The sequence below is a fragment of the Mya arenaria genome, chromosome 5, assembly GCF_026914265.1.
Source record: "Mya arenaria isolate MELC-2E11 chromosome 5, ASM2691426v1".
Classification (NCBI taxonomy): Eukaryota; Metazoa; Mollusca; class Bivalvia; order Myida; family Myidae; genus Mya; species Mya arenaria.
Genome location: NC_069126.1, coordinates 54830650 through 54974828, shown reverse-complemented (window position 1 = coordinate 54974828; position 144179 = coordinate 54830650). Strand labels below are relative to the sequence as shown.

General features: G+C 34.1%; 1 protein-coding gene and 2 long non-coding RNA genes across 9 annotated transcripts; all 3 read left to right on the top strand.

Moving 5' to 3' along the window:
• The first annotated feature begins 6843 nt into the window (after nt 1-6843).
• LOC128235210 (hemicentin-1-like) lies at nt 6844-49183 on the top strand. Its single transcript, XM_052949978.1, has 17 exons — nt 6844-6959; nt 13657-13989; nt 23790-24125; nt 25404-25694; nt 26532-26843; nt 29281-29577; nt 29692-29988; nt 32123-32404; nt 32871-33179; nt 33397-33705; nt 35687-35992; nt 36178-36294; nt 38254-38293; nt 41447-41487; nt 41720-41866; nt 45871-45968; nt 47522-49183. Exons 1-17 carry the CDS (start codon nt 6911-6913, stop codon nt 47714-47716), a joined length of 3759 nt encoding a protein of 1252 aa, XP_052805938.1. The 5' UTR covers nt 6844-6910; the 3' UTR covers nt 47717-49183.
• Nucleotides 49184-53649: 4466 nt separating this feature from the next.
• On the top strand, nt 53650-58404 carry LOC128233405 (uncharacterized). Its single transcript, XR_008260674.1, has 5 exons — nt 53650-53703; nt 55304-55364; nt 56167-56286; nt 56866-56977; nt 57874-58404. It is a non-coding gene; the product is annotated as an uncharacterized LOC128233405 (long non-coding RNA).
• Nucleotides 58405-83004: 24600 nt separating this feature from the next.
• LOC128236069 (uncharacterized) lies at nt 83005-133191 on the top strand. Of its 7 annotated transcripts, XR_008261249.1 has the most exons (8): nt 83008-83117; nt 98328-98644; nt 100377-100687; nt 100871-104918; nt 105280-105426; nt 127201-128214; nt 128663-128905; nt 133136-133191. It is a non-coding gene; the product is annotated as an uncharacterized LOC128236069 (long non-coding RNA). The 7 variants fall into 7 exon arrangements; XR_008261247.1 differs by lacking the exons at nt 127201-128214; nt 128663-128905; nt 133136-133191 and adding exons at nt 113024-113139; nt 114783-116133; XR_008261251.1 differs by lacking the exons at nt 127201-128214; nt 128663-128905; nt 133136-133191 and adding an exon at nt 113024-114605 and having other exon boundaries at nt 100871-100987; nt 104878-104918.
• Nucleotides 133192-144179: the final 10988 nt, after the last annotated feature.

Sequence of the window (144179 nt, the reverse complement as noted above, 5' to 3'; positions counted from 1 at the left end):
GTGAATGCCAACATCCCTACGTTTTCCAGCTCAAAACGAACATCAAAAAGGTTCAACCACACCAAACCCTTCTGGAATGAGGAATTGCAAGGCCTTTGGAATCAGTTAAGGGCAAGTGAAAACAAGTTTCTAAGTGCAGGGACCGTGAATAGGGCATTAAAATTACGCTTGCACTCCGAATATGTAAGAGCAAGAAATCATTTTGACAAGACTCTCAGGAGAACAGAAAAATGTAATAGAAGGGACATGGCCATAGAGATTGAGACATTTGAAGATCATAATCCGAAGGAGTTCAGGTACAAAATCAAAGCGCTTGGGTCACGGAAAGACTCACGAGCCAGACGGCTCCGTTAAGAATGACGAAACACGAGTGTTTGACCGGTGGAAAGAGGACTTAAAGACATTGTACAACTGCTAGGAATTCGATAACTTTGACAACGAACACTACAATCGTGACAAAATCCACAAATTTTACTTGAAAATAATGTAAGTGAACCTTAACACTGTCTCCGACACTTTTTGCCATCTTTGCAAGCGATCTCGTCAATGAAATTAATGATTTGGGCAGTGACATAGCTATTGGAAACAATCAGGTGGCTATTCTTATGTACGCTAATGACATGGTTTTTATGGCCGAGAGCGAAGAAAAGTAACAATCAATGCTTGATGTTCTCAATAGTTGGTGAAGACGTTGGCGTCTAATGATCAATACCTACAAGTCACAATGTATGCACTACCGGAAAGGACGTACACAAACAACACAATTTAATTTCCGCATTGTTGAAAAATGGTAGATAAATGCAAATACCTCGGTATTATTTTTCACGACAAATGTGATTTCTCGTCTACATGCGAATGTCTGTCTGAGGAGGGCGGCAGATCACTTGCGAGTGTCATTAATAAAGTGCATACATTAAAGAACCTTGGATTTAATCCCTATGATTGTTAAATACCTGCGTCCTGCCAGTAATGGACTTTTGTAGTTCTGTGTGGGGATACAAGCAATATCAATATTCAAATAACGTTCAAAATCGCGCCGTAAGGTACGCTCTTAGGGTTCATCGATACCTGCTGTAATAGGAGGCACTGGATGGATTCCTGCCCGCTATCGCCGATTGGCCAGCATGTTACGCCTCTCGAATAGACTTATGATCATGGACCGTAACCGACTATGTGTTTGAAATGGACTATAACCGGTGCACTAATATTTGGTCAAGCGAAATGAAGATCATTATGACAAAAATTGGATTAATTGACACTTCCAACAATACGTTTACTGTTGATCTATCTAACTTAGTCAGCATATGTAGGTTCCATGCCAAACCTAAGAATTAATTGTCAGTTTAAACAAGAACATAATTGTGAAAGGTATTTGAACTTTGAACTGAAGAAAAACGAACGCTCTTTACTCACTCAATTCAGAACATGAATACTTTCATTGCGAATTGAAACTGGGCGTTATTTAGGGGAACCAATTCTAGACTCTAGCATATGTAGGCTGTGCGACTCCCAGGCAGTTGAGATAGAATGTCATTTTGTTCTCAAATATCAAGTGTACGATGTTATTAGTACCATCTGTTTTGGACAACCTTTTGTCCAATGATGACTTTTTAAATCTGACTGATTTAAGAAAAAACAACATTCAATGCAAAACCATGTCAGACAATTAGCGAAATATATTGTAAAAGCATACACGCTAAGACGAATTGTCCTATTCTCTTAACTTCTGATATTGTGTTGATAAATGCGATTCGCTCTATTATCACTTTTGATATCACATGTACATTGTACACATAAACATCTTTATTTATTTATAATATTTCTAACACAATCATTGTGTACAATTTATGTATCGTTTTAATGTATCATTTTGCAATAATTGCACTTAACTTGATTGATTTTTTTTTTGTTTTAAATCCAGTCATTAATATCAAAAGTGCTTCATTGTTTGTATATCTGCACGGTCACATACAATTTATGTTTTATATGAAACTATGCTCCATATACCGCCGATATAAAGATGACGTATAGGACCGATGGGCCGGATGAAAATGTAAAACTATTCATTATGAATTGCTATTATGATATGTACACATGTCACTATCATAAACAATTGACTTACTTATATGTAACATGGAGAATAACATGCACTTAAAACAAACCACAATATGCATGATATGCATAATTAGTTGTTCGTCTGTGGTTTGTAAAGACAATGTGGTCAACAGTTGTGCAGCGGTTAGGTCGATCAATAATCCATTCCAACGATCAACCACGCCTGTGCAAGTTAAGTTGTTTTAATGAAGTGATGTTGAAATGAGCATAAAGTGGGACTCAGTCAAAGGCAATGCAAATAATAATGACTTCTGATAATAATGATGAATAATAATGAAAATGTATTTTGTATTTGTTTGGCACTTAGTTTGCACTATGTGTTATTCCTGGAAATTGGTAGAATATTTTTATACCAATGCGTAGACATTTGACACTGGAACATTGATAACAATTGCATTTTTGTTTTATATTTAAGAGTAAGGAGTTATTCAAGCCATTTGTGAAAACAATTGAATACAAAAGGATTTAACTGTGCATTAAAATCTGTACTATAACCTTACTATTTACTTGATGGTTGTGAAAGGATCACTTGAACTCTTTTTATCATCCATTTAGTATGACGGATAACGGTTATAACCACAGTGTTTGTGACCCCAACCATCGATATCCAAGCGCCGACAGCGGAAGGGGTTATAATTCATATATAATACTCTATGATTGCATGAACGCGTGACATGATTAACAATGGATGTAGAAAATTATGATCAATCCCATGTCAAATCATTTTAACGGCAATCCAGGTGAAGACAACCAACTGTCCTCGAATGTTGACTTTGTAAGTAGTTGTGTCCCCTCGACCGTTATGTTACACATTGACGACAATTTACGTAACAATAACCATCTACATCCAAACGGAGGTAAATGGGGACGCCAAGCCAGTCGCGCACCAAACAAAGTCACTCAACATCACGGATGACTGTTTAGCACCACCAGTCTAGCACCACCACGTGTAAACGATTTAAATCATACGTGCTTATCGGTATTAGTAGCCACAGTGACCAAGAAGGGCTTGAGGACTTTCTTGAATATGACATGGAATACAGAGTAAACACGCTAGATTTCTGGTGACTCTAAAGTTGCACAGCTCGTGGTTGACGACGAGCAGACCGAGGAGTAAACCGAGGCTGTATGGCCGCCCGGCATCACGTGCCGCACTTGGCTGAAAAGGATAAACTACTTACAGCGATACGAGCCTCACGACAACGACAACACTGTAGACTTGTTACAACCGTTCTCTTTTTATCTGTACACAATGAGCTGAGAACGGATGTCCTACAATGCAACGGTGTTACAACGGCAATATCTTACATAGTATCCTAACTTCGTGAAAAGAACATTCCAGTCTTTGATGTATCAGAACATTGGTCACTTGACCTTAATTAAGACACTTTAAATTACATATACAGTCGTGATTGTATTATGTCCAACTCCAGGTTATTTCAATGGCCATTGCATCGAGAAATGCGGCGTGGCCTTTCTATGGCACGGTGATGCAGATGACAAAGTAGAGATAATTTCGACCGGAAGTGATAGATTGGCCACTATCAGGCTCTGCCTTTATGGAAGTTCAATAAAAATACATGTGTACTTTGTGTAAGCGAACCACCCTCTAGAAACGTTTAAAATGGACGCGGACGCTACATGTATATCAGACATCTGCACAACATTTTATGGCAGCAACCAAATTGTACTATTAGGATACTTTAATACTAGGTTCCCCAAATGTGATGCACACTCAGACACACGACCAAGAGACGCCGACGTGATTAACATGACATTGGTATACATTGAAGGCTGTTGCTTGCTGATTATTTCTATGTCATACTGATGACCAAATATTTATTTTAGTTTAAGTTATTGCAGTTTGTATTTTTCTGATACTGGACATGAACTAACTATTTGCAATCTTTCAATCTTTCATGGCACTCAAACCTTCTACACATCAACCTTTTCAAATGATATCAACATGATTTGGGGTCACCAGGCATCGTTTATTCACATACAGTGTATTTGATGCTTTTAAGAAATGCTTTTTTCAATAACATTACACTTTATAGATACCAGTATAATTCATTTTGTAAAACGAACCAATTTCATTGTTGTAGTCTATATCCGGGCGGTTTTTCACACACTCGACGAAAGTTCATACATTTTGTTTGTTCTGTATTCATAAGGACAAACCACGGGTTGCTCAACCGGTAGAGAGTGTCTAGCATTGTTTGCTTTGCTTTGTTTATCAACACTACATGTAACTAGAGCAATGCCATCTGTTTTAGGTAGCATTGATAAAGACGCATTTCCGAACTAAACAAACTACTTAATCCACAAACAATGGTCGTGGCGACATTTCGTTGAATCTAATGAAGCTACACAATATCAATATGACATCATCGTTTATTGTTCATTGTTCACCTGACCAACGTGCTGCCATTAAGTGTAAACTAAGTGAACGATGTCTTTACCAGAATACATATATAAACATCTGTATATATAAACGGTAACATGATTTAATATTTTTGTACAGTGCCCAATTTCTGAAGAAAATATCCTTTTTACAACGAATGTTGTGTATGCCTTTTAATTTCTGCGAGAGGAACTATTTCGAAGATACAATGTATTATGGGTGACAGGGTCAAATTATTTAATCTCTGACATTTCAACCCCTAAATTGCCTGTTTTTATGTCACCTCTTTCTGAACTAGATTTTTGTTTTTGACACGATACATGTCTCCTCTTTTGTTATCACTTTGTTTCAAAGAACTAGTGTATAAACATAATGCTCTGTGGATTTAGTCTACATATTCCCGCTCTTAATACAACTGCATATCCCATATGCATGAATAATCATAGTGATTTCATCTGAATAAATGATTTCATCAATATATGCAAGACACAATTTCACACCTTTTATTATAATTTAAAACTGTGTCAAAACACATAATACTCTGCTATCACAGGACTTTCCCACAAACTGTGACCACATGACATTCTGCTTAACACAATTGTCTGTGTTCTAACATAATGTAATCATGTCAAGAGTCACAACTCTGCACTTACTAAGCGTAGTCCCACGCAAAATCCCAGGTGCACATTTTCGTATACTGCTTAATGAACGCAATAAAGACTTAAGTTTTGATTGTATATCAATCAAATATACAGTTACCTATAAAGTAGTTAGATATCAATGAGAGCTCGGTTCCTTTCGATAACCAGCCAGTTGCACCCATGCAATTAGCCATTGAAATTGTAAAACTTTGTATAATACAGCTTGATATAATTAAGGCTGTAAATACAATAAAGTCTCTATTAATTATCCGATCTTTAACTTACACAGTAGTTAGATATTAACCTTATCGTGTTTCCTTTTGAAAACTAGCCAGACACGCCCGACTGGGTTATGACCCCTTGAATTTGTCATTATTGCAAAATCTGAGCCGCACAGAGCTACATATAACTTTTTTTTACTTAAAGTGTACTTTCTTGCAATCAAGAAAAGTGAAAAGCCATTCATTAAAGTGTAATAGCGATTTACTGGTACACTAAATTACAAAATTGAATGACTTATTTTATTTAATAAACTTCTATAGTACATAATTATATAAGAACTTACACAAAATTGAAATGTTGCTCATTACAAGTCCTGAATAATTTAAACATCTTTACTACTTTCATGGCTTATAGCCTTGTATAAGTTTTACAGGATATTGATTCGATTTTAACAAACCGGTTTAACTTTTAGTCAAAACGGCTAGCTAGAACGGTAAAAAATACTCTGAAAAACGTTACGCCCTATTTATTATTTTTAATCGTACCGGTACGAGCAGCTTTTTGATTTTATGTCGTAATGGGCTATTTGTGAAGTGTATTTACGCCCATTACGACCCCTATCTGTAGCTTTGGGCTGTACAAAACACGCGATGTCAGTAGCGCAGAGGCCCTCGTGGTTTAGCTAAGGCAAGGGTCATAACTCTGCAGTTAGTTTGGTACTTATTGATCGAAGCTACAAATCAAACCCCAGGTTCACATCTTCACATGCTGTTTACAAATTGCTAGATTATTTTTTTTTGCAGATTCGTGCGACACAGGATTGTATGTTCTACAGGCTATTTTTTACTTATTCATTATCCATTTCTCTGCATTTACTGGGTGCAACGACACGGACATACGGCCGAACGCAGGGCAGGGCAGGGCAGGGCAGGACAGGGCAGGGCAGGGCAGGGCAGGGCAGAACAGGGCAGGTCAGAGCAGGCAAATCAATCAGAATCTAATCAGGATACCATGAGAAACATGCCAATGCAAGATGTCTCCATTCAGTCGGAGTCATGATGACCCATACACAAGCTTCTAAGCTGTTTTCAAGATGCTATCGGAATATTATATATAATAAAGCGCCACTCTTTTAATTCCCATACCAAGGTGAAAATACGCATTAAAGTAATACTATGAATGCAACAGTATGATGATTTAAGTAGAGTGTAATCGAAAATACATGTTTATTATATTTAAAAATTACATTGTATATGAAAATGAATATTACAAATGTTTTTATTTTATTTTATTATAATTTAACATCTAATACGTATTTGTGTTTAACTTAATTTAGAAAAATTAAGAAACACATAATATTGATGATAATAAAAGAAAGTATATTGATGCCATATTGACATACAAGACTCGATACTTGTTAGGGGAGATCACAGCGTAGGGAATTGTATTGAGTTCATTTAAAGTGTTGACTGCTGCCCACTAGTGTATATCGTTTTCAGAATTACAGTTGAAGATAAACATAACAAAAATGTGTAATGTCATATCATGGTTCATATTCTGGATGTTTTTATTTACGTGTAAGTTACCATTTTATTATTTGAACGGATATCCGTCAAATGCTTAATTGTACCAATGTTTTAAATTATATATAATAACAACTGATTTAGCGTAGATATACGTATAAAAAGCAATAAATACTTCAGGTTATTCCAACCAAAGTTGTTTTGTTCAGGACTAGTTGTTTAAACTTTTCGATATTCATGAAAACAGTATAAATATAAGATTTGGAGGAATTATAAAGCAGTGGTTAGGTTAATTCTTAATATTGTTTTTAACACACAAAACAGTGAAAGATCCGATTTACTTATAGCATTTATAAATATGAAGCAAAAGTTTCATTGTAAAAATACCTTTACATATAAATCATGATTGAAATGAGAGCTCTCAAATGTAATGTAATTTAATTTTGCTGTCAAATTATGGTCTACTGGGCAGTTGCCTAATTCCGGATTTGCCTACAAATCGGAAATCGTTAAAAAGCGTTTCAGCGACCGTGATTAATATAGAATGATCCCAGTCAATGCAAGAGACCTCTATAGCTAAAGAAACAACACAACAGTGCAGCTTTGTGAGAATAATCACAAAATAAATACCTCTAAAATGTCGCTTTTCCAAATATCAATATTAAGACACGTGGGGGATGAAGTCATACAGCGCGAGCTTTTATATTTAGGTTCCGCAGGAGTATCTTTAAATACTAGACCTATTTTACGAAGTTTGTGAGCTATCGTCAATCACCAAACACAATGCGAAAATGCAAAGTAAATAAACTGCTGATCCCATTGTGTTTGTGTTGTGCAGCATTTGATATGAAAACGAAGCAAAAAAGGAGCAGATTTGTACTTTCAAAATTTTGCAAATTCGGACAAATTAGTAGTTCGGATACATCGAAAATACACATATGAATACTTCGGAGAAGTATATAATTTATATACTGGTGAAACATTTGATACATGATTTTCATTTGAATAGCATTTAAATATTTGTATATATTGACTTGATGATCTCTACTTTGTTCTTTGAAAAAAATCCGAATATTTAGGCATTGAAAGCATGCTTTTGGACGTCGTTTATGTCCTCATTTCGTACTGAATATTATATTATAATTAATTGTTTTTTCTTTTATTCTTTTTCTATTTTGGTCGATACAGGACCCAACATTTTTCTATTAAAATTTCATGCACTTATGTTAAGTTATTGGGATAATATTTTAAGAAAACTTCAAAATTGATCCGAAATTAGGCAATTGCCCAGTGAACGGAAAATGCTGTCAAAACCATTTTTTTCTAGGATTTTTTTTTTTACTGCGCTATGTTTCGATAATTTAATCATGTAAAATAATTCATATCAGTTGTGATGCCCGATTTGGGATATTGAAGGTCTTTTCAACGTTGGAACATACGTTTGGATCTGACAGACCTGTCTCCACTGATTACACTGCCTCACACCAGCACAATACACATATCGGAGTATGCTTTAAAACAACAGTTACGCATATGATATATATTGTATTGTATACTAGCTGTTGTTTTATCATCGTTGATATATTTTTCTAGATACCTTCAAAAAACCTGCTTGTATATGAATATTTCCACGAAAAGAATTATAACTCACTTTCCAGTGTCTCGTTGTTTGATCAACTATTGTTACAGCTAGTAAAACTATATATGGGTTTCAAATAATGTCCGTACACATTTGTTATGTTTTTTTCTTGAAAGGGCTTATAACCGAGCAAAACTTGGCCGATCTCTATTCAGGCTACATGTATGCGTGTATAAAATAGGTCTAGTTTCTTTAAAACGTGTTTCTTCAATAAGCCTAAATAAAAGACGTAAATGTGACGGAACCAGAAATTTTCGTTTCAAAAATCATATCGAGCGTATAATAAGCCGGACACCAACATTTCGCTAGAGCGTAACCAAATTGCTTTCGGCAATTTTCGTCATTGCCAAATCCGTCATTTCGTAAAAGAGCATTTACATAAAACATTTACATAAAGTTCCTTCTTCGAACAATCGAATGATGACTGGTGACTGGACTGGCAATCATTGGAACAAATGAAATGTAACGAGAAGGAATAAATAACACAGATACAAATGTAAACAAAACACAATGTATATGGCATGAAACTATTTCAAGAATAGTTTATGTCCGTCTACAATGCAGCGCTTTGGTAATTCCGTACCAACAGGCAACCACAACAGTGCAATGCCACTGCCTATACATGTACAGAGTACAAACATTTGTATATCATTGTTTTGTTTACGAAGAGGTGACAGGAAGTTTGTAATTATGATTTCATTTTTACTGCATTAAATTAGTAATTTGTCGCTTGAATAAATACGAGTCAAGTATACAAAATACAAACGATGGAATATTATGTATTTAGAGTTATCCGACATATGAAATGGAATTCAGGGGAAAAGGATCAAGAGTTGTCAAATTCGTAAAAGATTGTTTTGCTATAAAAACGTATTGGTATTTATAAATATATATATGTTGTTATAATATATAACCGGTTGTCCGGTTAGCGCAGTGGTTAGCGCACCCGCTTCTCACCAAGGCGACCCCGGTTCGATTTCCGGCCTGCGTGCATGTAAGTTTGGTAAGTGGTCACCAAGCCGGACAAGTGGGTTTTCTCCGGGTACTCCGGTTTCCCCTACAACACAAGACCACACTATCGTGCAACATCGTGCCAACGAGAGTGACTTAGAATAAGTTAGCATAGCTTTCTTCACAATCGTTGTAATATATATATGGTTTAAACTAAATATATATCTAACATGGAGAATAACATGCACTTAAAACAAACTACTTAATGCATGATATGCATAATTAGTTGTTCGTCTGTGGTTTGTAAAGACAATGTGGTCAACAGTTGTGCAGCGATTTGCTCGATCCATACTCCATTCCAAAAATCAACCACACCTGTGCAAGGCCATTGCCTAAACACACACAGAGTACAAATAGAGATATGAATATGATTTAAATGTTGTTACATGAATAAATGAAGTTTGATTTAAATAATTCACACACAATTAAGAATGTACTGAATGTGTTATTGTGTTTATTCGTTCAACGAAAAGTAAAAGCAAAATGCTCCCACTGACTTGAAAGTGCCTTACAAATGCATAATACATTTTCAAATCACAATTACTTGCCTTACCTTTGACTGAGTGCCAGTTTATTCTCATTACAACATCACTTCATTTAAATATCTTGACTTAGAAAAATGACAAGTGTTGACGTCAATCAACAGCGAGAGCGGTTATTATTTAAATTTCATGCTATATGATTGCATGAATGCGTGACATGATTAACAATGGATATAGTCGATTATGAACAAACCTGTGTCAAATCATATAAACGGCAAAATAAAGGAATACAACCTTCTCGAATGTTGACTTCATAAGTAGTTGTGTTCCGTCGACCGATGATGATAATTCAATCGACAGAGATTGAAATATTCGTTGAGCACAAACATATTACACAGCAACACCCATTGCAAACAAACTAGAGTCATTTTGCCTCAATGAGGTCGTTATGACACACCTTGACGATAATTTACGTGGCCGTTTAATCGACCTGTACACTGAAAACGTCTTTGACCACACGTCATGCTCGGAAGAGTCACTAGCCAACTACATGCATCATCTCCCACGTACAGTCAATGATCAGGAATCCCTGCACCAAGAAGAAGCAACTGGAAGCTTTTCACTCAACATTGGGAATAGTCAGATCCGGCAGGCAGGCGGGAAAGGAAACCGTAACGATAACCATCGACATCACAACGGAGGTAATTGAAGACGCCAAGCCCGTCGCGCACCAACACAGTCACTCAACATCACGGAGCCGGCATATTGTTTCCAGCAGTAACGTTGACGCAGAGGACGGTTCATCACCCCACGCTTAAAGAGTTTAAATCATACATGCTTGTTGGTATAAGTAACGATTGTGATAAAGAAGGGCGTGCGCACTTTCTGGAATATGACATGGAACACAATGCAAACACGCTTAATTTCAGGCAACATCTCGTAGTGACTCTAAAGTTGCACAGCTCTTGGTTTACGACGCGCAGGCCGAGAACATCGACAACGAGGCTATATTGCCGCCCGGTATCTCGTGCCGCCCATGGCTGTAAAGGAGAAACTATTTACGGCGATACAGGCGTCACGACGACGACAACATTGTAGACTTGCTACAACCGTTCTATTTTATCTGTACAAAATGCAACGGGTGTAACAACGGCAATATGTTACATCGTATCCGAACTCCGTGAAATGAACATATAAGTCTTTGTTACTTGACCACAATTCAGACGCTTTACAATACATCAACATTCATGATTGTGCTTACATAATACCATGTTAAACTTCTGGTTATTTCAATGGGGGTTACATAGGGAAAAGCGGCTAGTCCATTCTATGTCATGGTGATCTCGATGACAAAGTAGAGACAATTTCGACCGGAAGTTCTGCCTCTATAATAGTTCAATTGTAATAATACAAGTCTACTGACCATCAGCGAACCACTCTCTTGAAACGTTTAAAACGGAAGTTGGCGCCCTATCATGCCTCTGCTCAACATATTGTGGCAGTAAACACATTTAAGTGCTAGGATACTTTAATGCTATGTTCACCAAATGTGACGCCAACTCAGACATACGCCCAAGAGACGCCTACGTGATCAACATAACCCGTGTGTTTAACCTCGTACCGGTAACGGAAACTGCTATCTGTTTCGGCGCACATTTTATCTTCCATCCATAATCCGGGTGGACGGCCATCACAGATCGACCAAGTGTTGCTAGACGCAAGTTTGTTGCATCACAAGATTTCATGCAGTGTACTTATAGATGCCCCTCTCAGTGTTTCTCGACATCTGCCACTATTTCTTCACATTCATGTTAATATAAGCATGGTAGAAATGTTTGAAATAGGTACTAAAATAAAATTTCTTATTAACACACACATTCACGCACAAACGCACACACACTCACACACGCGCGCGCACACGCGCGCACACACACGCACACACGCACACACACATGAGCTTTATTTGTACTGTAAATACATAGAGGATATTTATTTATTTCAGTGTAAGATCGTATTTTATTTCACGAGTGTCATAGAAAATAAAGTTTTTCTATGATCACGATTGAAATAAATTACGATCTTACACTGAAATAAAAAAATCTGTTTTTTTATGCTTACTTTCCGTGGTTTATAGAATTTTAATTTATTTTCTTGATAAACCCCTTTTTTGAAAAGGATGTTATTTACGCAGCTACCCTTGGAACGCCCCTCACGCAAATTTATAGCAGTCAACTTATTTATTTCCGGTTTGCCGAGAAAAAGTTCTCTGATATTCAGTCTTATAGTTTATTATTCGCTCGTTCTTTGGTGCAAAGCTTTTATGAACAGTTATCAATGAAGTTTTATAAGTGCATCTGTGGTTCTTAACATAATAAAAACTCTTTTATTCTAAACTACATGGCTACATAACCAAATTACTACGCCGCCATTTATTGAATGAAAATTTGGAAGGTCGAATGAGTTAGCAAAACAATTGCGGATGATCATTGGATATTTAACATTTTTCTTAGTTTTAGACTTTGTTTCATGATACATGAATATTCAGTCACCCTACTGTCAGAGATTAGTCTGAGTATTGTTTTCAAACAAATACCCCCCCCCCCCCCACCCCCAAAAAAACAAAAAAAACAACAACAACAAAAAAACAAAAACAAACAAACAACAACAACAAAAACAACAACAACAACAACAACAACAACAAAACAACAACAACTAATTGTAAGTTAAAACGATGTTTGATTTGTTTCAGTTTTATAGACAGTATCACTTTTTCATCAAACACCCTATTTGAAGCTGGACTGGAAAAACGAACCGATAAGTAAAATACATTCAACTGACAATTTGACAATTTGACAATATGAATTGTGTATACATAAGTACATATGTTTTTAAACCAAAAAAGACATTGAACAGCAGTCTGGGGTCAGTCGCTTTTGTATTCAATGTTTAGGAATCTGAAACACGTCGTTGATTTATTTGATATATGTTATTTGTTCATAATACATAAACATTTATTGACTTAAAGCTGCACTCTCACAGAATAATCGTTTGGACATTTTCATTTTTTTTTGTCTTTGAATGAGTCATGTATTGTGTAAATGTATGGAAACCAGTGATATAAAACTGCTGACAAAAGATCAGGAGGGCAAACCATTAAAAGCAATTACATAGTAACTCGTTCCAAAAAATCGCGCACTTCAATGAGGCGCAAATCACTAGTATAATAAGTACATTTAAAAATGCATTTTTGCCATAGTTGTACACTATCGAACATGGAATTCAAAAAATCTGCCTTTTGCTCTTTTGTGTTCGTTAACACACCTGAATTTAGTAACGATATTGTATGAATTCAGACTGGTTTATGAGAGATATATTTGTTAAATATAGTCACATTTCAAGTTTACCAAGTTTCAAAATGTTAACCAATGTGGCCCGGCCATCAGTGTATTTCTGTATTAAATGTGAATACTTGTTTTTATAAATTTCTTGCGTATATAATGTTGAAACAAAGAATTCAATTTTACAGTAACAATTTGGTGGGAATCAACGCTTGTTATATTCATGGGACGGCCCGAATGCTCAATAACATTTGACTAAAATATATTATGTTTATATGCAGGTGCTGATGGTTCCGTTACCATAAGTTCATCAGCAGCGACTGTTCCGGAGGGGTCATCACTGACATTAACATGCACGTACACTGGAATTAATCAGCTGTCTGTAATAAGATGGATAAACAATGGCAATAATTCGACACGAAAATACGAAATAACAATCCAACCAAAAGAACCATGTTCAATATTTGTGACTGGTCTCGACGAAACTCTCTTCACCTACACCTGTAACACGCTGACTATTTTAAATGTAACACGGAATTATCATAACGACAACTTTACATGTCAAGCAAATGCGAATATAAACAGTGGCAATAGTTTTGTCGTCAGTGTTGCAGGTAAGTTTTAAGTTTTTTTCGATAACGTTATATTCTTGTAAATATCAAGTGAAAAAATGTTTATCTAATCAGATAAATGGGGTAATTCAAATAGTAAGGGCGGCAGTTACAAGAACGTTAACCATGAATTTATAGTTCTTACATATTTGTGGGCCTATGACAATCGAGGATTCATCACATTTATTGATACTCCATATCATGTATAGCAGATTTGACGGTGAAAACATACATATATTTTCGTAGATCATATTTTGTCGATCTATGTGACTTAGTACAGTCGTCTATTTTTTAATATATCACTCTGCCTTCTGCACATAAGCGGAGTTACTATGATTGAAAGTAAGGACTGCGGTTTTCTTAATGCGGTTATAGCTTTCGTAAAGAAGCAGAGTTTAAATGTGTAAATAGCTATTAAATCGTATTGGCAACAATTCAGTTCACACTGATATATTAAAATATTAATGTGACAATATTCAAAATCAAATTAGGCATATACGTTTCCTTTGATATTCTTATTAATATAATATACTACCAATCAAGCAAACTCAGTACCAAAATGTATTTTTTGAACATTATGAATTATGCATATTTACCTCCAGAGCAGTCCACTTATTATGAAGGTAAAATAAGCAAGGGAATTGATATGTTAGAACAAACCCTGTTTGATTATAATATTGACTTTATTAATTTAATTCTTGCTGGAGATTTTAATGCAAGAACATCAACAATCAAGTACCAATCAAGCAAACTCAGTATCAAAATGTATTTTTTTGAACATTATGAATTAAAAAATAAACGAGGTCATCTCAGTAAAGTTTTGGACTATGTAAAAACACTTAGTTAATTATAATAATCAAAATATTAGAAAAATGTCGATTTTTAAACGAAACAACGATAAACGTTTATGTTTCGGTGCCTTTTCGTTTTTTATGTGCAAACATTAATCCATTTTATTTGCTTTTTTAACAAATTCACAAAGCCGCGACAATTTAAAGGGGCTATACACCGTATGATGAAATAGCGAAAACAAAAAGAAAATCGTCGCAAACTGACAAAAACTTGGTATCGATGTGTACAATGCATTAAAACTAACTAACTGAAGTACCTCATAGTTCATAATTAATTTTTTTCTCAGTTTTTTCGTATTTTTCCATTAAAAAAGATTACTAGGTATGTATACCTAGTAGAATTCATTCTTATGCGTGATTGGCTAGTCGATGTTATCACGTCATATTACCAAGTTAGGTATATACCAAGTTAGGTATATAGCTTAAATATTCCATAGCTTTAGGATAAACTTTTGTAGCACACTGGATACAACACTGGACTCCAATTTTGGCGACACCGGTTCGAATCCAGTCTCCGACTCGATTTTCTTTTTACATTTTGGTATTTTTTTTACTATTATGATATCAAAGAGTAAAACATTTATTAAATAATTGTCCTGAGATTCGTTACAGAAAAACAAGTTTTTTTGGTGCAAATCTGGTGTATAGTCCCTTTAACATCGCCTGACACGCATTAAATGATACTAACGCTTGATCTGTTTCACTTTCACGCCCAAATACCACAGGACTAAACATGGGCGGAGCTAGTGGGTCAAATAAGGTCGAAAATAAGATTCGGCTACAGAAAATCGTGCAAGCTTTCGCACGGTGATGATGCAAAGCTGATTCCTTCCGTCCACATTCTTTATTTACGGTTCTATCCGGCACCGATACGGAGTCTTTTTTTATCCGTCGTGTTTACATTATTATTGAATGTCGAAGTATAAATCGGAGAGACAAACTGCGTCATTATGTTTGTGATGTGAAGAATAATTTCATTTACTATCGACAAAGACACACAAAAATGAAAGCCCAACATTTTTTATTCTTCTAAACGAATGAAAATAAAACAGCGATCATGATTCTGACAGACAATACCATGCAATAGAAACCTTAATGTATACTTAAATCATCTATTTACATCCTCATAATTACGTTTATCTTTTCAAAGAAGGTATCGAAGTAGGTATTCTTTAATTTCCTGCTTTTGTATATACTCTTTGGGATAACAATGGGAAATAAAGTCAACTCAATTGTCGGTTTAGCGAAGCTCCGGATTCCATCTTTTATGAGCAGTTGTATAGAAATTTGGGTACCGGATATATTTTGTAACTCGCACCAGATTCTATCCAAGATTAGATATCCTGTTTTTTTTTTTGCTTGTTTGTTTTCAGTCGGAAAAGAAGACGAAATCAACACATATAACACTTTCATTAAGAGCTAATTACGCAAATCGTGAAGATATAAATTATATATTATATGATTATAACCTGTATGTTCGTCTTTGAATACTGAAAGAAAACTAATAAAACTGAGAGCATTAAGTCAATTTTTTGAATACTTTATTTCTGAATATGAATCACATAATTTCTTTTAACTGCTAAACTGACCTAATGCATAATGCTGAAACAATTTTAGGGTCGGTGCAAACTTTTGAGAATAGATCTGAACTGAATCGAAAAAAAACATTTTTGATCATGTCTTATGCAAAATAATAAATGTTTGTATATTAATACTTGCTGTTGTCTGCCACGACTATTATCATTTCCAATACAAATGTTTTTTGTTTGGTTTCGATAGGCGCTGGTGCAACCAGACCGTTATTTTTGGAGCATAGATGCTAAATAACTTAAGTCCTGAAAATAAACAAATTGTTAATTAGTTTTGATTAAAATTCGTTTAGTCATAAATTGGTTTAATTACGTGTATTATTTAGAAGCTCGCGCATACGCATGTGCACTGGCAGATATAAAGGAATTCACGAGGCATGGACTTTTTTATTTTGCAATACTCCCTGGGCCGTAGTCAGTAAACTTAAATGCTTCACCCCTGAGTACAATAAAGCACTTTTACTGGTTACTTCCATTTTGCATCATTTTAAGCTTCCCTTTTTATGACTGTATCCTATATCAGGAAAACGCATATAATATAATTATAGTTACCATGCATATTGATATACAACTCATGCCATATTTGAGACAAAAATGAGCAGTGAATTTAAACTAATACCTTAAACACACTTCTAAGTATCAGACTAACCAAATAATTGTTTCTGTGTTTAAAGCACCCTGATATACCTAGCATCCCCACTCCGAAACAAGTGCCTTTTAGTATATGATACATAAATGTTCTGCAAACCTAATAATTTTAGAGAAATTCTGTGCAAAAAAAATAAATACAACGTTTGTCACGAACCTTCTTTTATTTTTGAGACCGTTACCATAAACACAGGTTTTTTGGCCTACTTTAGGCTCAACCCTTTTTTTAGTCGAACATACCAGAGTATACCCTAACTTTATACACACAAAATCCTCTAGCATTTACTAGGTATAGACTCCAAAACAATAGCATGTTACGTGTCAATACCAGTAGAATGGTTAGATTCCGTTGCCGTGTTTAAACGAAAGTAAGTTCTTAAAACAAGATTAAACAATGAATTTCGATCAACTTAAAGCATAATTTTTAGGTTAAAACTGCTATGCGTTTACTTAATATGTAAAGAAAAGTGATATCTCAAAAAAAAGAAATAAAAAACACCGTTTCTGCTCGTCGCCTACGTTTTTCATGTGAAATTTCTTATTTTGTTTGATTAATTTGACACGATTGGAAAACGCCATCCCTTAAATACCAATAAATTTACAATCACTAATAAAATGGACATTCTTTAAAATAAAGATATTTTCCTATACCCAAAAAGATTATAAGTATCTTCCATGGCCGAGAGTGTAAGATAGGTTCATTCCGACCCGAGCGTAGGGTGTTTTGCGGAAACGAGGTTTACCGAGTTTCCGCAAAACACCCTGCGCGAGGGTCGGGATGAACCTATCTTACACGAGCGGCTATGGTAAATGCTTTTTCTCCCACCTCAGTTAAAAAAAAATAAGTAAAATTGTATTTTTTTGCTGGAACTCTTTTTTGATTAGTGAAAATAATTGCGTATGTATATGCGATAGCACGTGGTTGTCATGGATATACGCGCAGTGATCCAGTTAATGTTAATAGTCAAATCGGTCTTTTTAAATAGTTCTAAGGAGAATGAAGCATTATTTCTTGAATGGTGCGTGAAAACTGTTTTATGGTGACATTTGAAGCGAGAAATAATTAATTAGCGTTCTAAATATTACCATAAGACAAGATTTCCTTGATGCTACTTACGACAGTCTTCAACAAGGGAGGTAATTACAATGTGGTAAAAGGAGTTCCATTCGGGCATTTTATCTTCGCCCGTGGGCAAGATAAGAATATCTAGCATGGTTAAATTAGTGGATCTACTTATCTGAGGTGGGAGAAAACAGTAAACATCCGAAAAATTGCTGAGATGTACTCAACTTTATTGCGATTTGTATGGATAGAATCCTGGTCGGTGCCGGATAGAACCAGTAAATGAAAAATGTTTACGTTATTCGTCACCACCGTGTATCGGGGCCTATGACCTCACTGCGCTCGCTCGATTTCCAGTAGATTGCCGAAATAAACTCTTACACATATTTGTTGCTGTAGATAGGTTAGCTTCAATTAAAATGAACACATAGGATTTTATTCGTTTCCTGTTGTAAATAATGCTAAAGATTATTTTTCATATCCATCGATTTCATCATTTTTATTTGTAACATTTTTATACCAGAATATATTTATTCAGGTGAGTACACGCTAAATTATTCTGCGAAGGTTTAAGTAAAGACGTAACCATCGATGGCCGCGAAAATTTATAAAAAACACCAACAATGTTATACAAATGTTACTTCTGTTAGAACATAGGTTAGCTTCAATTAAAATGAACACATAGGATTTTATTCGTTTCCTGTTGTAAATAATGCTAAAGATTATTTTTCATATCCATCGATTTCATCATTTTTATTTGTAACATTTTTATACCAGAATATATTTATTCAGGTGAGTACACGCTAAATTATTCTGCGAAGGTTTAAGTAAAGACGTAACCATCGATGGCCGCGAAAATGTATAAAAAACACCAACAATGTTATACAAATGTTACTTCTGTTAGAACATAGGTTAGCTTCAATTAAAATGAACACATAGGATTTTATTCGTTTCCTGTTGTAAATAATGCTAAAGATTATTTTTCATATCCATCGATTTCATCATTTTTATTTGTAACATTTTTATACCAGAATATATTTATTCAGGTGAGTACACGCTAAATTATTCTGCGAAGGTTTAAGTAAAGACGTAACCATCGATGGCCGCGAAAATGTATAAAAAACACCAACAATGTTATACAAATGTTACTTCTGTTAGAACATAGGTTAGCTTAAATTAAAATGAACACATAAGATTTTATTCGTTTCCTGTTGTAAATAATGCTAAAGATTATTTTTCATATCCATCGATTTCATCGTTTTTATTTGTAACATTTTTATACCAGAATATATTTATTCAGGTGAGTACACGCTAAATTATTCTGCGAAGGTTTAAGTGAAGACGTAACCATCGATGGCCGCGAAAATGTATAAAAACAATGTTATACAAATGTTACTTCTGTTAGAACATAAGCTAATCGGATATACTTGAGCGCATTTAAGCTCGTCTGTTTTTTTAAAAAAGGAAAATGATTCGAGTTCATGTGATAACCTTAGCGTCTTCGTCTGCGTCGTTGCCGGCGTGCAAACGCCCTTAAGCCATGCCATAACTAACCTTTATAATATTCAAATGGGTTTTGGTTTTGAATGTTGAGTCACGTCCCTAAGTAAATGGTAAGAAACGAAGTGAAAACTTTATTGACCTTGTTTCACGTGTGCATATTGTGTCTAGCGACAAGTCTTATTGCTACTGAGCATGTTTCTGTAGCTTTTTGCATAAATATTGACCATCTCTCAATATATGTTCGAAATAATTACATAAACTGTTGATTACATACTACAAGAGCCATTGTGCATATGTGGAACAAGGCACATATCTCCTATTTATATAATGCTTGAGTAATGCCCTTATTCGACTAAAGTATACAGACGAGCGTTGGTATTTGGCCCGCGGCGCTCTTACATTCTTGCAATATAAGTGCTGAATATATCAGCCACGTTAAAAAGTTTAATTATAAGTGCACGCGCACCGATGAACACTAACTGCACAAGCATTGAAGCGATTTACAAATGGCATTCAAACGAAAAATACTTTTTATTTTTATTGGAATTTTTAATGGAATTGGTTAAATGAAATGCTATTTTAATGTTTTTAATATGTATGTATAAGTTGTTGAAATTGTAAGATGGACTGATTTTAGAGACATATCTAAAGATAGGATATTAAAATATAGTTCACCGGGATAACTAGAGTAAAAGCGTTTTCATTTTCTTAGCAGAAATACCTGACACATTTTGATCACAGCACAAGCTATGACCTTAGCAAGTAGGATATTCTCACGGAGATGAACTAACTGATTGCATGGTAATTGCTAGCAATTAACGTGTTTTTTTGCTCTTACCGTATGCCTCCTGAAAGGGTTTATATTTGAATGGTTGACTTCTTGGTTTATCCATGTAGTTTTTTTAGTATTACTGTATCTTTAAATTAGAATTACCTTTGAAGATTGGATTTTGAACAATGTTCAAAATATCATAAGCAATAACGCCAATTTGTAGAGTTTTATTTGATTTAATTGAATTATGTAAATAACCACCTATTTTCGCCACCATAAGGATTTTTTTTTATCAATACATGACCTTTCACTTTGTTTGGCAATACAAGATGCTGGTTTCAACAGTTTGCCTAGTAGCCTTTTTTGGACCGAAACACCAATTTGAATTGGCTGGCATTTCTGTCATTAAACCTCTTGTCTTTCATTTCTATTAATAATTATTTTGGATGCGACATTAACGTTCAACTTGAATTCATGACTAGCATAGCCTTGGTATTATCAGGAAGATGTTGCTAAAGTACGCCAAATCTACCAAATATGTCTTTCATTCTATCAGTAACATTTTGTCGTTTTGCATTCGGTAACTGTTTTACATCAAAGTGAATAATAGTCTTTGGAAATAAAACAAATCTGTTCCAGCTTTGAACGAAGGGTGTTCAGGGACCTCAGGTGGTTCTTATACTGGTCTTTATTAGAGTAGTTTTCCTCTATGCACGTTTAGCATACTGAAATAATTTTGTTTATCAAAGCAGTTAACCTAGGTAAACATTTCTTTACAATTTGATTGTCGCTTTGCCTACTTTTTGTCTTTGATTTTGATGCATAAGCCATCGGAATTCCGTTTTGTAACAAAGTGGCACCCTAACCTACTTTGCTGCTGTCACATTGCAAATTGGCAGACTTGGTCAAGTACAGAAGATCTTGTGATTATTTCCTTGACCATTTGAAAAGCTGTATCATGTTTCAAAATCGGCCTTGTTTGGAAGGCTCATTTCAACTATAACGTATGTATCTGATTTGTCTGCTTTAAGACCATCACTTGTTAATGCAAAATGTCTATGATATTAAACGTCACTACATGAGGCTTATGTTGGTTTTACTTGACTCCATGTTTCTTGACCTAATAATGACCATCAATTGTTTCATGTGTCCATACAGAACTATATATAATCAACGATGACTTGCTTTTTAAACATTCGTCAACACTTTGTTTTTAAAATTTATATTAAGACTGACCGAGCGATACTTTCTTTATAGATATGTCTTTCAATAATGGATTTGAAAGTAGTTAAAAATATGATTTATTGAACAGTTTTAGATTCCAATATGCTTATATCAATTAACATGAAAAGTTTACCTCCACTTTACATGGCACCATCATTAAGTGTTCTCATTGGGTAATGAGGTTGAAGTATTACCCTGTTTAAATATCTAAGCTCTAAGGATATTCGAACATTGTCTGAATTTGGCTTTTCTACGACAACCGTTGAATGAACACAATATCATGATGTTGCGACCTTGTTGATCATTTCTGCATCTATCAAAGTGAGTTGTTGATGTTTGCTGTTAACAGAAATGCGTCTAGGAAGAAGAACTATAGGGCGGCAATTTGGTCAATAAGTAGATCAGCCTCACCAGAAATTAAAAATATGCCATCAGATTCTGCAGAGTACTCTTCAAGTATGTTTGACTGAGTTAGACATTTCTTACTTGCATCTACTGTTTACAGCTTGACTTAACCTTCATCTTGGCATGCCAATACATCCAGTATGACTGAATACCTTGTTTTTACACTGAACAATGATAAGCCCTACTCGAATTTTCAATTCTGCCATGAAAGCAAAAATACACTTCCAACATTAATTTGACCACCATCATAGTCAAACAAGCCATTTGTTTTAAGTGGACGATACAGCCTCACCTTATAATACAAATGCTTTGGAATTAATTCTACTTTGCCACCATTATCTAACTTAAGTACAATTGGGAATGGCTGTGGAGCAAACCTTGGTTTTCGTTAATTACATTTGCCCTTATATGGTAAAACAGTTTCACATCATTGGCAGTGATCATGTTCTTATTTTTATTGTTGTACTTTTAAAGGCATTTCCAACTCGATAACGTACAATGCAGAACACATTTTACAACAAAGTTTGGTTTCGTGTATGAGGAACAACAGCTGTTATGTGTTTATACTGAGTGTACATATATATCATTACATTTGCAGTTATAGACACATACCAGAGTATACCGCTTATTTTTATGCCTTTTTTCTCAATAAATTAATCAACCGTATAATTACAACGGTACAAATTTTGCATCAACAGTTTTGAATTAAACTTTTTTTTTTGCAAAGACATAAGGTAATATGTGGAATATAATAAGTATACAAGAACCCATTTGCCTTTACCATTCAGTCATTCATTTAAACAATGACAATGTAGACGAAACATGTAAACTTTAGAATAATTAAAACCCTTAACACATTGGATCATTTCATTACTTTAATACCAGTTTTCTTATCTCGATAGACAACCGTGATTGGTAAAACAGTTAATTTTAACGCGTGCATGCGTGCGTGCAGGTGTGTGTATGTATTTTAATTATCCAGAAAAGTCGAAATCCCTTTTCATTTGCAAAAATGGCAATAAGAGTCGCGCAATGTCTCAACAGGAACAGTTGAAGCAATTGTTTGTGTTTCAGACATACATGAGGACCACTGTTACTTATAACTGGCAAATATAAATCTCATAATCATAAGGACGCTCGGTCACAATTTCCGTATTAATGAGTGTTTCATTCCGTATCCCTAGTAAAAAATCTTCATCCGCAGAACTAGATTATTATCTATTATCTCTATTATAGTAGGAAACTTTAGCTCCTTAGACAAGAAACCAAAATTAATTTTGTTATCATCTCACGACATCTGTCAACATTTTGATTATATGCTTTTCTGATATGGTACTCTTGCACAAAGATTCGTCTGAAATTCGCCTGAAATGTTATATAAACAGTTAAAAATTTTGAGTGATAGAAATGGATGACGTCGAAATATGAACGGAACAACCATGCGTTTTTTTAACATAAGCAAAATGCTGTGCTTGACATGCAACCATGATTAAAAGGTTAACAATAAATTGAATTATAAGTGTATTTCTTTTTTGAAATTGGTTCAAAGCATGAATGGAAATTTGTACCCATTGATAATAACATTTGTTATTCATTGGTACCAATGCTTCCTACGTTTAGAACGTTTAGAATAATTTATTCATGGCATTGCCGAAAATTTACTATATATATATTTATGCGTACACACATTCACGTTTAACGAAACATCGCGCTTCACAGATAAATAAAGTTATTATCTTTAATTTTAGTGCCAATATCAACAGTAGTCTTGACATCACCGACAGATTCAAATGCCACTGTCAACGCGGGCTCATCGATAAATTTCACGTGTCGTACATCTGGGGGTCTTCCACAACCAATAGTGGAGTGGTATAAGACGTCTAATAGCAGCTGCACCAGGAATGGCTTCAAGATAATGAATTCCATACCCAGTTCACCGTCTGAAATCAATGGTCTTATACAGGTGGAAAGTTCACTGTTATTCACAGCATCCAGTTTGGACAATAATCTCTGGATTTGCTGCGCGGCAAGTAATATCAACTCTCAGTGGAAACTGTCAGGAACGAAGCTTCTAGACGTAAGATGTAAGCTTTTTATTGAATAATCAACTATAGAAAAAATATGAATATAATTTTTTTAAGTCATGTCCTGGTCGTTATTTATTTTTCGACGAATTACGCATATTATGGTATGGTACCAATTTGCACAACCGACCGGTCAAATGTAACCTCACATCGATATTTGACATGTTGTCATCTTCATAAACTTAGTTAAGGCGGAATCTAAGTTCCGTATTGATGTTGCTTTTACTTTGAGCGGATGACGATGACAAGTTGTACACAGTCTGAGTGACTGACAGAAACATACTTTAAACACATATTACATAATACATATGCGTTGATGATCGTTTTCCCTTGATATTCAGCGGTTAATGTATGGAACATGAACAAAGATGTATATAAAACTATTTAAAAATAATTCAAAGAAACTATTTGGGATATGTGAGCATCATCTTATTCAAAAATGCCATATTTGCCTTGTCACCCCTCTTGACGTTTAACTTTCAAACAACTTCAAATTGCTCTCTCCGTTCAAAGATACTTTCATTTGGGAGCCAAATCTCATTCTGTTTTATTTTGATATGTTCACTCATTTCGTTTATAAACGCAACTATTTACAAAACGATATAAGAATAAGAGATGAAAAAGAAATGATCTGTAAAGACTGTGGTCGTTTTTTTGTTATTTTTATACAATTATTCGATCATTTGCAGTGCACTTATAGCATTAAAATATATCTTCAAAATTTCAACATATATGACAAGATAACCAAAATCGAAAATTTAGCTTTCATCAAGATCTTGTTTGTATTCCCATTTAAATCTAATTAAAGTGTAATTTACATTTTATCGATAGTTCGCCCATTTTTATAAGGTAACTGTATGTATCGTCTGATTAGACTTTTTTTCTAAACGAGATACTTGCAAGTTATTTCAGTTCTTTTTAAGTTTTCGTAATCTAAATAGGGAAACAACGGGTATAAACATTTTTCCTCGGGGTGCTGTGATGCAGAGGTATTTCTAGATCGCCCTAAGTAGCTCACATAAATTATTCAAATTCAGGTAAACTCAAGTATAATCATGCTATCTAGGTATACCTATGTTGTGTTTCGGTTCTGATAACACTTTTTCTTTTTCTAACACAATTCTAAAACAAATAAACACTATAATGAGGAAAAACATTTCGTTTTTAAATGCACTGAACATAACCTACGACTGAAAATTGTTCAAAGCAAAAGTCAGTCTATTTTCAAAAGTGTTCTATTCAATATGAGATAACTTACAACTTGCTATTATATTGAAGATCCTCCACCTTATCCGCCAGTGATTGACGACTTCAACACAATAACAGATTACCAGATGATAGAGAATAGCACCGAACGCCTTACATGTAGAAGTACTGGCGGTAATCCTCTTGCCAGCCTTGCGTGGAGTTGTTACAATGGCATCGAGTCAAACCCTAACGTTAGCGGCGGTTCAATCAGTCGTTCTGTACAGTTCACAGCGCGGCGTAACCAAGACAACACGTGCACGTGTACTGCCACGCATGAGGCGGGACCGTTGCAACAGGCTACAATGGACGTCAATATTATGTGTAAGTATACCTGAATGGCGTGACTGTAGAGTTACTGATGTCTTAAATTTACTTTTGCGCTGGACAAGCTACCTTAATGCGAATGTCGTTGTTTTCTGAACAATTATTAGTCCGTGTCAAAATGTCAGTTAACCAAAAATGAAACACGTCAATGGCATACCATGATATTATTGTGGCGCTAACAAAGTCAAAAGCCCTGACGTTTTCAACTGTTTACAGCCTAGTAATGGTTATCCTTACTGACGTAACAGAAAATATATATGCATAGCACATAAAGGTACAACTCAACTTGCGTCCACTATACTCGATAGTAGCATTGCTTTGTCTCTGATTATACTGGTTTATACATTTGTATATTTAAACTATTCTCTCCTTCCTATGCAATCGTATATCAAACACATATTTTATTGGCCTTCCTTGGTTTGTTTATGACGCTTAGGTATGTTTTTGAAAATATCTATCAATCGAAATATTACTCAGAAAAAGAGCGTGGTAAATCAGAAAACAGCTTTACACATTATTTATCAATAAACATATCTTGCCCTTTCTCTAAGATTTAAAAGTGCAGATATTATTTGTACAATGTTGCTTAAATTATCTTAGTACATTTTAATAGTGTTGTATGTACTCAATGCGGTATATGGATATTTGAATATGGATTATAAATCCTTAAATAAAATGCCTTTCAGACCAAAACAAACAAACGGGTTTCAATGTCAGCTGGACCTTCTAAGAGAATAATAAGTTATCCTATCCACAAAATCATTATATTTACAACCTATTCAATTTTAAATTGGTGTTACAGTATGAAGTAGTCAAAACTATATTTCTTCACAGATCCCCCTTCAAAACCGGAATTCAAAGTGGACGGTACACCAGTTGGCGTCGCGATTAGCATAATTAAAGACAGTGATCAGACGGTGACGTGTCACAGTTTTGGAAAACCTAATCCATCTACAAACGATTTCACATGGACAAAAGGAAGTGTCATTGTTAGTTCCAACTCGGTTTTAAGCTGGACCGGCGGAATCCGAATTCAGGATGGAGGCAGTTACAAATGTACCGTTACAACAACGATGACACCATCGAATACCAGCAAAACTCCAGTTACAACAGAGGTATCTTCTGACGTCACCATGAATGTACTATGTAAGTTTCTGTACAGAAATATATGGGATTTTCAGTAATTGGTGTCACTTTTTGTGGTGGCATTGACGTCAGCTATTTATATGAGGCTTGTCAGATACAATACACAAATTTAAAGCAAGGCTGATATCTCTGGCCTTAATAGGGCGAGTAATGTCTCTTAAAAACAACGACCGCAGCGCTCGTGTTATAGTTGTATGAATGGTTTTGCAGAGAACATTCAAGTTTTTTAACAGCTTTATTGTAATTGGGAAGTTAATATGAAATTACATAGATATTAGAGGATTTTAGCTAGAAATAAAATATTTCTTCAAATATTATCAGAACACGCCCTGCTTATGCAGATTGTAGCCACATTAAATAGATATCAGAAGCACTTGAATATTATGTTGGAAATTCACTCTTACTTCTTTTAAAAACCAATAATTATAATAAATAAATGAGCGCGTGCAAATGTGTTTAATGTCACCGGTTTGAAAATTTACCATAAGACGGAAACGTCAAATATTTGAAGAACATAGTAATTTACCGTTCTATTTGTACAAAATATACAATTTCTGAAAACAGGCTTCTTTGGATTTCGTAATTTTGTGCGATCAAAGATTGAACAATCCAGAAGCAGGACGGGAAAAAAATAATAATCTGAAACCTTTACATGAAGGTTTAAGATATAGTTTAATGATGAAATATAATTTTATGTAGGGTGATGTCGTAGGGTATCACCCAGAAAAACGTGTGAATTATTCATAAACACGATACACATCAAACACAATGTTAACTTTAAATTGACATTAAGTTTGTTTTGCGGGGAACTGTTTATCTTCAGAATGGTTTGAATTTTTCGTGGTATATTGCACATTTTTTGTTTGAGCGGTCAATAGGGTAAATGTTAAGGTCATGGTGAAAAGTCTAAGAAAACATCGTTCATATAATAATTTGACAACAGCACGACCAAGGACTATGAAAAACCAGTGCTAGGTTTCCCTTGACTAGTGTTTGATTCTTATTTTTTTCAGTTGATCAAATGTCAAGGGCACAGTCAACATTTTTTTTTGAAACTGCTGTTCTAAGTTAGCAATATTTCTCTTCGCTTTCATCAACGCTTTGTGCAACCATTAATACTCGAGGCATTTTTTCTTAAAACACATTAATTCATCTTTCTAATGCTAATTGGGGAATTATGGTTGACACATATTTCTTGTCTTCATTTATTTGTTCATACTAAATTGGCTTATTTTTAAGGCATTAATGGCAACTATTGATGTAAACATGGTAATGAATAAGATTTTTCTTACCAGGTTTTAAGATAAAACCTTAAAATTATTTAACTTAAAGTATGATTAAATTTGGCATAAAATGTGTTTTGTTTCCTTACAATCTTCGCATGTATGACGCAAATAGTACCGTTCTTTGTTTAATTAAATGCATACTGATCAAATGAGATTATTTAGCAGCCAATCAGCATTCAATGGCAATTTTTTTGCTTGAAATTTTCAAACCATCAGAATAAAGCGGTTATTTTATAAACGTGAAACATGTGTATAAAGTTTTGTTTTTGTTTTGTACTAGTATTTAATAAAAAAAGAGTATGTTTTACTTTATTCTTTTTTGTTCTCAAGTAAACCGAGCTTTCGGTAAGGAATATTGGTTAGACGTTGTCCGTTTGTACGTCATTTCGTCCGTCCGACCTTCCGTTCATTTGTTTTTCATTTTTATCGTGTTACTGATGTGTAAGATGATGTTCAGACTTGGTCAGAATGTCCCCGTCCTAAATTCTCAACTGCATGTAAATGTTGTTCACATGGGGTCAAATATTATTTCACAAGTTCAAATCTTTGGAACACTGGATCCTTAAAGGCCTAGTTTAAGGAATGTTTGGCATTAAAATCCCTCGCTTTTTGCACTGATGTCTCAGTAGGGGCCAATTTCCTGTTTATTTGTTTATTGACTCAGGGCCATTAAGTTTGAAACTGTATCACATGAGGTCAAGAAAGAGATCGCTATGTCAAATCTTAAATACACCTTCTAGAAACACTATAGAAGCTATATTTCTGCAATATTTTTGGGCCAATCGGCCTTGATGAAATATTTTAGTTGTTTGAAGCTGGGTAAATGTGAGTTTAAAATCATGTTGACTAGTTCAAATCTAAAAGCTACACAATAAATGACATTCTTGCTATATTCTTGCAATATGTCTGGTTCAGTCTGCCCTTGATGAAATGTTTTATTGGTTCGGAACTTGTCAAGATCTAGGTTACTATGGGAAATTTAAATGCTACATTATATACGATATTCTTTCATTTCAAACAGTTGCAAACCAATTAATATATCATATCAAACGTTTATAAGAGTCCATCACTAAGCCGTATTGCAGCCGTAATGTTTCATTTCTCCACTTATACTATCGCATGTTCATTTATGTATACTGCATGCCTTGTAGACGCCCCGTCCACACCAGAAATACGAATGAACACTTTGAGTGGGGACGTGATAACGGACCAGATCACGGTTGTGATTAACAGGCAGTTTGAGTTGGCGTGCAAGGCGGCAGCACATCCAGCCGCAAATTACAGTTGGACAGGCGGCTCCAGAACAGATCACTCACATATTCTACAGGATACCATTACAACAAAGACAAACACGTCAAGGACATGTACAGCCCATAATGTGCTGAAACCGTCCGTCGGAATTGAGCAGACCCCATCCTCGTCAGCTTCTATAGCCGTGTATATAAATTGTAAGTTCAATTGATCTGAAATCATTTTATTGAAAATTACTGCTCTGCAAGTAGTATGTACATGTGCTTATGCAAACACAGTGTATTTTCATGAAATAAATTGTATAAATTCAGATCCACCCGAGTCTCTCACTGTGCGGCACACAACAGAAAATGGTAACATGGTTTTATCCAAATATAACATCATGGAAAGCGCAAACTTGAAGCTATTTTGCAATAGTGAAAGCAACCCATCATCATCATTTTCCTGGACAGGATCAAACATATTGCAGACTGGAAGTGTTCTTCACCGCAGTAATATAAGCAGATCGGAGAAGGGTCATTTGTCGTGTACGGCTAGAAATACAATGACGCATATGGACCAGCTTGTAGAAGGATTGTCGTCTGCAAATATAACTCTCAACATTCTCTGTATGTATAATCAGTATTTCTGTTTGCCTGTGAGTCGACAGTTCTTCTAGTTCTCAGAGTAAACAGCATGTCTTTTCTTTAGTAGGGCATGGTACATTCGATTTTCAATTAATATTAAATCGCAAATAAATAATCATACACAATGAGATTATTCAGTGCAATAACGTGATGACGATAAATGTAATGTTATATATCATTTAGATTATCGAACACGAGAGCTTATTTGCTTTTCATCGTTCATCTGAGTGCACTAGCATATATAAGAACAATCTACATTTTCATTCCTACACAATGAATACATTGAGAACAACACATTGTATAAATATAATTAATACAAAGTAAGCGATGACTTTTTTCATTTATGAGTGAAATTTATCTATCTCGAAATATAATCTGGATATTATTAAACAAAGGAATCAAACTTTATTTCAGATTATAAATATGTTTGGTACACTGTAATTTGTTGTAATACCGATGACGCGTTTTCTCCAAACTCCCAATGTGAAGTGTTTATTTCCCGAGATGTTCCACTTTAATCTAAAATGGTTATTTTCAGTAAATCGTCACTCTCGTGATTCGCCCAAACAAAAGCGATGACGAATATTAAACAACCCAATATTTGTTTCAACAGGTTCACCTTGTGGTGTTTGTTTTCTACATTAAAAATTTGGGACAATATGTACTGTTATTTTTCAAGTAAATGATAGGATTAAACTCTTTTCTTTTTAAACTACAGATCTATACAAAAACTGAGAATATCGGGTCATGATAAGGTGTCATTATATTGGTGTTTTTTTTACAATAACACAATAGAAACAACAGGGTCAACCTAAGTATCCTACACTTGTACATGTATTAGCAGACGAACGGTACTACTTGGTTTTATACACTTTTATAAAATCTTATAAAAAAACAATTTATAAATAAACAAACAAACATTACATATTTTAAATAAATTGCAATAAATGAATAAAAAAACCCAAGCCATTTCAACTATTTAATCATCAATCAATCAATTAATTAATCAATAAAGGAATCAATTAATCAATCAATCAAACAATCAATCAATCAATCAATCAATCAATCAATCAGTTAAGGAACCAATCAGTCATTCGTTTTACAGATTAATTTTGTATGAGCCGGAGGGCTTCTACAATAAAATATGAACTTGAACTTTGAATTAAATTATTCTATTTAAGCATTGAACATTGAATAATAATAACTTTGAATGTTCATACATATTGAATATTATATGTTTGTACTACAGGACATTTGTTTTTGACACAAGTTTGCATTGACGTAAATGTAACGCCATTCTAAACAAGTGATATATGTTGCATTAGGTTATCAGTACACATGATATTTGTATTAAAGCAGGTCATTGCCGTCAAATTAACACACCTTTCGCGATCCTGCGATGAATGTTTACCATTGAAATTACTATAATTTTCCAATTAAACTGTATCTTTGGACTGTCATTGAGGCTACACAAACCGAGCTTATGATGGTTTTTGATTGCGGTAAAATTAATATCACGTTGATGAAACAAGTACCGATAATGATGCTGACATCTCTGCTGTTCAAACAGCTTTTTTATATTAAGTTTAAAGTGACACTTTTATTCTAAATCAATACATACACTTACTTAACAAACCTAATTTTTGAGTGATAAACCTTTAACTACTAACTAAATAATGCATTTATGGAAACATATTATTTTCTGCTAACAAGATTGTAACCATGTTATTTCATAGCTGAAAACGCAAAAATATTAAATGATTGGTGGATGCTAAAATATTTACAGTGATTTTTATCGTTGCATACGTTAGAATACTGTGTTTTCTGCACCTTTCTTTCAAATTAAACGCGGTATCCTTCATAAGAACCTTTGTTATTGACGTTTATTTATCATTTTTGATATAGTTAAACAATTGTATTAATTGTGCTAAATCTAATTTGGGAGTAAGAGTGCATCTTTAACTTTAAAATGTTTTTGTCAGCCTCGCAGTTGCATTATACCAAAAAGGTTTTGCAAATATTAAGTGAATATAAACAGTCACTATTTATATAAACCGATGAACCTTATTCCTTAAACATATAATCGTTAAGTAATAATGTCAGGTTTATACACTAGATTCGCCACGGTTGCATCAACTGTCCCGGCTTAACGCCCTGGAAGGTGAAAACATAACTCTGAAATGTGAATACGAGCCAGGTAACCCTACAGAAACAACAGTCTTAATTGCTCGGTTACACGACCGAATTACCTGGACCGATGGAACACATTTCATTCCATCGCTGAAGAGAACCGATGCCGGTATGTACAATTGCACAGTTCGTAACATCATGCAGCCAACGGGACAACTGAATGAAATCGTTGGAGAGGATACAGGAATTTTTCAGGTTAACGTATGGTGTAAGTGTTTATATTATGAGCTAACACTAGAACGTGATTGAGGTACGATGCTGTGGAATGAAACAAAGTATCATTCGTCGTAGTCCGTCTGATATCACATACCTTAAAACAAATAACGGCTCAAAACAGCCAAACATCTTTATCTTAAAAGTGTTAAGTTATATTAAATATATTAATTGCACTTGTGACACGCAACCTTGCTCCGAGTGATAATACATTTTGGAAATGCAAATTAAGGAATGTATAATTACAAATGTCACGAATACAAACATTTTTTTTTAAGTTTCTGTATAGTACATGTATTATTGTAAATAGTCTACCTTACTATAATTTGAGAAACAGAATGATACAACCAGTAATATCTTGCTTTTAAATTACATACCGAATGACAAGCAAGAATAACGAAGACATATTGTTTGTGCCATTTTGAAAAACGTTCACATGCATATGTGTTTGTGTTCTGCAGACAAAACTTCTGTGTCCAAGTTTGGTTTAACCAGTCATCCCGACGCGAATAATGTTACTGTTGATGAAAACGCAACTCTTAACTTCTTCTGTGAAGTTGACAGTAACCCAAACTCCACCATTGTATTTGGAAGATCGGACAGGCTACTGAACAACACTACTCTAAAAAAGAACGACGGGTTTCTTCATTTGGCATTTGATGTTCAACAAGCTGGCTGTCTTGATACAGCAAGCTACTATTGTTTTGGGTATAACAACTACACAGAGATTGAGACGGCACCAAGGAAACAAATGGACGTGTATGTTCGATGTAAGAAACCAATACTTTACATGAAATGTCTATTATGATTATCATTGAAACAATAATAAGACACATAAAATAGACCACACGTTAAAAGTATGTCTTTGTAGGATTTAAGTATGTCTGAACTTATAAAGTATTTATCCAAAAAGTTTGATTTTTGTCTACGAACATGGCCGAAGGTGTTTTTTTATTTAAGGCACATCAATAATGTTTGTTTTCCAAGGTTCACCAAGAGCATCAGGAGGTCAATGGGAAAGCAACATTACAGGGGCTGCTGGTGGCAATGCAACGTTTTCCTTTGATGTAGTGGCATATCCTGTTCCAAATAAAGACGGATATGTATGGCACAAATGGAATGGGACAACGTATTCTCAACTTTACAACAGTGACAAATATACCGTCAACAATGCCGGTGTTTCTACAACATTCACCATCAATGCTATTGAGCAAGAAGATTTTTCAACCTATCTGCTAACGGTGTCCAATGGAATAATTCCAGACTTCAACAAATTATTCAACTTAAGATCTCAAGGTAGTTCAACTATGTTTAAATGAATGATAACTTAAAATAAAAATCATCCTCAAGCCAGTTCTTACCACATTCTTAGAAAGAGTTAAAGCTTTAGCTGAAAGAAAATCGTATTACTTCCTTCCTGTTATCTACATCTTTTCGTCGACTAGGCGTTACTTATACAAATATCTGAAATAGATGCAATATTTAACGTGCAACATTTTATACATCCTATGAAATATTGAGAGCCTTATAAAGCTTAATGATATATTGTGTAAAAAACAAAATTATTTTATTTTTTTCTAAAACAATGGTAAAAACTGCCATGTAGATACGCTTACTGTACATAAGCCCGATGTTTATTATATGATTCACAGACGTTATGAGTGCAAACACTGTTTAAACCGTGTTGTCAGGGACAACGTTCAATAACTAGCATGGGTATCAGTGTGATCCCCTTGCTAGAAAACGCATGGTAAGCTTTAGTCTTTAAATCTTTTGTCGAATAATCGGAGGAACTTCGCACTGAAAAATCTTACGGATAATCAGGTTATTAGCACAGAAAGGAAAATATAACTGTATACAATGTACATCTCTAAAAAACTAAATAACACATCATTTATCATATTCCACTTCTAAGATCTATACTTAAACAGAAGATTTTATCTGATTCTAAGTTATTATCTTATTCCACAATTTGTTACTTATTTATTTATGGGGGTATAAAGCCGGACAATAGAGCTTAGTTTCCCAGTACTCTGGATCGAAACCCACTTGGCATTGCGCCAACTAGAGTGATTTAGCATACACGTATGGCGGTAAATATAAAAAATAAAAAGTATATCTGAATAACGATCACTATTTTAAGCAATATCATAAAGTCTAACAATATCATTTGGGAGGTCTAAAAAGTGGGTGGTGTACTTTATATTGACGATGATTCCGGAATTTGGTATCACAGTAGTTGCAATGCACTAATTCTTGATCAATATTGTTTGAATCTCCGGTTAATTTCATTAAGATACAAAATGAAGTTGCCAAATGTTTATGTTTTTTGCCGTTTTGCTTCGGATTTTCCACATCGTGCAGTTTCTGGCTGCCATTTTGTTATTGATTGGTTGAGCAAATGTTGATTTAAATTAAAGGAAGCAACTATAGTACAATTAATCAACGAATATATTAATTGGTAGAATAAGGCATAAGGTGTGCTAATTGTAATAATACCACCCGGTTTAGATAAAAAAGTTTTGACTCGAACACTTGTCAAAAGGTTATTATCTTCATGGGAAAGTACCAGTATAAAAAATACAGGTATTCACAACGGACCGAACACGGTTATTTCGCGCCTTTTTTATCATAGGAGGCAATAATGCTCCTCACTTTTTTTGAATTCATGAAATTGTTGAAAAAAAAATCGGATCATGAGCACGATACCCATACGTCGATACTGTCTACTACATTGCATATCTAACCATTACTATCTTAAATATCCTAATTATAGTAATTCATGGCAATTTCAACCTTAAATGTATAAAGAACATGACATTTTGAAAACAATGATAAAAGATATATTAAATGAGGTACGTGTGCAAGTACATACATTTATTAATCGAAATTCAAATAAAGCAACATTGACCTTGAATAATCTAGAACAAAATCACATATCCTTTTGTTGAGATGTTTGGTGCACATAAAGCATAACTCAGACATGAACATATTTTGAGTTAATTTCATTTGGTTTTTTTACACCTCGCAGGCAAATGGGATTGATAAAATCAAAATGTCCACTTTACCCCTTAAAAATGTGCTCTTTTATGAGTTAAGCAATCGGCTTCCGCGAGTAGTTATATAATTGTCTGAATCTTAGTAAAACACAAGTGTTTGTAGTTTATTCTAACTGTATTCGATATATGTCGAGAAACCACAATTGCATACCTGACGGAACTAGAATTTACTCATTCAAGTCATACAGCCCCGTAGAAATAATGAGTTTATTTTACAGATGTCCCTCAGTGTCCAACCGATGTAACAATTAGTGCAACGACATCGTCTTCAGCTATAGTGGAGTGGAACAGTCAATTCAATGGTGGACTTCAGCAAACATTTGTTATTTTGTACAAAGCGATTGAAAGTTCAGATTACTTGGTTCTTACAGAAGATGAGATCGAGAGACAGAAGACACATTACGAAGTAACAATAACGGGATTAAAAGACGGATCGACTTATGATGTCATTATGTTCTCAAGAAACGAAAAAGGAAATTGTAAACAAAATAATTCACTCCAATTCGACACAGAACTTCTTGTTGGTACGTATATAACTAATCAATACCAATCATCTCAATGAACATGTTGAATAATAAATTGCAGCGACCAAAGGTGAAGGTAGAAGTTAAGTACATTATATTTTATCATTTACCTCAACTTGTTATAACCAATGAGGTCAATGGTTCGATTGAGTTACAAATTAGTCAAATGAAACATCTGTTTGCAGATGACCCGCCGCTATCAAATACAGCATTGATCGGAGGTTTGGCTGGTGGTATTTCTGCAGTTTGCGTTGCATTCTTCGTCGTCGTTGTTGTTCTCTTCTTACGGAAAAGAATGTCTTGTACGTACAACCATGTATTAAAATTATATTTAAATTATTTGAAGTCACAAATCACAGCAAAAATGTTCATCTCAACCTTTTCAACCATTGCATCGGCTACTTCGGACAGACGAAGTCGCGTCTGTCAAACGTTAATACTGCAATAAAATAGAAAGAAACAATCATAACAGTCAAAAACTAGCGATAACCTGACATTGATAATAAACACCACCACACAACACACAACAAATATCTATATAAGATATATGCTTGTCCTCGATACCGGAGTGACCGTTAATTTAATAAGAAATTTAATCTGTTAAACGTCCCTTCTTACATCTAAAAATATTCAAAGCAACTACAAAATCAAGAATCACAAACAAGGCAGCGTTACCACAATAAAAACAACTTTAGTTATTATCATTTTAATACTATTTAAATTACTTTTACAACTCTGCTTTATTTTTTGATTTACGACTTAATCTCATATGTCATACGTCTTAAGTTGCCATTTATTACAAAATATGAAACGCGTTTAGGAAAAATTATTAAACGAGACATTGATGAACTTCATTCACCTTTCGTAACAATTATTTTTCTTATTTAATGCCCAACAATCTAAGATTATTTTTTCACACGGCACTTCGTCCCCAAAAATGATGTTTTTTTCATTCTTGGTAAGGAGTTTGATATTAAAATGATAGTATACAATTATGTTAAGGCTAAGTTGAATTACACTAGTGGAATATACGTAAATATGGTATGGTTGTATTACACGAAATATATATATATGTGATAAATTTATGTACAAAAAAGCTTGTCATTTTATCAACCGTTGGTGATTCTTATAAATTTTGATGCATGGTAACCAATTTAACTTTCAAATTCGACAATTATCATTGATTATTATTATATTTTTTTCTAATTAAAATGATCGTATTTGTTCTAGTTCACTTTCTTATCATGTGATCTTTGTTTAGAATTTATGTATATGTGTTTATATTATATACCAGCCACGATACACAGTAGAGTTATTTGCACCTATACTAATTTGATGAGTATGATACTTGGCCATCATAATAACTAGTATGTCACCCGATGTCCCTGTAAATGGTAACAATATCTACTCATTTTCTAACAACTAGAAGGCGTTTTGTCAATTGCCAGTCGAAATAAAACAACGAAAGAAAGGCGAATCACAAAAGACATCATCTTGAAATGCGTCTGACAAAAGCTGAGTGAATAGAATTCATAAAAAACAGCAGAATAAATACACATTCAGTATATTTTTTTTAAAGAAATTAAAGTTTGCTGTGTTATTTAATTAAAAAAATACAGTTGAATTCTATCTCTTGCTTCAAATGTATTATTCAAGAAAGAAACAGAAAAAAATATACAGTCAGGCAGTTCTTTAAATCTGTTTTAATATCAGTCTTTAAGCGAAAATCACGTCTAAAATGCCTTTTGAAAAAAAGAATTTGGGTTGGGTCATTTTGATAAAATAATTAATTTTGTGCGTATAAACACATATTGTTTATAAATGCCAGCTCTAATTTTCATTTTTCTTTACTTTTTGAATTGCCTCTTACGTTTAAGATCCCCTTCCACTAGCTACGAATTGCTTAAAACAATTGATTGTTTCATGAGAGCAGAATTAATGACACGAAAGCAATACTAATCATAGTTTTTCGTTACCATTTATTCCTTCAAACAAATGCCTTATGAGATGTTTCATTGTATTGAATTGTTGCTAAATGCAGTATTTCAACAATTAACCAAAATATGAAAGGACTGAACCAATGTACAGCTTTCATAAATGAGTTGCTTTGGAAATTATGTTGTTTTGATTTCATACAACAAGAAAAACGTATTAGTGCACATAGATATGCTGAACCTTGGATTTTGTCAACATCCTTTATCACACGTCCCGAAATACTGATTAATACGCGGCTATTCCTTAAAAGTACATATTTATTTCAGATAAAAAAGGTGAATCTCGCCAGGCACTTACCAAGGGCCAGTAAGTATATAAGTTTCGGTAAAAACATACAAGGTAATAATTAGATAAATTCTCTGTTACGAGACAAAGCGATGCACCTAGTGGCTAATAAAGGACAAATACATAAGTTACAATGTATCATGGACAGCACTTGCGTCAAACTATCTTTATTGATACATGTTTGGATTACCTCCTTAGAACGCTCAGCGAAACAGGAGTTTATTTTGGGTCGGAAACACCAACAAATCTTTGTCATGATTGAAAGGAATTTTAATTTCCTAAGCCTCAAAGAAAAGACACACTGGTAATTTCAATCAGTTATTGTTATACTTGACCAACTATTTGTTTTGCATTTATTATCACTGATATGGATTACGGCGTTGCCTCCACGAGCTAGTAACGTTTATTAATTAAACATTGACGTACTCATAACAATGCACTGTCTGGTATGTTTGTTTCAAAATTGGTTTTAAAAACATATCTGAGACAACCGAAGTCTACTAGTGGATGATTTAATGGAACACAATAGCTAAGTACTTTCTCCCAGGGAAATCGATGACAACAAATCTCAAACTGTTGTGGAAAAAAGCCATCAATGCGTACTGTAAGAGAAGTAAATGTCATTAATGGTAGACCGTAAGGGAACGTTTCTTGCCAATCACTGAGAGAGAAAGGACGTGCCATTTTAATGTAAGTAAATGTTTGTAAAGCACCAATTTAAGGTTGAGCAAATGTTAATAATGTGTAACAATAACAAAAGCGAATACCACTAACGTACAACTCGAAATGAAACGACGGCCACTAACCTACCACTATAAGGAAAACAAATGAATTAACATGCCACTATAAGGGAAGCAAATCACTTACCTACCACTATAGGGAAGGCAAAGACAACATACCACTCGAAGTGAAGCGAAGGCACCCAACCTACCACTATAAGGAACACGAAGATCACTAACAACCACTTTAAGGAACGCAAGTACAACTAATGTGCCACTTTAAGGAAAGCGAAGAATAATGACGTATCAATCTAAGGGAAGAAAATGCCACTAACCGAACCTCTTTAAGGGAAGCGAAGGTCACCATTATGACACGCTTAAGGAAGTGTGAGGAAGGAAAAGGCTACTTACACGCCACTTCAAAGGAATATAAAGCCATAGCACATCACAGAAAAGTAAAGGCCACTAATGTATTGCAGTAAGTAGAGAAGGGACCACTAACGTAACATTGTTAAGGAAGCAAAGACCACTTACAGGTGGGAAACAGAGACTACGCACAACCGAAGGGAAGCAAAGGCGAGAGTGTGGTATTCTGTTGTATGGAGAATCCGGAGAAAACCCCGCTTTGTGAAAGCCTACTATACTCGCATGTGCCTAGGCGTGGAATCGAACCCGTGTTGCATTTTTGAGAAGCGAATGAGCTAAGGCTAAAAAATAATGATTTGGTTATGGTAACATCCTTTTTAAAAACAGGTTGGGTATGTTGCCATTTTATAAAGCTTTATGTAAGAACGCTTTTGTCATTGGAGAATTGTATTGAAGTAATCTTCTGTAATAAGCTTTAAAGGTTTTATTCTACATATTTAGACGTACACGTTAAATATATAAGAAATATTATGAAACATTACAAACCAATGAGGGTCAAATGACCTTATATGGCATTTCTTAAGACCGGCCAGTCAGCCACCGAAAGTGTACATGGGCCGAGGCGTTAGCGGAGGTACATTTACCTTCGGGGGCTAACTGGCGGATCTTATAATGCCATATGGCACGAATTGCTGTGTTAATATTTTTTATATTATACAGAACATTTTATATTACAATCCAATATTTTTACAGCACTTAAGATGTATTTTATTGAACAAAGCTAATAATGTTTACTTGCGACAAATTTAAGCAGTTGTGAAAATAGCAAGCCACCCTTACAATATGACGTCAGCGTTCCATAATACATTTTTGGCAAGGTCCGGACCTGCCAAGATATGATATGGACCGCTTTTATCAAAATACAGTAGTTTGCGGTCCGATCGACTTTTTATATACAAAGAAGGGCCAGACACACACACACACACACACACACACACACACGCGCGCAAGCACACACACACACACACACACACACACACACACATATATATATATATAGCTTTGGCCTCAACAAACACATTTGTTATATCAGGTTTTGTCCGAAAAGTGGTCACCAAAATAAAAATAAATATATATGATACAAACTATAAGTATATATTATGGGCATTGATCAGAAATGCACGTATTGCTGACTGACTTGTGCAATGCAAATTTATTAAATACAGGTCAAATGATGAAGTTTAACGTGTCATCCTAATACTTGTATTAAGTCAATAAATAGTTGCATAATTTGTATATGCTTTTTCTATCACACAGTGTATTCACGTTTCTAAATCCGTTTGACAGTGACCAGTGCAAGGCTAATGTTTATCAAAGAAAAGTTAAACACTTTTTTAACAGTGACCGTGGTTTATACTTGGGCATTCACCACGTCATGGTCCCGCGTCGTCATGATGCTAATTTTTCACATTCATTTTGCTTTTATAACAATGTATATACAATACCAGATGCAGTGTATTGTGATTCTCGAAAATGTTTGTTCAAATAGACAAACATACTCTTTTTTGGACATGTCTTTCATATGTTTTGTTTCGAACGCTGTAAAAATGGCGACAAAGTATGTTTATGTTGTTGAGATTTAGGTTATGAATATTTGTTATAGTTTATACTATACTAAGTATCAACATTTCACTTAAAACTTTAACCACTTCAGAAGAGGTTCGTGTTTAATTAACTGTTTTTCCCTCTAAAGGACGTGTAATTATCATAATTTGTTCATACCATTTTCTCGGTAAGTGACAATGTCGTATTATCGAGTATTTCCATATCGACATTCATAGGGTAGTTGACATTCAGAATATGCCAGTAATTTCGGACTTGCACGCGCCTGATCAGATCTTGTTCCGACAAACTGAACAAAATGTGTTGGTGTCTGTCATTTTGGCATTTGAAAGTAGTAGTCCCCATTTATACTTTTCACATGTGTACCGTAGGACTTTTTTAAGTTTATAAACAATATAAAGTTTGCAAAAACACAAGCAAATTTTACAAATATATACGATCATACTCATATGAATTCATTCTTCAGAAAACTGCGGACTTTAAATGCTGTCGAAGAAGATGCAGATGGTTTGTATTCTTTTGAAAAGAACATTCATTCTTTAAATCATGATTCTATCAGGTTCTTTTTAACTTGACTTATGAACATGACGGTATTGGAGTATGCATATGAGTACTACAATATCAATTTAACATTATGATTATTTCATAATTCCTTTTATTATATAATTGTTTTTTATGAATAACATATTTTTATATCTTCTTCTTCTTATTATTATTTTTATTTTCAATGTTTATTCAGATCTCCCTGATGAGGTTGAAAATCCAATGTATGAAAGCTCACAACCTGCAGCAATGAAGCAGGACTCTCCTGATGTCCTTTATGCGTTGCCCAAGAAGAACGATGGCGATATATACGCTGTAGTAGACAAAGCAAACAAACGACCAAGTACGTATTTACTGGCTTAAATATGTTTATTGAATTTAAAAGCAACGTTTATCAATATTTATACATCTGTTTGGAAGCAGGATCAAAGACTGTCTCGTTGTAAACAAAAACTGTTAAAGCACTATGTCCAGTTTCCGCTGATGTACAACCATTTTGATATTTGACTCACATGTACATGTTTGTAAGTCAATGCAAAGATAGGGAACTAGGGCACTTGGTTGATACTTAAACAAGTACACGCTTAAAAGTACACCTTTCACCAAAACAACCGATGTTTTCGTTTCTTTCGATTGGAATATGAATCAAATTTATTTTTATTATGTTATGAACATATAACTTCTAGTATTTTTGTTTAAACCGATTGAAACTCAAGTTCAGTTCGAAATCAATTCAATGCAGAATGAAATTTCCCTTGACTATATTTATTGAAAAGTTTGAGATGAATTCAACAGACAGTTGTGCTAATCTGGAAGACAATGAAACTTAACCAATATGTCATCTGTACAATAACCAATAACAGCGGGATGATAAACTTAAAACCGATTTTCTTCCTGCAGGGATCACACTCCTTAACATGAAAATGAAATAGGCATTAAAAAGTTAAAACTTATCAACATATAACGCTACGTATACATTTTTTCCATTTGCTTTCTGTTGTTTTATCAGTGAAATAACAGTTCACTTTTTTAAAAGTTACGCCCGTTCTCGCTTTAAAATCAAACGCCAAGGCGCACACGACTGGGACACAGTAGCAACGACTACACTTTCGAGATGACTTTTGGATCTCATACAATTTGACACGTTATTCTAATCAACTGGAACAAGCTGACATATTATATGCTTTTTAGCCATATATTAAAGAGAACAATAGTTTATTCCAGTGTTAGATCGCAATTATGTTTACCTCCTGATCATAAAAAGTAAATAGTTGTTTGAACTCGCTACATGAATTATATTGCAATCTTACACTGAAACAAACAAATTTCATCTGCTTTCCGCCTGTTTAAAGGTATTTATCAGTGAATTAAATGATAGTCAACTGTTAAGATAGTCCACTCGCAAGTTTCCTGGGACAAAATATCGAGAGTGTCATTTCCGTAATGACAAAACGATTAAAAACAATTGGCTTGCTTTTCTGATCAACCACAATACACAGTCGTTGTAAATCCTTCTTACTTATGTTATAAAGAAGAAGTATTAAAAAAATGGTAACCTGGCCGTGTTAATCCAGCGGTATGACTAGTGTCCGAATGGTTTGAAAGTTTGACATGTAATGGAGATTGTTTTTGTGTTATTCCTGAGACAAGGCAGCTTTTTGAAAGGTATACCATAACTATTCTTAGTATTACAGAGTATTGCGATGATTGACAAACACTTGTTAAGTTTCAGAACAGAAATGTTTTCATCGAACAAGATGAAGCGAAACGCTATGTACTGTGTTTATAGGTTCATTGTAGGGCGTCAATATATATATATATATATATATATATATATATATATATATATATATATATACGAGGAACTGGATTTTGAGATTAAAAGTGTTCAAACTGTACAGTAAGGAAGTAAGCCAGTTTGCTTGTGACTTTAAACTAAACTCTCTTATAAAGGACACAAGGAAACATAACATAATTTTTTCATTCTTAAGCATGACCCGATATGACGTTTTTGTTAAGTAGGTCTCAATGCAAGGAAGGAAATCAAAGCAGGACCATATATTTCCCCATAAACATTCAAGTCCCAAAACAAAGGGTGTACTAATGTAAGCAATTCAATCGTTGTGTTTACCTTTAAAGGATGACATGTCTTTCTTTTTCTGGAACAATTGTTAGCCGGGAAGTACAATTATATTATTTATATAATCAGAGATCTCAAGAGCTCGTTTCCGATACTCCTTTATTCTATTTGACTAACTTTACAATGATCAATGGTGTTTCTAGTTTAAGTTTATAATGACCAAATAAATCTTAATTTTATTGATTGAAGTTAGGGTGAATTCAGCCGGCATTACGACCAAACAAACTTTATGTTTTTACATTGCACACAACTATATTATTGAGTCCTCAAATACAACAAATTTGTTTTCCCTCGTAGCCATTGAAGAGGTTATCAAATCGCGTTAGTTTTTACCTTAAAAAACTAACAGCCTAACGCATGGTCACTCACAATCTAGAAGATGCCCATGTGCACCTTAGGTGAGGAGCAGTAAGTACAACGTCTTCGGTGTAGTCGTCTAGAAATAATAGTGCGTTCCTCTTATCAGAAGTTCCGGTGATTGACCCTGGTCCCCTGGTCGCTCTTTCGGTTTCTGGCTTTTGTTGTTTTTATAACGGAAAGCTTAATTTTATCTACAATAGAATGCTATTTCAAATGAAGAAAAGAGCACTGCCTTAAAAATGTGTAGTGAATGTTATTCGCTCCGGCAAAGTTCGAGAAATTCAAAAACAAGTTGAGATATCGAAGGCATCATTGTGCAAGCACTTTTACCTTGGCCATAACACTAAACAATATTTTGAGATATTCATAGCGATTAATTATAATAATAATCATTCATAAATCTCCCCCATTTATACTTGTTATGCATCTGTGTGAAGTTTGATATAGGCATTGTTTAAATTTTAAGACCATTGGTAAATTTAAAATGATTACCCCAACAACCGAAAGTCACATATAGTTTGATACAATTTGAATAAAACAATTGCAATAAAACACTCCTGTTGCAAATAAAACAATTGAAAGTACGGTGCGGATGTAAGATGAACATCTGGTCAAATACATGACAAATGTTTGAAATTGTTTGAATTGGTGGTTATATTTCTAGCCTATTGAAATATCTTAACTGTACTTGCGTTTCAAAAAGTGCAATACCATAGAGAATGCATGAAACGGAAAGGTATATAAGAATGATTAGCTAGTTATAACAATACTGGTCTAAAGATTATTTATGAAAAGTTCGATTGAGCTTATATTCACTAATATTATCATTTAATCCTGATATAATTGTTTTAAATTGCACAGTATATAATTCAACAATACAAACACTATTTTTGGTAAAATTTCTTGGTTTGGTCTGGCAAAATTATGTTTTTCAGATAGAGTGATATGAGTCTCATGTCAGAGCACACAGGTTTTAGTAAAGTCCGGAATTATATAAATATTTACGGTGATTGAAATTTTTAAGATAATTTTAGACTTGTCTCCCTTGATGATGTGAAATGTGCAAACCGGGATATGCTTTTCAGGGATCAGTTATTTAATTGTAATTATAAACTAATGTATTGCGTTTTAAGAGTACTGTTATCAACGTTAATATTTTTTCAAAGATGTTTTAGAATACGTTAGGAAAAAGTGAAACTGCTTATATAGCGTAATGCTATGTAATGTTAAATAAATAAGGAAGAAAAAAGTATCCAGTTTTTATGTAGCCCTAGCATTTTAAATTATACTTGTATCCCGAGTTTCGGCGTTCAACCAAGTACACAAATAATATATACAAAACATATGATAAATTAACCATCTACGTTGGCGGCGAAACCTTTGACATACTCTCAGCCTTTTTACCCCAAGACTGTTAAGATATAATTTGATATTTGATATTGCTAAAATCTTGTCATCAGTTTGGATATTCAAAGACAACAACTTATATTTGATATTTATGATGGAGTCTGTCAACGGCCCACATAGCTTCAGGTCATACATGTGCCGTCAAAGACAAAGTCTTAAGAGGTCATCATGATCAACCTTCCTGTCAAGTTTTTAGACCACCTTAGGCTCAATCTTTCTCTAGTAATCTGATAACTTTTAGTTTTCAATAGTTGAGTCTTGGTAAATCCACCAAAATGGTTTAATAAATCAACATTGTAAGATGAAATAGATACACGAGTTTGGTTCCGTAATAATTGTCATATTATGATTGAAAAGTGTAGAATACTGCCAAATAATATGTTAATTACTATATGATTTACATTCAAAATGTGTCTTTTTATGTTTTTTAATTATTCCAGCTAAATCCCAAGGCACCAAGAAGCAAAAAAATGATGCACACGACAATGCCGGGTTCGATATTTACGAAAATAATCAATCTCCTCAACATCCAGCCAAGGTATTTTTAATATTCACTGTACGTATCTCCCTTTAAAGGAATACAGTGTTATTCAAATAACTCCTACTACTCTGACCAACACTTAACAAAATACAAACTAGTTAGGCGATAACGATTCCATCCCGAAGCGTTCATTCTGTCTATGTAATATGTTCGGATTGAATTTTTTTTACAGCTTTAACAGTATGTTCGTGTACAAAAATAAATAATTAATTTTGCATTATACATTATATTAATAAGTAACCGTTTAAACACATTCTATATATGATTAATGGACTTTATAATATTACTTAAGTTTTCCGTTACCCAATGCAGTAAATGATTTGTCAAATTTCTTTTAAGAGATCCGATAAAAGCGTCCAGTTTTACTGGACTGTTAAATAAATATATGTGTTTATAGCAACAATCATTAACAGAATGACATTTACAAAGTTCGAAGACAAAGTAGAATCAATTATTGAGATAAAATGCCTAATTGACAGTTTACCAGTGCACCGATCTTCAGTAAACAACTTTTCCATTTGGTCACCTTACACTATTCCGAAATAAGAATAAACGGAAATTCATGTTTTTTTATGTAATCAACACTGCATGTATGTGTACTGACTACGTCACATATTGTTGCAGTTTCATGGTGGTATTGTTAACGTAATGATCAAATTTCTAATATGGAGGGGAAAAATGAAAAGCTTATTTAATTCAAGACAAAGTTTTGCAATTGTTTTAGGTTTTGTTTTTAAAGTCTATGTAATTAAAGTATCATATCTTTTGAGAAGTTAGCAGATTCGAGTTTTAAACACTGCAGGCATTCTATAAGAAGTTCAAATGTATCATAAATTCGTATTTTAGAATCATGTTTAGCTTCAATATTGATGTTCGTTTATTTATCATCTATTTGAATCAAAGGCGCGGTAATTTATAAGATAAGTTATTTGACTGAAATTTGAAACCGCGTTCGTTCAACAAGCTCCAGTGTTTCGGTATGACGAAATGTGTTTCATATAAAAAGAGATACCTCAAGTTAATGAATATAGAATCTTTATAGAATTAAGAGCAACTATTTCTATGTCTCACAGTCATCTTTTTGCATAGTACATGTCATTTATGGTCACATTCAAATAAGCATTCAAATTGGATTAACATAGATTGTGTTTATCGAATTATATTAAAAATATATGATTATTTTGCTTATGTTGAATAATTATTTATGATATGTATGTAACTATTGATTTTTTTAAAGTTTATATGCATTATAAACCAAACTAGACAACGCACACAGACGGTATTTTACTATAATTCGACTTCCCTTCGAATTGATTGTTTTGAATGTGTATCTGTTAACACTGCTGAATTAAAATATCAAAAGCAATCGCAACTTATTATTTCAACAATGTTAATGATACTAAACAAGGATATACACAGTCATTTCCAGCGCTATATGCATTGCAGTACCCGATTGATGTTGTTATATAACACATGTTCTATACAGACACGTTGGTGATGGTTATCTTAATTCGAAAATAAGCTTTACCTTTATTTACTTTCTTTTTCAGAAAAACGTCAATCATGACGGTCTTGTCTATGCTGATATCGTATTCGCTAATCCTCCGAAAGGTCAAAAGAGATTGGTTATCCATGGAATTGACGACATGACTGTGTATGCTGATGTTGATCTGACTAAGAAGGTTGATCCTTTTCCTGATAGCGACGAAGAAGATGGTGGTAAAAAAAAACCCAATACAAAATAAAAGCACTGTACTACTACGACGCTTATATACGATATACTTTATAATAATATTTTACTTTTCTTTTGTATATTATATTATTAATGAAGTGCTTGAATGTTTGTTTTGAAATACGTATATGACACTAAAACAATGCCATATACTGCTAACAGCTCTATAGTGTCTTTTCGTGGTGTACTATCCAGTAATGGAGTGGCAATTAGCTTTGCGGTAGCCTTTTAAAGGCCACAACAATGACAAAATAAGAATATTCATCCGTTATTTATGTGCCAGATCCTAATGGTACAGATTTGGCCAAACACTTTGGTATACAGTCGAAACTTGTTGGCTCTATATCGTTTGGCTAGATTTACTCGTTGGCTCGAAGTGGATGTAAAGAACCGAATTTTATTTACTACATGTAATTATTCTCGCTTGGCCCATTTTTTGCAAGGCTCGAAGTATCTTGGCCGGTCCCTGGGATGTCGAGCCAACGGGTCTCGACTGTATAACATTTTTGTTTGACAAATCAACTTTGATGCCAGAAAGTCTCCTGAATAATACCGTACTGAAAAGTGTGCATATTACTGATTATGTTTTTACTACATATGTTAATGGTACTTTATGGAAATTATTCACACAAGTCTGTACAACGACAAACAAGAACATTTACAATTGTACATACATTATATATATATCCTCTGTTAAATATTCAAATAAGTTTGTTCTTTAACGGACATGTACATGTTTGCTATTAATGTGTTGATGTCGAGATTATTATAATACATAGACTACTAAACATGGTGTTGAACCCACTTGCCGCTTTTTTCACATGTCTATTATATACTAACCAAAAGATGGTATGGATTGAACATCTCAGTTTTCTTAACACTATACCTATACAGCTTATATTGTTTGGAGACAAATCTTACACCTTTAGTATCATCAAGCATTTCTTCCATCAAGTACAAACATTTATCGCCAACATCAAACATACTCACCGTCTCTAACTCGGCTTATTTACTTCTCCTTTCCTTCAATCTCTATTTCCGTTTTAGTCCTTCACTCCTGTTATGTCTTCCGCACTACACAATGTCAAACTTTGTATTTTATGCAAACAGAAATACATGTTTATTAAAATATTTTAGCGTCTCGGCTACGCCATCCGCTGTAACAATATCAATGTTTGTTCATTCTATCCTAGTGTACTATTGTGAATAATGAATCAAATATGACAATATGTCAACTCTGGTATTTCACACCACATGTCAACTATTCTAATGATATATTGAAGAGAGACTTAGATAAAGCATTTATGCTTAATTCTCAATCCTGTAAATGTGTAACTAAATTTCTAGAAGAACTAATTCTTGATATTTCCTACTTACACATATAGATATTAAGTATCATGACTTCTTTGTGATTATCTGTCTTCTTGCTATTATGTGTGTTTTTCAACGTATTATATAACCAGAATAAAGCTTAACCAGACCCTTGTTGTTAATAGTTATTAAAACATAAAATGCTTTTTGTCGATTTTTAATTACTTCTTTAACGATTTGCGAGCGAAAGCAGTTCAATATTTGGAGGTAAATACATAGCGGAGATGTTGGTCGCATGTTAACGGACGGTTTCATTTTGATAGGCTAAAATATGCTTATCAAATAAAAGGTTGAACTTGTGCAACCCTTCCAAAGTGATGGTTACACAGGTTGAAAACAAATTTTCATAGAACAAAAATGAAAGTAAACTACATTTCTCTCAGAACGTCAGGGTTCCAAAGCTGAAAAATGTGAAAAAAGGAAACTTTCTGCACCCTCTGCTTAACAAATATTTTTATATCATATTGTAGGATAAAGTTTTTGGACTATGGCAAGTGACTTTGTTCGAATATTATTATTTGCATTAAATACCTAAGAGTGAATATTTCCATGGATATTACTTCTCTATGAATGTACAAATTGATTTGCAACATTAAGTGCTTCAATGTGAACATGAAGGTCAGTTGATATCAAAATATGAAAAAAAAAATACTCAAAGCTTGACTTTTCCTTTTAACATTTCTTCTTTTATAATTTGTTCATGTTCATTAAGGTGATTGCAAAATTTATATTGCTGAAAAAGTCTTATAACGAACTGTGCGAGTGTTACACTATAAATATAATTAAAACGAAAGGCATTTTTTCTATTTCCTCTCCCATATGTATATGAAAAACTACAGAAACAAGTTCAGTAGTCGAAAGTTTAAACAAAACAACCCGTTTAATTGCACAGGGTCAAGGCCGGAGACATAGAACACAAAAACAAAAAATCACAAGAATCAAGTTCTTTTCAGCAATATCAAGGTCATGGTCATTTCAAGTTTAATATATGAAAAATATCCTAAAAATGTTTTTTCCTATACATTTTATCAATTTCAATCTAATTTACGTCATGTACGAGTCTAAAGGAGTTGACAGAATTATGAATTGGATATTCACTCATTTAACACAATAGTTTAGGGTATAGCTTTATTATTTGAAAGATGAATACTCAAGCAAAGGTCGCGTAAAAGAGATGTATATTTTGTTAAGCGTTTTTCTACCAAGTTTATATTTTAACAACCTCATTGACCAAAGCACTTTAGAGACTGATTTAATAATTGACTTCTATCCTCGTGCCATGTTCTATTTGTTATAAACCAAAGCCCTTAGTGTCATGCTGTCGAACACAATATTAAGTAGCATTTGATTGCATAGCATAAAGTATTACTTCAGTCTTGAGGGATTTGAACATTACAAGCCATTGTTAAGTCTAATTTGAAATCGTTTTAAGATCGCTATTTAGTGTAGATTCAATATGGATTGTATTTGACGAAGAAACGGCTAGCGAGCTATCATCTGCAAAGAGTCGCGTTGTACTTACAAGGTAGTCAGCAATGTCGGTAAATAAATAAGAGAATGCAGTGGACCAAGTACAGACCCTTGAGGTACACCAGCATTGACATTGCGAACTTCAGATAGATAACGTTTTATCAACAATGACTCTTTGTGACCTACATGTATATGACACAAATAAGAAATCGAATTTTTCACAGTGTGTTCAATGCCATATTCTTGTATTTTAAAAATAATACCTGTATGCCAGACTCTGTCAAAAGCTTTTGAAATGTAACAGAAGACCATGCATGTTAATGTTTAACATCAAATGCCTTTCATATTTGATTGAATTTGTCAATCAACTGAAAACCCGTGAAGTAATGGGACAAACACCAATATATATATAAATATGATTATTAGCATGTTGATGATTGAAAACATGTTTGAAGACAATACGTTCCATTACCTTGCTTACACGGCTTATCAACGAAATTGGTCGATAATTGGACGAGATTGGTCACCCTTTTTAAAAATAGGATTCCCTTTGGCTGATTTCTAAAACGTAGGATAAACCCATTCACGAAACGATTTATTCAACAGTAATTGTAACGGATATAACACGGTGAAACCGTAACCTTCAACATTTTGTGACTTATCAGATCCGGTCCAGATACTTTATTTATTACCAGCTTATAAAAATTATTGTATTAATGTTTTCCGTCTTTGTCAACATTTTAACTATTTTCCAATACTGTCGCGGGCTCGTTTGACTTGCATCACATCAATTATCTCCAATCTTATTATATAATATAGCTTTAGCGTTTGTTTTCATATTATTTGCAAAATTCCGTATTTATTTGTATTTGTTCCAGTCGGTGTCTTTGCGAGAAAATATCGCAATACGTTTCTGTCTGTCGCGCTTACGAAACATTCAACGAATATCTGTTATTAACCAAGGTCTTATCATGACAGTTTTCGATGGATTAAACACCCTTGCCAATTCTATGAAATTAGAAGTAAAAGTTTCGCATGCATAATCAACTGATGAATTTTAAAAAAGGACCAATCAGTTGCCAAAATAAGGTGATTGAAAAGTTGATAGTCTCCTCTTTTATAATTCCAAACAGTTCGAGTGAAAGTGTATACTTTTTACGAAAAGGTACGCTCGCAAATGATCGCTTATTTCGCTAGGGTTGTTTAAAATACCGACGTCTAATGGTTGTATTTTTTTCAGAAATGGTAATTGGGTCTAAGAGCGTAGATGATGTAGCCGTCATCCTAGTTGGTGTTGAAATTATATTTCGCATATTTCTAATTGCAAGAAGGGCGCTAAAATTGTGATTCCTTGAATTAAGTTGATTTTCAATTATATCACCAAGGAGACTAATTGTATCGAACTTATCGCTCATGTGGTCTACAGCTACACTCAATATGTCCCAAAATAATACAGATAAGTGTGAAGTTCTATGTACAACGCATATAAAGAATAATTTCAATTTGTCGCGAACTGTCAAGCATAGCGACTCTGGTAGTAATTTTTCATAATCGCCAATTAATTAGAGACATATCAGTGCACTTGAATATACGACAATACCACTTGAATGTGCTGAATCGTCTTTTCGCAATATATTTCCATAGCCTTCAATAGACAAGTCATCATCGCCGAAATTTTATGAAATGTGAAATAGCGCCCCACTAGTTTTTAAAATAATTCAAAACATGCTTATAAACAATTACTATGAATACTTTTGGTAAACTCACAAAGACAAGTAAAACATATTATTATAGATTGTCTGAGATATATACTTTTTCACTTGTTTATTAAAGATATTCATACGCATTGTTTACCATTCTATACTAAGGTCACACTTGACAGTTAGTAGTTGTCATTTTAGGCTTTACAAAATCGATACTATTTAGATGTTTGACAGTTGTTGATCGGATAGAAATTGCGAAGAAGTAATTCCTGTTGGATTACCGATTTAATTACGACCATGGATTATACCGGTACACATAGCAGAGCTTGTCACGTCAGCCAGGTACAGTATGATTATTTTTCAGTAAATCATTCAATGAAGATATCAATTTCATAAACTTATGACATGCGGTTGACCAGTTCAGAAATCGCTATGGATGAGCGAGAAATTGTCACTTAAAAGATGGTGGGGTGTACCGTCTGTGAGCCTCAACAATGGATGTGTTAGATGTTTTGACTGAGATCAAAGGATGGGAACACCTTTCAATTACCAACACGCTGGTTGAGAGATTGAAACTAAAAAGATATACAGGAATTGTGTGACAGGTGAACTCTTGTGCCATGCAACACCACTGTTGTGTAAATTAAGAAGTTGGGCGGTGTGACGTAACAGCCACAGAACTCTGTAAGTGTTCACTTAAACTGTTGGAAGTCTTTAAGTTATTAAACAACAACCGTTCGAATGTTAGTTCTTTATTGTTCAACGTTCTTTCTAAGAATAATAATCAGTATATAATACAGCATGACATTTAAAGTAATCCCGCATCCTAACTGCCGTCCATCAAGGACCCAAGGCCGCTTTCCTTGCCTTGCCTAACCGCTCTGTTTCACATCCAAAATCATCTCTCTTATACTAATTTGTTGTCTACATATGACAGCTTTACAACCACAGGAATACACGTTTTTGTAATTAACATGACCATTTTGTACATTTGTACCAGGTCGGCTGTCAACCATCTCCATATTCAAATGACGATCAAATATGCCCTACATTACTAAACATACAGTATGTAGACACATATACATTTAATTAAATCTTAATTATATCTTAAATATAACTTTGATTAAAGTATTACGGTATTATGTCACAGCGGGGAGGGTGCGGGAGGGGTATCCCCTCCTGCCAAGTGAAACCATGGCGGAGCGCAAGATTATGACTGAAAAGATCAATGGACGATTGCGGTCCGACACCATGTGAATGATAATGATTGTAAGTAATATTTAAAACTATTTAATATGTAAAATTATACGACCAAAAGTGGATTATTTGTTTATTATATGTATCATAGAGTACACAAACACATATTTTTATAATTCTCAGACCAAGAGATCACCCAAGGAACCGAATCGCCCCAATCAGATAGCTCGAGTGGCCACAACTGCAGTTCAAATACCAGGTAACTGAAATGCAACACCACTTTTTTGTGACAGATGGTATTAAATTAAGAAGTTGGAAGGGGAGGGTGCGGGAGGGGTTTCCACTCCTGCCAAAAAAACCCATGGCGGAGCGCAAGATTATAACTGAAAAGATCAATGGACGGTTGCGGTCCAACACCATGGCTTTGTGAGCTATTGTGACTGTAAAGATGAATGGTTTTGCTTTGATCCACTGATTGTGTGAAAGATTGTAAATAAATAGTGCCGAGTGCCTACTCGTGCTAAGAAACACTATGGGAGATGAGAGATTGTGACTGAATATGTTGAGAGGAAGGCTGACACCATAAGAGTGCAAGATTGTGATTGAAAGACAAATCGGCAAATGCTGGTTGATGGTTTTGCTGTGCACCACAGATCGTGTGAAATATTGTAACTAAATAGTCAGTCCAGGGTGTGGAGAAGGCGAACCATCCTGCCAAACAACCCCCATGACTGAGTGAGAGTTGCCGTACCCTTTCCATGAAACAACCTGGCTTTGTGAGAGAAACATCAATGTTACGAAAATACACTTACTTTACAGGTGCACCTATATGTTATTAAACTGTGCAATTCTTTATTCATACGTTCTGTTCTATATGTATTTTAAAACTTTAAAATGGAGGTGCACTTCTTACATAAATACAACTGCACCTCAATTTTTAAGATGGAGGTGCACATCTTTAGTATACAACTGCACCTCTATATTAAGACCGTCATGCCTTTTCTTAGACCTGCACCTTAAAAAAATTAGATGCAACTCCATTTTTTCAATTTACATCGCCGTTTAGTAATTGTTCACCCAAATGGTAAGTCAAACTGTACTGGCTTGCTCACACTCAATCTCATGGTCAAGTTTTTATAAAATTGCCATTGTGTCAAAATTTCTGCTTGTTAATTAGTAAAAAAGTCTAAATGAGATGCCTAAAGAAGTTTGTGTTGTTGACAGTAATTACTGTAAACACCCTGCGATTCACTAAAATCTGCATGCAATAATGCACCAGTCAATTGTAACCATGCCCCCGCCCCAGGTCCGGGGAATAGTGGGGACTTTGACATTTGGTCCAGCCAACGCCGGCTAAAATCCCCGCCCTGTGGGGACGAACAGATGGTAAAATCCCCGCCAAAAGCCCCTGCACCCCAGGGACCCTAGATAAGGCCCATTCCCCGCTATATTTAAAGCGAAGACAAAACCACCGCATTCACCCGACACTGCGGGTCACCTGAAATGAAAACACACGGCCCATTTCCCCGTCTATCCCCTGTATACCCCCGGACCTGGGGGCGGGCGTGGTTACAATTGACTGGTGCATAAGACCCCAGCTTCTCGGTAAATCTTAAGGATAACGGACTTAAAAAGCTTGAACCTGTTATAAAATATTTCCATAAATTGGGGCAAAGAAACATGACATACAAAATAAAAAAAAGTCATGTACATACAGTGTACTAATGCCCAATAGCAATATGTTTGGTCATAAAGAAGTTGTGTTACTATAGTTTAGAAGAATTCGATTTCAGTGTAAATCACTTGTGAATGGGATATGTAAGATTAGCACAAATTACAGACTTTGTTTTGGATTTCAGAATGCATCCATGCTACCTGGTTTTTGACATTACTGCTGTGGACAGATTTTCAGCGATCCAGGTATTGCCATGTTATGCATTACTGGAGGCAATAAGTTTGGAAATAAACCAGACTTTTGTCAAGGTTTCCCTGAAATAAATTGCCAGTATGTTGCTTGCTCTTTGATATTAACATTCGCTTTTTATGTCATCATGATCAGTGTTTATTTCAATAGCTCATTGATGAACTGTTTCTTTCCGAATTGAAGTTCTGTCATGCCGTTTTTGTTGCGGCTTTGAGATAATATCATTTTTTTTTATAAAACTGCTGACCTTCATTGGTCTTTGGACTGTATTGTGCATCTATTCGCCCATTTTGTTTGCTCTTTTAAGCAAACATTGCATTAATTGCAAACAAGTATCACAACTTACTACACATGATACAGAATTATGTTTCATTTAGTGTGCATATGATATTTAGCTTATGAACATGAAAAACATCTACTTAAACAATCACAGCAACACAATGAGATCCCTATCTGAAGAAATATTGCTACTTTTCATTCATTCATACTGTCAATCATTCATGAATATATTCATTTACTTAAAGTTAATGCATTGAACAATTTTACATCTCTGATGGGAAAAGCAATAAAAGGTGAGCAGGAGGATTGAGATAAGAACCTTTTCCCTTTATGCATTAAAGAAAAAACCTAAATACACTCAAAATACCTTAAAGGGTACACCAGATTGGCACCAAAAAGTTTTTTTTTCTGTAGCGAATCTCGGGACAATTGTTTAATAAAATTTTATCAAAACGTTCACTCTGTGGGAGTGCAGCTTTAATAAATTAAAGACACTAATTTATTGTTTATTTAATATAGCCAGCCTGGTTGCTGAAGCCACAGAGGTATTCAAGGACAAGAACCAATGCTGATCAAAACATGGGCTAGTTCCATACCCGTTCTTGGCAAGGATTTTTTAGAAAGGAATATTGTCTGCAAGTAAGAAAGATGTCTAAGAAAGTCTGGTTTAAAGGCTTTCAAAATGCATCTGGGTACTCAATTAGTAAAGATTAACCTTTGAGTTGTTAATAAAGTTATTGCAAATCGTCCAAAAGACTATATATTTAATAGTTTTGTTTTTGGAATTAATGAGCTTTTCTGCAGATTTATCGCATTAATGCACCAGTCAATTGTAACCTTGGACCCTCCAGGTCCAGTGGTAAACCGGGGATAGCGGGGTGAAAGGGCTGTATTTTACCATTAAGGTGTCCCTGCAGAGTCGGGTGAATGCGGTGGTTTTGTCTTGGCGCAAAATATAGCAGTGCGGGGGCATTTGGCAGGTATTTTAACATCGTTTCTTCCCTGCAGGGCGGGGATTTTACCCTGGGTTGGCTGGACTGAAAGTCAAAGTTCCTGCTATTCTCCGGGCTTGGGGGGGGGGTGTTTACAATTGACTGGAGCATAATTCCTATATAAAAGCTTATGTATGTCTCAAATGAGAGTTTACAGGCATACTTTTACAGTAGAAGAAGATAGTCTTATTCTGTGTCAAACATTGATTTTGTGTCTTGCTTGCAGAATATGATGTGCCAATAAGCTTTAATTTGCTGCGGCTTTTCGCCCATGGCAGTGGTCCTGCAATCTAGATCCAGGGGTTGCAGCTCTGAATCTAATATTTCAGAATGAAGATGTAAGTTAACTTTGTAGTACTTGTTTGTGTGTAAATGATTCCAAAGAGTGAGATTTGTACTTATCAGGTGTAAATAAGCAACTTATAGACATTGGTTAAGAGCTGTAATCTTAATTTTAATTTTAAATCTAGCCTTCAAAACAGATACTTAAAGCATTTTTTTTAAAATTAGCATAATTATGCTATCACTGCATTTTTTACATCATGTAGCCATCTCATACATGAAAACACTACCAGTTGTCATGAATCTTTCAGTTTTGGTGTTTTTTGGCCATTCCCTTTGCTGCGCCATTTGTCCCTGGAAGCATTTCAGTTTGGCTCTATGTCATTTTTTATATAAACGCTAAGCTGATAAAGTGGATTTTTTTTATTTTGCTTTGAAAAAATCTTAAAAGAGTAGGCAGGCCATTTTTATGGTGCTGTCTTATATATATATATATATATATATATAAACTTAACTTGTTCAGATTATTCCAATGCATGAGGAAATAATAGCTCTTTAAAAGTTTGCGGCTTACCGATTGATGGAAGTGGCTATTTCTGCTTTTTATTAAAACACTACAGGTGCTTATACTCATTCGAAAACACCACAGGTGCTTATACTCATTCTAAAAGTGTTTAAAATATCATTGCCAAACTTTCAGTATGTGTTGCATACAGTCTGAAATTGAACTATAGGAGTTTTGAAGTCTGTTTTTGCAAAAATATTATATGAAAATACTGTTTTGAAGAGTTTATGAAACATATAGTTAGAATAACTGTGGTTTTAGGCCATATTTACATATTTTTAACAACGGTGACTTCATTTGTTAGTGTGATAGTTTCTTCATCTGCGTCAATGTAAACAAATTGACCATTGTTTATTATATTCTGAGTTAGGTGTTAATCTGTTTCAGATCGGAATTCACTATAGTACCGTATTCACCAGTAAGGTTTTATCCAGGATACCATAGTGGCATCTGGGATTGATCTCTTCAGTAAGTTGGATTCACCAGTAACGTTTAATCAAGGATACCAGAGTGGCATCAGGATTTGATCACTTCAGTACTGTATTCACCAGTAACTTTTTATCCAGGATACCAGAGTTGGCATATGGGACGATCACTTCAGTACCCTATACCAGAGTGCATTATGGATCTTGGATCGATGACTTCAGTACTGTAATCATCATGAACAATTGAAATAAGAGACAAGAATTGCATATGTATCAAATGCAGAGAAATGTGTCAATTTTCTTGCAGAGTATTCCCCTATCAATAGATCAATGCATCATAGTTTATTACAGTCATCTTGTCAGTAGGCTGCTAAACTCTTGCTGGGGCGGAATTTACTATGTCTAAAATACAGTGACATTGTTAAAATTAAAACAAAGCCTAATACGTTCTGACTAACTAAGTGTATTGGCAAAGGATATACATTTTGTGGTTTTAAACTGAATGAGCTAATGAATGAGCTAATGTAAGCATAATTATAGTACATTTTTGTTCTAATAATGTTGTGGACTGTTAAATTGCTTTATTGTGCATATATTACAAGTTTACAACATATATATATATATATATATATATATATATATATATATATATATATATATATATATATATATATATATATATATATATATATATATATATATATATATATATATGTATAAATATCAATAACTAATGTTTTGTTGAATAATCTATGTGCTTGTTTTTAGCTCACCTGAGCACAAAGCTGAGCTATTGTGATCGCCCTGTGTCCGTCATCCGTCGTAGTCGTCCGTCGTCGTCAACAATATGACTGTTAACACTCTAGAGGTCACAGTTCAGGCACTATCTTAATGAAACTTAGTCAGATTGTTACCCTCAATGAAATTTTGGACGAGTTCAATTTTGGGTCAGCTTGGGTTAAAAGCCAGGTCACCAGGTCAAATGCCTAGTCAATTGTAATGCACCGCAAAATATAGCGGGGAATCGACTTTACCTAGATCCCTTGGGTGCGGAGGCATTTAGCGGGGATTTTACCATCTGTTCGTTCCTGCAGGGCGGGGATTTTACCCGGGGTTTGCTGGACCGAAATTCAAAGTCCCCGCTATTCCCGGACCTGGGGGTGGGGGCGTGGTTAAAATTGACTGGTGCATAACCAGTGCCCCCTCAAGGTCCGTAGAATAGCGGGATCCCGAGTAACATCCCTGCCCTACTGAGACAAACTGCTGGTAAAATCCAGCCAAAATACCAAAGCAACCCGTGAATATCCTAGGTAAGGCCCATTCCCTGCTTTTTTCAGCACGAACACTAAACTACCAGCATTTCCCCCGCTATCCCTTGTATACCAGACTAGCTTCAATAATGAGAGATCAGGAATATATTTTTATTATTTTGATTATTCTTATGTATCTCAGTCTCAAGTCTGCTATAGTAAAATAATTGTCAAAAGAGTCGTTGACGGCCATTTAATTGGACTAGCCCCTGGACCTGGGGGAGCAGTGGTAACAATTGACTGGTGCTTGACTAACTTTTGTATTGTATATAAGGGCTTTAATGATTGTTATTTATGGTACAGTAAGTATTTGGTGGTTGTTGGAATTACCGAAAGCACTCTCCGAACCCTGCCTCATCCTCCCACGCACACAATAGTCAGTTCATTCAATAAATAATATTATTTTTTCAATCTTACAAATATAATTTATAGTATCTTCGTTTCATGGAGTTTGGATTCTAGGTCCTCAGAGAGTAATCAGTCAACTGTAGAAAGGCAAAGGCACGTTCCTTGGAGGGATTAACTCTGTAGACACATCATATTTTGTCTTAAATTGTTGAAAATGTTTGATTTAAAATTTGAATTGATTTTGATGGCTACACTTAATAGCTGTTATTAGTTATTAGATCCACTTTCTATCTTTAAAACATTACACTTGCATGAAGTAAGCGTACCACAATAAATGCAGTCCTATTCACCAATGCATATCAGAAAGTAACTTGCTCATGTTGATAACATCGTGACTGAATAATGGCATTTTGTTTTGACATAAACATTAATAAATACCGCTATGTCCCTATTTCAGGCTTTGCAAATCTCAATTAAAAGTCAGACTGGCGTCGAACATGTGTTCAAAGTTCACAGCACGTGGTTGAGTTCTTAGTGGAAAATCCCAGAAAATGTAACTAGCTATTTCAAAACAACGAAAATAAATATCATATAAGTGTACATTGTATTGAACAAACACATGACATAAAGTATCTTGGTTTACAATTGTGTGAAATGTCAGCTGTTTCACATGAAAAACAAACAGATACAATTCATTTCAGTGATTATATGTTTGCATTAACAAGTAAACATTTACAGTAAAACTGCGGTCATTCGAACAGCGCGAATCCTTATGATTACCTCGAGATTATTATTTCAACATTTTCCGGAAAGCTTGTCCCAAATAAACAAAGAAACAGCAGATGTTGACAAGTTTTGAAAGTTGTAGAAAATTGAAAAGGTGTGAAAAACCGATTTTCGTCGTATATATTTAACTACTCATACTTGATCAGTGCATTCGGGAAGTTGTTTACAACGCAATACATAATCGGTGCCGAAACTTACAATTTTTCAAATTTTGAAGATACATTCTAAGACATTTCATAACAGACTAAAATAGTACTTTTCGATCATTCAAAACAGATCACTCAAGGTTTTAGCTCGGTCAATGGGGTTTTCGAGCAATCGCAGTTACAAATAAACCCTGGTTAGAACTGTATTTGACTTATAGTGAACAAAGAGTCATTAGGGATGATAACGATTAACTTCTGAACAAAAAATAATAATATCTTGCTAATCTCCTTGGACATGGAGTTATGCAGCTTAGTCATTAAATCGGACTGTAAGAAATCTTTCATGTGTGTCTGGTACGGATAGAAAATTCCGACCTGAAGGACGCGCATAAGCCAGTAACGAGGCTTGCCATGTACCGTGTCCAAGGGTTGGATTTTTATATATTCTTACCAGAAAAACATGATTGATGAATTTTGTCTTGCATATCTAAAAATTGAAATTGATGGAAAAAAAGAATAGATAATTTATTTGTGTTCATTTCACCAAAAAACACGTGCATATTGATTACTGACGTCATAAATCGCAGTAATTTTAAATCAATATTGACGTCAAATATTCCTCTAAAACTGCGTTTTTACAATAATTTATTTACAATTTAAATTTAAAGTATTGCAAACTTCTATATTTGATCGCGCTTTATTGAAATGGCATAATAAACTTTTTATAAACCATACAATAAAAGAAATAAAAAGTGGTACGTTGTTGCACCTGACTCATCTATCATGGGTGAGTGTAGGACGAGTTTTTCCAGCACTGGAAATATGACCGGAAACACATGTCGGGTATGCAAGAAAACTGTCGTCAGAGTGAGGACGGAAAGTAGGTCCAACTCCCTGAGTGTGATGTACCCCTAGTGCCTGTTAAAACCAAAGCCCTCCACCCCCTTGCGCACAATTATATATTTATATATATGACGGTGTTTTCCGGTTAAGCGAGTAGTAATTGAGACCCTTTTATAGCTCTTGCGGCTCCCCCCCCACACACAAATTTGATATCCATGCCCCCCTCCCTCCAACACAATCTAGTGAAAACGCCAGCTTCACCAACCCAACTCGAAGCCTTTAGTGAATGTCCTTATGTAAATAAGTTTTTAGTTATACCATCAACCAAGTATAGTGCATCTTTTTAGTAATCCAATTCCTTAATAACTTAATATTATAAATGTGTTATTGTTTGCGACAGGTTGGAGATTGGGATGATGACAGACCAGCTAGCCAAACCTAAATGCGGTAATTTAATAGTATTTCACAATTACTTTATGAAAACAGTAGCATTGTTTGAATGGATTTGATTTTTTTTTAAGTTTACCTTTTCTGTTTGTTTCATTCCTAAATGACTTTGTTTCATGCCGGTTATAAATTATTTCCGGTCGCAACCATGATATTATATCATTTTCTAATGAAACAACAACCTCTGCGTGTTTGTCAATTTTGTGAAACTATTTTGTTTGCTCTTTTATTTGAGTATTACATTAAGAATTAATTATATAAGCAGTTAAACAAAACTAAAAATATCATAAGGCAAATGGGATAAAAAGTGTGTCAGTTACATCAAGGTTGACTTATTCCTCAATACATTTCAACATTCTGTAAAAACACAAATGTATTGTTTCGTTTTTTATGGCCACCTGGTTGCTGAATCTCTAGAGGACTTTTACGGACAAAAAATGCTGTCCAAGATAGTTCTGTCTGGAATTCCATACCGCCTCCAGAGAATGGAAAATGTCTTCAAGTAAGAAGAGATTTTAAGCAAGTGCATTTCTGACTCCTCCAAAATGCTTCTTTGTAGTCAATAACCTTGGAGAGTTAAATACTCATTGCAAAATATTCAAACATAATATATTTCATATATTTTGTCTTGATCTTTGAATCCATGAAATTACACTATGTGACTATATCAAATTTATGACTACACATAGAATTGTGTATGCCTCAAATGATTGTTAACTGGCATACCATCACAGTAGTAGTTAGAACTTTCATTCTGTTAAATACGTTGCATTTATGTTATTTGCAGATTCTGATGTACCAGCACCCTGAAGCTATCAAACAATCTAAAACTTGGAGTGGATGCAGCGCAGAATCCCATATTTCAAGAGAATGAAGATGTTAGTCACCCATGTCAACTTTTTTGTGTGTAAATAATACAAAGTGTGACATTTGCAGCAAATATGTGATAACTGAGCAACATATGGACATTTGAAAAACTCGGTTCTGTTAATTGAATGCCAAATTTAGCATTTAAAACCAAATACTTTCAGTTTTTGCTTGTTTGTTCGGCTTCTTTCATTGCATGATTTGTTTAAGAAACACTCAGTTCGGCATGTAGTTTTGGTGTTTTGACTGTCAATGAATCCAAGATCACTATTTGTATGTTGTTAGACTGATATGTTAAATATTTAAGATCCAGCTGTCAGTACAGAAAACATTGATTGTGCTTTTGATAACACTGAATTTTATAAACATTATTTGACACTGTTCATATTGCAAGCATTTTTTCTGATTAATATATATAAATTAATAGTAGATAACTGTAACCTTAATTTGTTCATATTAACATACGTGCAGAATTTAATAGCCTCATTATTGCATTCTGTGTAAATAATATAATATAATCATTTTAATTGTTTCAATTGTTTTCATATATAAATGGTTTTGCTGCTACACTCAACAAATATATATGAACTAGTGCTTAGTAAACTCACCTGACAGTCTTCACTTTGTTTTTATTTGGGTGTGTTCCAACCCTATCACTGACTTGACTACTTTTTAGCTCGACTATTCGAATAATAAAGAGAGCTATCCTAGTCACCCGGGCGTCGGCGTCGGCGTAACCACCTATGTTAAAGTTTGCGTACCACCTCAACTATTTTTATAAGTCCATTGACATATGGCTTTGAAAGTTTGCACATTTGTTCACCATCATTCCCCCAACCTGTACACAGGAGGAGGTAAATCTATCGAGCAGATTGACAGAATTATGCCTTTTTTCGACTTAAAATTTACGTTAAAGTTTGCGTACCACCTCAAATATTTTCAAGTTCATTGACATCTGGCTTTAAACTTCGCACGCTTGTTCACCATCATGTCACCTAACCTGTACACAGGAGGAGGTAACTCTATCAAGCATTTCACAGAATTTTGCCCCTTTTTCGACTTAGAATTTACGTTAATGTTTGCGTACCACCTCAGTTAATTTCAAAGACCATCGACATATGGCTTTGAAACTTTGCACCCTTGTTCACCATTATAATCTCAACCAGTGTACAGGAGGAGGTCACTGTATCAAGCAATTTTACAATATTATGCCCCTTTTTTACTTAGAACTTACGGGAAAGTTTGCGTACTACCTCAGCAACTACTTGAGATATTGCATTGAGACTTTACACAATGATACTCGACCATCCAACCTACTTAATTAACCAAGTTAGATAACTCGAGTTTGCATTAAATGCAAATAATAGGCCTTTATTACTTGTCTTAGAAATTCTGGTTAAGGTTTTGCGTGCAAGAACACATAGGTTAATATCTCAGCAACTACTTGAGGTATTGCATTGAGACTTTATACAATGATATCAATCATCCAACCTACTAAATTAACCAAATTAGATAACTCTAGTTTGCATTTAGTGCAAAAAATTTGCCCTTAACTATTCGACTTAGAAATTCTGGTTAAGGTTTGTATGTAGCCACATTCAAGTCAATATCTAAGCAAATATATCATGTATTGCATTGAAACTTTAGATATGTATTCCCAACTATCTAACCTACTACATTAATGAAGTAAGATTTTTTAATATAATGCAAATTACTGGCCTTTATTATTTGACTTTCTGGTTAAGGTTTTGCTCGTAAGCACACATAGGATAATATCTCAGCAACTTCTTGTATTGCATTGAGACTTTATACATTGGTACTCAACCATCCAATTTACTTAAAAAACTAAGTAAGATAACTCTAGTTTGCATTAAATTCAAATAATTCCCCTTTTTTATTCAACATAGAAATTCTGGTTAAGGTTTTTGCATGTAACCACTTTTTAGTCAATACCTCAGCGAGTATATCATGTATTGCATTGGAACTTTACACACAGGCTCCCGACCATTTAATGTTCTTATTTAATCAAGTAAGATAACTCTATCTTTCATATTATATAATATTTTCCCCTTTATTATGCGACTCAGAAATTCTGGTTACTGTATTCAACAACCCAACCTAATTGAATAACCAAGTTAGATAACTGTATTTTGCAAATAATTGCCCTTTATTCTGGTTAAAATTTTACATGTAACCACATTTATGTTAATATCTCAGCTAACCATGTATTGCATTGAAATCTAATCTAACAGTGATCCATGCCAAATATTTTCAGTCCTTACACTGAAAGGCGGCGGAATAGTCGAGCGCGCTGTCTCTGTGACAGCTCTTGTTTGTATATGCTATATAGGCGCTAAATTTAGAATATATTTTTTAGCTCTGTCAAATGTTGATTGTAATTGCAATTTATCATTTCTTTTTAGATCACCCTGTGAGGATTAGAAGACATTTGTTTGATTACGCCTTGATAAGTTTAAACTTTTCTAACATAATGGGTCTTTAAGAAAGTCCCATGATATGGACATTTGGTTTTGACTATTTCAATGCTTAATTCAGGATATACTTCATGTCAAAAATGTTAAGAGAGGTCATAACATATTGGGCCTTTAAAAGTCTAGAAAATTTTAACATTAATTAATTCATACAACTTCCCCACCAAATGTAAAAAGAACAACCTTTTTATCAAAAGCAAGACAAAAAAGTCAGTGTGGGTGATCTAAATTTGTAAAGAATACATGTGTACATGCATATTTAACTATCAACGGTCTAAACAGATCGCTTTTAGTGTATACCTGATTTGAGCAAAGCTGTTTAAAATATTAAATAATTGAAATTTAGATAATTTTCATCATTAGACAGTATGTTTGTCAGATTCAATTGTCATTTCAAACACAAATTATTAATTGAAAGCATCGTTTAGATAATTCTGTAATGAAAGTAGTATTTGTCCTTAAAATCTAAACAACACATTTTTTCATAATTAACATTTTGCAACTTTTGTGCCATGTTTTACCATCATATTTTATTAAATGAAATTTTGCCCATTCAATTCTAGTTAAAGCTATAATTACCCCTGATTGTAGTATACTTCAGTGCAACATTATTGGTATGTGATCATTTCTATTTATTTTCTGTTTGTAACATATTTTTCAAATGCATTTTTGTGCTTGATCTCAAATGCATAGTAGCTTTATTTAACTTTAATAAGAAGAACAACTCCAAACTTCGATATAAAATATATTAAATGCATTATATATAATGTATACACTATTATTGTAGATGGTTGTGTATATAATAATAAATTGCATACAGCAACAGAACTGCTTGTTATTTAAAAAGTTTCATTAACAGAAAAACGTTTCCCTTTTAATGCTAGTATGTTTCACTTAGTCACTAAGTAAACTTTAAAGTGTCCGGCAATAACATTTCAAGCCCGTAGAGGCAGCGCCTTAGTTCATATTATCAGTTACTGTACATAGCATTATTGAAAAATGTAAATTGTGTAGAAATTCAAAATGTATACAATTGGTAAGCATACAAAGTACCGCTTTATGAGTTGATATAAGGTAGAACCCCCCGCCAGATTACAAAGCATAGGATAATATACTTTTATTTAAATACTCTTGCGTTAAGAACATGAAATGAAAATATAACACGTAAGAAAAAATCTAGAATAATGCTCATAAGTGTTGAAAATTTACGTAATTGCTTTTTTATAACATGCCCTCTTTAGTGAAATCCACCGCCAAATGGACACCGCCAGCCATTATATCATTACCCATTATGATCTATGGAAATGCATTTACGACGAATTATAAGCGGTGACCATAGCAAGAATCAGAAAAGGTCTGGGATGGATTATATGTACATGGAGGCAAGAAATAAAGAAAACATCAGAATATATATATATAAATATATCATTTAACGTTTGGCAAATAATTAACATGTTCAATATCACCTGTGTTATTACTTCATTTATTTTATTGTTTGGTTGAATTTTATAAAAAAATATCAATACCTTGCCAAAATCGCCAAGAAGTTTTAAAAAAGGTCAAATATGTCCAATATCAAAAGTCAGGTTTATCACAAAATGTTCCTACATGAGGCAATGTAGGCTATGAAGAATCGCTTTTCAAGTCAACCAAGTGTGAAACCAAATCAAAATTAATGTGTTTATATTCTAGTACCAAACAACTCAAAATCAGTTAGTCTTTGGTATTATCTGTGTTTAGCAAGCCATTAGGTGTTCTAAATAAACCTGCCAGAAAACCAATTAGGGCTAAATATGTGCCCTTCCAAGCGTCAAGCAAATTTAACATACCACAAAAGGTCACTTACAACCGTCTAAATGATTTCAATAAAGCCCATTTTTTTCGAGCCTTCAAAATTCCTATTACGGCTACAGTCAAGACAAGTCTGTTTTCATCATCAAACAATTCGCAGACGGTTTTTAGATGGATGTGAAGCTGGCAGTCTTGCAGTCTGGCAGTACAGCAGTATAAATACATTGCAATGTGGAACCATGAACTGAGGATTATGGAATTAAAACTCAAATGAAAAGGAATTTTAAAGTATATCACATGTAAACTAATCGATACTGTTTGGGACAGAAAGTCAGTATTATATAAATAAATAGAAACAATATTGATACTTTTATTACTTCCCTTGTTATTTTGATAGATGAGGTTGTATCGTATAAATTCGTTATGTACTGCACAAGATCAATTAATGATTTTGAAAATATTTTATGAATTTTATTGATCTTTGGTATAGCTTCTTTACAAGATGGTAAATACCACATATAAACTCTAAGTTATGAATTGCAATGATTATAGCAAACATTGACAATTATTTTACACGTGGACCTGGAAAACATGATAATAAATGAAGTTAGTCTGAGAAATGTCTTGATATCTCTTTTTTAAATTGTTAAATTGACGCCAACAAATACAGAAAATGCAACCGTTAGTGTTTAAAAAATTGTCATGTTGATATGACACCGGAAAAATACTGGAAATGGAAGTCAACCACGGATGGCAATGCGTGTAAATTTAAACGATCGTAATTTTTATGTAATGAAGCTATATTTTAATGTCAAACAATATTCTCATATATTCTCTAAATCTGTCGTATGTTTTTGTAATACTATAAGTGAGTATTTTTTCGGGATGGAACATGTCACTGCGAACCTTGCACAGAAAGACCCAAATATCTTTCCTTTTTGAATTTTAACACACGATGTACCAATTTGCATTTGTCCAACTATTTTCCTACTGATAAGGTCGGAAGAATGCATATAATAAAAAACACACCACCTTTTCTTTAAAATCCCTATGAAGTTGTTAAGATATTGAAATTTTGTTTTTAATTTACAAATGCCTTGTAAATATCAAATAACTTCGTGCAATTAAAGACAAAAAATAATTAACTTGTTATATCAGCATAACAATTGATTTATGTTTTGAAAATATACAAACAAATCCTCGGAAACAGACCAGTCTTACTCTCTAAATGTGTTTTCTCCACATAAATTCACGAAATGTATATGTAAAATTTAATCGAAGATGTCCAGTCTCAAAATGCGGGTAAGTATGGTCAAGTTTGAACGTGTGTCACAGCCTTTAACGAGTTTCCCCATAACAGTGTGATATAATGGATATCCCACACCTCAGTCTGATGAAAATACGCCTGTGAAAAATCGAACATTAACCAGTTTTAAATATTTGTAACGATGAAATATAATTTAAACTGAATTGCTCTACGTACAACCCAAAGTTGAGTTATCACTAATATTCAGATACAACATGTCTGATTTCACTTTAGAAACCATTTTTTTATTCTCGTAAAGGTGAACTAGACGTTCGACAACATTAAATGAAACACATATCCGAATGTGGTATTAAAGTACAAATTTAAGCTGTATTCTAGCTTGCACACTCTATGCATAGTGAAGGTATTGAGTGGAACCCACTTTTCTATTTGAATAACCTTAAATGTTGGTTTCAATGTGCTTCCAAAAGAAATGAAATAGCAGATTGTTTTAAGACAAACTCATTTTGAACACAAAAATCCAAATAAATTCGCCATAACTTTTACTATACATCCGGTTTGCCAAATGTATCCAATTAATATTTGAGATCTGAGCGAAACGCCTTACGATATGCATACTGAGGCGTGGTTTCTTATTCCACATTTATGCTACAATGTAGAAGCATTAGGTCAACATTTTACTGGAATTAAATAAAGTTTTAAAGCCAAACAATTGCCTCCAGCCAGTGTTATGGCTAAGTCACTTCTTTGTTCGAGGGACATTTTTTGCATTTTTTTCAGTGAAATTTGGTTGCAAGACAATTTAAAGCTTATACGAGTGTGAGTGAATGTATCATGGATAAATTTGTGCTTAAAGGTGACTTTTCCTTTTTTGACTTACATACATCGTTTATCAAATATCTACTTCGTGTAACGCTAAATGGGTTTGTAAACATTCTGTTTGCACTTTGGTTTTAAGTTCAGTGCACGAGAACTAAATACCCGCCACGCTGTTTGTGTCTGTATCTATATTGCGCAACAAAAGTAGCGTTCCTATCATGAGCCACACCCCGAGCAATTAAAAAAAAACACGAATATTGTCCTCTGTCTCTATCTTCTCAGTTATGGCTGAAAATGTTACAATTACTTAAAACGATGAAGAAATCCTGAAAATAGCAGAAGTTTTGCAATCCACATTTAAGTCGAAACTAATCGACATGGGGACCGCGGTCGTATCTAACGTGCTTAAAGATGTCGACAGTAAGATATCGGCGCTTCAGCACGAGAATGCTTCACTCAATGACAGAATCGTGCAACTTGAGATCCGGGTTGACATCCTAGGAAAAAACAGAAAAGACTCCAACAATCAGTACAGCAGACAAAATTGTTTACGGGTCTCCGGCATCAAAGGAGGAACAAGCCTATGGATGCAATAGTGAAGTGTCTATCAAACGAGATCAAAGTTGACATTGATCTTCACGACATTGACAACATGCACCGTCTTGGCAAACCGAACTCATCCTCTGAGAATTCCTCTACTGGTCAGTCGATCAGCTCCGACAACTCAAACAAGTGCAGGGTGCGAGTCGAGTGGGAACTATCTAGATTTCAATTAGTTGACGTAACTTTCTATTCGGCAGTCTACATAAAATTACCGTTCGATTCCCAAGTGTAAATACGCATAGATTATTTACAACAGCGCCGATAGCAAATTTGTGTTTATATTGATGTAATAGTTTACCCACTTTTAAACGATACCAGCAATTATGAAAATGAGGTTTACATAATCTTATCGAGCATTAAACAACTTACTAGTTTGATGCTATCATGTTTGTTTATAGCGACATAATCATTATTAACATTATAAACATCCTTCTGTTCGCAGTTGACACCAGTCTTTACATTATTGTCGAAGATCCCGTAACTTCTGCTGCCGATCTTAACCATGATCTGTCTCAAATATCATCTTGGTCGAAGAAATGGCTAGTAATTTTTAATCCATCTAAGACAGAATATGTTCTTTTCTCTCGTAAACGTCAAAGCAAAATCAACCCCCATTTTGTCTCCACAACGTTCCCATATCTCAAATCAGCACTCATAAACATCTTGGGGGTAACCTTCTCTTCAGGCGGCAAATGAGAATCTCACATGACTTCAAACATCAATAAGGCATGGCAGAGAATTGGTATTCTAAGGACATTACAGTTAGTTATTTCTCATGCAACCTTAGATAGAATGTATGTCACTTTTATGAGACCTTTACTCGAGTATGGCAATGTTGTCTGGGACAATTATAGTAATGAATTAAAACAAAACATCGAAGCTGTCCAACACGAGGCGGTAAGAATTGTAACCGGTGCTACCAAACTGTGTGATATTGAACGACTTATGGCTGACGTTAACTTGAAATCGCTGGCAGAAAGGAGAGTTAAACATCGCATCATTCTGTTCTTTAAAATGAAAAATGGTCTTTCTCCAGGCTAAGAGCATCTAACAAATCTTATTCCTCAGCCGATAGCTCAGCCATATGCCCTACGTAATTGCTCAGATGTTCCAGTCATCCCTTGTAACACTCAAGCCTATGCTACTTTATTTCTGCCCCTGACTATTCGCCAGTGGAATTAACTTCCTGAAGATATCAGACACCCGCTAACAAATTGAAGCAAATCGAATTCCAGGAGATCCATATATATTCCAGTTTATGTAATAAAAACATGCCAATATAGGTTCTTTACATGCCAAAACAGTGTCAGTGTAGAAACTAAATACGGTCTTCAGACTATTCTTTAAATAGAATGCATATCATGTCTGGCCGACAACACAGTGCCGACTGGAAAACGACACAAGGCTAGTGTTCACAAAACCGGAACTCGATGCTTTGATGTAAATACAAAGATCGCTGCAGGTAAATATTTCTTTCGCAAATTACAAAAATAAAGCTAAGTAATAGTTTGCTGCAGTTTTCAGTATGCATAAATATTACTATTATCTCAATGAATGTTACCCCTCAAAAATCCCTTATTAACGTAAAATAGGTTGTATATTTATTTTGAAATGCTTCATTTCTTTCAGCCATGATCAACGCAGGCGTTGGGGAACAACAAATGAATAATATTCTTGCCTACATGTTAATAAAAAGACACTCATTGAGGCAGTTGACGCCCAGTCATGTTCAAGTGCAGTGGAAGAAGAAATTCGAAATTCTGAGTAACTATTCATACATTGCAAATGAACTATTATAAAGTTATGGTATAAAACACAACTATACTTAATTCAAGTAAAAGCATTCCAATGACGGATATAATTGAACTAGTTACTTAGTTATACAAGGAAATTCTTCTATAGTATCTTTCTTATTGTACTTAAATGTTGAAAATAATGGAATTGTTGAGAAACAGACGAAGAGTGGGTAGAGGTTTCGGAGGCTGGCGGCTAGCAGAAACTGGTCACAGTAACAACAGCTTGTCCGCTAAATAGGATTCAAGTTACTATTCATATTGTAAGATTGCAACAAGCACAGTATGCTTTTCAAAATAAATTAAGGAAAACATCTTGCACTAGCAGATGCAGGGGGGGGGGGGGCACCCCCATTCCTTTTAACTCGTCCGACTTTATTTTTATTTCAATATAAAGAAAACAAAATAACATTACGTCCAGAAGGCAGTATTTTGGACTAGTTAAAATTTTCAGGGGTGTATCCCCCAGCTAAATCTTTAAACAATTTTTTTTCGCTTCTGAAGTCAAATTTTACGCTTCCTAACTTACGCCCCCTCTAACGTCGAACCATGGAACAGCTCCTGCCATGTAATACACATGCATGTCTGCCCAACATAATCATAAAGATATAAACCGAAAAGTTAGATTATCTTCAGTGTCCATATTTTGATACTTTGCAAAATATTTGTATAAATACAAATTCATTCTAAAATATATTTTGATGAATCGAATTATTGAATTAATACACTTCTGTAAACGACTTTAATGTATATATTCTTCTTTTCATCAGGGCACGTGACAATTGTCGGCAAATCTTCAAAAACATGTTTGAGCTTTGGCGTTGCGAAAATAATATTGTAGATTTTGCAAGAATGCAACAAGAAGAAAAGTTCCGGCAACGAAGCACCAATGCGGGAAGAACTGGACGGGCTCTTCAAAAGCAATGGAGCCTTTCCTGACATTGAAATGCCTTCAAGATTTGAAAAGAAAAGGCCTCGAGGTAAATGCATTAACAATGGACGACGACACCTCAACGTATACTAGAGTAAAACGATGCCTTTTCCCGTCCCTTCGAAAAAATAGTGATAAAAACCATGTCGTGACAAACATGACCAATTGCCTTTACAAAGTAAAATCCAACAACAAAATAATAGGTAATGAAACCATTTCAGTTTTAAAGAAGTGCCTTTCTTACGCTGTATCCCAAAACCAAGGTGATCCAGACAGCATAATAAGTAACCTTTTTGCCATAGTTCCACACAGCTACGGGGAACATGGCGGCTGTGACCGGAAGTAGTGCCGTGCTGGGGACGCAAATTGCCGTCATTCGAGCTTGCCGCGCGGGAAAATCTTACGGATCTGGCCGTAAGAGAGGACATTCAAAAGGTGATGGATCCCTACACCAGCGCAAAAATGACGGAAAAGCTGGCAACACTTTCAACAACGAATCTAAACGAGAACATGAACATGATGATATCAAGAAAAGCGCCGAAAGGGTCCCATTACTCTAAGTCTGAGAGCCTTGATATTCGTGTTTCGGCGGCAGTAGCACAAAAGAACGAAGGACACGCGTATATATTAAAGGTGTGTTTGTGTAAACAACTACGACCTTATACTTACATATTTATAAAACAAATGTAAAAAATATTTCTGTGTCCTATACAAAGACGATGATGATGATGATGATGATGATGATGATGATGATGATGATGATGATGATGATGATGATGATGATGATGACGATGACGATGAAGATGATGATGATGATGATGATGATGATGATGATGATGATGATGATGATGATGATGATTATTTGCTTTCAGGTGAACGATGCCAACTGTCTGTCACCAGGACATATCACAACGAAACGTTGCCAGGAGTTCGATAAGAAACGCCAGTTTAACGCTACACAACACAGGACTGTAAAACAGAAAAGGCGTCGTATCGAGCTAAATATAGATACGTTTATATAGGTAATTCATCACATACATATGGTACATATACGTCCCTTACAAATAAGGATATTCCCTATAGTATTTTAAATACCGTGATATTCACATGCTGTAACCCATTGATGTTAATTAGTGAATTACTATACATATATATTTATAAATCTAGCGAATGGATCTCTTAACAATTTCGCCCTTTCACATATGGTAAAAGTAGACGAGAGTTGGATTGACAAACGTACGTGCGCCATGCGCCCTATCGGGATGCCTCAAGGGTATACCATTAGAAAATGTGTGGTTTTATTTTCTGCATTGATTACAGGAACAGAAGATTCGCAATGACACGTCTGCTGAAGTACACGAGGGGAAAACATATGAAACCGCAATCGATTCAGCAGACGGCATCACACCGGCCGACATAGTTGAAATGGTGTATCAAATAAATGCCTCCCCCTTATCCGGCGGTTCACTCGTTCAATATGTATTCGTAATCTTGTCTTCTGATTCTTGAATACTAAATTGTCCCTTAGACTTTAGAAAGTGCGGAATGTTTAGAGTGACTCCTCTTTCAGCAAGTAGCTTCTTAATGGTAAAACCTTCATCGGCCATAACATCGTCACCTGGTTCTCACAGGTTTAATAACCTGTCTAGTTATTTTAACATCCGACATACAACCAGTATACAGAAATGATATAAAAGTAATTGCACCATGTGGTGCAACCCCAAGTAAATATTGAAATGTTTTTGCATTTTTATCATTTGAAAAAGACTGGGAATTAAAGACCAATGATGAAGGTTTTAGAATTCTTATTTCTATGCAGTCAATGACAACGCGCGTATTACGGTAGACATCTTTGAATTATTTAGACATAATTGCTCCATATTGTATCATGGTCTTACTCAGGTCTTAAAAAAACAACTACAAACTACACAAAATAAGATAATTAGATCTATACTCAATCTTGACTGTAGATCTCACATTGAAACACGTCAATTTTAGTCTCTTAACTGGTTACCAGTGGATAAGAGAGTTGATTATTCTGTGCCATGTTTTTAAGGTAAAAAAGGTTTGACTCCATGTAATATGGGACAACATTTTACATCTCAAGACAAAATTCACTCCTTTAGTACAAGACTTAGAGTAAAAGATGCCTATGCTGTTCCAGAGGTTAAAGGTTTTGGAGTAAAGTCATTCTGTTACTTAGGTTGTAGTCTTTGGAACAAATTGCCAGCAAGTTTCACCCAAATTGTTCATTCAGCAAATTTTAAGGTTACTGTTAAGCGTCACATGCTTGACCATTTAGTATTGTGATATGTTCATTTTTAAATATTGTGTGTAGTGAATTTTTATTTGAAATGAAAAATAATAGTTTACAAGCAAATCGATGGAGGATTTAAAATTGTCGTTTTGTTTAAAGACCATTTCCGTTACAGCATACGTGTATTTAATCTATCTATGTTACCCTTATGATATTATTTTTAATTTTATTATATGAGCATTAATTAAATTGCTCTATTTTTCTAAACTCTGTGATATGCTTTGAAAGCAAGTCAATTTTTGCTTGTGATACAATACAAACACTCGACTTACTGTGATACTAATTTAAAGTGATATATTTATATACACGTATGGTCTGAATTATTTTTATGTATGTTAAAATGCCTCTCTATGTCATGCCACCAACATTAATGGGCGGTATATTATAAACAAATAAGTATACTGCATATTTCAGTACCGCTGGGTAACATTCTGCTGCCGTTTCATGAATAATTTGTGAAATGATAATTGAATGACAAACTTTAAAATTATAACCCCCCAAAAACAAACATGGAAATTAATTTTAATTCCAATTAAGCATTGTGTGGCAAACGAAAACGCATTTAAAGCAATACACAGATGAAAGATGAAAATCTCTTCAAAACATGAACAGTTTGCAGCTGTTTTGAGTGTTGTTTATAAATCAAGGGAATATAACTATTTTGACTTTTGAAAAATGAACGGATTCTAGTTCCAAACGATTCAGTAATGAAATGCTTCCGAAATGTTACAACGAAATGGTAATTTAAAATCATGTTCAATGGAAAACTGATCATTTAGTATTAAGTCATTTTACCTTGAATATTGAGCATGCTTGGATATCAGGTAATGGCCAGGATTCCTTTTCTACGTCATCTATGTCATTAATGCATGATTTTTTTTGTAACATTAATGTAAATATTCAAATTGGATTGAAGTTCATTGTACCAAAAAAGTATCGCTAATATTAACTAGATAGCTAGATAATTATCGCGAAACACGAAACGATTCGCGAACGCTATCAGGTTATCTTACGGCAGTAATATGCCACCATACACATTGTATGATTTGGTACGTTCAATTAGAATAATAGAATATAACTTCAATTATTTCGTTTTAGAAAGACGTCTATCATGACAGTCTTGTGTATGCAGATATCGTATTTGCTAAACCACCGAAAGGTCGAAATCGCTTGGTTATTCACGGAAGTGATGAGATGACTGTGTATGTTGATTTGACAAAAAAGGCTGATTCTCTTTCTGATAGCGACGAAGAGGGTGTTAAAAAAGAACCCATTAGGAAATAAAATCACTTTAGTATTTTGCTAACATAGCATTGGCTTTGATGTTATCTATTTTCTATAAAACATTAATAATGTATTGTTGACAAACACCCCTAGTTTTATATATTTTATATGCAGTGTGCTGTTTGTGGACTTTTGTGTTGTTGTTTCGTGTTTCTGTTTGTGGATGTTTGATTTGCTGTTCTGAGTTTTTGGCGTTGACACTGTGCCATTGAACGGGTTTATGCTTAAACGTTCGACTACTTGACTTGTTTCTATAGTTTTTCATATAGATATTAATGTTCTCTCAGATAAGTGTACGACACTGAGAACTTATTCGTTCACTGTAAAATAGTAAACACTTTCGTTTTATGTCCTTTCCATTTACCGTGGAGGGACAAAAAGCAAAAAGGAACTCAACATTAGTTCAATCAATGTTATATTTCTTAAAATATTCGGCAATTTACGGCATACCATCTCAATGTACAAAACTGAGGTCGCAAGATCGTATTGCTGTAAACGTCGTATGACATTGTGTGCCAGTGAAACCACCATTGCACATATTTTATGGTAGAGAAAATTGCCTTTTCAATGCTTAAGGAAGAAACATCCAATTTGTAAGACTGTCACCAGTACTTTATATAAACTGATCATAAATAAACTTAAGTAGAAGTAATGATTAATATTACAAGGAAAATTACTTGTTGTGATTTGTTTGTAAATTGACCTTTAAGTTACACGGTTATTGTTCTTGGTATGATCTTTGGTGCATGCCAATTTTAAAGCACATTATTAGAGAAAAACTATAAAATTTTAATGCGAATATGCATCTTTTACAATATTGGTCATCTATTGCAGAAAGCTTGTACATCATCTTGGAAACCTTGGTCCGCATCAAACATTGGTAATTCACGCTGCCAATTCCTTTTAGTACTTACTTTGCAGATCACTGGTTTATTACCTGGTATATAATATTTTCTGCAGATGTACTTTGTGGCAAGCCCTTAAAACACTATCGGCCTTTTACCCTACTAGATTTGAACAGTTCAGTACAAGCACTAATATGTACATATTACAATAACATTTGGACTTCGGCAGTTGAACACGTATTATATCATCTTTTGTTATGTTTTGTTTTTGTAATCCAACGTGCATGTGTATGTTTGTTGTTTCGATGTCCGGAGAAGCTAATTGTACATCGAATAAAAAATATTGTGTTTATGCGTTGTTATCGATTTCTATTGACACATGATAAGCTTCTAATGGTCGACCTTTTTATAGGAGTTCTTTACTGATAAGGTATAGAGAATACATCGTTGGTGTCGAGATGGGGGATGTTCATCCGGTGAGAGAGAAAACGTATCTTTGCGAGCTATAGCGAGTCAAGATAGCTTTCGGAGCGAGCCAGATAATACCACTTTCAACTCGTATGAAATATTCATACGGCGCACTGGCGTCCAATAATAAACGGTTTTGATGTCAATTCAAAGTCAAACCTGTGCAAATGCAAGCCATTTGATCATGCAATCAACTTCCACGTTCGGGTATTTCAGGTAACATGGCGATCGACAGTATATGTGAAGATCAACTCTGCAAGCGGGCATAATAACCCCTTTTAATACATATGTTTGATAAGGTTTGTTTGATTTTAGTTATATTAGATTTATACTGTTGATGTTGTCAATTTCAAATTCGGTCAGTTCTCCAGTCTCTGTTTACTTTTAATGTACATTCATTAGCTTTCACTCTTATATTTATTTTACAACGCTTGAGAATCTTTTGAGACACACCGTTTTCGTTGTATGGTCTGTTACGCAAAAATTCAAATCGGTGAATGTAGCTTCACACAGTAATGAACTAATAATTGTAAATGTGTTTTGAACGTCAAACATGTGACAAATTATCACAATCTAATCGCATAAAGCTTGCACAAATTGTTGAAGCTTTATCATGTGTTTTCATTTATATCTTCACAATTATACAGATCTTACATAATAATTATAATGTATACAAAAATTGTGTACCGAAATACTAGTATATTATGAGAAAGTATTTGAGTTTTTTTTTTCTTTTTGGGTGATAGTTGAGAAAAGGGGTAAGAAAAGTAGGTTAAAGCTTACTGTTGGCATAACATTTGAAGTTCTTGCAGAGTTTTATCAATGTTTAGATTTCATAAGTTCCTTTACATTTTGTAAGCTTTAGTATTGACAAAATGATGTCTCTTTCCAATTTTTAGAACTTTAAATGCTTGTGCACTTGGCTCAATTTGTGAACGTTGTGGTCATTCACTGAAATCAAGTAGGAAATAATGTGGAATTTGTTTTTTAGCGAAAATTACTTTATTCTTACAAGTATTGTCAATCTTTACTTGCATGACTAAAATCACATTTCATCGACGATATGTAAGGCTTAATAAATTAATACTTGTTTGAAATTGATCGAATCGTCTTGATGTTCACTTATTCGTTAAATGTGTACTAGACTATCCATCATATAGAATACATCGTTTAAATTATTTCGATTTCAAAATATCTGCCTTTTGATAACCTGACGAGGGGATCGCCGATAACAATGCGCGATCTATGCGAGTTTATCGATTTTCGACGGAGGAATGCTATATAAGGTATAGAAGATATTTAATGCCTTTAACAACATATAAATGCATTCAAATAGAAAATAAATATCATATAAACTTACCTACATTGTCGCACTTTGAAGCACATAATCTATTTGTCACATATGTCAATGAATTTCTTGATTGCTTAATAAAAAGCAATAATGAAACCAAATTGGCAAATCTATGCTTTGCATATCATATTTTAATGTTATATTGTTATATTATGAATTTAGGACACTGCAATTCTCTCTCTCTCTCTCTCTCTCTCTCTCTCTCTCTCTCTCTCTCTCTCTCTCTCTCTCTATTTATATAAATAAAACGCTTCAAAACTATGAATGATCATTTTTTTCAGTTTGAATCATTTGATGAACTTTGGAAATTCTCAAAAATCTAAACCAAACCAAAACATTTTGGTCCCTATTTAAAACTTTTTTGGGTTCTGATACCAAGTCTTTTATTCCAATCGTATTTGATGAAAACCCTTCCGTTGCCTTATAATAATCATGTTTTATCATATGTGATGATTTCTCATTTTGATCTTCTACTCACACGGATATCTTTTATCTATTTTTTTAAATGGGCGATTAGTTGTCGATGCTTAGCGTTGATTAACCTTTTATTGATTAAATACCTTTGGTGACAATGACCTTGAACGCAAACTCGACAATTCCTGGACCTATGGTCATCAAACCTGACATGAAGGTTGGGCCTGACCAGTAGATAATCGGATATGACTAAAGTGCGAAAAGCCGGTCTTTTCGCGAAAACCCGCAAAAAGCCAGGCTTTCTGTAAAAGCCAGTAATAAAATATCATACATGTACTTCTCAAGTTGATCACAGAAAATATAAGTTTTATGGAATGACTTAAATAGTTTTTAATGTAAATTTTAAATGTGTCAAAAATGAAGTAATAGGATTGACGGAAATGAGGAAATAGGAGGGCGATTTCTTAAAAAGTCGCAAAAATCGGGCTTTTCGCGTTTAGCCGGTTTTTTCGTGAAAAGCCAAATAAGAAATATCAAACATGTACTTCAAAAGCCGCAAAAAGCCGGATTTTTCGCGAAAAGCCAGATATGAAGTGTCATTCGTGTAATTTTATATTTGTTTACCAGAAGTGCATGTCTACTACTTTTTTTCAATGTTACCATGAAAAAAAATAAAAAAAAGGATAGCATTTTTTTGACAAGCAGCAAAAAGTTGATACTCAGAACTGTTAGTTATATAATATTTATAAAAGAGTTTGTTTTAAAGGTGTACCTGAAAATACTGAAATTTTTGGAGAGCGTTTTATTAAAAAGCCGCTTAGAGTCGGGATTTTCGTGAAAAGCCAGATGAAATAATATACATGTACTTTAAAAGTGATAGCCAGAAACGCAACTTTTATTTCATGTATATATTATTTTTGACGATGTAGACCTGACAAAAACACAAAAAAAGAAATAAGAGAGCGTTTTGTTCCACGAAAATGTTTTTTGTTTCAACATAAAGAATGTTATGATTGACATAATTTTATTTGTATAATCATGTTCGTGCATCCAGGCCATACCACGTGGAGGCGCTCTCTTCATCGTCCACAATACAATACCATTTAACACAAACAAAAGAATTTACAAATAATACAATACAAACTAAAGAAATACCTTAATGTCAATACAAATACCATACAGTAATAACGAAATCGAATATGGAAGTACAATAATAAAACTACTCACACTGTGTCACAAACTCATTTGCTTTCAATATTATTAAGTGCCTCACATCTTTGTTGTTTCTAGAACAAGTTTGCATTTTAACGGGGTTTTCGATTGTGTTCTTGATCGTTCAACTCTTTTTCTTTTCGCTTGATGAGGTTTATCCCCAGCTGCAGGTGTTCTGATTGCTGTTCTGCTTCCACCCCGTGATATAATTACGTTTGTGTTGTCTCTTCCATTATCATATAGGATCTTTTTCAATCGTTTATTCTTTTGTTCTTGAGACATTGTTTCCCAGATATCAATGTCAGTCATGTGGTGCCGAAATTTAGAAGAACGCGAATAATTCCCTATGTCACGTATTGCGCGACATCTTTCTTCGTGTGCATTTACAACAATATCATTTAACTTGCAAATAAATACGGCTAGTTCAGTAATTTTCCATGGAGTGGCACTCTTTAGGACGTGATAAGCACTTTCAAAATTGTAATTTGTCCAATTTCTAATGATTTTCCCACGCTATATGGGATCCATTACATGTTGTTTCAGCAATGGGTTTTATCTGTAAAGTTAAGGGCAACAGCTTCTTTTCCCCAGCCTGAGCATCATGTTCTGCTATTGCCTTTTTATTTCAGCTAATCTGTAATCGTGGGTGTCCTCGTCTGTCTGCTCAGTGGTGAGACCTGATGTTCCGAATATTTTTTCAATAATGTCAATTCTGCATTTTAGCGGATATCCTACCTGATCTTCCATATATTTGATTTATATGTTTTATGCATAACACATGCGTCGTTGAGCTGGTGTAGATATATTTCGGGCCGAAGCAGATCGTTTGTTCTTGTGTGGTGCGCTTGACAACTGATAAGTCTTTGTAAACAGTTGTAAGTCTTGTCCATGCCGAGGAATGCCCCGCCTTAACAGCACAAACGTTTAATATCGGTTATTTGTTGATCAGTGAAGAGGGTATTTGTTGGCTGTTTAAGTCCGTTCATGTGCTTCACGATCTGCACGAAATCGCCAGTTTTTATCATTTCTTCGACGTTGATTATTTGGTCTGCTAAATTTCCTGTTTCTGATACATCCTTCTTCGATTTATCGAAATTGTACTTGATGTTCCTTAATTGATTTTCGTTCCGTTGTTTGTTGAAATCATCGGAAGAGTGTTTGTTCATTTCAATTTCAACTTGCTTGACTCCTTTATGTTTCAGTTCTTGTTGAAGGTGACAGTTTATGCTTGGTTTTGACCGAATGTACTTAACATTTCTTTCATTGTTTTTTACTCCTCTATGGTCGTGCCTTTCTGGGAATATTCCAATGTACTCGACCAGAGCAATGCCGTTGTTGATTTCTGACATCAGATGCTCCGCTTGTTCAAATCAAGTTATTTTTCTCCTAAATTGATTTTTGGTGCTTTGAGAGAATTGAATGTTTGATACAGTCGGTGCACTGATATAATATCGCTGGTGGAGGGCTGTGGTTCCAATGAATTTGATTTGCAGTACATTACTCACAACCCCGCTTGATTATCAGATCCCGCTTTCCAGTTCTATACATGAAGTATATCTGGCAAAAGCTTTTAGTGATTTCATTTTTTATGAACCGTAATTAACCGATGAGACCGTTTTAAATTTCTATTTAATTGCATTGTTTCTTTTTTCGACTTGTACAATTGGTATAGCAATTACTTAAAATAAAACAATATTAAATTCCAACCCCTTTATTATTGCACAAGGATTTAAAATCTGGTCTGAACAGTACAGTATTGATATTATCAAATTCAGTTTTATTAAAAATGCAAGAACGATGGGTAAGTGTCAGACTGATCACAGCTAAACAGACAAACCTATCTACAACAGACGCATAAAAATGATATTTAAAGTCAAGGACGAGTTCCCTGCAGTCAACCACGTGACCATTGTTTGATAAAGTAGAAATACAACTTTCTGCAAAGTCGACCAGTGACGGTACATGTTCATGGTTTTGATGTTCAAGTTATAAGGCCTTTATCGTAGGGACCATTCTCCTTGACATGTAGGTATGTTGTTATAGCCGTATTCCCCGTAGTTTGCATCATTACTCTGCAGAACAAATTGAATCGAGAGCAGCCGCCTAAGGTTTATATGGTAAAATTGGCTAACCGAAATGTTTTTTAACTCATATGTTGACTTCCAGTAAATTCTATAGTAATGCAATATTCATGTCGACAAGATCTCAAAATCTTAAAGATCTTAAATTTGATGTTCAGAAACGAATAAACTCGCTGAGGAAGTAACAAAACTAGGAACAAATATCATTCAAGAATTGAATTGATAAAGTTTGCGAACAAAAATAAATGGCTAAAGTAGGCATACCTTTAATGTTTCTGAGCACTGAAGCTGTTGAAAAAGCATTGTTAAATGACTGAAAATGAATATGCTTACAAAAATCGTTTTGTTTAATGGATTTCAAGTGATAATTTTAAAAATAAAAAACAATTAAATGATTTCATAGACTTTTTATGAAATGACATTTCATTCATTGAACAGTTTCTGCACTCAATAGTTATCAAAAGTTTTTATAACCAGCGCGCAGAAATTAGGATTAAACATCTTTATACGTATATGAGTTTAACTTAATTGACCAATGTAAAAGAACATATAATAAATCGATAGGTTGTATATAAGAATATAAGCCGTCATAAAGACTGCATGATTGTTTTTACTTGTAAGGGGAAACCACAGCGTAGGAGATTGTAAACCGAGGTCGCCTTACTAGTGTTGAATGCTCCTCACTTGGTTTATATCGTTTTCGGAATTGCAGTCAGTGAAGATAAACATAACGAGGATGTGTAATATTATACTATGCCTATGGTACATGTTTTGGATGTTTTTATTTAAATGTAAGTTAACATTTTATTACTTTGAAAGGTCAAAACGGAACATTCTGATTAATAACCTTTTTTTCTTGATTTATCACAATTAATACAATTGTTTGGATATACTGAGAAGGATTAACAAATGTAAAAAAAAATGATTCTTATGAAGGATACCGAGTTTAATTTTAAAAATAAAACAGTGTATAAAACATGGTTTTTCTTCCTTATGAGATGCCATTTAATCGTTAAGCACTCACCAATCATTTATTATTTTTGCATTTCCAGCTATTACATTCTTGGTTACAATTTTGATATCAGTTATTATTATTTTCCATAAATGCATTCTTGAGTAAGTAGTTAAAGGTGTATCAATCAAAATTTATGTTTGTTATGCATGTCTATGTATTGATTTTGAATAAAAGTGTCACTTTAAATTATGGATAACAATAATTGCTTGACTGTTCTACAGCTGCGAAGCCTTTTAGAAGATATTGACAGGTTTTTAAATGTGGGAACAAACGTTTGGAATTTTCTCCCCTGATAACTCACAATTCACGTATCGGAATATGCTCACTCACGTCAGTATCGTATTTGATATATATCATAGGAAAGTCTAGTTGTTTTTGTGTTATCATCGTTGTTATATTTTTGAAGAAAGAAAAACTTTAAGTATATAAAAAATAAAAAAAGTGAAAGTTCATGAAAACCAATATAGATCACTTCCCAGTGCCTCTGCATTGGACCAAATCTTGTAACAGATGCTCGTAAATCTATAAATGGTTTCATATAATACCCGTCTGTTCGTACACGGTTATAATGTTGTTTTTTTCTGCATACGGGCTAGAAACCGTGCGAACTATGGCACAGTTCTACTCAATGTACATGTATGTGTGCAAAGAAGTAAATGTGGTGGAACCAGTAATTTTCGTTTCGAACATTTTTTTGTGAGCGCATGAATGCAGGAAAACATATTTGCACCAGAGCGTGAGCAAGCTGCGTTTGTTAGTTTATGTCATCCTTAAATCGGCCGTTTTCGTAAAATTGATTTACATGAAAATTCGAACTACGAGATGCGAAATAGTGTCCATATAGTTCTCATAATATATATTAGAAGTAGGTCTAATAACAAAGAATATGAATACTTTTTATAAACTAACAAATAAAAATAAAAAAAATGATTTTCTATATTTTGGGTAATATATATTTTGTTTCTCATTGTTTTCAATTCAAAACAAAGGTCGCTGTTATGTTCAGTGGTACTATGATGGACTTAAGTATTAATGTGTGACATTTTTTGATTGGTTATCATTCGTGAATAATGCAATCATTCTTGATTTCCGAGTTCTGTTTCGACCATTGCCTACAAAAATCAGAGCTGGTCACGTAACATGTATTATAATTAGGTAAACACTAGTTTGACTTAAACTTCTCCTGTTATGAACCAATGAGATGAAATGATCATTTTGTTTTTGTAATACTATGACCGAGTTAGAGATATAAAGGCTGACGAGAAGGTGAGTCAACACATGTAATGCGTCACGGTTATAGCAAGGCTTATTGAGAAATTGAAAATAAAAAGATGGACGGGGAGGTTGCTGCAGGGCTGCACCCTCCTACCAAGAAGCACTCTTTCTGTGTAAGAGATTGTGCAAACACTTGCAAAGCAACGGCATACCTAATTGAGATTGTAACTAAGTTATAGATAGAGAGGGTAGGGGCGGGGTTTTTCCTCCAGCCAACCAACTAAACAGCTTGGTGAGAGATTGTAACTAAAACAATGAATTCGGGGGGGGGGGGGGTGTCTCCGTTCAAATCAACTCTATGACTGGTAGGGAGATTGTTGCTCAATAATGTATTAATTCTGAAAGCAAATATATTTCTTGTTACTTTGATACCAAATTATTACCAAAATGTTGAAAATCAAACAAAATAAAGGATTTTTTTGTCTCTCTGGTGGTATCGTTTTTATCTTGTTATTTGACGCTTAATTTCTTTTGAATTTTGTTTCTAAATCCAGGATACACATTAAGAAATTATCAAGCTGAATTTTTGTGGGGTTTTGTGCTCTTGTTTCATGTTTCTGGTTTGTGATTGTTTTTGTGTTCTTTGTCTTTGGCGTTTGCCTCTGCCGTTGGGCAGGGTAAATGTCTCCTCAAGTTTATGCATGCGTTGATGTTTTATTCGGGATTGTTGGGATGGGAGTGGGGTTGTGCACACAGGCTGGTTTAGGCCCCCGGTGGGTTTACATTTTAATGACAGTTCCAAGGCGGTGTGTATATGTATATATTTAAGAACTCCTATTTTAAACATGATTGTGGCAATAACTAAAAGGGCAATTGTCTAAAGCTGCACTCTCACAGATAAAACGTTTTGACAACTTTTTTTTATTTTTGTCTTGAAACGAGCCGAATTTTGCGAAAATCCATGGAAATCAGTTATATTTGACTGCTGACAAAAACTTCTGTTTTGTGAATGTTTCTGTTTTTGTTTTATGTCTTTGGCGTTGACCTTGTGCCATTAAAAGGGGGTTATGTTTAAATTATGACTATTACATACTTGTTTCTGTATTTTTTTCTTATACATATTAACGTACAGTATAAACAGTGGTAACGACGTGAACAAAGCTTAAGTTAACATATCTGTGACTGTCCCTTAAACTGTCAGATCAGAGAATGTAACATTAATGAATATATCTGCAGCCTTAACAGAAGTCAACATACTTTACATGGATAGATCTGCAGCCCATAACTGTCAGATTACGGCACTTAACATACATGGATCGATCTGCAGCCTAAATTATCAGAACACGTCATTTATCAGGAGGTATAGATCTGCAGCCTTAAACTGTCAGATCACGGCACTAAACACATACGGATATATCTGCAGGATTAAACTGTCAAAATACGTAATTTAACAGAAATGTATAGATCTGCAGCCTCAAACTGTCAGACCACGGCATGTAACGGAATGTATTGGTCTGCAGCCCTAAACTGTCAGGACAGTTAATTGGAACGGACATGTATAGATCTGCAGCCTTCAACTGTAGGCTCACTGTTGAACTAGTTCGAAAGTTCGGGTCTGTTGGATTAAAAAGTAACGGCCTAATTTCTGTATGTTATAAATTGAATACGGTTATTGGAAGCAAGAGTAGCTCCGCCGATGCGGAAATAATGTGCAGTGTATGCTTAGAGTTCTAGATGACACGCTTGCACTCACGATCCAAGTATCGATCGGAAATATGTTGTGGTGATTGGTAGTCCGGAGTGATGCACGAAAAGTGGTTCTGTTGTGTCAGAGGTCATAGATAAATAGCACAAAAGAGAGTGGACGGGACATAAATTGCGAGTTGGTTGACGTGAAAAGGGGACAGCGGGTGTCAACCTTGGAACTATTTGTTTTTTTCATAACAATAGAAAACGATGAAATCTTAAAATGGCAGCCATTAAAAAGATCATCTTCCCGTTTGATCATTTTTGTGGGCCTTTGGGGAAAAGTAAGATTTTTCCGATTCGAAAAAGGCCGGAAAAGCCAGTAGAAACAGTGAACGCATAAGTAAACGCGTAAAATGGTCCGACGCGATATGGTTAAGGGCAGTTACCAGGGCACTGATGTGTGCTAGAGTGAAAGGTTTCCGAATGTCTGAACGTTTATGGTGGCGAATACTACGCAGCAAATTGTTGATGACAAATGAGCCTGAAGGAATTATCATATGGTGTAGTATGGATGTAGCTAAAAGATGAAATGTTAGAAGTTATAGTGGATATTTGAAATCAGCTGCTGTTGCAAACAGCAATGAATTGAGCAATGCGGTCTGTGGAAACCGATAGCAAATGTGAATATGTTTGGTGGAAAATGCGATAATGATTTAGAGTAGAGCGTTTTGGTAGCTGGGTTTCGTGGAGGATTCTATGAGTTGATACACAGTTTGATTTAAATGAGCAAGTGCCCTGGAACTACGGTGGGTTGACAGATCGGGCAAATGATTGCATTTGCCAGGTATGGGTTCTGATCGTAAAACAAAGTTGAATTTTTATGCTGACCAAGACCAAACGGCAAACAAGTGTCATTTCTGTAGCAGTTTTACAGGATTGCTTATTAATGATGTGTACAACAGCAGCATTATCAATATGAAGTGTAATACGCTGCTTGGTCAGTTTCGGGCCCCAACTTTCAAGCGACAAAACTATTTGGAGTAGTGTTTCGAAAGTAATGTCGTAGGGCTTCCAAAGAGCGGACAAAGTACCATAAATCCATTGACACTGCAAAATAGCCCCATAGCCGAGGGTTGCAGATGCATAGGTATGCAGATGAAAAGAAATGGATGCAATCCAACGTCTCTGGAGGAGCAAATTGCGGCCGTTGAAATGTTCAACCAATAATTGCTAAGCATGGAGATCCTTTCGGCTTTCCCTGGACAGGGTGATCCTGTGTTAAGGTTTGGAAACGTTCTTGGTGAGATCAGTCATGCGGCGTAAGAAACAACGGCCTGGTAAAAGAACAGAAATTCAGCAAGCCGATAAGCGATGGCAGCTCTCTGAAAGTGATTTCCGGGATGTTTTTGCGAACCCTGGGACCAACGAAATAACTATCTTAAGGCACGATACGGTGTCACCAAAGGAAATTTTAACTTAACCTGACATTCTTGCGCTTATTTCGAACATGAACCTAAGAATACAGAAAATTTCCTCGCAACGAGCAAAATACTCCAACATATTAGCGTCATTCCACACCGAAATATCACTGCTAAAAGGCAATTATCGAATTCTAAATGGAACACATAGGAGCATTCTCGCTCGTCTCCCGGAATCCATAGCCTGCACCGAAATGAACGGGCTCCAAAGTGAAACGACTTAACTCCACTTAAGCCTCGATAAACCAAAAACGTTTGGATTCGACTGCAGACGACACACGCAATGCTCCAGTTGAAATAAATGATAGCGTTGCGTAGCTTAAACGTATGCTGAAGCAGTTCAAGTGGATAATAACACAGACGATGGTCTCAAAGATATAACCGCTGATAAAGTCACGAATGAGGCTGGTATCAAGTCAATGCTGCAGCATGGACAATCAAAAAAGCCATTTCCCTCAGACGAAAGACGGACCACTTCACGTGCGCCCCGTGGGAGACGAAGGCAAACACACAGAAAAGCATCAATGCATCTAACCTTGACGAAGCTCGGCGGGTACGAATTGACATCTGCAAACTATAGATATCACAAGTACAGCAACTTACGAAAAACTACCTTTCAGCGCCACAAATACGACCGAACCTAATTTGACAGCTGTGCGGAAACGACGTAACATATATTCGTACTTCGTCGGAAATATTGACAGAGACGTTACGGAAAGTGACATATACTACCACTTCAAACAGAAAGGGTCTTTCCTTCGTGTGGTTCGCGGAAAGAGAGGTTCCTCCTCCAAAGTGAACGTCCCAGGGGAGCTTGAACTCATTAACGAAGATGCAACACTCTGGCCTGAGGAAATCGTGTACCAGGAGTTGGTTTCCAAAGACACTGGTCGAGCGTCCCGTGGAAGGCGATTAAGAGACACTCGTTACGAACGCGAACCCAGCAACTTTGCCGCTGAACGTCGTCAGAGGCGCAACGCCGGAAGTAAGCGCCGCCACTTTAACGATTACGATGACTAGTACGAAGGAGGACAACGTTACCCGGACAACTACTGGAGTGATAGACGATCGAACCACTCATACAGCGACGACTGGTCTCCGACAATGGACTAAAGAGCATACATGTTCATCTTTGTTGTACAAGACACGTTTTATTGTCATATCATACAAACATTCTTAATTATGTGTACGTTGTAACTTGTTCTGCTGGAATTGTCGAGGAAAAAAGTTTTCGCATATCCCTGGTCAGACTACCTAGATAAATATAAGGGCGATATTGCATTGATAACGGAAAATAAATTGCTACCAAGATCTGTAGAAACTTTAACACTATATACAGTAATTACCAATAATTTGTTTCTGCAGACATACTTACCAACAATTATGGTCCGTAAAGATGCGAAAGAGCAGGAACTGCTATAATGTATACAAAATCTCTCAACTGCATATAAGTCAACTTTGTAATGTAACAAATGACCGCATATTAGGCATAAAAATTAAATGTACTGATGCTGTTCCACTGTATATATTTTGTGTTGGTATGCCTGCATGCCATGACACTGATTTTTATAAATCTACTCTGGGCGATTAAGAGTCACTAGTTGCCTATTACAGACAGGTTGGAACCATTATACTAGGCGGATATTTCAATGGACGGTATTCATACGGGGACAAATGTGAAGTCAAAATTGCTAACAGGCTTATTCAAAAGTAAAAATTTACAATCCGTTCAATACCATTTTGATAAACAGGATGCATATACGTTTATACCAAATAGAACAGTATTGGATCATGTCATAACCGACGAAGGATTCGTTAAACAGATACGATCTTTTTAAAATAATTATTGTCTCCACGAGAGTGTTAACCTCTGACCATCTACCCATTCTCATGTTTTGTGACGTCAAAGCCAGTTTTAACCCTGCGACGCACCCACGTACAGTAGCCTGTAACAAATGCACGGCAGAATATTTTTCACAAAATAAGCTGTTCTGTGTGAAAACCTGAAGTGTTTTGTAGAAACAAACAGTGAGCAGTGCGACCCTGATTTCTTAATTCGATAATCAGGCAACAGTTGTATTATGTTGAAAATTGTCTCCAAGTTACTGGTGCGAAACCGTGAAGAACGCTCATACACACGCCAGACATTTACGGTGATTGTGAATGGAAGACGAACGCGTCACGCGGACATGAACACTCGTCATATAATTTGTATAAAAAGGCAAAATCAAACTTCAGGCGCATCCTAAGACACAAGCAAGATGAATATGAAAATAACTCGTTGGATGAACTAAACAGAACCGCTGAAATTAATAACAAACAATTTTGGAAGTTACTCAGGGAACGTGATAGAAAACAATCGGAAAGATGCAATGAAATAATATTTGACAAATTCTCAAATGAATACAACGAAGTAGCCAACGGTTTTCGGCATTACTTTCAAATAGTGTTAAGCAAACCCCACGAGACATTGCAAAAATACAAATCAATAATGTCAGTTACGATGGTAACGGGAATTTAGCATGCGAACACGTTAGTAATCATATACTTACGAAGCAAGTAGCATTGACTGAAGTCTAGGAATCTACAAAATACATTAAAGCACATAATTAACCTGGGATCGACAATATCCACAACGAGCACGTAATTAAGGGAGGCCAGATCATCCAAGAAGCGCTAATTCGGCTATTTAATGCAAAATTATTCTATTGAAATGTAGCGGAAACTTGAAAACAAGCATTTTAGTACCACTCTTCAAGGGAAATGAAAAAGAAAAAAAACGGATCCAAGCAGTTATCGGTCAATTTCATTAATACCGTGTTTCTGTAAATTGTTAGAAAAAGTACTTCTTTAAAGGATAAATACAAGAATCAACGTGCACAGTCAAAACTTTCCATCATCTCAGCAGCAAGGTTTTCAAAAAGATCTCAGTTGCATAACTAACTCGTTTAACCTTCAAGAGACGATTTACCATCAAATTGAAAGTGAAAGCAATGCTAAGTTACCCATCTTGGTATAAGGCAGGACTATAATTTAAAATATACCATACGCATTGAAGAAAGACTACAGAAGGCAAGAAAAGCATTTTATTCCATGGGTGCGCAGGTAGTAAGTCCCCATGGAATCAACCCACTGATCTATTTAGAATATATAATAATATTGTTTATTCGAAGGTATCTATTATATTTATCACACGTTGGAACTCACATGTATGGTTTTGTACCTGATATATGTTGTATTCTATGTACATATGGTTTACTGTCGACATCTGTTAACGGTGTGATTGATAATCAATCAAAGCTTCCATCCAAATCAAATTGGAAGAGCCACGTTTAAGACCTTAGTTTACCAGTTTGAATAGAGCAAGTGGAACTCACTGTGCTTTTTGATGACAGTTTTCAATAGTTTAGGGTTCTTCACCCCAATAATATACAAAGTGTGTTTCCACAGGGCAAACATATATAATGAAAACTATTGCAAGACATTGGTGCCTCAGGGTCAAACTCCAGCAAAATATTTGCGATCAATGTTCTTTTCCACTGACAGATGTGCTAGTACATAGTGTAAATGAATGCGTTGCGTGATCGATATTATTTTAGTACAATGATGCTTTTTATTATGAAACTCTATGATCACACGGTTTTAAACCTTTTAATGCAGACTGTGTGTGAAGCGTTTGGTTTCTAACGATGACTGCATCGTATCTTTGAAAAGTATTTGCATTATGTGCTCTGAATTGTTTCCCTCCGTCTGCAGATAGAGTTGGGATCTCTAATTATTGAAGTACTTGGGGTTTACCTTTTCGTTTTTTATTATTATTTGTTTTAATGATAAGTTTCCTCAAGTTAATGCATACTTTGATAAGATTTATCTTTTGCGTTTTATCTTTATTAAGAATTGTTGGGATAAGAGTGAGGTTTGTGCACATAAACTGGTTTTAAACCCTCAGTAAATTTACATTTTACTGACCGTTCCAAGTCGGTACCTAACAATTCTTGATAAACATACCAACTATTATATATATATATATATATATATATATATATATATATATATATATATATGCACTGTGCTGTTTGTAGAGTTGTGTGCTGTTCTATGTTTCTTGTTTGTGAATTTGTGTTCTATGTCTTTGGCGTTGCCCATTGCCACAAAACCGGGTTTATGTTTAAACTTTTTGCTACTGAGCATGGTTCTGTAGATTTTTGCATATATATTGTCATTTATATGTAACATTCATGTTTTTGGGACGCAATTCCTTGCAGACTTATTGCATCTAGATGGAACTGCCTTTGTCTTTAGACTCCTCGGTGCTCCTATCGTACTACTGTTGAACGAAAAGAAAATCTTATTTTCCTCAAACGAGTATTTAAGTTCATATACGACCGTGTTAAAGGTTCCCTTTAGGGAATGCAATGCGTAGGGCACGCAGGACATATGTATATATTCATACATATATAAATGTATGTACCTGACCGACACGCAAAAGTTCGAAAACAGCGCATGAAGATGATAGATGAAAGATTTGATAAAGTTATGGCCTCTTAAACAGGGTCATGTCGGCAAATACATGGAAATTCAGGGTCAAGTCGTCAACCTTTACAAAGATAATGAAATAAAAAATTAAAAAAAAATAAAAAAAAATTGCCAATTTTCACAAGTTACAGTTACCACATCATATTCTTACTAAAATTTGATAAAAAAGAATTGATAAAAAAAAAACGGACGAGGGCGTGACGTGTCAAAACAACGCAACCGGCCCCTGTGAACCGTATATGAAACAGTAAAAAAAAATTAAAAAGAAAACAAAAAAAAATCATACTTGTGTATGTTGTTTTTGTTTGAGTCCTTTATATTATCAAGGCACTGTACACTGAATGATATTTTAAGCTTCTCTTTGTAATGCATACGGAAAGTTTGTATGTCAGTCTGTTTTTAACGTGCTTTAGGGGGGAAAAATCCGTTGGCGAATTTCAGCTTCTGGTCGGTGCATTTTGTTTGAATATGCCGTAAAAGTCAATCTTACTAGCATAAAAGTTATAATTTTCTTGTAGATGGAAATCTTACCTTATCAGAACAGTAAAAATTATAAGATTACAATTATAAGAACTTCAACGATTTAAAATTCTATGTTCTTATTGTATAAAATACAATTCAAAAACAATTTTGTGAAAACTGGCTTCTTGGGATGTTGTTCTTTCAATCAATCAAAGATTGAACAATCCAGAAGCAGGACGGTAAAAAATCGTCTGACACCCTTATATATAGGTTAAAAACATGAATTTAATGATATGTGGAAACATGTGGTTTGCTTTTTTCCTTTTTTTTATTTTGGGTGATGATGTAAGGTATCAGCCAAGACAACGTGTGGATAGCTAAGGTGTTATTCAATAACACGAATAAAAAATCAACTTTAGATTCCCAGCAAGTTGGAATTGCGGGGAATTGTATATCTTCAGAATGGTTTGGCTTGTATTTAGCACTTGATCATTTTTTTGTTTTAGAGGTCAGTAGGTTAAAGGTTATGGTCATGGTAAACAGTTTAAGAAAACATCGACCACAAAATAATTTGACAACGGCACGACCAAGGATTATGAGTCAGTGCTAGGTTTCTCTTGACTAGTATTTGATTCTTATTTTCTGGTAGTCACTTTATCAAAAGTCAACGGCACAATCAACATCTTTATAAAACTGCTGTTCAAAGTTCGCGATAATTCTCTTCGCCTTCATTAACACTTTGTGCAACCATTAATACTGGAAACATATCTTCTGAAAACACATTTTTCCATCTTCATAATGCAAAGGGGCATAATGGTTGACACACATCTCTTGTCTTCGATGATGTTTTCATAATTAGTTGACTTATGCTTAGTGCTTCATGGCAAACTTTTGATATTACAAACGTCATTGATCATGTAAACATCAATTGATGTCATAAATAAGATGCTGTTACACTTTAAATTAAGTTAAATTAAGAGATGTGAAATTTGACACAAATTGTGTTATGTCCCCATTCAATCATTCCATATATAATGAATAGAGTAACGTTCTTTATTTAATTAAACGCATACTGATCAAATGAGTTTCTTTGGCAGCAAATCACTCAATCATTTTTGTGCTGGAATCTGCAAACCATCCTAATAGAGCGGTCATTTTATAAACTTGAAAAATGTGTCAAAAGTTTTTTTTTTGCCAATACTTTATCAGAATATGTGTAGTTTAACTTCATTTCTCTTTGTGTTCAAGTTAATTCTGGCTCTGATGAGGCTTCTATTTTTATCCTCCGCCGAAACGAAGGTTTCGCGTGGATGTATTATTAAGGTACGTCATTCCGTCCGCCAGCCCGTCCTTCCGTCCAGGACGGAACCATATCTTGGTACAAATTGGTAAGATGATGTTAAAAATGGGTCAGGATGCCCCCCCCTCAAAACTTCTCGACCGTGTGTAAATATGGTTCTCATGGGGTAAATAACAAGGCCACTAGGTCAAATCTTATCAAAATGGTGATGGTCATGTGGTGTCATAGGTAAATTTATAGAAAAACAATCAAGTTTTCCTTTATCAAAGCTACGACTAATTTGAAAATAGGGCATCTTGTGTCAAAAAATCAAAGTCAGAAGTCAATTTTTATAACAATGTTATAAACGTGCAAGAGGCAAATTTATAAAATGTAATCAGAATGTTTGCTTTGATAAACACAATAACTACTTTGAAACTTGGTCGCAAGAGGCCAGAAACTAGGTCACTAATTCAAATCTTTCAATAATCATGTCCGAAAGCAAATACTGAAAGGGTGAAACTTTGTTTAACTGTTATCAGAATATATATATTGGTTAATTAGTATGTCAAATCAAATGCTACATTATATACGATATTCCTTTTTTTCTTTTATCTTTTTTAAATAGTTGCAAACAAATGCATATATCAAATCCAATGATAATAAGTGTCTGTAGTGTTATTGCATGTTTTGATCGGAATAATTTACTAATACATGATTTCCATGCCATTAATATCATTCATCGGTCAAGCTATATTGATGCATGTTTGGTCTGTTCGTGGTGTTTATATATTATTGTTTTCGTTCAGTGTCGTTTGGGCAACTAGGTGCTTCTAAACAGGGTTTATATTTGATAATATGCCTACTTGACCCGTCCGTGTAGTTTTCGTTGTAATATTGTTATAACATATAGACAAATCTTACAGATACATTTTTTTTTGGGAAACAACTCAAAGGGTTTGAATACATTTCATGCAAAAAAGAAACTCTCAACTTACAACATCATTAAATAGACGAAATATGTTTAAACCAATCATACTCATTTACTCATATATACACTTATAAATCTAATTTTTGTATTGTGCACACCAATCTATCGATTTATTCAAACAAAACACGTATTCATGTACAAAATCATCCATGCGGAACGGTAGGTGCGAAAATAACCTATGTGCTCGAGTTTCTCGTGCACAGCATGGTAGGTGTCGAGTATGGTAGGAAAGAATTCTTCGTTGATTGTCGTTTATGAAAAACATTAAATATGGTCAACGCTCAAGCCGTCGCAATGATTCGTGCGCATCATACCTCATCAGACAGGTATGTTACGCGTCGTTATATATGTTGCAATATGTGTTATTATTTGTTAATTGTTATTTGCAAAATATTGACAGAAACATGTTTGTTATATTAATCTGTAGGTGATTCTTATTTACGTAAAACAGCCATAAACAACAATACGGGTGATAAATAATACAATACCCGTGTCATATCGGACAGACCAATCATACAATAAAATACATTGTATCTTATTAACATTCTCCAGAAGTGTAGCAGATCTACGACGACGCCCAAAAAGAAGAGTGACGACTCCCACACAGGGCATTCAAATTGTCAATGACCACCTTTAGGATCGTTTTACCACGGCAGCGACAACGGCCCGTATTACACAGACATAACCGCGCAATCTACCCAGACAGTGCGTAATCGCATAAGGGCCGTCGGCTTGCGGTGCCGTCGTCCCCTGCGGGTTCCGATTCTTACCGCAAGGCACAGGCAGGCAAGATTATTGTGTGCCAGGCGACATTTGCGATTTACAAGGGCGGACTGGGCCAATGTTTTATTCGTTGATGAGACCCGCATCACACTACGTGGGAATGACAGACGTGCTCGCGTATATCGCCGTGGGGTGAGCGGAACAATGAGAACTGTCTGGTAGAATTGGATAACTTCGTGGGTGGTTCCATTATGCTGTGGGCTGGAACATGAACGCGATGAGGTAGTAAAATGACGTCATTCGGCCGGTTCTTCTACCTCATATCCGTGCCAATCGCGGTTTGACGTTGGCACAGGATAACGCACCATGCCGCGCGGCTATAAGTACACAAGTTATGCTTGTAGCAAACAACGTGCGAACACTCCAATGGCCTGCAAAAAGTCGTCAGACAGTTATTCGTCAGATTTGGGCAGCCATTCCACAACAGTATATTCACAGATACATTATATCAACGAGGGCAAGGTGCCTCGCTGTAATTGCCGCAGCAGGTGGACATACAAAGTATTACAACACAATCAAATACGACGTGATTTGATCTTGCAGTTTTTGTTTTAAGGGTGTCATTGTTAACCCTCTCTGTTAAGTTTGTTCCCGTGATCATATTTCAATAAAGTTTTGTTTTACGTATTAGGAATAAATCGTATTAACCTTATACGTATTTGGTTATTTGTATTTTTCTCCGAATACTTTTTCTAAAACATGATAAAAACAAGGTGGCCAATTACAAATTCGTGGTAGTGTATGTATATACATATGAGCATGAATTTTTTCCTTTTTTGTTTTAAATTTCAATTACAGAAATATGTATTTAAATGAAGAAAATGAGAGCCTTTTGTTTGAAGACAAAAAAAATAAGTGCTCTGCCCCATTTAACATTGGTTTTGAAATAAACATTAGATCACGATTTCATGAAGGCACTACATGTAAAAGAACATTATTTGCATACGACCGTTTTGAATGGATATAGATTAATAAAATAATACACCGATAAATCATAATTTTTACTTGGGCTGTGGAATGTATAAAAATAAATAAAGCCAAATTAATGAATACTACATGTAAACACCGTTCATCCGAAATCATTGGGACCCAGATAAAAAAATCGAAATAACGATATTTTGGATTATTATACCTCACGTGACCTGCCCATGTTAATTTCTCATATAACCATCATGGGCAATTTCTTACTGTCACACTGACAGTACCGTTTTGACCGGTTGACATTATTACTGTCACATAGCACGCGTGTCTAAAAATAGGCATTGTTTTGGTTTCCCAAGTCTGAGGTGGTAAGCGCTTATTAAAATGTGTTGTAAATCTGAGTACAACCGGTGTTTGCATTACTTCTAAGCGACATTTGCAACAAAATGACAGCTAATGTAAACAAACAATAATTACAGAATAAATTGATTAAACTTGAAGGTTGTGTAATGGTAAGAAGTCTTTATATATGTATATAAATGTAACTGTGTTCGGTATAATAAAATAAATATTTCATGGCTTCCAGTGTGACAGTACATATTGTCAACATTCGGGTAAATACAGTTACCTTCGGCTTCGCCTCGGTTAACAGTATTTCCCTCCTGTTGACCGTAAATCAGCAATGATATACACGCTACACCACCCAAATAATTCGTTCATTATCTGACATCGATGTAACATATGCGTGCTCAATGTCATTCTTTAACAATCTCTAATTGTGCTTCATTATCACTTCAAGCTGAAGCCCGAAAAACCAAATCGTGACCGTAATTCTAACTTCGAAATAGCGATTTTTTTCGAAATAGCGATTTTGGATTATTAATTAAAATTAAAAATTTAGTTAAACAAAGAAGGAATAAAATCGGGACCGAAAATTAATTTCGAAATAGTGATAATTTCGGAAACACGGTGTTTGGAATAGCGGTGTTTAAATGTATAAATGTTGCATCATTATTTGTACTAGCTTTTGAAACTTTTTTTTTTACATTTGATTTTCAATTAATATTAAATCGCAAAAAATAATCATACACAATGAGATTATTCAGTGTAATAACATGATGGCGATAAATTTAATGTTATATATTATTTCGAATATCGAACACGATACCTTACTTGCCTTTCATCGTTCATCTGAGTGCTCTAATAAATATAAGAAAAATCTATGTTTTCATTCCTACACAATGAAAACATTGAGAACAGCATATAATTAATACAAAGTAAGCGATGACTTTTTCATTTATGAGTGAAATTTACCTATTCCGAAATATAATCTTGATATTATTAAACAAAGGAATCAAACTTTCTCTCAGATTATAAAGATGTTTGAAATGGTACTCTGAAATTTGTGTTAATACCGATGACGCGTTTTTTCTAAACTCCAAATGTGAAGTATTATTCACTGGAGATGATCCATTTTAATCTAAAATTATAGATATGTTCAGTCAATCGTCATTCTCATGATTCGCCAAAACAACCCAATATTTGCTTTAAACAGGTTCACTTTAAGGACAATATGTACTATTCTATTTCAAATAAATGATTGAATATAATCCTTCTCTTTTTAAACAACAGATCTATACAAAAACGAAAAATAGGAACAAGGTCAACAGGAAAGCAATGCTACCGGGGTCATTGACGGCAATGCAACGTTTTCCTTTGATGTAGTGTCATATCCTGTTCCAAACAAAGAGGGATATGTATGGCACAAATGGAATTGGACAACGTATTCTCAAGTTCACAATAGTGACAAATACACCATCAACAATGCCGGTGTTTCTACAATATTCACTATGAATGATATTGAAGAGGACGATTTTTCAGCCTACTACTAACAGTGTCCAACAGAATAACACCAGACTTCAACAAAATATTCAACTTAAGACCTCAAGGTAGTTCATCTTCGTTTAAATGAATGATAACTTAAAATAAAAATCATCCTCAAACCAGTTATTATCACATTCTAAGAAAGAGTTAAAGCTAAAACTGACAGAAAATCGTATTACTTCCTTAATGTTATCTACATCTTTTTGTCGACTAGTCGTAACTTAATTATACAAATATATGAAATAGATGCATTATTTTACGTGCAACATAAGCTTAATGATATATTGTGTTTATATGTAAAAATGCATATCATATTTTTTTTCTAAACAATTGGTAAAAACTGCCATGTAAATACGCTTACTGTGCACAAGCCCGATGTTTATTTTTTGATTCACTGAAGTTGTGAGAGAAGAAACTGTTTAAACCGTGTTGTCAGGGACAACGTTCAATAACTAGCATGGATATCAGTGTGATCCCCTTGCTTGCAAACGCACTTTAAGCGTCTGTCTTCAAATCTTTTGTCGAATAATCGGAAGAACTTTTGACTAAAAAATGGATAATCAGGTTATTAGACCAGAAAGGAAAATATAACTGTATACAATGTACATTTCAAAAAAATAATTACACATTATTTATGACTTTCCGCTTCTGAATAACGAACACTATTTTTAAACAATATCATAAAGTCTAACATTATCATTTCTGTGGTGTACTTTTTATTGACGACAATTCCGGTATTTGGTATTTCACAGTAGTTGCAATACACTAATTCCTGATCAATATTGTTTGCATCTCCGGGTTATTGTTGATTCCATTAACGTACAAAATAAAGCCGCCAAATGTCTATGTTCTTCCGCCGTTTTGCTTAGGATTGTCTACATCGTGCAGTTAATGGCAGAGGCTGGCATTTTGTTATTGATTGGCCGAGCAAATGATGATTTAAATTTAGGGGAAGTAACTCTAGTACAATTAATTAACGAATTGAAATTTTCACCAACGTATAATTTTGCCTATATCGTTTACGAGTAGTTGACAGTGTAAAGAAACAAACCATCACTAGTTGAAAGAATAAAATGATTGCCGGATATATTATCTAGCATATCAATAAATATATTTGCATGTTAGAATAGGGCATAAGGTGCGCTAATTCAAATAGTACCATCCCGTATAAATATAAAGGTTTGACTCAAACACTTGTCAAAAGGTAATTATCTTCATGGGAAAGTATCAATATGAAAAATACACGTATTCACAACGGACCGAACACGGTTATTTCGTAAGCGCCTTCTTTTATCACAGAGGGCAAAATTGCTACTCACTTGTTTTGAAATCAGAAAATTGTTGAAAACAAAAATTTGGAAACATGGACACCGTTATAAAAAAACACTTAGACGATACCCATACGTCGATACTGGCTACTACGTTGTATGTCTAACAATTACTATGTTAAACATCCTAATTATGGTAATTCATATTTAGTTCACAGAAAGCATAACTCAGGCATGAACATATTTTGAGTTAATTTCATCTGTTTTTTTACACCTCGCAGAAAGGCGAAGGGTATTGATTAAATCAAAATATCATCGTTACTCTTAAACATGTGCTATTTTATTAATTAAGCAATCGACTTACGCGAGTAGTTATATAATTTTCTAAATCTTAGTAAAACACAAGTCTTTGTAGTTCATTTCTAACTGTATTCGATATATGTCGGGAAACCACAATTGCATACCTAACGGAACAAATTCACTCATTCATGTCATACAGCTCCGTAGAAATAATGAGTTTATTTTACAGATGTCACTCAGTGTCCAACCGATGTAACAATTAATGCAACGACCTCGTCTTCAGCTATTGTGGAGTGGATCAGTCAATTTAATGGTGGACTTCAGCAAACATTTGTTATTTTGTAAAAAGCAAATGAATGTTCAGATTACTTGGTTTTTACGGAAGATGAGCTCGACCAGAAGATACAATACGAAACCATAATAACGGGATTAAAAGACGGATCGACTTATGATGTCATTATATTCTCAAGAAACGAATTAGGATTGTAAACAATTGTAAACAAAATAATTCACTCCAATTCGACACAGAACTTCTTGTCGGTACGTATATAATTAATCAAAACCAGTCAACTCAATGAATATGTTAAATAATAAATTGCAGCGACGATAGGTTATGGTAAGTTAAGTAAATTATATGGTATCATTTACATCAACTTGCTATAACCAATGACGTAAATGGTTCGATTGAGTTACAAATTAGTCAAATTAAACATTTGTTTGCAGATGACCCGCCGCCTTCAAATGCAGCGTTGATCGGAGGTTTGGCTGGTGGTATATCTGCAGTTTGCGTTGCATTCGTCGTAATTGTTGTTGTTCTTTTCTTACGGAAAAGAATGTCTTGTACGTACATATATGTATTAAAATTATATTTATATTATTTGAAGTCACAAATCGCAGAAAAAAATGTTAATCTCAACCTTTTCAACCATTTCACCGGCTACTTCGGACAGTCTACCAAACGTTAATATTGCAATAAAATAGAAAGAAACAAGCAAAACAGTCAAAAACTAGCGATTACCTGACACTGATAACAAAAACCACCACACAACACACAACAAATATCTATATCAAATATATGCTTGTCCTCGATACCGGAGGGACTTAATAAGAAATTAAACTGTTAAATATCCCTTCTTGTGTCTAAAAAAATAAAGCAACTACAAAATCAAGAATCACAAACAATGCAGCGTTACCACAATAAACACAAATGTAGTAATTATCATTTTAATACGCTTTTTATTACATAAATACTTTTAGTTCTTGTTTTGTACCATTATTCTCTGCTTTATTTTCTGATTTACGACTTAACCTCATATGTCAGTTTGACGTACATATATATTGACGAACTTCATAAGGATACGTCTTAAGTTGCCAATTATTGCAAAAATATGAAACGAGTTTAGGAAAAGTATTTTAGCGAGGCTTTGGCGAACTTCATCAATCTTTCGTAACAAGTTTGAAAACATTTTCTTATTTAATGGCAAACAATCGAAGATTATTGTTTCCACGCGACACTTCGTCCCCAAAAATGATGTTTTGTTTTCTTGGTAAGGAGTCTGATTTAAATTGATAGGACACAATGACGTTAAGGCTCAACAGTTTTAAACCTTTTATTTTATAAGGCATACTGTGTGTGATGTGTTTGGTTTCTAACGATGACTGCATCATATCTTTGAAAAGTATTTGCATTAGGTGCTCTGAATTGTTTCCCTCCGTCTGCAGATAGAGTTGGGATCTCTAATCATTGAAGTATTTGGGGTTTCCCTTTTCGTTTTATTATTATTATTTGTTTTATTGATAAGTTTCCTCAAGTTAATGCATACTTTGATAAGATTTATTTTTGCGTTTTATCTTTATTAAGAATTGTTGGGATAAGAGTGAGGTTTGTGCACATAAACTGGTTTAATTTTTAATATCAATTCTTGTTAAACATACCAATTATATATATATATATATGTTGTTGTTCAATATAATATATATGCACTGTGCTATTTGTAGAGTTTTGTGCTGTTCTATGTTTCTTGTTTGTGATTTTGAGTTCTATGTCTTTGGCGTTTGCCCATTGCCACTAAACCGGGTTTATGTTTAAACTTTTTGCTACTGAGCATGTTTCTGTAGCTTTGTGCATATATATTTAGTTAAATTGCACTAGTGGTATATACTATAAAATGTTATAGTTGTATCACACTCGAAATAAGCAACGTCATGTGATAAATTAATGTACAAATAAGCTTATCATTTTATCAAGCCGTTCGTGATTTTTAAATTTTGATAACCAATTTAAATTTTAAATTCGACAATTATAATTGATTATTTTTATATTTCTTTTCTAATTAAATGATCGTATTTGTTCTAGTTCACTTTCGCAAGAATCATCTGATCTTTATCTAGATTTTATGTATATAAGTTTATATTTATATACCAGTCCCGATAAACACTGGAGTTTTTACACTTTTACTATTGTGATGAGAATTATACTTGCCCATCAATAATAATCAATATGTTAACCGATGTCCCCGTAAATCTTGGCAACATCTACTCAAGTCCTTTTCAAGCAACTAAAAGGCATGGTGTCGATTGCCAGTCGTAATAAAACAACGAAAGAACAGCAAATCACAAATGACTTCACCTTGAAATGCGCATGCCAAAGCTGAGTGAATACAATTCATGAGAAAGATCTTATTACAGCAGAATAAATACACATTCAAAATAAAAAGAAATTAGAGATGTGTTAGAAAATTTAAAAAAATGAAATCAATGGACTGCCGCTTTGAAGAAAAAATATAGTTGAACTTTACCTCTTGCTTCAAAAGTATTATTCAAGAAAGAAACAGAAAAGAAAATATAGTCAGGCAGTTCTTTAAATCTGTTTCAATATCAGTCTTTAAGCGAAAATCACGTTTCAAATGCCTCTTGAAAAAAAAATTGGGTTGGGTCATTTTCAGTTAATAATAAAAATTGTGCTTATAAACACATGAATGTTTATGAATGCCAGCTCACATTTCCATTGTTTATTTTTTGCATTGCCTTTTATGTTTTGTATCCATTGCCATACGCTACGAATTGCTTTAAAATTATTGATTGCCTCATTAGAGCAGAATTGATGACACAAGAGCAATACTAATCATACTTTTTCGTTGAAAACCATTTATGGCTTCAAACAAATAAAACAGAAAAAAAACGTATAAGTGCACATAGATATGCTGAACCTTGGATTTTGTCAACATCCTTTATCATGCGTACCTAAATACTGATTTATTGCGGCTATTCCTTAATAGAGTACATATTATTTTCAGATAAAAAAGGTGAATCTTGTCAGGCACTTTCCAAGGGCCAGTAAGTCTATTAGTTTTGGTAAAAACAAGGAAGCCTATAAGTAGATAAATTATCTGTTTAGAGACAAAGCGGTGAATCTAGTAGCTAATAAACGATCAATATACAATTTACAATGCATCATTGACAGCACTTGCATCAAACTATCTTTATTGATACATAATAGGATTACATCAGCGAAACAGGAGCTCCTTTCGGGTCCCAAACACCAAATAATCTTAGTCATGATTAAAATGAGTTTTAATTTCCTAAGCCTCAAAGAAAAGACACACTTGTAGTTTCAATCAGTTATTGTTTTACTTGACAAACTATTTTTTGCATTAATTGATTAAACATTCACGTACTCATAACAATGCAATGTCTGATATGTTTGTTTAAAAAAAACGTTTTTTTAAAAAAAAAACACATCTGAGACAAGCGAAGGCTACTTGTGGATGATTTAATGGAACACAAAAGCTAAGTACTTTCTTCTACTTACACACCACTTCAAAGGAATAGAAGCCATGAACCACCACAGTAAGAAAAGCAAAGGCCACTAATGCATTGGTGTACGTAGAGAAGGGGCCACTAACAGGAAACGGAGACTACAAACGCACAACCGAAAGGAAGCAAAGGCGAGAGTGTGGTATTGTGTTGTGCGGAAAATCAGAGAACCCGGAGAAAACCCCGCTTTGTGAAAACCAACTAAACTCGCATTTGCCCAGGCCTGGAATCGAGCCCGTGCCGTGTTTTTTAGAAGCGAATGAGCTAAGGCTAAAACTAATGATTTGGTTACTGGTACATCCATTTCAATAACATGTTGGGTGATTCTAAAAAATGTTTCTTCAATTCGGCGAAAAAAAGGACAAACATACTCTTATTTGGACATGGCTTTCATATGTTTTGTTTCGAACGCTGTAAAAATGGCGACTAAGTTTGTTTATGTTGTTGAGATTTGGGGTATGACTATTTGTTATAGTTTATACGATTTCAAATATAATAACTAAAGTATCAACATTTCACTTAGTACTTTAACCATTGCAGAAGAGGTTCGTGTTTAATTAACTGTTTTCCCTCTAAAGGACGTGTAATTATCATAATTTGTTCATACCATTTTCTCGGTAAGTGACAATGTCGTATTATCGGGTAGTTCCATATCGACATTCATGGGGTGGTTGACATTGAGAATAGGCCAGTAATTTTCCGACTTGCATGCGCATGATCAGATCTGGTTCCGACAAACTGAACAAAATGTGTTGATGTCTGTCATTTCGGAATTTGAAAGTAGTAGTCCCCATTTATACTTTTCACATGTTAACCGTAGGACTTTTTAAAGTTTAAACCAATATAAAGTTTGTGAAAACACAAACAAATTTTACAAATATTTACGTTTATACTCATAGGAATTCATTCTTCAGAAAACTGCGGACACTAAATGCTGTCGAAGAAGATGCAGATGGTTTGTATTCATTTGAATATAACATTAATTCTTTAAATCATGAAACTTTTATTTAATCAGTTTTTTTTTTTAACTTGACTTATGAACATGAAATTACACTTATACTGCCGGATAGTTATTACGGTATGATAGTACTATACTATCAGTTTTGATGTTGGTTCTGCATTCTGATTATTTCATAATTCCTTTTATTATTGTTTTATATATTATTATTATCAGTATTATTATTATTATTATTATTAATCATTATTTTTATTATTTTTATTATTATTATTATTTTTATTATTATTATTATTATTATTATTATTATTATTATTATTATTATTATTATTATTATTGTTTATTTTCAATGTGTATTCAGATCTTCCTGATTAGGTTGAAAATCCAATGTATGAAACCTCACAACCTGCAGCAGTGAGACAGGAATCTCCTGATGTCCTTTACGCGTTACCCAAGAAGAAGGGTGGCGATATATACGCTGTAGTAGACAAACCAAACAAACGACCAAGTACGTAATGACTGGTTTTAAGTATGCTTATTTAATTTAAAAGCAAAGGATCTATAGTTTTTCAATATTTATATATCTGTTTGCAAGCAGGATCAAAGACTGTCTTGTGGTAAAAAAACTGTTGGAGCACAATGTCTTGTGTCCGCTCAAGTACAAATGTACAACCATTGTGATTTAATTTGACCTACATGAATATGTCTGTAAGTGCAAAAATTGGGAACTAGGGCACTTAGTTGATAAAAATACACAAGTAGAAAAAAATGCCAGGAGGCTTTAGCTATTCTTTAAGAGGTAAAGTTCTTACCATACACATTTTGTTCCAGTCAAGGTAAAATAAAAACATAATTTTCTAGTTAAAATTAACATGCATAGGGCACCCTCTACCCGAGCTATTTCAATAAAGAGGTCCTGGTGCATTTACTGTAATGTATCATAATGTCGTTGCGACATCATCTGCTTGTATTTAAGTTCCGTCCATACTATCGTTGTACATTATCTGTTTGTATGGTATGGTCAGTCATGATAAGGAACTAAAACGGCTGAATAAATGACGTTAAATATGCCATTCAATTTGATCTCAACCCACACATATGGTATGCGCTTTATTCACGCTTTATCAAAGAGTGTTCTTAACCGTCATAAAATTTGGGATATTTTGAACGATTGAACATCAGGGTAAAACATGTGTTAAAGAGTGTCATGCAGTCAAATAAAAAGTCATAAACCTATAATAGAAGTTGTCATTGTTTTTTTTTTGTAAACGCGTAAGTGAAAATGTTTGATAGAGTTTTAACACATTATTGGAAGGTTAAATCGAAACTGGTCGAAGTTATTGATAAAAGTACCCCTACCACCAGATCAACCGATGTTTTCGTTTCTTTGTTTTAAAAACAACATTTGAAAAATTCATTTAAATACTTATTTATCATGTGGACGAGGTGCGGGCTGTTTTTTTAGCCACCACATAGCTCTCAACTGCAGAAAACTCTACGTTCAATGTACTAATTGATTGCTAATTAAAAGTGTATACAATATCATAAACTATAATGCGAACAAGATCAGGGTAGGTCTCACGTAACTGTATGTAAACAAAGGGGAGTTTCCCTTGTCTGACTAAGATACACAAAAATAAGTGGCGTTTAAAATGTGAAAAGTAGATCATGTTCTGATCTGTTTTCCACATATTCTTAGAACATATTTTATGCCTATGTCTACTGATAACAGTTTACATACAAGGGTTGATGGGAAGTCAGCGAAAATTCAACATGGCAATAACAAATGATGTTGCAATTGTTTGTAAATTTGTACAAATAACGTTTCATGTACTCTAAATGATGTGCGAAAATTGGCGAATTTCATCGAACGTCGTGTCTAGACTTCTAGTATCCATTACAACACACCTAACTTGTCGAACATCCCTTAGAAGACGTTAGCTTAAACATATGCATACAAAGTAATATCGTTATGGCAAGTCCTGGCTAATTTGTTTTATATGTTATTATTTAGGCAGTATATTTATGTATCGCTTCTTCACATGATTGTTACGGGATTTTTTGAAAGATGCAGTCTTACTACCAAGTAAGATTTACCAAAATGAAAACAATTGTTTAAATATAACACAAAGAATGAATAAAAGTAAAAACAATGGTTCTTATGAAGGTTACCGAGTTTAATTTGAAAAAAGGTGCAGAAAACACGGTATTTCTACTTAATGAAACGATAGTAGATCAGTGTGAATCTTTAAGCATTTACCAATGATTTAATTTTTTTTTTGCGTTTTCACCTATTAAATAAACAGTCACAATCTTCTTAGCATTAATTAATAGTTTCTATAAATGCATTATTTAGTATGTAGTTGAAGGTTTATCACTCAAAGTTTATGTTTGTTATACAAGTCTGTATCAGTTTTGAATAAGAGTGTCACTTTAAAATTTCATTCGGGATTGAGTAATCATTGAAAGCCCCAGATGCAATAGTCTCAACGTTTGTCACGTGATCTGGTAGTTTTCTTTTCAAATAAGCACAATTGTAAGCGATAGGTGTCAATACACTTAATTAACTGAGAAACTAATGCTTTCCAGAAAAAAAAGTCTATGTAACGGATTGTCATTTGAATGACTTACAATCCAAATGCATAAGCTTGTTTAATTCGTCACGAATTGAGTTAGTATTTTTGCCAGTTATTTAAAACTCTCTGTTAGAGGTGTTATTAAAAATACATTCATATCTTCACTTCTATTTCATTTGAACATAAATGTTTACGTGTCGTGCACATTTGGTATCCGTTTATCTTTGTATCCACTGTTTTAACGTTTTCTTTCTGATTGTGAACGGACTAATGCGTAATAAAGAAACTTTTTTTGCGAAAATACGCTGTATGAACAAATGTTTACAAGAACAGTTCGTTATATTAAGTTTCAGGAGACTGTCTTCCGTGAAATCAGCCATATTCTGCATGAGCTCCTGCAATAATATAATGGTGCGCGATATTGCTATGGGCATAGGAGCATTAAATATGCTTATCTGGTTGCTCTAAGTGTGAAAGGAGAAAATGTCACTTTGTTCCTTTCAGTCATATTGTGCTCGGATTTCACAAAAAAGAACATACTCATAACAAATAACGTTTACAAGCTTTAATGTCTATGTTGTACACGTGAAGCAATCAAGCTCCGCCAAGGATAACGACGACTCATATTCTAGTGGCAAGGACAGCTAAAATTTGCCCGAAAAGTCAATTCATTTAGGTTCAGCCGCGCCCATGGTCAAGGACCCAATTAAGAAGGTGCTACAAAATCGAAAGTTCACACAGAACCCTTTTACACCTTCCTTTCAGGTTGATGGTGCTGCTTAAGCCTTACTCTAACTTGCAGAATTTGGGTACGATACACCCCATTTTAGAAAAACGTTTCTGAAACGTAGTCAAATGTCGGGACCTACATGGTGGACTTCTACACGAATCAGGAAGCATTTTGAATTCTCCAGTCAAGTATTTCTTATCCAACCTTCATTACCGTATTAAATTATGTGGTACTGTTCTGATCTAAAGTATATAGTGACTGATTTCTGTCATCTCGTTCTAGCGTGTTGGCGTTCTGAGGCCATGTAAATAAATTGTTTACACATACAATGCCAGTGTATACGCATTAATCGTGATACACAAACACAAAAGGAGGCTAGTCTATCGTTTGATATCAATACATTCAAATAAAAGGAGAAACTATAATATGTCATACTCAACCAAAGTATGCGCATTAAAGGTTACTAAATAGTTGTGAAATATGTTGCAGAATGAAGATCTCAATATACGGACTACGCAGAATAGACTTAAGAATTGAATTGATTTTTATCACTTTCGGTTGCGTGCAAACTCAACTTTGTAAATTCTGTAAATATGTTTGATCGGAATATGAATTGAATTTATTAAAATTATGTTATGAACATATACTTTTTAGTATTCTTGTTATAACCAATTGAAACTTATTTCAGTTCGAAATCGTTTCAATGCAGAATGACAGGAACATTTTAAATGAATTCAACAGATAATAGTCCTTATCAATGAAAATAAACCAATTGAAAATAGATATGTCATTTTACCAGAACCAGTAAAAGCGTGATGATACACATAAAACTGCTTTTCTTCCTACAGGGAACACATTCATGAACATGAAAATGAAATAGATATTAAAACATTAAAATTATCAATATATAACGCTACGTTTATATGTTTTAATTTGCTTTCTGTTGATTGATCAGAGAAATAAAAGTTCACTGTTTTTAAAGTTAAGCCCGTTCTCGCTTTGAAATCAAACTTCAAGGCGCACACGGCTGGGACATAATTTCAACGACTTCAATTCCGAGATGACTTCTCAGTTCTCATACAATTTGACACGCTATTCTAATTAACTATAACAAGCTGACATATTATATCCTTTTAAGTCATATAAGAAAGAGATTATGGTTTATTCCAGTGTTAGTTCGCAATTATGTTTACCTTCTGGTCATAAAAAGTAAATAGTTGTTCGTGCTTACTACATGAATTGTATTGCAATCGTACACTGAAATAAAAAAAAACTATTCTCTACTTATCATATGCTTTCCGCCTGTTTATATGTATTTATTAGTGAATAAAATGATATTTTACTGTTTAGATAGTCTGCTCGCAAGTCCATATCAAATCGGCAGTGCACAGAGAGCTCGGACACAATATTGACGGCGTCATTTCCAATATGAAGAAACGATCAAATACAATTTGGCTCGCTTTTCTGATCAAGTACAATAAACAGTCATTTTAAACCCCCTTTACTTATGTCATAAAAAAGTATTAAAAAAATGGTAACCTGGCCGTGTTAATCCAGCGGGTTGACTAGTGTCAGAATGGTTTGAAAGTTTGACATGTAATGGAGATTGTTTTTGTGTAATTCCTGAGACAAAGCAGCTTTTTGAAAGGTATACCATAACTATTCTTAGTATTACAGAGTATTGCGATGATTGAAAAACACGTATTATGTTTCAGAACAAATATGTTTTCATCCCAAAAAGTAAAACGAACCGATCTGTACTGTATTTTTTATATTTATGGTAGGGCGTCAACATATACAGGGACTGAGTTCTTGAGATTAAAAATGTTCGAACTTTAAGGTAGTAAGCCAGTTTGTTTGCTTAAGCACGACCCGAAATGACGTCCTTGTTAAGTAGGTCTCAACGCAAGGAAGGAAATCAGAGCAGAACCGTATTTCACAAAAAAATCGCATTTAAGTCCCAAAACAATGGGTATCCTAATGTAAGCGATTCACTCGTTGTGTTTATCCTAATAAGATGACCTGTCTTTCTTTTCTGAAAATACTGTTAGCGGGGAAGTAAAATTTATTATTTAGATTATCAGAGGTCGAAAGAGCTCGTTTCCGATACTCCTTCATTCTATTTGACTTACTTTACAATGACCATATGAATGGTGTTTCTAGTTTAAGTTTATAATGACCAAAAAATCCTAATTTTAATAATTGACATCAGGGTGATTTCAGACGGCTTTACGACGGAAAAAAAAACTAAATGTGTTTACATTGCACACATCTGTATAATTGAGTCCTTAAACGACAAAATACACATTGTTTGTTTCAAAATGTCTTCTGAAAATATGGCCAAATTTTAGCGAATACAACAAATTTGTTTTCCCTCGTAACCATCGAAGAGGATGTCGAAACGCGTTAGTGTTTACCTTAGAAAGCCAATAGGCTATCGCATGGTCACTTACAATCAATAAGATGTCCATTGGCATTTTAGGTGTGGAGCAGTAAATAGGTGTAGTCGTCTAGGAATTATAGTGCATTCTTCTCATCAGATGTTCCGATGATCGACTCTGGTCCCCTGGTCGCTCTTCTGGTATTCGGCTTTTATTGATCCAATTACAGAAAGCTTAATTTCTTCCACAATAGAATGTTATTTCGAAAGAAGAAAAGAACACTGCCTTGAATTTGTGTAGTGAATGTAATTCGCTCAGGCATAGTTCGAGATATTCAAAAACAAGTTGAGATATCGAAGGCTTCTTTGAGCAAGCACTTTTACCTTGGCCATAACACTGAACAATTGATCGAGTTGGTCATAGCCATTAATTATGATAATAATCATTCATAAATCTATCCCATTTATACTTGTTATGCATCTGTATGAAGTTTGATATAGGCATTGTTTAAATTTTAAGACCATTGGTAAATTTAAAATGATTACCCCAACAACCGAAAGTCACATATAGTTTGATACAATTTGAATAAAACAATTGCAATAAAACACTCCTTTTGCAAATAAAACAATTGAAAGTACGGTGCGGATGTAAGATGAACATCTGGTCAAATACATGACAAATGTTTGAAATTGTTTTAATTGATGGTTAATTTTCTAGCATATTGAAATATCTAAATTGAACATGCATTTCAATAAGTACAATACCATAGGGAATGCATGCAGCGGAGGGGTATGTAAGTTTAATTAACACTCAATAACAATATTAGTCTGAAGATTATGTATGAAAAGTTTGATTGAGCTTATATTGACTAATAGTATCATGGAATTGTTTTTTCTTATTTATTTTTTTTAAATTAAACATCATGTAATTTAACAATACAAACACCATTTTGGGTAAAATTTCTTGGTTTGTTTCAGCAAAATCAAATCTCTTAAATAAAGAGTATTTAATTGAGTCTCATTTCAGAGCTCACATTTCTTATTTCCGGGGTAATAACTCGGTAAATATATATTATGTAAATTAAAAGAGATACAACAACTTCAATTCTATTCCCGGCCTTTGCGCATGTGAGTTGAGGTATAAGTAGGTTTTACTTCGGGTTTTCCGGGCTCCCTACAACATAAGATTGCCATCTCTCGTAATATCTTGCCATCGAGAGTGACTTAGAATAAGTTAATGTAATTTTCTTCATAGTCGTTGTAAAAAATAAATAGTTTAAACTAATTTAAATAATACTTTCGCATCGTTGATAAACATCCAAGTAGTAAAATATTAGTTTAACTTCTAGATTACTAACATATTATTTATGCATACAATATATCCTTAAACATACTAAAAGATGAGTTTCCACATAACCTTAATTTCGCTCTTAAAACGGCCGACGCGGAAAATCTTACATCAGCATTTCTTTTCCCGAACTATTCATCAGTTTTACCATACTTTCATTCTTGAAACATATAAAAGAAATTACTGCTTAAAGGTTATCAAGAGGTTATAGTATTGCCCGGAAATATATAAATAATTACTGTTTATGATTTGTTTTAGATAATTTGGGACTTGTCGCCCTTGATGATGCAAAATTCGCATACTGATATATGCTTTTCAGGCATTAGTTATTTATACGTATATTGTATTTTTAAACTAATGAATTGCATTTTAAGAGTAATGTTATCATCGTTAATATTTGTTTAAAGATGTTTCAGAATACGTTATGAAAAAATGACATTGTTGTTCTAAATATCATCGTGAAACCTGCTTATTTGGCGTATATTGTTATGTTATGTTAAATAAATAATAGAAGATAGTATCCAGTTTTATGTAGCCCTAGCATTTTTTTCAATTCTAATTGTATTCCTGAAATTCGGCGTCTACGTTGGCGGCGAAAACATTGACATACTCTCAGCCTTTTTACTCAGGTACTGTTACGATATAGTTTGATGATGTTTTTATTATGCTAAGAGCTTGTCAGCAGTTTTGATATTAAAGACAACAAATTGCAGTGATATTTGTGATAGAGTCTGTCAACTAGCCATATAGCTTCAGGTCATACATGTTCCTTCAAACGCAAAGTCTTAAAGGATCATCATGATCAACCTCCCTACTAAGTTGTTAGACCTTAGGCTCAACCTTTCTCTAGTTATCAATCTGACAACTTTTTTTGTGTTCCAAATTGAGTCTTGGTAAATCCACAAAAAATGGTTCATTAAATCAACATCGTGAGATGAAAGACATACACGAGTTTGGTTCCGTATTTTTTGTCATTTTGTGATTGAAAAATGCAGAATACTTTCAAATATTTTGTTGATTACTAAAAGATATACACATAAGTACGTATTTTTATGTTTTCATTTATTCCAGCCAAATACCAAGGCAACAAGAAACAAAGGATTGATGCGCACGACAATGCCGGACTCGATATTTACGAGAATAATCAATCTTCTCAACATCCAGTCGAGATATTTCTAATGTTCATTGTACGTATCTCCCTTTAAAGGAATACAATGTCATTCGACTGACTCCGATTACTCCGGGCTACACCCTAACACATTGTAAACTAGTTAAGCGATACCGATTCAATCCCAAAGCGTTCATTCTGTCTAAGTCATCTGTTTAAATTGACAAATTTGTACAGCTTTAACATTTAGTTCGTGTACAAAAATAAGTACTTAATTTTGTAGTATACATTGTAATAAGTAACCGTTTAAACACATATTAAATATGTTTGATAAACTTTATGATATTAGTTTAGTTTCCCGTTTCCCAATGCAGTAAATGATTTGTCAAATTTCCTTTAAAAGATCCGATAAAATCCTCCGGTTTAACTGGACTGTTTGATAATCTTATGTGTTAATTACAACAATCATTAACTGAATGGCATTTACAAAGTTCGAAGGCAAAGTAGGATCAAATATTTAGATAAAATGCCTAATTTACGGTACACCAAGGCACCGATCTTCAGTGAACAACTTTTCCATTTGGTCACCTAACACTATTCTGAAATAAGACAAAACGGAAATTCATGTATTCTTCATGTAATCAACACTGCATGTATGTGAACTGACTGCGCAACATATTGTTGCAGTTTCATGGTGGTTTTGTTAACATGGTGACCAAATTGCTAACTTTAAAATGGTTTCACATGGAAGCAAAAGTCAAACGTAATGGAAGTTGAACACAACCAATTCCAATAAAAGCGTTGTTCTGTAAACAGAACGGTTTTCAACGCTATACTGAGGAGAAAGATAAACACCTAATTTGACTTAGGACAGAGTTTTGCAATTGTTTAAGATTTTGATTACATTTCTATGTAATTGAAGTATCATTACTATTGAGAATTTGGCAGTTTCGAGTTTCAAACACTGCAGGAACTCCTTAAGCTCTTCAAATGTGAAACGAAACCGTATTTTAGAATCATGTTTAGCTAAAATATTGATGCTAGTTTATTTATCGTCTATTTCAGTCAAAGGCGCGGTTATTTATTAGATTAATAATTTGATTGAAATTTGAAACTTCGTTTGTTCAACGAGCTTCAGTCTTTTGGTATGACGAAATGTGTTTTATATAAAGAGATACCTCAAATTAAATAATATGGAATCTGTTTTAAAATTAAGAGCAACTATTTCTATGTATCTCAGACATTTTTTGTCTGTAATACACGTAATTTATGATTAGATTCAAATAAATATTCAAATTGGATTAACATAAATTGTGTTTATCGAATTATATTAAAATATTTGATAATTTCGTTATGTTGAATTATCATTTATGCTATGAAAGGTACTATTGAAGGTTCTTTAAAGAAAATATGTATTATAAACCGATCTAGACAACGCACACAGGCGGTATTTTACTGTAATTCGACTTCCCTTCGTATTGATCTGTTTTAGTGTTTATCTGTTTACACTTAAATCTTAATTAAAAATTTGATATCAAAAGCAACTTATTATTCCAACAATGTTTATGAACAACGATAAACACAGTCATTTCCAGCGCTATATGCATTGCAATGTAATAACCGAGTGATGTTGTTGTATAGCATAATTGTTATTCAGAAACGTTGGTGATGGTTATGTTAACTCGAAAAATAGCTTTAGTTTTATTTTACTTTCTTTTTTAGAAGAACGTCAATCATGACGGTCTTGTCTATACTGATATCGTATTCGCTAATCCTCCGAAAGGTCAAAAACACTTGGTTATCCATGGAATTGACGACATGACTGTGTATGCTGATGTTGATCTGACTAAGAACTCACTAAAAAATAAAAGAACTGTCCAACTACGCTGAAATAACATATACTTTATTATAATATTTACTTTCCATTTGTATATTATAATATTAATGAAATGTTTGAATGTTTTTTTTTTTAAATACGTATACGACACTGAAACAATGCCATTTACCGTAAACAACTCTACAGTGTCTTTTCATGGTGCACTACCCAGTATAATAGATCGACAATAAGCTTTACGGTAGCCTTTAAAGGACCACAACAAGGGCAAAATAAGAATTTTTTCCCGTAATTAATGCGCCAGATTCTAATTGTACAGATTTGGCCAAACAATTTGGTAAACAGTCGGAACTTGTTGGCTCTATATCGCTTGGCTCGATTAACACGTTGGCTCGACGTGGATGTAAGAACTGAATTAAGTATTTTGGCCGATCCCTGAGATGTCGAGCCAATGGGTCTCGACTGTATAACATTTTTGTTCGACAAATCAGCCAGCAATTCTCCTGAATATTATTGTACTGAAAAGTGTTCGTATTACTGATTATGTTTTTATAATATATGTAAATGATACGTTATGGAAATTACTCACACAAGTCTGTACAAATAGAAACAAAATCATGTACAGTTGAACATATATTATATACATCCTCTTATAACTATTCAAATAATTTTGTTCTTTATCATGTATATGTTTGCTATTCCTGTGTTGATATCCAGATTATTTATATTACATATATACTAAACATGGTGTTGAACCCACTTGCCGCTTTTTCACATGTCTATTATATCCTTACCAAAGAATGATCTTGCATGAACATCTCTGTTCCCTTAATACTATAATTATACAGGTTATATTGTTTGGAGACAAATCTTACACCTTAGGTACCAACAAGCATTTCCCCCACTAAGTAAAAACATTAAACGCCATCATCGAACATACTCACCGTTTCTTACTCGGCTAATTAACTTCTCTTTTCCTTCAATCTCTCTTTCCGTTCAATTCCTTCACTCCTGTAATGTCTTTCGCACTACACAATGTCAAACTTTTTATGCATACAGAAATACATGTTTATTAAAATATGTTAGCGTCTCGACTACGCCATCCACTGTAACAATTACCAATGTATGTTTATTCCTCGTTAGTGTACTATTGTAAATTATGACAACTATTCTAACAATATATAGAAGAGAGACTTAGATAAAGCAATTATGCTTAATTCTCAATCCTGTATTACCGGAATAAAGCTAAACCAATCCCTTGTTGTTAATAGTTTTTCAAACATAAAAATGCTTTCAATGGTCGTTTTGTAATGACTTCTTTAACAATTTGCGAGCGGAAGCAGTTCAATATTTGGAGGTAAATACATAGCGGAGCCGTTAGTCGCATGTTAATGGACGGTTTCAGTTTGATTATTCAGCTAAAATAGGCTTATAAAATAAAAGGTTGAAATTGTGCAACCCTTCCCAAGTGATGGTTACACAGATTAAAAACAAATAAGGACAAACATGAAAGGAAAACTACATTTCTCTCAGATTGTCAGGGTTCAAAAGCTGAAAAATGTGAAAAAAGAAAACTTTCTGCTCTCTCTGCTAAACATTTTTTTTATATCATATTGTAGGATTAAGTCTTTGGATTATGGCAAGTGACTTTGTTCGAACATGATTATTTTCAGTAAATACCTAAGAGTGAAAATTCACATGGATATTACTTCTTTATAAATGTACTTCAAGTTGATTTATAACATTAAGTGCTTCAATGTCAACGTCAGTGTCATTTGAAGGCCAAAATATGAAAATTTACCCAAAGCTTGACTTTTCCTTTTTACATTTCTTCTTTAATAATGTGTTCATGTTTATTTAGGTGATCGCAAAACTGATATTGATGAAAGAGTCTTATGGCGAACTATGCGAGTGTGACACTTTAAATATAATTCAATTGCATGTCATTTGTCTAGTTCCTCTCCCATATCTATATGAAAAACTACAGAAACAAGCAAAGTGTCCGAAGGACTCCACGCGTACTTAGACCAGCCCAATTGCGTTCATATGCCCGACAATGACATTAACCAGGCAATTCATTCTTTATATTCACACCAATAGTTCATTATTTCGTTCAAGAATTGTTAAAAAAATATTTCATTTCATTTAGAAAACCTTTCAGTAATCCTTTCTTACCCATTCTGTAAATAGAAGAACCCGACTGTAACCGAAAACATTTTTTTCTAATGACCTCACAATAACACGGGAAAAAATCAACCAATTGAAATCACTTTCAAAAGCAAAATTGAAACACCTTTGGCAACACTACGTTTAAAATATAATAACTTGACACTTTCTAAAATGTTGATTTATATTTACGGGACCTGCTGACACAATACAAACAATAACAAGATCAATAGTTTCCATGTATAATTATTGATAATCGATGAATTGCGACCCGAACATAGCCGAAGATGTTGCGTTCATCGATTGATAAACGCAATTGCCGAAAGGCAGTTCATTTAAGGAATGGACGCTCAGGGGTATATATTATTAATTGTATTTGACGAAGAAACGCCTAGCGAGCCATCCTCTGCAAAGAATCGCGTAGTACTTATAAGGCAATCAGCAATGTCGTTAAATAACAAAGAGAAAGCAATGGACCAAGTACAGACTTTTGAGGTACACCAGCATTGAAATTGCAAGATTCAGATAGATAACGTTTGTCCAACAATGACTCTTTGTGACCTTTACGACAAAAATGAGAAATCAAATCTTTCACATTGTGTTCAATGCCATATTCTTGTAAATCAAAAATAGTACCTGTATGACTGAGTCTGTCAAAAGCTTTGGAAATGTAACAGAATACCATGCATGTTGATTTGTTGATTTATTTGCATCAAATGCCTTTTATATTTGATTGTAAATGTCAATAAACTGAAAACCCGTGGAGTAACCCAGAGTGTAACTTATAAATATGATTATTAGCATGTTGATGATAGTAAACATATTTGAAGACAATACGTTCCATTATCTTGCCTACACGGCTTATCAACGGTCGATATTTAGATGAAAGAATTTGATCACCCTTTTTAAAAAGATGATTTACATTGTCTAATTTCTAAGACGCAGGATAAATGCATCCTTGAAGTAATATACTCAACAGTAATTGTAACGGATATAACACGGTGGAAAGCGTAACCTTCAACATTTTGTGACTTATCAGATCCGGTCCAGATACTTTATTTATCACCAGCTTATTGAAAATGTGTTTTACGTTATTTTCAGTAGCAGTTATGTCTTCAAGAGTAGTATAAATACGCTTTATTGGCATCTGTGGATCTACGATTATTTGTTGTTGTATTCAAAAGTGGTGGAATACCGTTTGAATTAATGTTTTCCTTCATTGTCAACATTTTAACGATTTTCCAATATTGTCGCGGGTTTGTTTGACTTGCATCACATAAATTATCTTCAATCTTATTATATAATATTGCTTTAGCGTCTTTTCAAATTATTTGCAGAATTCCGTATTTGATTGTATTTGTTCCAGTCAGTGACCTTGCAAGAAATTATCGCAATACGTTTCTGTCTGTCGCGTTTACGAAACATTCCACGAATTTCGATGGATTAAACACCCTTGCCAATTCTATAGATTTAGAAGTAAAAGTTTCGCATGCATAATCAACTGATGAGTTTTGAATAAAGGACCAATCAGTTGCCAAAATAAGGTGATTGAAAAGTTGATTTTCTCCTCTTATATAATTATAAACAGTTCGAGTGAAAGTGTTATCAGGATAAAAACTACTTTTTACGAAAAGGTACGCTCCGAAATTATCACTTATTTCGCTAGGGTTGTTTAAAATACCGACGTCTAATGGTTATATTTTTTCAGAAATGGTAATTGGGTCTAAGAGCGTAGATGATGTAGCCGTCACCAAAGTTGGTGTTAAATTACTATTTCGCATATTTCTGATTTCGCTAAAATTGTGATTCCTTGAATAAGTTGATTTTCATTTATATCACCAAGGATAATAATTTGATCGTACTTACCGCTCATATGGTCTAAAGCTACACTCAATATATTCCAAAATTCTACAGATAAGTGTGAAGGTCTTAGACTATGCGTAGAAAGAATAATTGCAATTTATCGCGAACTGTCAAGCATAGCGACTCTGGTAGTAAATTTTCATAATCGCGAACTAATTTGGGACATAACTGTGCACTTGACTATACGGCAAAACCATCTGATTGAGCTGAATCGTCTTTTCGCAATATATTTCCATAGCTTTCAATAGACACGTCATCATCGCTTATCGCGTTTGTATGGTGTGATTCGGTAAAACACAAACTATCGTAGTCAGAATAATTATTTTGATATATTGTATTTTATTGCGTATACTTCTAATATTTTAGTGCACGGTTGAGAGGCACCTATTCGTAATGTTAGATGGGCCAGGGTTGATTTCAATATCACCATAAAATATTATCAGTTACTGTAGCACTATTGAAAATTGTGCAGAAATTCAAAATGCATACAATTGGTAAGCATATAAAGTACCACTTTATGAGTTGATATAAGGTAGAAACCCCCGCCAGATCACAAGCATTGGATAAATAATACTTATATTTAAATAACCTTGCGTTAAGTAAATGAAATGAAAGTATAACACGTAAGAAAAAAAAATAATGCTCAGAAGTGTGGAACATTTACGTTATTACTTTTTTATAACAAGCCCTCTGTAGTAAAATCCTATGGACATCCAAGCCATTATATCATTACCAATTAGGATCTATGGAAATGCATTTACAATAAATTATAAGCGGTGACCATAGCCTTACACGAGAAAATGTCTGGGATGGATTATTAATTACGGCAAATAATTAATGTAAACCGGTGATATAGCTAGCTTTTCATACAATTTCCTGTGGAAAAGCATAAAACTCGAGAAAGATATGAATGTACATCTATTATGACATTTGTTGAAGAGTGTTGAACAAAAAATTGGAACTATAAACATCTGAAACGTATATATTTTTATGTTGTTTAGCAGTTGGAGTTATCTTGAAACAATAATGTGTGAAGTGATTAAAATACAGATAAATTTTGAGAATTTGAGGATATACTTTATCACGAACAAATTAAAGCAAATAATTATAGGCTCAAAGAAAATCATGCACAAACACATATATTACAAGTCATTTCATGTCATGAGTATTTTTTTTTCTTTAGCCAAATAATCCTGTGAAAATCATGTGTTTAGTTGTCAAAAGTTGATTATTGATATTGACTCCATTCGGATAAATTGATAATAGAGGAACATCGTTGAAGGTCAGTGTCTGCAATACATATATATATACTAGGTTTATATTATAACGAATTCCTTCGGAATGTAGATATAGAGATCAGTTTCCATACACGGGTAGAGATTTCCCATCCTTGAGGCACTGAATATCAACCATGTCCCTGATGACATCGGTCTTTTGCTGGTCTGGCCTCTGGCACTCAACCTTGTACGTAACACCAAGGTTTTGCCCAACACTTTCTGCCGTATATGTTGCCTTGTTTCAAAGACAACTTTTCTCTTAGAGGTGTGAGGCCTTTTACTTTTCTTGCCAAGTATAGTTTATCTCTTGATATTGAGGACGATAACTTCTTTATAATAACCCTCCTGTTTACCAAATTACTCGGTCGCCTTGTTCGCCCGCTCAATTATATTCGTTTTCAAATGCTCACCAGGAGCGCCTCCTGGTTTATTAGAAACATCCAGGCACATTCTCATGCAATATTTGTAAAAATCGTCCATCTCTCTTGTGTCTAAGAAGGCTATTTTCAAGCTGCATTTTGTCTTATATTTACATGTATTTAAAATTGAAATAGAAACTTTTTTTACAATCAAAGTAAAACTGATTTGAATGCTAAATTCAAAGATGTTCAATATCGCCTGTGTCATTACTTCATTTATTTTATGGTTTGGTTTTATTAAAAAATGTTACTACCTTACCAAAATCGCCAAGAAGTTTTAAAAATGGTAAAATATGTCCAATATCAAAAGTCAGGTTTATCACAAAATGTTCCTACATGAGGCAATGTAGGCTTTGATATATCGATTTTCAAGCCAATCCAGTGTCAATCCAAATCAAACGTAATGTGTTGATATTTTAGTACCAAACATCTCAAAATCAGTTAGTCTTTGGTATTATCTGTGTTTAGCAAGCCATTAGGTGTTCCAGTACTTCCAGTACTCCGCAATCAATTTATTGTCATTTTTTTATAATAAAAAAAGAAGTTCAATATTTTAAAAGGTTTATTGTTCAGTTGTTGCTTTATTTTAATCCCAACTATTTTTAAAAAGGAAAATGAATACATATGTTAACAACTCCCTTCAATGACGTGACCTTATAGGTTGTAAATAGAAAGTAGCCAGGTTATGGATATTAATAAGCTGATTTAAATATAGGAATGCTTCATTGAGAAATTAATGAATGTCACATGGGTTGTTTTATCCAATAGGATTTAAGTATTTACTCACACCTGCTCAAAGTTGTAATTGTTACTCTATAAATGCTTTCTCCACACGAAATGTAAATGTAAAATTCTATTGAAGATGTCCACTCTCAAAATACGGGTAAGTTTGGTCAAGTTTGAACGTGTGTCATAGCCGTTAACGAGTTTTCAGTGTGATTTACTGGGTGAAAGCCAGAGACTAGTTGAACATTTGTATACAAAGAGAATAGTAATCAGAAGATACGAATCCAGCAGAATGTGGCGGAAAGGGCCCCAGAAGCCAAAATACGGACAAGTATTGTTAAGATTGAACGTGTGTAACAGCTTCTAACGAGTTTTCACAGAGCAGTGCGATATACTGGGTGAACGCCAGAGATATGTTTAGCATTTGTCTATAACCACATTAGGAATCAAAAGAAATACGAATTCAGCAGCTTTTGGGCGAAAAGGACTCAAGGAGCCCACATACGGGTACGTATGGTCAAGTTTGAACGTTTCTGACCCGAATATATGACTAAGAGGACCACAACCGAAAATGTAGGGTTCGCAAGGCCTACAATATGAGCTATTTTGATCGCTGGAGCCGTTGACCTGAGTAGCCAAAATTTGCCTAGTGCATCGATTAATATTCATTAAAAAAAAAAATAAAAAAAATAAAAGAATTACTGTATTATAAAGATATTAAACCACATCTTAAAAAACCTTATGTAGAGGCAAATAATAGATTGTTAAATGTGATTGTTGGGGTAAAATGTTAAAACAGGTAAAGAAAAGAATGAATTTCTGGGATTTGTCTATTTCAAAATTAGATTGATTAAATGAAAATGCAGAATAGCTATATTAATATATATTATACAGCACCATAACATATCTAATGTATAGACACATCATCTACATGTGTTGTGTATTGTAAAATAAGATTTGTTGGGTATAATGTTGAAAAATGTAAACGAAAGTATAAATTTCTGGAATCTGTCTGCATCAAATTTGGATTTAGCAGTAAAAATACCAGAATATCTGTATTAAATAGACATTATACCTCACCATAACATACCTAATGTATAAATTCATCATACATTAGTTTTTTGGTAAAATGTTGAAAAATGTAAACAAAATTATGAAATCCTGGGATTTGTTTATTTCAAAATTAGATTTATCAATAAAAGTACCAGAATAACTGTATTTAATAGATATTATACACACCATAACATATCTAATTTATAGTTACATTATCTGTTGTATAATGAGATTTTTTTGGTATAATGTTGAAAAATGTAAACAAAAGTATGAAATTCTTGAATTTGTCTTTACCAAAAATAGATTTAATAATAAAACTTCCACAATTACTGTAATATATATCATATAGCATAATAACATACGTAATGTGAAGACACATCATTTATTGTGAAATGTGATATTGGGGTTAGATGTTAACAAATGTAAACAAAAGTATGAATTTCTGGGATTTGTCAATATCAAATTCTGTTAGGCAATCAAGTTTAATATATTACACCATAACATACCTTATATTAAGACACATAATCTATTTCTGGAATGGGATATTTTGTTTAAAACATTAACAAAAATAAACAAATTAAAGTGGGATTCTTTTGGAGTTTGCCGATATCTGGACAAAAACATAACTGAAAAAGTAACTTACGAACTGTATTTTAAATAATTATAATTATTAATTCGCTTTTCATCAAACCTAAGGTGCAGAATGTCGTACAAAAAGTTATTGTTTTGGTAAAAGTGTTGTTACTATAAATGGAGGTGAGGAATTCTTGAATTTGCCAAAAGTCATTATCAAATTTGGCATTGAAAAATATCAGATTATATGTATATAATTATCTTATTCATGATTTTCAAATGTATAGAAATATTGCTGACTGTAAAATTTCACTTTTAGGGAAACATGAATAAAATATAAAGAATTTGCCGATATTCAAATAAAATATTAAAAAATGACATGAATACATTTATTATCATTATTTCATATAAAAATGCCGTCATCAGTCGATAAATAATCAATCATAGAAAGGTAGTGACGTCAACATCATACAATTTTTGATAACGGCACATCATTGAGCAGAAAAACCGAAGACGTATAAATAATCATAAATATAACATATACCCATAAAATTTGACGTAAAAGTATTTAGGATCAAAAGTGATACAGTAGCCTATAAGAAACGGTGTAATAAAACATAATAATAGGTAAACATGTGACAAATATGTGGTTTAATTAAATATCGTATAGCATTTTATTGTTTAGACCGTTGAACTATAATAAACCTCTACATGTTTTTTAATTCTGAGGACTAAGTAATTGAGCATATGCTTATGTGGAGTCTGAAAGTGTGAGAGGTTTTACAAGAGGTCGGGTTTTGGATAAGATTTTAAATGTTGTAATGATTCTATTATTACCTTCATGCTTTGATATAAACCAAGCTTTGCAGAGTTTTAGTGGTGTCATGTTTTCTACAAGTGAACAACACTTAGGGACCACAACAGTGACACATACTCTAGAGACGGAAAGGTTATATGAATTGTAACACTGTACTTGCAACAAAGAAATCCATTCCAATGTGAGGCAGATACGAAGAGTATAACCAGTGGCGTGGAATCATATGAGAGGAATGTTGATGAAGCAACATAGATTGAAATAGTTGATAATAATTGATAGTTGAAATGGTTGGCAAACTATGAATAAATTCACGTTTAGAAAGAAAGACGCCTTTATATTATTGAAGGACAGACAATGCTTGGATCAAAAGTGATCATGACGAAATGTGTGTTAACTGTTAAGAACTAGAGTTTGCGGGTATTTCTTCAAATTCAGGACTGGAAAGGACACATTGTTTTGAATCCGCTTCAGTGCACAGTGCACTTGTCAAACTGGCTTTCATACAGTAGCATGCAACTGCAAGAAGGTTAGATTTGATTGTGCTAGGCCTGCTCCGCATGCAAAGTAGTCATTGTGGGAAAGCCATCAGCGTTGAAATGTTGTGCATATCTTGTGCTACATTAACAAACTTGCATTTCTACTCCAATCAACTAAAATCAGTTTCATGTATAATTTATACAACCAAATATGCATATACTATAAATTATAAAAGGTTTTAGTCTCTTTTTTGAAAACAAAGAATGTACAATTTCACTTTTAGTATAAAACATGAAATATAAAAAAACTTACATATTGCGGACTTGTATCTATTGCTGTGTGATCAAATTCCGGAAAACAGCCTTTTCGTCTATTCTTTAAGAAACGTTGACCTAATCAGACCTTCACCAACTCTTCAATTTGAATATACTATCAATATATATATTTCTATTATCATTTTATTTCAAAGGCTTCCTGTTTTCCTACTGAGCACATGATCATGCTTTCAATCCATATGGTATTGGTCAAAAACTGTTTTGGATAACATGCTGTTTAATATGGATGTGTTGTTCATAGCTTTTACAAAATTGACTTCACTCGGACTGTTCTTTTTACTTTATGTCTGGTTCCCCCACCCCTAACAGCCCCCGTACAAATATCAGACGATTCATACATCAGTTACGTACTTATAGAAAACTCTAGGACATTGTTATAACGCATGACATCCCTTGACATAGGAGTTGGCTCAAAAATTTACCAAAAGTATAAAGGGCTGATGCTTATTTATTTATCACATACTGCATAAAGATGCACAGTCATGAACGAAAAAGTGATAATATAGTACAATATATGCAGTGACAAATGAATACGTGTTCATGCTTGCTAACTTGACTAGTTGATAAACGTACACATCATTGACTTTCTAGGCATTTTAGGAACTAATGTTGATAAAAAAATTAAACTCCTCATTAAAACATTTGTCAAACGGCTTTCAAATGAAAATCTTCTTTGCACTGAACATCATCTGATTAAAATCATATTGTAACTTAATTATTTGAAGTGATACTTACTCAAAAATTTGAATTGGACAATCTGTGCTATACTTGGAAAACATTTGGTAGTTTATTGTATGGTGTTTAGGGGAATACATATTTCGGGCTTTCATGGAAGACGTCATATGCCCAAAGTTGCGCAATAAAGTTACATTTTGTGTCTATATACATATGCAAATAGTACACCCAAGTGCACAGTTCAAGACTGAAATTTGACAAAAAATAAAGTGGGAGGTCCTTCAGTTGCCATTATTCATTTCTTAACGGCCATCTCACAAATAGGTTACATATCTCCATAGTATTCTTAATACAAATTATGGTCCTTAATTAATAATTTGCATATGCATATTTTTCTTACATATTTACAGTTAAATGCTGCTCTAATTTTTATTTTGTTTTTAAGAAGGCTACAGCATTGTATTAATAACCGAATAATCAGATTCCGTACCAATAACAGATCGTTCGATGATGTTCTTAAGAATCTTTAAAGTGTTACAGCTTCAACCAAATTATTTACAAAGCTAGTTTCCACCATTCTGTCGATGCATAGTTGGTAAAATTCAGAATCAAAGCGATATTTCACTTCAAACACGAATGTCTCCCGTTGTCACTGAATAAATATAGTTTCTAATGTCCAAAGTCGCGGGTAGCTTGACATTCTGTTCAGTTGGCCAAATGGAGAAGAGGGTTTCTAGACCTCCAGATGATATGCCCTTTCCATATAATCACTTATAAATCTAACTCCTTCCGAAAAATATAAATTTGTGTAAATGAAGTTTTAAGCAATGTCAACATATTTTTTGAGAGAGGTCGGTGCCTAACGAATTTGCGATAATCTAGTTGGCGCATCGTCTATTTTTTAACATTTTCTGTGTAGTATGATTAGGTTTGAAATCTCCTTGTTTTATATAAATAGATGTATGTGTTCAATAATCTGTCTGTAGAAATCGTAAATCGGACTGTCGCAGATGGGATTTGATCTAGCTCTCTGGATTACAAGCCAAGTATGTTTACCGTAACAAAACCACGAATTGGCGCAATTTCCTGCTCATTTAACTTATTGAAGTTCCTTAACTTATACTCCAATGTAAAATAGGTATATTGCAACACGTTCAGCATTTCACGCCAGCTGTAGTAAAAAATATCATTAACACAAGAATAGTTTGTTTATATATCGTTACTTTGTTTAAAAACATTTCTGTTTTAAATCCACAATCCAGATGACACAATTTCATTATTTTAATATAAATGATAATGATGGCCTGAAACTTTGTACACAATCAGGAATGCCATAACATATATTTAATTGACCCATTATTTTCAAGCATTTATAGCAAATTTAAATTTAGTCAAGGCAGGACTAGCTTAAGAAATAAACAAGTAAGAAAACAGTTGGCCCCTAGGTTGGGGTCTGCTTTGACGACAGATTCACTCTTTGATCGAATTTGGTAGAGGATCATTAGCTACTGCTTATACCAAATATTTCTTTTAAATAAGAATTAAACAAACTGACAAACGCGCGCACGGACTGACGGACGCACGCGCATTAGACGGACAACTCAAGATGACATACGCTTTATTGGACAACAAAGATAAATCGCTTACAAGTGTTTGTTCTCGTAACTTACACAACGAATATAACTACCTTTAAATGATATATGTTTTATTTTTAAAAAAAAAGAGAACAAAAAAGATACATTTGCAATATGGTTTAAGTGCAAAGATAGCAGCACGGCAGCATAGCAGCTAGCTACCAGCAGCATTAGCAGTAAGAACAGCTAATTGCTATCCTGGTGGCAGCTAGCTGCTAGATTATTTCACCAAGAATATAATTATATATACTTACTTGATAGTTCAATAGTTTATGGTTGTATGCTCTCCAGTTGTATAGATCGCAATGTATGGGCAGGAGCGGATTTCTAGAGTATTTCAAGACAGGGACAACCCGTTGGAGAGTTTGTCAAGAGTGGAAGTTCGGGATAGATACCGTTTTTATCCAGATTTAATCGTCATGATAGTTGGTGTTGTTTTCAATGAACTTGATGCTCCAACAAGACGAAGCTTGCCGCTACCACCTCTGCTGTCTGTGTTTGTTATCCTTCAAATTTTCGCCACGTCAGCTCACCATTTATTTATTGCTGAAATACATGGAATGTCCTGTCCATCTGTGGGGCGTGCCATAAATAGGGTTACAGACGCAATTTGCAGGCACATCAACAGATTTATAAACATGCCTGCAGAAGGTGCAGAGAGAAGAATAACGAAGAAGGTATCTTACAGCATCGTGGGTATCAAACGTTTATTTTATTACCGATTTGATTTGTTGCTAATGTAATAAATGTTAACTTCCGAAAACGCCGTAACTTAGTGTAGGTTAAGATCAACTCTCGTAATGCTCTCTTAATGGTTGTTTCGACAGTTAAGCCCCTTGCCTTAAATTACTGAAAGAATCATTACATTGATTGATTATTTACTTAAAACGACACAGAGGCAATACTTGTTTACCGTCAATTGCATTTTGTAACATTGTGTGATATCTAACTTTTGAGGATTCCCGAATGTGCTGGGGTGCATGGATTGCACACGTGTTCGCATCAGAACCCCAACACATAACGAAGCAGATTTCGTGAATCGAAAATGGTTCCATTCAGTCAACATTCAATATATGAATCATCAAATTTAGAACAAAATGTAAAATTAGCTATGACTCTATAGGTTGTCCGTAAAGGTATGTAGGTAGTGTTGATTTCAGCAGCTTTCTTATCTGCATATTTGTTTATGTGATAGATGGTTGGCGATGCTCGTTTCTTCGTCATTGATGTAGTAGCTATGTGGCCCGGAAGCGTACACGCGCCGTATATTCAGGGAAAGCAGATTATGTGCAGAGCTTGAGAATGGTATTTAATCCAACATATATTTGAAATTCGTTTTATTGTTTCAATTTTAAATGACATACAGCATGCCCATTGTACTTCAAGCAAAGCACCGTTCAGTACTTATTTTGAATTACAATCAATGTACTGCACTACACACTCTTTGAAAGGGAACTGACTTTTGCAGGAATGGATGGAGTGTTACTAAGAGATAGTGGTTATGCATGCAAAACATACATGATGACGCCTGAACCCACATACTTAGACTTAGGAGAGGTATTGCCGGACATGTTCCGTCGTGTTAGTTTTAAGGATAAAACTCGGACATGACATAATTATATATACTTACATTTGACAGGTCTGTAAATGTCTCAACATGGAACAGTAAAGTCAAACATAGTTTTATTGTTATTTTGAATAAAGATTTATGTTAAAATTAAATCCTAACCAACACAATTTTGAATAATTTCAGAGTTACCAATTCACTGTGTAGAACTAGAGTTGTCATCGAGCAAACATTTGGTGTTCTTAAGAGGAGGTTTGCTGTTATGTCATACGGGATAAGGACATCCGAGAAAAAGGCGTGCAGGAGGACGATGGCGTGTGCGGGGGGACTCATTTGGACTATCTCGCTTTGTCGTCGAGTCATGCGATCAACCAGATGCACCGAACCATCCGGTTGATGTTATAGGAAATTCATTTAGGGACTTTGTCAGTACGACATGTTTTTCGTTAAGTGAAATAATTAAGAAGAAGCGCAGTTTATCTGCAATAATTGATAATAATTAATTTTCAAGCCGGCTGTATTTGTAATTTGATAGTAAATAGATAATATACAGTGAACCGGCTTCATTTCGAACAGTACTTGCGTTTTCATTTATTTTTCAAACCTAAATAATGGAAAATACAGCCTAACAACACTATTTTCAAATTTGATTATATGAACAGTAGAAAATCACTATTAAAACATCAATGATACGTGAATAAAACTACGTTTAACCTAATTATTTTCTTATTCGATTTATTTACTAGAACACATTGGACAAATTAAAGCATATCACAGTGTAATATCAAACTTATTCGAATCAGAATCAGCATTTTTGGAATGATTTGTCTTTGACTGTTCAGTATGGCTATTGTACATGCACTGATTCATATGGAAATATATTTAACAATTATCACAAACATCAATTTCATCACAGTTTTGCAAAATATATAAAACATTAGTGCATAATATACATAAATAGTACGAGTCCATAGCCATTTAAATATCAGTTTCGAGGTACTATACACAATAATCGCAAATGGACGTACTTCAATGTCATTGATTTCCATAGTGACTCACACTACAGTAAGAATTCAAGCATAAATATGCTAAGCACTTCTGATCTTTTGATATATGATTTTTGATGATATGAAATTTAGATATAAACAGCGTTTTGTTTAACAATCACATTTAAAGTTATAGCATAATTGTGTTTGGTCTCCATGATATCATTTCTTAACAAAAATTCAATTTACTAATTGCTCATCTAAACAAATATCCTTTGCAGCACTTAACACTATTTCCGAATCATACAAATGGAACAGTAGAGACTACACAATCTGTACAAATGAATGTACATGGAAACACTATATTTACAACTAAATAATTCCCATATTGGCATACAAAAAAGAGATATTTTTCAATTCTGACATTCAGTTTTGACTTGTATATCTACTCCACAGATGGTATATATAGCTCAATTGCTTGATAATACATATTCAGTACACCGGAAGGAGATATGGTGTACTAATTTGTTTGAGGATGCATAGCTTGTTCTCAATAGCTCCAATAGAAATTTTTTTAACTATATCGCGAATAGTTTCCATTGTGCCATCACATCGATAGATAAGGTTTTTCTCTTTGAGACTTGAAAATAATGATCGATAATATAAAAGCTGTATTTGCTGCTTGTGAAAGGAATTTGGCATTAGGAATATCTGAATGGAATCAAAGATTTAAATGGAAAGCTACTTGTTTAACTGTTTCTGAAGTGTACAATATTCTGTCTTTGCATTTCACATGTTATAGATATAACACCAACCTCATAAAGAACTTAACATAAGAACATTATGTTCATCACGGTAATACAGGATAAATAGTTCAATTCATGAACTCAACTATAGACAAAGAAGTTCACATACTGCTGACATATTGCAAACAAAAACGGGAAATTAATACATCCAATAGATTTTTGAATTATAAGTTGTATAAATAAGTGTATTGGTAATATAACTAGATGGATTAGAACACAACCTACATTTACAGCCAATGAAATTGCAGACAGGTTATCATTAATTTTATGCATTTTTTTAAGAATTTCATCTTTTGCGTTTGTTTAATGCTCACACCACTGCAACTCATCCACTACAAAATCCCTGCATCAGATTACGTTAACAATGAGTCAACCGATAAGGTTATATCCTTAGTCAGTAATATGACTAGAATCAAAACCTTAATTATTAAGAAACGCTCACTCGGTATCCTCACTCCATCCATTCTTAAAAATAAAGATTTTAATTCATTTCATATTACTTTAACATAGCATATGACTCTAACAGTTTCAATTACTATTGTTTGTTGCTACAGAATAATTAACAAAATGGGATTTACAATTCATTAAATGGTATGATAGAACTATTGCTCACACTTGTTCAAGGTTTTTTGTATTGATTTCTTTATTTCAAACAATTCGTTCTCGTGGGCTACTCGGTTCTGGGCAAACTGTAGTTCTACTCCTGTCCTCTTCTTTTTCAGCTCACACACCTCACTTGGTCGTTTTCGAGCTGTAAATGATATAAAGTAATGATCTACAAAAGCTGGTCAAACATAACACACATAAAGAACCATGGCAATGAATAGATAGAGTCAGTTATATTGTTTTTTCAAATTATGAAGTGAATGAGACATATGTAATATAAACCACTGTGGGATTTCTTCGTATTATTAATTTCACATTTTGCACAAAATGACATACATTTCCTCTGTATTTTCTCCGCAGATACACATGGAACTTCATCTGAAAAATAAACATCCTAAAAAACTCAATAAACTGAGGAATAGGCATGGAAATTTAAATTTGTTTTCATATTATTATCCTATTCTCAATACCAGAGGCTTCCATTACATGTTTAGATATATTTGTCTTTAAGAAATCAGACAACTAGATTACACATGTTAAAACACTAGACTTGTTCCAAAAAACAGGGTTTTTAATATGTGATATCAAAAATCATAGCCCATGAACTCATTGTATCAATTAGGAGAAGGTACCAGACTAAAGTAATTGGACAGAACTTTTTTTCTATTTCTATTAACAGTTACCTTGACCTTGAACCAAACCCAATCTAAATCAAAACCAAGCTAGCTTTTCAAATATAAGCTACCCACATACCAAATTTCATTACTTTCCATCAATGCTAGCTTGTTCGGAAACCAATGACAACACATACCTGACGAAGGCACTGCCACTTTCACAGGTACCTGTAGTCCGTGTACATTCCGCAGCTGAAATCATTATAAAACTATAAGAGTTAATGATAAAACGGATATAAAGGAAATGGTTTATACTTTATTTTTAAATATTTATCGAGCAAAATTATGAAACAACATTAGACCACGCCTCCTTTATATTTTGCTCGTACTGGTAAAACCAGAACAGGAACTTTCCTTGTATCATTTCATTATTTCTTTCTTCTGCCAACCTGAGGTTATATGTTTAAATTGAATAACACTTACATGTAATGTCTTCGATGACCCTTCCACATGCACCAGTTCCAGGTTGAGAGCTGTCATGATATACAACAAAGTTGGCACAAGAAATCATAACAAATATCACGGATGAGAGAAATATTGTGTCCAAAACATGGGGCAGAACACCGACGTGAATTTTGTGTCAATTTCCAGAACAATACTTTTCTATTAAAATATTAAATTGCTGAAACATTGCCCACTATTAACATGACATTAAACAGAAAAGCAAATGCTTTACTGATTTTTTTTTCAATTTGCAAGATAAACATACTGCAAATGAACATTGGTTTGGATACATCACTTATTGTGATAATTAACTTATATATAAATGGTTTAGAGTTCCTGTATAAACATTTGTGTAAACACACATTCACATAAATCTGTAATTGTTTAAGTAAAAACAAACTTAACATAACATGTTAAACTCAAACTAATACAGTCATATTAATGTAAAAATAATAATGGTCGTGCTAAAGTTAAAACAAACTATAAATAAAACTATTAATTTATACAAAAACAAATGTACGTATACCGTTCTCAATGATGAATGAGTAGGACCTACTCTCAACCCCGCCAGCAATGCCAGTCAGGACATTTGTATCCTTTAATTTATCTAGAAGCAAATTATTGCAGGCAGAAAACTGCTCTCCAAATCCACCACCTGTCTTCTTGCTGCGAAAGATTTTCTCCTTGGCTGAATAAACATATTGAAATTTAATCTCACCGGCAAGAACACAATTCAAAGCAAATAAATGTCGAATGATTTATTTCACATTGCAATGATAAAGTGGGAATCCAAGCCCCACAAAGAAACTAAAATCCGCAAATTATTTCTAGAAGGAGACCCCAAACGTTTCAATTATAGAGGTTTGGGTTAAGGCTGTGAGATCACATGTCCCACATTGATATCAATTTATATGGCTGCACATGCAAGAGCAACATATGGAACAGGCTAATTTCTGCATAACCGGTTATTTATTCCTTTACTGATTGCACCTTTAAAATAGTGAAGTTTTACAACTTAAGAAAAGTACAGTATCATGAAAAAAAACTGATATAATTAAACTAAATTGCTAAATCATTTTATCATATAAACTGGCCTTAAGCTACATTTTTCAATTAAACACCGATTTACCCATTTGCTTTCAGTTCTGGTACATCTCACGGACCCCTTCGACAGTTTTGTGTGTACCACCATAGCTGAAGTGTGAGTACAACATCATATACTAAAACTGCAACTTATACTTAAACACAGTTTACAAATGTAGACTATTTAAAACATTAATGTCAGACATGAACCTTCCTTCTCACAAAATAGTGTATAGTGAAAATAGATCCAAGTTTATACACTACTCTTGAATCTGAAAAGCTGCACAAATTTCAAGGAATACAACAGCATATACAGTGTACATAAAATATTTTAGAAGCGTCAGAAAGTAATAATCAATGATACCACATAATAGTTTTATATATTAAACACATTTACAATAGGGAAAGCTGAACTTAAAAACAAAAGTGAAAATAAACAACATGAATCATATGACACTTATGAATTCCGAATATATCTCCATTACGAATTCATCCCATCTGACACAGGGAGAAAACTGCGTTTGCCGTGCGCTGGTTTTCAAGTGATATCAACGCCTTTCGTATGGCCGACAGCCCATTGAAGATGATGCAGGTCGTGGACGGAGGTCAACAATCGGAGCGTCAGCCGCGACTTCAATGGAAGAAAAACTGTAAGCGGACTACAGAATAACTGTACAGGCTGTCAGAGGCTGTCAATGTCAGCTATGAAACCAAAACATTCTGACTACCGAATGAAGCATGCGGAAGCTATTGTGCAGTATTCACTTCTCTTGTACAATGGTTTTTAATATATCAATTGTTGCAAATTATTGTGATGAACACTTAAAGCTTATAAATTGTTCCAAGTTAGAAAACAGCAAACAATTTTTTGTTTCATTTGCAAAATCACAAAATCATATTTTATCATTCTGATAGCCCATGTACACGCATTTGCAAATGCACAAGCGCGGGATGCCATGTATCCTGACCGCCAACGATAGAGACAGGCGCGTGGAGGAGTCGGGGACGATCCATTGGCGCATTACAAAGAGCAATGACTTTCTGAACTACGTCATCACGACTGATGAGACATGGCTATATCCGAGAGACAAAGAGACCAAGGCACAGTCGGCTGTATGGGAGAGAGCTAGGTCACCACTACATGAGAAAGCCCGAGTTTCACTTTCCGCCGGCAAACAGATGTTCATGATGTTTTAGGATTGTCGTGGAATGATCCTGTGCCACGCGGTGCCTGTTGGGAGGACGGTAAACGCGGAGTATTATTCAAAGTTAATATTCATTTAAAGTAAATAACAATAACATACATTCAGAAGAAGTTCAATTATACTTTGCATTTTACATATTGTGAAACATGTTCAATATATCAATTATTGGTGTAACTCCATTTTGCGCAAATTGTTTGATTACAATTGAGATAATCATATTTATCGTGTAGTTGCCAAACATCTGCCATGTATATAAACGCAAAGTAATTAGCTCACTTCTAACTATATTGTGACTTTTACAACGTATTTAACATTATGAACTCGTCTGTGATCTTATCCGGGCGCTTAGAAAGAAGAAGAGTTACATCCCCGTTGATCATTTCATCCTCCATCAGAATAATGGCCCATCTCATTCTGCGGCGACCACTCCGCTTGAGATAAGCGTCTTAGGACTCGAGGTTCTTCCTCATCCGCCGAACTCATCTGACCTTGACCCGTTCGACTCTGCTATTTTCCTGGAGTTGAACTACCACCTCAAAGGTCGCCGATATGAAAGTCTACGAGAGCTACAGACGGCTGCAAACGCATTATTACACCAGTACCCAGCAGAGTACTTTCGGGATATCATCTTCAACAAATGTCCAAATAGACAAGAACGCTGTTTATAATGGTTCGGTGCCTACTTTGAGAAGAAGTGGGATAAAACCAGACGTATCTCGAGCATCTTCAGGGTAGGCGACGTCGTTGACGTTGTCGATCAGATCACGACGCGGGCCGACAGCGCGATAGTGTGCGTCTTCAAGTCGACGTGATTTTTGTAGGAGAAACAGACATTCTGACAGACGCAGTAGAGGAGTATACCACGTTTTTAGTGATGTACATTTTTATTAATGCATGTCTTATACTATTAATGCTATAAAGGCAGTCTACGTGAATCATCCCTCGTACATACCCGCATTTTGGCTCCTAGAGCCCTTTTCTCCCCATACTGCTGGATTCGTATATCATCGGATTCCTTATGTGTTTATGTACAAATGCTCTACTAGTCACTGGCTTTCACTCAGTATATTTCAGTGTTATGGGAAAACTCGTAAAATGCTGTGACCCATGTTCAAACTCGACCATACTTATCCGCATTTTGAGAGTGGACACCTTGAATTTAATTTTACATAAACATTTCGCTTGGAATTATGTGGAGATAACAATTAAATAGTAAGACCGGTCTGTTTCGGAGGACCTTACCAGAAAGAACACGTTTGGACAAATGCAAATTAGTACATTGTGTGTTAAGATTCTAAAAGGAAACATATGTGGGTCTTTTAGTGTGAGGTTCGCAGTGGCATGTTCTATACCCACAAAAAAGACTCACGTTTAAAGGGACTATACACCAGATTGGCACCAAAAGCATTTTCGTTCTGAAACGAATCTCAGGACAAATATTTTATAAAATGTTTTACTCTTTGATATCATAACTTTATCAAATTGTAAAAAAAATCGAGTCGGGGACCAGTTCGAACCGCTGTCGCCAAACTTGCAGTCCAGTGTTGTATCCAATGTGCTACGAAGGCTTACCCTAAACTCTTAGCTAAATACCTAATACCTAACTTGGTAATATCACGTGATAACGTCTACTAGCCAATCACGCATAAGGAATGAATTCTACCTGGTGGACATACCCAGAAATCTTCTTAATGGAAAACTGCTAAAAAACTGCGAAACATAAATTAATTATGAACTATGTGGTACTTCTACTTTATGTCAGTTTTCGACAATTTTTTTTTTCGCTTTTTCATCATACGGTGCAGCCCCTTTAATATAACAAAAACACACGACAAATTCAGAAAATATATGAAAATCTTTTAAAACATTAAAGTACAGCTACAAAACTACTATAGATTAAATTGTACAAGCACTGTCATCCGTGGTTGACTTCCATTTTCAGGATTTTTCCGTTGTCATATCAACAGGACAACTTTTTTAACACTGTCGGATGCATTGTTTATTTGTTGTCGTCATTTCAACAATTTGAAAAAGAGATATGATCATAAATTACTCAAGCATTTTTCAGACTAACTTTATATATTATCATGTTATTTGCTTTAAAGGTTCACGTGTGAAACAAAATGTCACAGTCTACTATAATCATTACAATTCGTAACTTATAGCTTAGATGTAGTATTTATCATTTATCATGTTTAAAACAGGCACTACCAGTTTAATATATTTCATAAAATGTTTTCCCAACTTTGTTAAACGCAGTAAATAATTAAACAATTTGTAAACGAAAATAAGCCAAACGTTCTCATAATCATATAATTGATCTTGTACACTGCATGACGAATGTATACGATACAGTGACAATAAAAATAACAAGGGAAGTAATAATAGTATAAATATTGTTTCTATTTATTTATACAGTACTGACTTTCTGCCGAGAACAGTATCGATTAGATTACATGTAATATAATTCATATAATGTTTTCATTCCACAATTTCAGTACATGTTTCTAAAAAGTAATGTATTTACACTGCTGTACTGCCAGACTGTTAGATTGCTCACATCCATCTTAATGCCGTCTGGGGATTGTTTAATGATAAAAACAGACTTGGCTTGACTGTAACCATAATAGGGATTTTGAGTTCTTGAGGCACCCATCTGTAGTAAAAATGGAAACAAATGGACTTTATTGAAATCATTTAAAGGGTTGTTATGGAGCCTTTTGAGGTACGTTAAATTTGCTTGGCGCTTGGAAGGTGATCATATTCAACCCTGGTTTTATGGCAGGTTTATTTAACACTTTATGGCTTGCTAAACACATATTATACCAAAAACTAACTGAGTTAGAGTTGTTTGGTTCTAGAATATCAACACATTAGGTTGGTAAAGCACTGGATGGATTTGAAAAGCGATACTTCTTGCTTGAAATACTTCCATGGGATTCACGAAAAATATGTCACGTAGTTTGCAAAGCCTACATTGGCTCAAGAAGGGAAATTTCGTGATAAACCTGTCTTTTAATATGGAACATATTTGAACATTTTAAAACTTTTTGGCGATTTTGGTAAGGTATTAACATTTTTTAATAGAATTAAACCAAATCATAAAATAAATGAAGTAATAACACAGGCGATATTGAACATATTTGCATTTTGACATTCAAATCAGTTTGACTTTGATTTTGAAACAAGATGGGAAACATCTACCAGTGTATGAGAACTGATCTCTAGATCTACATTCCGAAGGAATTCATTATAACACCAACTTAGTTTTCAATTATCACAACTAAAAACAAAACATTATTCTAATTTCAAAAGAACATTGAATGTCCGATGAGTTTGTTGCGAAAGTTTTACAACTTCTGTAACTTTCGCACCAAACTCATCGGATTCAATGCTCTTTTGAAATTATAATAATGTTTTGTTTTTAATTCTGGCAATTGTAAGGTTTTCTGATAGTATTACAACCATTGTATACACACATTTGATGTACCTTAAATGTATGCACTATTACAAAATATATTTAAACATGTATTTTTGCGATCTTAGCCAGAACCCGAAAACTCGGTGTTTCATTGGTGAAATTTGGCCGATTTCGGATCTGCTTTTTTGTATTTTCTTTATACTTCAAACATTTTCGTAGTATTTTTTTATATTCTTATTTACGCAATTGGCTGCAGTGTAGCAAAATATTAAGTAACACAAAAGTAAATGGTTATATACTTCTACCACATGCCATTCATAAAAACACATATTTTTCTCAATTATTATAAACCAAAGAATGGCGCACCAAACGGCATTTCAACTTTCAAGTAAATTAAAAAATATCTTAAATCCATTTTATAAATAAATATGATTTTTCTGCAATATATTCCATTTATAAGATATATTTTATTGCCAAATCTGAATATGTTTTTTTGTGTTAATTATGTTTTATGTGGTGTGTGCTTCATAAAACAGCAAATATATGTAATGTTTCAAATACACAGTATTTGTCTGTTAATTCTCCGACTTGGGCCTCGTTATCACTCATAACGTCCACTTATATCTCCGAAAACACAAACTCACGTGCGTGCTTCTCAGTCTTCGGCAACAACTGTTCAAGGCATTCTTCAAAGTCCTAGCCATGTCGGTCAGCAATTGTCTCAACTTTTGTCAACCAGACGTTCCAGATCTTTTTTTCGTAAATGGCGGCAGCCTGAAGTGTTGTCGCCTGTCTCACGCCGCGGGTCTACTTGCCTGTCTTTTAAACGCCAACTACCGGTCGGGCCTCTCAACGCCATAGTTGTCGTCCATATGGCGGGCACTTATATGCTACGGTCATACAACCTCATCCAGCCAGTTGGAGTGTGTATTATTTGCATCAGCTCCCAATCTGTATTCATGTGCGACAACTTACGCTTCAGGTCCCACCATTTGTCGGTACCTCTCGCTGGTGTATTGCGGTTATGCTTGCGCATGTGAACGCTGGGCTTCCCTATATACCCACAGCTCGATGCCAACCTCCTTAAAAACTCCAGCCACGTCTGATAGCATTGCTGTCATTTGCGCCTGGGCTGGTTCGCTAACCTCCGGGTTCGACCGTTGTATTTTAGAATTTGCGTTCCGGTATGGGCTACAGTTGCCACACTCCTCTCGTTCGCCGGATTGCTCTCGTCCTGGCTTCTAGTTCTGGGGCAGGTAACCTCTTCGTCGCGTTCGTGGCTTGCCATTTCATGCGTAGATGCGTATCACTGGATTGGTAAATAATCACCAGTCCCACATCTGACACCAAAATGTAATGGGCTTACCCTATTTCCACGCCATTGAAGTATACCTGACACAACAAAATGTGGACATCCGCTGAAACAACCTATTCAGTTTTCACTTCTTGTGCGATCTGCAAATAAGTTCAGTTTGGCTCTCATTTGACCGACTTAACTCTGATCGTAACTATACAATTATGTAGTCTGTAACAGTTACAACCCCGTATTTAAAACAGCTTGTTAGTTTAACAGTTTTATTATATTAGGCGAAAAAACACAAGATCTGAGGATAGTTGATCATATAGTAACAATATACATTCAAATCAAAATGTGTACCGTCTCGTTATCTTTAATACATGTATGTTCTGTAAATGCATATATCAAATTTATCAAAACTAAACGTAATAAATATATAAAAAAACGAATAAATATAAAATTTGTACTAGTTCACTTAAGTTATATGCTTACTGAGTATTTTTTATATCAAGCCTTACTATAATGTTACTACAGATATTTGTTCAGTTAAAACTCAGTTTTTATTACTTTATCGAACGTAACGTGGTTCGGCTCTAACAGGCTTGACTCAGACTGCCTGACAACGAAAATAATCTTGGCGCTTTTATACTCGCACAGCAACCGTAGGTTGGCGGAACGCCACTGCCATGAAAAACGATGGCTATGCCACCATTAATTGTTGGTGATGCCAACAATTTAAGTGGCAGTCATGTTACCGCCACAAAAATGAACGTTTGAAGAAATTATTGGCAGCTATAGGATGAGTCACCTTAAACATGACTGATACATATACAAAGATAGATATTGACCTTAAATCAGCAGAAGTTACACCAAATAACAAAATGGCTGACATCATGCCGGTTCAGAAAATGTACGATGAATAAACGCAAGAAAAATGGAAATAACGTCGTACCAGCGGTGTTGAAATCGAATACATTTTAGCAAAAACATATCGAAGAAAGCTATAAATCATCGTCTTAGATCTTAAAACATGTTTATGTTGAATAAAGGTTCACTATATATTTGTAATCACCGGCTTGAGTAAAGACCCTCTGATTTGCATTTTTGATAAATGCAACTCTAGAATCAGTTGATGTATTTTTACCCTATTTTTATGACATGCTGTAAATGGAATGGGGTAAGTACAAAATTAAATCACTTTGAATAATATAATATGTCAATATCTATATTTTTCCAGTAAATACTGTTCTGATAGTTATAATATTTTCTAACTGAAAGTTAAATGTATTTTGATAAATATTAACAACACTTTCCGTATATTCCGTGGCACATCTTTTTTTTGAGAACCGCACCAATTTTAATTCGAATTAGAAGTGTCGACGTCAGATGGCGTTGCGGTCCACTCTGCTGTAATAAACGAAAATTTGGACGCGGGAATGCTTTGTGTTTCCAATTACTTTACGCCAGGCGAACACAAACGCATTCAAAAAACATAAACTAACGCTGTTATGTTATTAAAAACGTTCTAGACTCTATTTGTACCTCTTGGCTCAATTTCGTTTTCCTATATTATCAAAAAAATACAGAGCACATGCACACTGTAAGGAGAAACTCGAGATTTGGGTAGAATAAGCTTTCTGTAGAATATTGTGCGCCTTTAAAATGACTTACATTCATTAGGTATATTTAAGACAGTAAATTTCATAACAGTTGTGATAGGTATTGAGTGTGTCCATTGTAAATAAAAGATGTAATTGACAATTTAGGATAATGTGCCGCTAACGCGGTGTGGTCCTTGACGCAACCTATCATGTCTTTCAAATGTATATTAAATATAAACTTATATGTAAGTCCTTGACATTTTTAGACATTTTTGTAAGGGATTATGTAAAAAATATACCTAGATGTTTTTTCTCTTCTTTCAGCCTTTAACAAAACAAATTATACGATATCTGGGACGACTCTCGTATATTGTCAAATATAAATTATTCACAGATGAACAGACGTAAAACTTAGTTATACCAGGGATGTAACATACGTATTGAATCGTTTATTGTTAGATTAATAACTATTACATATTATAATATACGAAACAAAAGCTACCGAGCAGTATGCATGTTGTTATATAAGGAATAAATCAAAAGGATTTCTGTAAAACACAATTTTAAACACGAACTAAACCATTGCAGGTGTATCATTTCCCATCTTTGTGATATCCTTAACAAAAAATGGTTCAGCATTGTCTTCAAAATATAATGAATGTTAAACTTTTCACTGGTAAGGAAGCGTACAACAATCCTAAAACTTCACATCCTCGTGCTCATAGTACTATAGATTTCAAACCAAACTCATCTTTACTTTAAATGTTATAGAACAATAAACAGATAACCCGTACGTTGCAGTTTGTCTGATTTATAGAACAAAGCAATCAAAACAAAATGTATTCAATATATACAATACTACTACCTTTGACGTTTGCATAGATTACATTGTTCTTTAAACCAGACGCATCAAACGGCGTGTACACGTGCGAACTGACGGGGCTGAAACACAGCATGTTTGTTGACTATTTAATCCGATATATATCGCATGATAACATTTAAGCAGAAGGCATGAGACCACAGTTATTTTTACTATATGTTTCATATAGACACTAACCTGGCTTTTGACTTTATACACACCCCCAATTGAAAAACATGGACATGGCATCTCTAGAACAATTCAAGACACAAAATATAATCACAAGAAAACACCATGTTGACCATTGACCCGACTGTCAAAATTGAGTTCAAATACATAACCCTTCCGCCAGGGAGTCAATCGGCTACAAACAACTAATTTTCAGACTTCCACGAGCTATGATTTTTCCAATATTTACATTGAAAACTATCAATTTCTGCAATAGAGTGTCAAATTCAGTCAAGTTCTCTGCAAAAAGAACATTTTTTTTGCTTCGTTTTCATTCAATTTTAATAAAATATTGATACTTGAACACAAGCACTCTTTTTTTCTGTATTCACATCCGGATCTTGGTCAACGGGGGGCAGATAACTGTGGTCTTGAGCCAGAATAACTGAAGTAACTGTGACTCAGTCTGCTTCGACTGATACTAGTTCAGACGATCTAACCAGTTTGTATAGTTTCTTTCGACAGAAGTAAATCACCGTGATGTCGACGTGACCGCATGCGATTAAGAATACTTCAACCTTCAAGTTAATTAAACAATACTTAAAGACATTCGTTAACATATTTTTTTCTGCAATAAAATTTATTGATATTAAGTTATCATATTTCATTGCCAATTCTGAAGGTGTTTTATTTGTGTTTAATTATGTTCTGTGTGGTGTATGCTAAATGATTACGGTACAATTTACTCCACATATATAGAAATACTGTATAAGTTTGTTTATAGTTCAGTATTTTGTTAAGTCAATGTCCGGAAATCATTTTATAGTACGGGGGTATGCGACCCGGTCTGTATCGACCGTTTGTAGTTTAGACGATTTACCTAAAATATAAAGATTCTCCCTAGAGGCGAGTTTACCGAGACGTTGAAGTGACAAAATGTGGTAAAGAGAGTTTAACCTTTCATGTTTAAACGGCCACATTTTGATTAAATAAAATATTAAATTTATTCTATCAACAGGGTTCTGGATTCTTTCATAATATATTATATTATTGTTTTGTTTTGTAAATAATGGATTTTTTGGATGAACAATGGAAATAATATGTCACAGAAAATTTGGAATTTGAAAGGCTGAGATTTCATACTTATCTGACTTAATTTATGTTAAATGTATGTTTCTTATTATGCATTTTTTAATCTTCTAACAGTCTGTCAGGGCGTGAGTAGTGTGAAGTATGATAGGAGTGGCTGTCAAGGTCTCAGCGGGGAAGGGTTTGAAATCATACATTCATCTGAGTATTTCTTTGGTGTCAGTGTTTAATATATATATATTTTTAAGAACAACTATAATTTGTATATAACAGCATTGTTTTTGCATAAGTATTTGTGATATGTTATGTTATTAAATTCACCAGTTTGCAGCCATTGCTGTGAAGGACAATTTAATGTTTATATAATTTAAATAGTTATTATGTAAGAAAATCATTAAATCACTTCATGTTTATTATTGTTTGTATATTATTTGTAAGATATATTTGTTGATTTCAGAGCAATAAAAAGAGTGTGAGTGGTGGAGTGATTTTTGGACCCGGTTAAGGGTAGCTTTTGACTCACTCCCATTTAAATGTAAACAAATTAACAACACTGAAAATACTTACAGTTTCCTGTTACATGTCCTCTCAAACAAAGTGAAATATTAGTTATACGTATATAACCGAGAAGTCTATTGACACACCAATCCCTTATCAAGATTAGATCGATATACGGCATATTCATGTGTACATTGCATGTCACTTTGTGGATACATATGTCATAAACAATAGATATGGGAGCAGTAAATATAAACGGCAGAAATTGTATTGGCTATTAAATAGTATGACTTAAGCAGCACAAATAACCGTAGAGTGTCCCATGGCAGAAAAGAAATATTTGGTGCCGAATTTGACGCATTGTGAAATTCATATGTACACAATTATCTTCGTGTTGCAATTCATACACTTGTGTACGTCTTGAACTGTCAGAGAAGTCATTTTTATTTGTTTATCTCTCCCATTGTCTGAATTATCTGTAAAATAAAATGAATTTAAAAGCAGCATACCGATTTGTATGTAAACCATCATATATGTTTAATAATGTATCAATATATTTGCAATTGCAAACTCCTTTAAATGTACATTTTAGGTTACGATGTCCCGGTCATCAATAATGAAAACAGAAAGGTGACATGCAATCGAAAATACTCTATAAACTTGAGGTTATTTAATGTAAGATTATACTTTTTAGACATTACTGAAGCTCTGATACAACAAATGCGTTTACTACAGCACACATATTATTTTTGTATACTAATCGTATTTAACTCAAGCCAGTTAGAGAATTGGCTTACCCAGCCGATGGATTCATTGTCGTTGAACCAAACATTCAAAACCCTAAAAACGTTTGTATAATAATCAAATTTAAAAAAACAACAACAGTACAATAGTTATACATAAGTAAGTTTATATACTTACCCAGTGCATCGTACAGAGACTTGTCCGTTACCATTGAAATGTCTT

Bases quoted from the DNA above. Each gene is read 5' to 3' on its own strand.
- LOC128235210 (XM_052949978.1), top strand. From the start codon at position 6,911: ATGTGTAATGTCATATCATGGTTCATATTCTGGATGTTTTTATTTACG. The intron at 33,180-33,396 runs GTAAGAAACCAA...TTGTTTTCCAAG, and splicing joins AATGGACGTGTATGTTCGAT to GTTCACCAAGAGCATCAGGA. The intron at 36,295-38,253 runs GTACGTACAACC...TATTTATTTCAG, and splicing joins CTTACGGAAAAGAATGTCTT to ATAAAAAAGGTGAATCTCGC.